This window comes from Euprymna scolopes, chromosome 24 (genome assembly GCF_053919585.1).
Source record: "Euprymna scolopes isolate OS-2025 chromosome 24, ASM5391958v1, whole genome shotgun sequence".
Lineage (NCBI taxonomy): Eukaryota > Metazoa > Mollusca > Cephalopoda > Sepiida > Sepiolidae > Euprymna > Euprymna scolopes.
The window spans coordinates 38,624,195-38,768,373 of NC_136505.1; the positions used below are offsets into that span (position 1 = coordinate 38,624,195).

At 34.2% G+C, this 144,179-nt stretch overlaps 1 protein-coding gene across 2 annotated transcripts; it reads right to left on the reverse strand.

Annotated features, from left to right (window-relative positions):
• Positions 1–17,701: 17,701 nt before the first annotated feature.
• On the reverse strand, positions 17,702–112,560 carry LOC145246657 (cytochrome P450 3A11-like). Of its 2 annotated transcripts, XM_080108365.1 has the most exons (14): positions 112,081–112,560; positions 93,720–93,816; positions 88,429–88,481; positions 83,056–83,152; positions 75,324–75,440; positions 71,575–71,663; positions 68,847–68,995; positions 48,058–48,185; positions 41,595–41,715; positions 40,491–40,648; positions 36,352–36,440; positions 28,165–28,302; positions 20,451–20,613; positions 17,702–18,096 (listed from the first exon to the last, which is right to left on the reverse strand). In XM_080108365.1, the coding sequence occupies exons 1-14, from the start codon at positions 112,155–112,157 to the stop codon at positions 18,013–18,015; spliced, it is 1,560 nt and encodes a 519-aa protein (XP_079964491.1). In that variant the 5' UTR covers positions 112,158–112,560; the 3' UTR covers positions 17,702–18,012. The 2 variants fall into 2 exon arrangements, with proteins under 2 accessions (XP_079964491.1, XP_079964492.1); XM_080108366.1 differs by lacking the exon at positions 75,324–75,440 and having other exon boundaries at positions 112,081–112,296.
• Between the last annotated feature and the right edge of the window lie 31,619 nt (positions 112,561–144,179).

Sequence of the window (144,179 nt, forward strand, 5' to 3'; positions counted from 1 at the left end):
TACGTCCAAGGATGGAGTACTGTTACTAAGCATAGATTCCATGAGCAAAGATTCTTTCTTAGAACTGCACGCCTATGGAATGGTCTTCCATTTTTTTGCTTTCGAGCTAACTACAATATGGTTGTCTTCAAGTCTAAAGTAAACAAGTTTTTGATGAGCCGTTCCATATGAGTTAACAAATTTACCGAATCTCCATTGTAACGGTTACTGTTGTCCAATTTCAACTGTACACGCTTTCACTCTTGTCCTCGAGTGGCCTCTTGGCATTGATAACTAGTGATGCCTATGTAAAAAAGGGGGCTTGTCTATAGTATAGGTACGATTTGACAATTTGGAGGTGCTTGTGCAGTATAGGTCCGATTTGATAGTTTTGAAGGTGCTTGTGCAGTATAGGTCCGACTTATAAAAATTTATAAATGCTTGTGCCGTATAGGTTCGATTTGAAAAATTTTAAAGTGCTTGTGAAGTATAGGTCCGATTTATAAAATTTTGAAGTTGCTTGTGCAGTATAGGTCCGATTTGACAATTTTTAAGGTGCTTGTGCAGTATAGGTCCGATTTGACAATTTGGAAGGTTCTTGTGGTGTATAGGTCCGATTTGAAAAATTTTGAAGGTGCTTGTGCAGTATAGGTCCGATTTGACTATTTTGAATGCGCTTGTGCAGTATAGGTTCGATTTGACAATTTTGAAGGTGCTTGTGGTGTATAGGTCCGATTTGAAAAATTTTGAAGGTGCTTGTGCAGTATAGGTCCGATTTGACAATTTTTAATGCCCTTGTGCAGTATAGTTCCGATTTGACAATTTTTAAGGTGCTTGTGCAATATATGCCCGATTTGAAAGATTTGAAGTGCATTCTCAGTATAGGTCCGATTTGCAAAAACTTTAAGTTGCTTGTGCAGTATAGGTCGGATTTGAAAATGTTTGAATGTGCTTGTGCAGCATAGGTCGAATTTGAGAAATTTTGAAGGTGCTTGTGCAGTATAGGTGCTATTTGACAATTTTGAAAGTGCTTTGCAGTATAGGTCCGATTTGACAATTTTGAAGGTGCTTGTGCAGTGTAGGTCCGATTTGAAAAATTTTGAAGGTGTTTGTGCAGTAAAAGACAGATTTGACAATGTTAAAGGTGTTTGTGTAGTATAGGTCCAATTTGAAATTTTTTAAGGTGCTTAGAGGTCTTATTTGACAATTTTAAATGTGCTTGTGCATTATAGGTCCGTTTTGACAATTTTTAAAGTGCTTGTGTAGTATAGGTCCGATTAAAAAAATTTTTAAGGGGCTTGTGCAGTATTGGTCCGATTTGCCAATTTTAAAGGTGCTTGGGCAGTATAGGTCCGATGTGAAAAATTTTAAGGTGTTTGTGCATTATAGATCCGATTTGACAATTTTAAAAGTTTTTGTGCAGTATAGGTTGGATTTGAGAAATTTTGAAATTGCTTGTACTGTATAGGTCCTATTTTGCAATTTTGAAAGACCTTGTGCAGTACAGGACATATTTGACAATTTTGAAGGTGCTTGTGCAGTAGAGGTCCGATTTGACAATTTTGAATGTGCTTGTGTAGTATCAGACCGATTTGACAATTTTGAAAGTCCTTGTGCAGGATAGGTTCGATTGGTCAATTTTAAAGTTGCTTTGCAGTATAGGTCCGATTTGTCAATTTTGAGAGTGCTTGTGCAGTATAAGACCGATTTGACAATTTTGAAGGTCCTTGTGCAGTATAGGTCTCATTGGTCAATATTGAAGTTGCTTGTGCAGTAAAGATCCGATTTGAAAGTTTTTAAAGGAGCTTGTGCAGAATAGGTCTGATTTGACAATTTTGAAGTTGCCTGTGCTGTATAGGTCCGATTTGATACATTTTAAGGTACTTTTACGGTATAGGTCCGATTTGAAAATTTTTAAAGGTGCTTGGGCAGTATAGTTCCGATTTGACAATTTTTAGGTGTTTGTGCAATATATGCCCGATTTGAAAAATTTTAAAGTGCTTCGCCAGTATACGTTCGATTTGCAAAATTTTTAAGTTGCTTGTGAAGTATAGGTCGGATTTGAAAAATTTTAAATCTGTTTGTGCAGTATAAGTCGCATTTGAGCAATTTTGAAGGTGCTTGTGCAGTATAGGTCCGATTTTACAATTTTTAAGGTGCTTGTTCAGTATAGGTACGATTTGAAAAATTTTGAAGGTGCTTGTGCAGTATAGGTCTTATGTGACAATTTTGAATTTGCTTGTGCAGTATAGGTCCTATTTGACAGTTTGAATGTGCATGTGCATTATAGGTCGGACTTGACAATTTTAAAATGCTTGTGTAGTATAGGTCCGATTTGAGAACTTTTTAAGGTGCTTGTGCAGTATTGGTCCAATTTGTCAATTTTAAAGGTGGTTGTGCAGTATAGGTCCGATTTGAAAAATTTGGAATGTGCTTGTGCTGTATCGGTCCGATTTGACAATTTTGAAGGTGCTTCTGGAGTATAGGTCCGATTTTACAATTTTTAAGGTGATTGTGCAGTATATTACTTTTATGAAAGTTTACTAGGTCCGATTTGTCAATTTTGGATTGAATTTTTGCAGTATTCGTCCGATTTGAAAATTGTTAAAGTTGGTTGTGGAGTATTGTTCCGATTTGACAATTTTTAAGGTGCTTGAATAATTTTAAATGCTTTGCCTTTATAGGTCCGATTTCCAAAACCTTTAAGTTGCTTATGCAGTATAGGTCCGATTTGACAATTTTGAAGGTGCTTGTGCAGTGTAGGTCCGATTTGAAAAATTTTGAAGGTGCTTGTGCAGTAAAAGACAGATTTGACAATGTTAAAGGTGTTTGTGCAGTATAGGTCCAATTTGAAAATTTTTGAAAATGCTCGTGCAGTATAGGTCTTATTTGGCAATTGTGAATGTGCTTGTGCAGTATAGGTCCGATTTGACAATTTTAATATGCTTGTGCATTATGGGTCCGATTTGAAAATTTTGAAAGTGCTTGTGTAGTATACGTTCGATTTGAAAATTTTTTAAGGTGGTTGCGCAGTATTGGTCCGATTCGCCAATTTTACAGCTGCTATTTGAAAAATGTGGAATCTGCTTGTTCTGTATGGGTCCGATTTTAAAATTTTGAAGGTGATTGTACAGTCTAGGTCCGATTTAAATAAATTTGAAGGTGCTTGTGCAGTATAGGTCGGATTTGAGAAATTTTAAAGGTGCTTGTGTTGTATAGGTCTTGATTTAATAATTTTGAAGATCCTTATGCAGTATAGGTCCGATTGGTCAATTTTGAAGTTGCTTGTGCAGTATAAGTCCGATTTGAAAGTTTGTAAATGAGCTTGTGCAGTATAGGTCCGATTTGACAATTTTGAAGGTGCCTGTGTCCGATTTGAAACATTTTAAGGTATTTGTACAGTATAGGTCCAATTTGAACATTTTTAAAGATGCTTGTGCAGTATAGTTCCGATTATACAATTTTTAGGTGTTTGTGCAATATATGCCCGATTTGAAAAATTTTAAGGTGCTTTGCCAGTATAGGTTCGATTTGATAAACCTTAAAGTTGCTTGTACCGTATAGGTCGGATTTGAAAATTTTTTAATCTGCTTGTGCAATATAAGTCGCATTGGAGAAATTTTGAAGGTGCTCGTGCAGTATAGGTCCTATTTGACAATGTTTAAGGTGCTTTTGTTAAAGGTGTTTGTGCAGTATAGGTCCAATTTAAAAAATTTTGAAAGTGCTTGTGCAGTATAGGTCTTATTTGACAATTTTGAATGTGCCTGTGCAGTATAGGTCCGATTTGATAATTTTGAAAGTGCTTATGTAGTATAGGTCGGATTTGAAAAATTTTAAGGTGCTTGTGCAGTATTGCTCCGATTTGACAATTTTAAAGGGTCTTGGACAGTATATATCCGATTTGAAAAATTTGGAATCTGCTTGTGCTGTATGGGTCCGATATGACAATTTTGAAGGTGCTTGTGCAGTATATCTCCGATTTGAAAAATTGTAAGGGGCTTGTGCAGTATAGGTCCGATTTGAAAACTTTTAAGGTGCTTGTGCAGTATAGATTCGATTTGACAATTTTAAAAGTTCTCATGCAGTATAGGTCGGATTTGAGAAATTTTTAAGGTGCTTGTGTTGTATAGGTCCTATTTGGCAATATTGAAGGACCTTGTGCAGTACGGGACGTATTTGACAATTTTGAAGGTGCTTGTGCAGTATAGGTCCTATTTGTACAATTTTGAAGATGTTTGTACAGTATCGGTCTGATTGACTATTTTGAAAGTTCTTGTGCAGTATAGGTCCTATTTTACAATTTTGAAGATGCTTGTGCAGTATAGGTCTGATTGACAATTTTGAAAGTGCTTGTGCAGTATAGGTCCGATTTGTCAATTTTAAAGGTGGTTGTGCAGTATAGGCCCGATTTGAAAATTTTTAAAGGTGCTTGTGCAGGATAGGTCCGATTTTAAAAATTTTGAGGGTGCTTGTGCAGTATAGGTCAAATTTGAAGTTCGAAACATTTTGCAGTATAGGTCTGATTCCACAATTTTTAAGGTGTTTGTACAGTATAGGTCCTGTTCGACAATTTTAAACGTTGCTTGTGCAGTACAGGTCCAATTTAACAATTTTTAAGGTGCTTATGCAGTATAGGTCCGATTTGATAATTTGGAAGGTGCCTGTGCAGTATAGGCCTGATTTGAAAAATTTTAAGGTACTTGTGCAGTATAGGTCCGATTTGAAAAATTTCAAAGGTGCGTGTCAGTATAGGTCTGGTTTGAAATATTTTGAAGGTGCTTGTGCATTATATGTCCGATTCGACAATTTTGAAGTTGCTTGGGCAATATAAGTTCGATTCAACAATTTTGAAGGTACTTGTGCAATATAGGTCCGATTTGACAAGTTTGAAAGTGCTTTTCAGTATAGTTCCTATTTGACAGTTTTGAAGGTGCTTGTGCAGTATAGGTCCGATGTGAAAAATTTTGAAGGTGCTTGTGCAGTATAGGCCTGATTTGAAAAATTTTAAAGTACTTGTGCAGTATAGGTCCGATTTGAAAAGTTTTGAAGGTGGTTGTATAATATAGGTTCCGATTTGAAAAATTTTGAAGGTCTTGTCAGTATGGGTCTGGTTTGAAATATTTTGAAGGTGCTTGTACGGTATATGTTCGATTCGACAATTTTTAATAACTTGTGCAGTATACATTCGATTGGACAATTTTTAAGGTGCTTGTGCCGTATAGATCCCATTTGCCAATTTTGAAAGTGTTTTGCAGTATAGGTCCTATTTGACAGTGTTGAAGGTGATTGTGCAGTATAGGTCCGACTTGTAAAAATTTATAGGTGCTTGTGCCGTATCGGTTCGATTTGAAAAATTTTGTAGTTGATTGTGCAGTATAGGTCCGATTTGTTAATTTTGAAGGTGCATGTGCAGTACAGGTCCGATTTGACAATTTTTAAGGTGCTTGTGCAATATACGCTCGATTTGAAAATTTTTAGGTGCTTGTGCAGTATAGGGCCAATTTGCAAAACCTTTTAGGTGCTTGTGCATTATAGGTCCAATTTGAAAAATTTTCAAGGTGCTAGTTGGGAATACAAAATGCTTTACGAAGATTAACAAAGTTAAGCAACATGGAGTCTGATCATTATTAGATGGGTGACTTCTTGGGAATAACAAATGCTTTATGTAGATCAGCAAAGTTAAGCAACATAGTGTCTGGTCATTATCAGATGGGTGACTATTTTGGAATACCAAATGTTTTTTGTAGATTCGCAAAATTAAGTGAAATGTAGACTCGTCATTATCAGATCGGTAACTTATTGGAAATACAAAATGCTTTATGTAGATCAACAGAGTTAAGCAACATGGAGTCTGGTCATTAACAGATGGGTGAATACTTGGGAATACAAAATGCTTTATGTAGATAACCAAAGTTAAGCAACATTGTCTTGGTCATTATCAGATGGGTGACTACTTGGGAATACAAAATGCTTTATGTAGATCACCAAAGTTAAGCAACATTGTCTTGGTCATTATAAGATGGGTGACTACTTGGGAATACCAAATGCTTTATGTAGATCAACAGAGTTAAGCAACATGGAGTCTGGCCATAATCAGATGGCTTACTACTTGGGAATACTAAATGCTTTATGTAAATAACCAAAGTTAAGAAACATTGTCTTGGTCATTATCAGATGGGTGAATACTTGGGAATGCCAAATGCTTTGTATAGATCATTTAAGTTCAGAAACATGGAGTCTGGTCATTATCAGGTTGGTGACTACTTGGGAATACCAAATGCTTTATGTAGATCACCAAAGTTAAGCAACGTGTTCTTAGTCATTATCAGATGGGTGACTACTTGGGAATACCAAATGCTTTATCTCGATCACTAAAGTTAAGCAACATCGCCATGGTCATTATCAGATGGGTGACTACGTGGGAATTCCAAATGCTTTATGTAGATCACCAAAGTTAAGCAACATTGTCTTGGTCATAAATATATACTAGCAGAATACCCAGCGTCGCTTGGATTAAATGAGGGTGGTAGAATGTAAAGTTCGTCCTGGAAATGGCTTAAACAATTTTCAATCTCAAAATTACTTTATTTGTGAAGTTTATTCCGGATATGGCTGAAACAGTTTATAATCTCAAAATTAGATTAATTCATATATATTGTTGGTTTTTTATGAAAGTTTACTTGGCCAGTTTCTGTAGGGGATGATCCATATTTTTAAAAAAATTTTTCTATACTTACTTGGAAAACCTGCTCAGTTATGTTCCAGAAATGATATCATTTCACTTAAAAATATGGCATTGGTAGTCGGAAGGAAGAGAAAACAGTAATGTGGAATTTCGTAGTGAAGCAAGAATTGCCTAATCATTAACCTTAACACATTTGTGTATTTGTTTGTAAAACCTACTGAGTAATCTTCAGAAAATTAAGTATTTTTCAGAAAAAAAATTTGGTGTCGGTAGTGAGGAATTGAAATGAAACACTGTAATGTGGAATTTGATAATGAAGCAAGGGTTGTCTAATCACTAACTGTGTCAATGTATTTATGCATTAATTTGAAAATCCTACTGAGACAGTGTTTAAAAAATGTCATAATTTTTCTTACAATTTTAGTGCCGATAGTGACGAAGGAAAAAAACAATAATATTGAAATCTTTGATAAAGCAATGGTTGTCTAATTCTTAACCAAGATGATGTATTTATGTACTAATTTGGAAAGTCTAATGATCTACTTTCTTAAAATTGTTTCAGTTTTCTTCAAATTATGGTAGCCTTGGTGGTAAGAGAAATTATTTAACATGTTGTACAATACCTGTCGATGGTATGTGAAATTGTTTCATGTATTTATTTTAATTACCCGTCCGAGGGTAGGTAAAATTATTTAAAATATGTGTTGTATATTACCCATCCCCGCAAAGGAAACATTATTTCATATATATGGTATAAATTACTTATCCTAGATAAGGTACAATTATTTGATACGTTTAATACTCGTTCTAGGGTAGGTAAAATATTCTTTTGCTCGAAAAAGCTAATGATACATTGACATTACAAATTCCTCTATCCGAAGAATAACAAATATGTTCAAAATCAATTTTCTCATTGTTTAGACAGTCCCGAGCAACGCCGGGTAGCCCCGCTAGTTATTTTATAAAATATAATTATAAACTGGTACGTGTTTTGTTGCTTTACGATTCATCAACGTGGTTAGACCTAGTGAAATTCTGATGAACTTTTAAATGACTACATATGGGCGCTAGTCTAGCCGCACTAATGAGCTGTGATACAGCGAAACAGCGATATGTGGATGACAATATTTTAGGCCCCTCTCCTTAGGTAGAGCACTATAGTAAAATGATTTCACCCGCTGCTCAATTAGCGTTATGCGAAGCTGTCTGTTTGATTTAAAATAAAAGAGCAGGTCGAGCACTGTAAAGGCGGTGGGCAAATGTCTATATAAATGGATATTTGATGAGGTCCAGTACCGGCCGGAGGCTAGAACTGCCGACTAAACTAGATTGTTGTAAGTTCAATCCCTGGCTAGGAATGGATGCTAGTCTAGCCACACCGATGAGCTGGGATACAGCGAAACAGTCTGTATGTGAATGACTATCTATATGTCTATCTATCTATCTATATATATATATATATACGCAACAGGGAAAAGTTATTGTTTTTTTTATTGAACTATACCCATATATTATTTAAGATAAAAAGTAACAAAAAAGGGTAAACAAAATACTTATTCAGAAAAACAAGGGGAAGATTTACTTTAGGGTCATTATGATCAACATCTATTCACCTGGAGTATCGTCGACTAAAACTAATGAATTAATAAAGATGGTGGAAATAATGTTTTCTCGTTCATCCGAGAGATTATTGATAATGCAAATTAAAAAAAAAAACGAAGACAAACCAATGAAACATTAACTAACTCTAAAACTAGTTTAAGAAAGAACACCGTCCCTCAATGTAAAGCACAGTTCGCTTTAATGTATTTTTAGTTACCGTCGGACTAGCTGACACAGTGAAATAGTGCAGAACTGCTCACACACGCATACACACACACACAAACACACACACACACACACACACACACACACACGGATATTTAAATAACTTTATAACTAGTGGGGATAGCGCCCGGTCTTGCCTGGTCGTAAAATATGCTTAAATATAGTTTAATTTATGGAGATTTCGTATTTATAATTACATAACCGATTCTCTATTGAATATTATATTGTACCGAATACATAGTACTGATTTCAAAAGTTTTAACTAATGATTTGAGTTCTATCAGAATTGGAAACAAAATACTTAGCGCTCTACTCGCATTCTCTACCGTTTGAGCTATTCACAAATAGATAAGAAACATGTACAATTGGACCATTTCAAGGTATGAATGAATTTGCGCATGCGCAAAAGTAATAGAAATATATCGGCAAGTTGAAATGAACATTAAGCATTTCAACTTGATTACATATTTCTGTGCATCCATAGAAACAAAGATAAACTATCTCAAGCGCATGATTCCTATTTCCTGTTACTTTCAGAGTTATGTGACCAGCTGTGTAAGAGTTTATCAGTTAAATAGTTAAAGACATAAACATGCATACATCTAGTGTTTGTATGTTCAATGGATTTGGAAAGTAAGATCTATTAAAATAAAAGCGGTTATTTGTTATTAAAAATGTATTTATCTTCCTCAACTATAGGTTTACTATTATTACACGGCAGGTCTATATAAATTTCGATGGTATGTATATCTCAAGGAGATGAATGCCACTGCTTTGCACAGTTCCAAGTCACCCTTGGCAGGGTGTTAGCTTACTTTTGATATTCTTGGAGGGTTACTTTACAGAAGGTAGATGGGGTCTCTTTAGCCGTAATGAAAGCACTATATCTAGGAAAATTGGTTATATTGAAAACAGTGCTTGTGCAGTATTGATCCGATTTGCCAATTTTGCAGGTGCCTGTGCAGTATAGGTCCGATTTGACAAGTTTGAAAGTGCTTTGCAGTATAGGTCCTATTTGACAGTTTTTAAGGTGCTTGTGCATATGGGCGTGATTTGAAAAATTGTAAGGTGCTTTTGTCAGTATAGGTCCGATTTGAAAATTTTTTAATGTGCTTGTGTAGTATAGGTTCCGATTGGAAAAATTTTTAAGGTCTTGTCAGTATGGGTCTGGTTTGAAATATTTTGAAGGTGCTTGTGCGGTATAGGTCCGATTCGACAATTTTTAAGGTGTTTGTGCAGTATAGATTCGATTCGACAATTTTAAGGTGCCTGTGCAGTATAGATCCGATTTGACAAGTTTGAAAGTGCTTTGCAGTATAGGTCCTAGTTGGCAGTTTTGAAGGTGCTTCTTCAGTATAGATCCGATTTGTAAAAATTTATAGGTGCTTGTGCATGATAGGTCCGATTTGACAATTTCGAACGTACTTGTGCATGATAGGTCCGATTTGACAATTTCGAACGTACTTATGCATTATAGGTCCGATTTTACAATTTGGAAGGTGGTTGTGCATTATAGGTCCGATTTGTCAATTTTGAAGGTGCATGTGCAGTATAGGTCCGATTTGACAATTTTGAAGGTGCTTGTGCTTGAAAATTTTTAAGGTGCTTGTGCAGTATAGGTCCGATTTGAAAAATTTTACATCTATTGAAAACAGAAAATAGATTGAAGCATCCCGTGATGTTGTCACAAACTAAACATCCGTTTCCAAATTGTCATGACCCAGTACGGAAGTAGTAAAGCTTAGAAAACTGTCTATGGACCTACTTGGATATAGCGAAACATAATAAAACAGAATGAGATTTTTTGTCTGTGCGCTATTCTGCTCTAATCGGGGATAATGAAACAATAACTTATTTATGAAAAAGTTGGCCTATTCAACAGTAGCCCGAATACTCGTCTTCATGAAGAATGGGTTAGTCGAAGTAGATATTTGTTGGGGTGTTATTTTTTTCAAAATCTGTCACTTTTACTTACCTCTATGTTGTAACGCGATGTTGAATGCATTTGCTGTTGATATCTGAACATTTTAGACACGTCTCACTATGTATCTGTATAGTGTATGGCTGAGAGATCATGTTACTTTTAAATTGACCACTCTGTATAAATCCGCAATTTCCTATTACTGGTAAAATAATAATTCATCACTAATTAATAGTATATACAAAGAATCGTTTACGCACTGTTGGATTAATTGTTGACTCTTGTTAGATCCGTTGATGCTGAACGCGCATCTATTCTTTTTGCACATTGATTTGTTTTGCAGGCGTAGATTTGTAAATGAATAATCTACAAAGCAAAGGGCATATTTTCTTATGTCCGAATGGACCTGCGACCTAACTCAGTAATTACTCAAAACATGCTCTCTCTCTCCATATATATATATATATATATATATATATATATATATTCGTATTCCTGTCTGTTCACAATTTGATTAATATTTACAAAAGCTTCTTTAGTTTACTCTTTCATTTATTTCTATATATAGTATGATCCTTGCAAACTATACAATTAAAAGTCTATCTCATTTGCATATTACATTAAGAAAAATCGATGTTATTAAATAGCGGGACCTTAGTTAATGTTTCTAGCGAGAGAATTGTTTTAAGTGTTCTATTTAAAATCGTTTTAATAAATTTTAAACAATAATTATATTGATAACATAATTAATTTAATTTATTTGGATTTATTATTCTACCATCGATTTTTTGAATAGTTTGTTTATTTAAACAAAAACTATTCAACAATTAAAATAATTTGGTAATCTCAATAATTTTCTAGCTTGAAAAAATAATTCCGTGTAGATAGAAAAATGCTTAGCTTTTATTGTTTTGTTTTTTTAATATTCAAAAAAAAACAAAAACACTTACGAAAAAACTGAAAAGATTTCATTTGATTGCTTTTATTATTCTTTAAACGGCTATACAGAAATCGTTAATTTTTTTACGATGTGACCCACCGTCGTTTAACACCTAAAAAAAATAAAGATCAACTGTCCCCCTCTAAATTTCACAATTTACACCTTTTCTTCTTTTTTTTACGTTAATCTCATCGATTACAAACTTTCCAATTAAAGAAAAGTTAAATTTTTACGACGTGACCCAGCGTCGTTTAACCCCTAAAAACATCTACTTGGGGGGGGCTAACACGTTTAAACAACCTTTATAAATAATATGAGAATAAATTTAAAAAAACATTTTAGAGTGGGGGGGTCACTTCTCTATATAAATTTAACGTAAAATAAGCACCCACTTTTTGGCCACCTAGCGTTCAACGAGACATGTCATTTCCAGACTTTTTCAAGTTTGACAATCGAGGGGGGGGCAACACATGACAAATACAATTTTTTTCTTTTGGCGGGAATTACATTTGAAACATAAAATAACGATAAATTTAATTAATTTTTCTGTGACCATTCTGTACTTTCACCTAACAAAATGCACCCCAAAATATGACAAATTCAATTTTTTGAGGGGGGGGGGAGATTACATTAGAAACATAAAATAACGAAAAATTTTATTTAATTGTTTTTGGAATTAATTTTTGGTAGATCTTCATTTTTTTTTTAGGGGTTCTGCTTATTGTTTTTTTTTTTTTTTTTTTTTTTTTTTTTTGCGATCGCACGGGCATTTTCTGCTATTTTTATTGAAACAAACGTTGTAATGATTTATTTTGAATTAATTATTTTGGGGAGGAGGTGGGTTCTTTCCGGTGAGTACTTTCTTCTCTTTGTATCCCTTCTGTCGAAATATCTGCTGGTAAGGGTATCACGTACTTCTTTTGAGGGGTGGCGATTGCATTTACATGCTTTTATCCGTTCTTTTATTTTTTGAATTTTTGAGGGGGTTGCTCATGATGAAAATGATTAGTATGGCAAATGTGTTTCAAACGGAACTTCATGTCAACCCAGGAAACGCTGGGTACACATGCTAGTATATATATATATATATATATATATATATATATATATATATATATATATATATATATATATATATATATATATATATATATATATATTGGCAGCGAGTCATTATTCAAGCACGGCTGATTGAACACGACAGAGTTATTCTTCTTTCCGATATTTCTGTACATCTTTTCCATTCGCCGAGTGGTCTTTTTTATATCTGCTGGCATTTTGTGTAAAATGGCGCCCAAATGTTGTTGTTTGGCTATGTTTTTCTCAAGCGCATCCTATTGGTACATTAGGAGCGATTGTTGTTGTTGTTGTTGTTCTTCTTCTTCTTCTTCTTGGTTTTTTTTTTGTTTTTTGTTTTTTGTTTTTTTTCTTTTCCTTTGAGGCTTGGTGTATTTATAGCTTTTTTGTTATTTTTTGTTGTTGTTATAAAGGTGGGTGCAATTATTTTTATTTTTTAATTTCGATTTTCTTATTGTATAGTTTATTTAGTTTCTTGTTAGTTATTAAATACTCTTAGTATATTTGTCCCGGTGTTAAATAAGATCTGGTTAAGAAGGAGCTGTAGTTTTTTGATAAGTAGTAATTGTAGTCGTTGTGTGCAATAATTAATTAATCGAATTTTAGTATTTTTAGTTAAGATATTTCTAATGTCGGACGATTGTAGGTTTTTATCGTGAGATGTTAGGCGTTGTTTTATGGCACTATTGTCAGCTAAATGATAGGTTAGGTGTTGTTGTTGTATGGCTTATGTATGCGTTATGCGTTGTATGTGTTTTTAGAGTGGGTTCGGAGACATTCTTCGAAGTGACAAATAAATATATATATATATATATATATATATATATATATATATATATAAGAAAACAGAAATTAAAACTGTAAGCTGAAATTTACAATCAACATGATAGAATTTGTTGGTTACGACATTAAATGAACCACAATTCATCATAGTCATAAATTGCAAAAAATGTACATGTTCTTTAAAACAACGAGCAATTTTTGCAATTTCTGACTATAATAAATTGTGGTTCATTTAATGTCGTAACTAGAAAATTCTAGCATTGCTACACATATAATTTGCTGATTTCTCTCTGTTCTCAGACGAGAAGAATAACAGGAATAGCATTCTTTGAAAATCCGCGAAATAAGGTCTTTGAAAATTGTTTTTTGGAATATTCAGTCGAACAATAAATTTGATTGTAAATTTCAACTTACAGTTTTAATTTCTTTTCTCTTATCTTAAGCTCTACTCTATTATGTGTGTATCGAGCTTTTTTATTTAGTTGGGATTAAAATAGGTATATATAAATACTGGTATTTATATCAGATTGAAGTTTATCATTGCTTATATCAGGTAAATACTATATCTCCTTTGATGTCATTATATATATTATTATTATTATTATTATTATTATTATTATTATTATTATCATTATTATTATTATTATTATTATGCTGTTGGTAGAATTTTTCAGTAACTCATAACAACAACACAATATGTCATTCCAAAGAGTGCTCAATGCATGAAACAGAGCAATATATTGATTATCGTTCCACACTGTATATATATATATATATATATATATATATATATATATATAGAGAGAGAGAGAGAGAGAGAGAGAGAGAGAGAGAGAGATTGTTGGAGAGCTATTGGCTACACATTAGCAAACGTGTTTCAATGACCCCCTAGCAGGGAAAATCACCTCATCATGGATGGTTTTTGGCCTGATGAGGTGATTTTCCCTGCTAGGGGGTCATTGAAACACGTTTGCTAATGTGTAGCCAATAGCTCTCCAACAATATATATATATATATATATATATATATATATATATATATATATATATATATATATATATATATATATACAGTGTGGAACGATAAAATTGCCGCACTAAAAAAACTACGATTCCATTTCCGTTTGATGAAAACCGATTTTCTTTTTTTATTGCAGACTGTTGTATACAAATCCCAAGAGCGATAGGAGCCTTCTATCATGTCTGAAAGTGACACAATGTTCAACGAGCGAGATCGAAGATGCGCCGCTGTACAACTCATGCTCTCTACAGATCCAAGTAATGATAGCATGACCATTGCCCGCACCCTCAAAATGCAAATCCGGAGGGTTCAACACTTGAGGGACGTGCCCAGGGTGATAAAAACAAAGTTTCCGGCCACGGTTATGGTCTTTGGTGTGGTTTCAAGTGGACACCACATCATGCCACCTCACATCTTCGAAGTCGGCTCGAAAGTCAATACCAAAGTGTACCTGGTTGTGCTGAACAGTGTGACGATCCCCTGCTGCAATCAGATGGCCCCAGGCAGACCTTGGGTTTGGCAGCAGGACGTGGCTCCGGCCCACAAGTCCAAAGAGACCCAGTTTTGGCTTCAGACGGAGTGCTACGACTTTGTACCCTTCTCTCATTAGCCCCCCCCCCCCCCGCACGCCTGCCTCTTCTCCCGACCTGAACCAGCTGGACTACTTCATTTCGTCATGCGTTGAGAACATCACCGACACTCAAAATCCAAAATTGGATTTTGATTTTTGGAGTTTACCCTTATTGGATATTTTACCCGTCACCAGACTATCCATTCACGGGAAATCACCTTTTTCTTCGCCATATTCTCTCTCCTTCACTATTTGTTACCAAGTAAGATCTATGACTTACTTGTAGTTTCATCCAATACTTTTGCAAGCAAAATCCGATCCCGCATTTTATTAAATCCTACCCTCTGATGAGAAGGAAAGTATTTCTTCGAAACTCCACGGATTAAGGACTATCCACTTATTTTGTGCTTCCTTTTTAAAATTAAATATGTTTTTAACTCTTTTTCAATGCGTTTTTTAACATGTTTTATTAACTATTTGTTCTTATTATAAGCTTTATCTCCAATTTGGTTTTATCGAGCTTTTACATCTGGTTGAGATTATTTTATAAATATTAACTCTTCAATATTTATATATATTTAATATACTTTAGTTTTGTCATCTTGGATTATTTTGGTAAACTTAACTGTAATACTTATTTCATATATATATATATATATATATATATATATATATATATATATATATATATATATATATATACTAGTAGCAATTCAGCCCGGCTTTGCAATATATATATGCAATAAACCGTCCTCATCACTCGTCTACCTACAATCACTATCAAATATGTTTCCCACTCTCTAACTCTACTTAAATCTAAACGCAGATTCCATGAACAAAACTCCTTTCCTAGAGCTGCCCGCCCATGGAACCCTGTTCCGCTGGCCTGCTTTCCGACTGACTACATGGTCGTCTTCAAGTCCAATGTAACAAGTTCTTGTTGGACCGTCCCTCTAAATCATCAAATTATACCTAATTTTCACCAGTAATGATTGCTGTTGTACCGTTGACCACCGTGCACTCTTTAAATCTTATCCTCAAGAAGCCGACGGGTCTTGATAAGTAGTGACACCTCTTCAGACAGAAGTCCTCATGTAATTACATGTTGTTCATTGTCGTCCTCTCTTCCGATCTTGAGCACGTGGTGCAATGAAGAAAGGGGTGACTGGTTACTTTTAATATATCTAAAACCAAGCTCCTATCTTTTCACCAGAAACTCTGATCTTTACTTGATTCCAATTGAAATGAATGGCTCTTGTTTTGGGGAAGCACCCTGTCTTGATAAGCTTTTGAGACTGACTTTCAATCCTGACCTGAAATGGAAGGCTTAAATCAAATCCGTTGTCATGGTCGCGGGAAAAATGATTGGATCATTCTACCGCTCTAGAAGTAATCTCACTCCCAACATAATCCTCTACCTGTATAAGAGCCAAATACGTTCTAAGATGGAATACTGTTGTCATATTTTGTCCAGAGCACTCTTTCATGCCTTGATAGAGTACAAAATTTAGTAGGCGTTGCCCTACCCTCTCTACTACCTCTTTTTTTCACAGAAAAGATATTACAAGTCTTTTTCTGCTCTATTGTTATTGTCATGACAGGTGCTCGACTAAGTTTTAATTTATGGTCGCTCCTCAATACAGGCACTCGTCTAGCTACAACCACTGTCAACAACTTCCTTTACTTGTACCTAAAAGTAAACGAAAATTCCATTAGTCAAGTTTCTTTCCTAAAACTATCCACCTACGGAAGACAATACTGCGGGACTTTGTCTGGGCTGACTACAACATGGTCGTTTCAAGTCCAATGTAAACAAGTTCGTGTTGAGGCATCCTCTGAAATAACCAAATTCTTACAAATCGCCACCATCATTACAAATCATCTGCGTGTGGTCTCACCTTGCACTCATTAACTCTTACCCTCGAGTGGACTTTGGACTTTGGATTTTGATAAGCAGCGACTTGTTTGTGAAATATCATTCTAAAATATCTGTGAAATAATTAAACAAATGAAATGAATTTGTCTAATTTATTTTAAACTAGCAGGGAGGCCCGACGTTGTCCGGGATTTAATGATATCAACAAACATTTCACACTCCCATATTTTTATTGTTGCCGAAATCTGTGAAATCGCCCATTTTTCAATTAAATCGATTGATTGCTTACTCTAGTCGAGGACACATCGCAGTGCACTGGGAGGAAACTTCATATGCCTCTCAGCAGTGATTTAATCGGCAATACATTGTAAATTACATTGCACTGTTGAGAATCTACTGTTGATTTTATAAAATTATTTCTAACCAGAAATATTCATTTAGAACGCGCCCTTGTCATATCAAAGGACGTACTGTTTATTTTATATGGTGGTCTTACTACTTGTGCAGTGATAATGGATTGAATTTTAGTTTAAAATGAAAAAGCCAAGTAACATGGTGCAATTGTGCTTTAAATAGAAACATTCATTTCGAACTCAATCCTGTCATATCAAAGAACCTACTATTGATTTGATATGGCTGGCCTTTCTACTTGTGTGGTAATAAACTTCTCAAATGCATTTGTGATGTTAGGTTGTATAAGGTGTTAACTTTGGTCAAACTGGTTTGTTGCTTCTTTCATCGGATTATTTCGATTATCGATTATCGATACTTATCGAAGATATTCCGATACAAAACTTATCTAAGAACACTGCCAGGCAGATTTCGTGAGAAATTTCATAAAAATTGGCCCAGTCGTTTCCGATTCTATAGGGAACGCAACAAACACACAAAGTTGTTTTTACATAATAATAGAAATAGAGATTGTAGCAATTCTATTCTTTTTACACCAATAACTATCCTCTGTGTTCTTACCGTAAAAATTATTGTCAGTTGGATATTTCTCAAATCAGTAAAATCGAATGCCAATTTTTAATGTATTTATTTCAAACTGTACTGTTGTAGTCGATTAGATAAAATAGTTGTATTTCGGAACAATTCATGGAAAAAATCGGAAGAATTTTTACCTTAAATCAGATTAATCACCAATCACAATTTGTGCTGATCGACTGATCTCTATTGTTTATGTGTGTGAAATGTTATAACGTACGTACGCATAAGAAATATCTTAGCGTGTTATTATATAGATTATAGATAAGAGTTGCGTTTGGTCGATTTTAAGATGCTTTATTTTGGAAGAAAAGCGTGTTAGAAACGTCACGTGAAGAGGAATTGTTCATGCTTTTCCTCGGCGAGTAACGTTGAGCCATACGCCATTTTTGGCTCGCAAAAAGAAAAGTTGTGTCAACTGAATTGGATCCTGGAAAATATAAAAATGTAATTTCTATATGAATAACTTTGAATCAGTATTACAATAATATATATAAAAAAACAGGTATACTTATTACTAGTTTGCCTTAAATGGGGCGGGATACTGGGCTTCAATACTCGATTGATGCATACCAAATATTTAAAAATTGATAGTCAAGGGGAAACATTGATGGCAGCATTAGCTGTATGAAAATGACTGGACCATGTGCAAGGTGACGTCACAGCAAGAAAGAAGGAAAGAAAAAGATTATAAAAAGAAGAACGTGTGCACAGACCGAGTATCATGTTCAAGAGAGGGGACAGGGAGAGACGTGTTACACGCGTGGCCCGAGAGCCACAGAAAAATATGCGTTTCAAACATGACTGGACAAAGATAGAGTACAACGTGTTCGACACGGCAGAGTTTTGTTAAGCACGTTGGGATGCAAGAAAACTTTTGAATAAGTTACAAGACATTATTCTGAAAAGTACCTGTAAATAAATGTCTGTTGTTCACTAAAAAAAAATGGGTGAATCAAATTATTTCCTTGTCTTCTTTTTTCTTTGTGTTGATATCTACATCTGTAATGTGTAACATTACATACGCACTGATATTGCTTCTACAGACATATATTATTCTTCTGATAAAAATATAACTGATAGTCCAATGTACTGGAAATGAACAGGGAAACCTAAATTATTTGTGAATTAATCAACATTTTCGTCTTCATTTATAAGACTTCCTCAGAATGATTGCTTTGAAGAAAGTAAATACATACCAGATATTGCCCAGTCATGCACTTGCGTTTTTAATTTACTTTTTCAAATCAATCATCCTGGGGAAGTCTTATGTGAAGAAGAAACGTTGATGAACTAAGAAATGATTTAGGTTTTCCTTTTTATTTTCATTATTCTAATGTACATAGTTAATCTTCGAAACCCCGGGAATATTTTATTTATTTATTTGCGGGTTGTATCCTCATCTACGTAGTTGTTATTGTTTCATCACGTTTCGGCTAACTGTTCCTCTGGTCTTCTTCAGTTTGTTAACTGCGACGGGATAAGAATGCTGAGTCACTTAACTGTATCCTCAGAAATTACTGCCTTCCATAGTTGTTGTTGTCTCACCACGTTTTGACCAACTAATCCTCATTCCACCTAAAGAAGGCCAAAGGAGCAGTTGGTCGAAACGTGATTAAACAACAAAAACTATGAAGACGTGGATAACAATCCGCAAATAAATAAATAAATAAATAAATAAATACAAATTACTCATCTCAAAATAAAATATAATACCCTGAAGTATTACCGAGCAACCCTGGTTCAGATTTTCTATAATTATTCACCATAAAAGGTTGTTGTTGTTGTTGTTGTTGTTGTTGTTGTTTGTTTGTGTGTGTGTGTTTGTGTGTGTGTGTGTGTGTGTGTGTGTGTGTGTGTGTGTGTGCAAAAGGAGTTAATGGCCTTGTGCCAAACTAAGAAGATTTAAAAGTAATAAAGTGAGTTAAGAAACAAACAGCTGATTCTAAGTATTACGAGAACAACATAAAAACACGATCATGCAAACATACAGATATACAAAACACTGTTAAATAAAACCACGTTGCGCTTATTGTACCGCGCTATTTTTTAATCGTGTTCAAGTTAAATTCAAGTTTTATCATATCTACCTTTACTGAATTGTTAAGTGAAAGTACAGAAAAGTTACAAAACACCCTCCCATCCCCATGTTAAGAATGGCTTTCTAAATAATCTTCTAAGTATTAATTTACTTATTTGACGTCCGGTGTCACAACAAAAACCCCACCATCATTGTAAACATTAAACATTACCTCCCTTTTATAGTCCCTTTTTATCAGTTAAAGATCATTAAAACTATTTCCTCTCCAGCATTTTCAACACAAAAAATACATGGTTGTCTATTTACGGTTTCAGATTGGCTATTTTATTTTATAATTTAAAAAACGTCATGTTGAGAGGAGACTAAGTTTTTTATTTTATTAAAAAAAAAATGTGCAAGTGAATTGACATCTGTTTCTTTTATAATTTGTATTTAAAAATAATTCAGAAAAAAAAAATAATGTGTTGTATGTTGAATTTTCATTGAAAAAAATCTAAATCTTTTTAAGTCAATTCTTTTTAGTTTCAAAAGATTAAAAAAAACAGAATTTGCCTTTAAAAAATTGTTTTAAATTCGTTGTTATTTGTTTTATTTTATTTTTTTTTATTATTCATTTTTTTATAATGTGTTTTAAAATTTCAACTACCGTGGAATATCCACGGGTTCTGATAGTAACTTTATTATTTCAGCATAACATAACATAAGTGCATAAGTACCAAAACCACATATTATTTACAACGTACCTCAGTTTTCGAACAGGGTGTAAATTTGAATTCTCTGAGTATGGAAGCCGCTAGCATCTTGAGTTCCAATCGTGCCAGTCTCATTCCAAGGCACGATCTCGGTCCTTTTCCGAATGGCATATATGTGTAAGGATGGCGGGTGCCTTTCGCTTCCGGTGTAAACCTGTCAATCGATATTACTAAAATTAGTGGATAGCACAATCAGGATCGGTTGTGTCGTCACGGTAACCGTAACGTTTACTGTTGAAGGGAGAAAAGACTAGTAGTCACGCAACAATTATAAAAATAGAGGTGATCCATTCTTAAGAAAGTATAGAAAAAGTTGATGACGTAAATTGACAAACGTCGAAAAGAATAAATTATTAAACTTTTGGCTAGTAAATAATTATTGTTTGAAAACGATATAAAAAATGAAATTTAAATATGCTAAATTGTGAAATAGCTACTGATCCAGAATCTAACCTAAAGCCATGTCAGCGTCTTCTGGCAGTTTATGGTAAGTCATCGGAAAAGTTGCCGAAAGAAGCTAACACGATTAGCCAATCAGCAATCAGCTGTCAGCGGATGGCAAAATTGTTTTTGTTAATAAGAAAAATACTTTTTCTTAAAAATATATTTTCGATCATAGCTGTTTTAATGAAAAAAAATATTGTTTTCGTCGTTACAAAAGAAAACACTTTATTAAAACTTTTGAAAAAAAAAAAATTCTTATAGAATAATATTTGCTACCGGAACAGTAGTATAAATTCGCAATGACGCGAGCGACCAATAATGTTGTTTAGAAGAAACAGCTTACCTTGCAGACATGTATATAATCAAGTTGATCATATGTTTTAACTTGTGGGGTATTTTATTCCGGTCTCCTGATAATGTCGTGTAATCAAGAGAAAATACGCACCATTTCAGAGGCTATATCTTCATGTAGAGTAATGTATAATAAAGTTTATCTTTTTTGCTTGTGGAGTAATCCATTCCGGTATAAAGATAATATGAGATCGTCAGGAGAGAATACGAATCATTTTGGGGGCTTTCTCTCGGCGGATTTTCGCGTATCTACAACTCCCTCTCACTGATTTGAGGCCCATTATCTGAATTGCATTTCACTGAACTGTTCAAGAGACTCAAAACTGGACATTTAATAATTATATACTTGAAATGAAAAAACATTTGATTTTCGTCCATGTTTGTCTTCATGTTTTTTTGTTATTTCTTTAAAACGTTTGTTGAAAAAGACATGTTTTAATATACATTTATTTGAAAAGATATAAAGATTTTTCATACAATTAAATTTACAGTTCGCTTTGGCTTTTTATCAGCAATTTTTTCCGGCTGCTTGTCGTAATCCGCCAGAAGATGCAACTTCTGGATCTGTGCCGTAAAATGTTTATGATGTAAATTAAACGCCTCCGTTCAATATCGAAAGACAATGGTCACCGTTATAAGAGTGATTGTGCGGGTGATTGCGAGGCAACGGCTACACAATCTCCAACCACACCTCTCTTGAATCAGTGCTGCTGGAGTCCAATAACAAGGAGGAGCCCAGGATGACTGGAAACCATCCTGAGATAAGCAGAAAGCAAATACAGCACCAGGAATTCCCTAATGTTCACCCATTTTAGTACTGGCCAGACTCAATGTTGCTTAACTTCGGTGATCTAATGGGAACCAGTGTGTCAACGTGATTATGTCGTATACAGGATGATGTAACTATATGATGTCAAATATTGCGTAGAGAAATAGATATTCTTAAATATAATTGGAACAAAAAAACAACACTAATAAAATAAATGAGTTCACCTTTAGCTGAGCACACGCACACGTGCCGAATTAATTAAACGAAAATTGTGATATTACTCATAGTTAGAAAGAGTACAATTACAGTAAAAAAAAAAATTGTTATAGATTTGCTTGTAATTGAAGTCGATTCCGTGTGTACTGCCATATAAAAATGTCGCAAGTAGAAAAATACAAAAAAAAAAAATTATCGTTAGTCGTGGGTGTGTTAAAGCCGGTATTTTCTACGTGAAGTTAGATTTAATAAAAAAAAAAATAACTTCCCACTGTTGATTAAGCGGGCATATACAGAAAGTTACGTCCTGGCAAGAAGTCGGCGTGGGAAAAGAAACTGGATGGATAGATGTTTGGGTGTCGAACATCAAAGTGAACGGAAATATTTTTTAGAACTTCATACGAACCATTATTCATATACTATGGCAAATTCGTTTTTGACAGCATATCTTTTGAGACACACGAACACAGTAACGTAGAAATAAAATGTATATATATATAAAGCTGAACGTGTGTGTGTGTGTGTGTCTGTGTATCTGGTCACGAATAGACTCCTATATGGTTGACTATTTTAAAAAACTGATTACATATGATGATAGAAGATATATCTAGGATCAGGAATAGGTATGTTTGATCTGGCAGAACGGTGGTTCAGAAAAACTGTGGGGGTCTGCGTTCGCGCCTGTAATCCATGGAAATATGGCACAAAATTTAACAAAGACTTTTCATATCTGTTTGCGTAAGTATACTTTGATAATTATGTTTGACTTTGAAGAAATATGGCATAATAAAATTATTGGGGGTTCTTTCGCGCCTGACCTCCATAGAATGTAAATATGTCACAAAGTTTAACAAGGTTTTTTAAAAGGGGTAAGGGTCCACAATAACACCTTAACTTAAATCTTAATTCTTAATTTAAGTTTTGTTTATTTTATTTTTTTTTAGTTAAATCATATTGTGTCGAATAAATTCACCACATAAATTCACGTTCTTATTAAAGTGAAAGCACAAAAAAGTCGGAACTTTAGGCAATTCTCGACACAAATTTTGCATAACTCTGTTTTTTTTTTTTTACTTCTCCCCTTGCACGTGGCACTCTTTCGAAAATAGGTAAATAGATAAATAATAAAAAATAAGAACGTTACTTTTAATCTTGTCAAAAGAAGGAAAAATCCTGCTCACGTGATTACGTGTCTTTTTAAAAACATTTGCATAACCGTTTTATTTTTATTTATATATCTGTTTAAGCATTTTTGTCAATGTACTAGAAGGAATTCAGTTGATTACAACTCTTTCTGCGTGTTCTTTACATTACAATAGTACAACCCTGAATCTGACGGCGCAATACTACACCGTTCAATACCGTAAAACTGCAACGAAGCTGTTCTGCTTGAAAAGGGTGCCATTTTCTTCTTATTCATATTTATATAGATTTTTGCTTTAAAAACTAAAGTAACTACGTGTTTACTTTTTTAATATCCCATTTTGCTGTTTCAGATTATTTTACTAAAATAAGTAAAGCCTCATTATTTTTCAAAACTGTTTTTGTTTCTTTGTTTTTCGATATTTCGTCAATATTATTTAGTAAGAGTGTTTAGAAGAGAAGCCAACAAACGACTACCCAAAAAAGTAAATATACAAGAAATTATTGTTACCATAGTCAATAAAAGTTCAGTTAATGTTTTTGTTGTTTTGAAATAGTTTTTAATGCTCTTTATTTGAAATAGTTTCAGCGAACCGAAATTAAAACGAAATTTTTATATAAACTACACATACCATAATCGAATATTCCTCAAGCACAAAATAACGGAAAACATTAAAATATGTTTATAAATATTCCTTACGTTGACGGAACTCTCTTAAATTGTTAACAAAGAATGCTCAAGTGCCCTCCTTCAAATTGAAAACGGGGCTCTCCATTTCAAAGTTGCTGCCATTTTGATTTTTTTTTAAACCGATCCGTGAATTAAAAAAAATTATTTTTACAAACTACTTAAAAATACAAACCAATGAACTTTTCTTCTATAAAAGTAACTTTTATTGACTATGGTAACATTTATTTCTTGTATATTTATATTATTATATATATAACATTTTCTCTTTGTAAGGAAACATCATTTTGTTGGTCACTCTTGGCTACGAATGGAAACAAAGTTGATATAAAATATATATTTTCGCGAAAATTATCTTTACTTTCATCATATTTTGCTTAGGGTAAAATTTTTGAGTATCAAAACCTATCTCTTTACAAACCCCTCCTTTTCATAACCTATCATACTTTCATCAATCACAGTCCATTTTCTGTAGGCTGTTTTTGAACCCAGTCAACGATGGGTACTTCTGCTAGTATATATATATATATATATATATATATATATATATATATATATATATATATAAAGTTATATGTCTGTCTTCATATTTTCAAACTCTATCTCCTCCAAAACTAAAAGCCGCAGAGCGGCACTAGGGGCCTCAAATGATTGGATTTTTTTACGGGCAGTTTTTTATGAATCTTTAGTCGGTTAAAATAGTTTTCAAGGGGCCAAAAATGCGTAAAAATTAAAAAATCGTTAAACTTTTTGTACATTCATCTGAGTTTATTTTTCATTTTCAATCAGGTCATATGTGTGTCACGTTGGTACGGTGGTAACGTCACCAGCTTTTAACGCTACAGTTTTGCTTTGGGCTACAATTGTACCTATTTACTATGCCTCCCCACAGGACAGAGTTAGACACCAGGGTCGTTTTTTAACGTGGAGAAAAGGTACAAAAATAAAAATTGTCTCAGTCGTGAAGGATTTCTCCTCCACCGAAAGAGAACAAGAAATAGAAGTGCAGCATCTGAAGAACAGATACTACACTTTGATCTTGTCCCGAAGGCCAAGAACCAAGTTTTTAATTTTAAAACTATGAACGCAAGTTTATATTCTTATTGGGAAAAAGATATATCTGTTGAAATTTAAATATAAGTTTGTAACAGGAATGAAATGAGTGTTTTTTATTAAATTAACGACTATATAACGGCACTAAAATTTCCTTCTCTTTAACAGCGCCAGACCCCCTTCCTTTTTGAATTTCCAACATCAATTTTTCCGTTTCTCTTAAATAGAACTGCGTCACACTGTGCACGTGAAACTTTTTCAAATATTTTGTACTGGTATATTTTTTGGTTTCTTAATCTCATTCACCAAGAGGAAGTCTCGAAATAAAGACGAAACGTTGGTGAACACATAATACGGTTTGTTCCTTTTTTATTTTCTCTATTTTGTCGGAATACTATTTCCATTATTTTCATATATATATATATATATATATATATATATATATATATATATATATATATACTAGCAAAAGTATCCGGCGTTGACTGGGTTCAAAAACAGCCAACAGAAAATGGACTCTGATTTATGAAAGTATGATAGGTTATGAAAAGGAAGGGTTGTAATCAGATAGCTTCGAATTTGGGGTATCAAAACCAAAGCAAAATATGATGAAAGTAAAAATAAAATAGATAAACCCCATAATTTATTATACCATACCTGTTCACACTGAAACACTTATCACAATATTCTGTGGATATATATGAAAAAACCTTGTTAAACTTTGAAGACATATTTACATTCTATGGAGGTCAGGTGCGAATGAACACCCCATAATTTTATTATACCATATTTCTTCAAACTGAAACATAATTATCAAAGTATACTTACGCAGATAGACATGAAAAGTCTTTATTAAAGTGTGTGCCTATTTGCATTCTATGGAGTCCAAACGCGAACGTAAACCCCACAATTTTATTATACCATCCCTATTTAAGTTAAAACATACGTATCAAAGTATTCTTATGTACATCTATATCAAAAACACTTGTAAATGTTTTTTTTTTAATTTTTAAGTTTTTATTTCCATACTTTGTGGACCAGTTGCGAACGCAGACCCAAAAATTTTAATGAACCACCGTTCTGCCAGATCAAACATACCCATTCCTGTGTCTCGATGCATCTTCTATCATTATATGTAATCAGTTTTTTTTTTTTTAAATAGTCAACCATATAGGAGCCTATTTGTGACCAGACACACACACACACATTCAGCTTTATATATATATATATATATATATATATATATATATATATATATATATATATATATATATATATAATCAGTGTTTTTAAATCAATTCATTAACCCATGCATATAATATTATTTCCACCTCTGCTGTATCTATTCATTTTGGAACTGTAATTATAAAAATTGGTCATCCATCTCATAATATATATAGCAATAACATACTGTATTTTCAAGAGTCTACGACAATTTTAAACTCTTGGACAAAATAGTCTGGAAATTTATTGAAGACATCTCATATTTGCAGCATGTCTAAAAAATGTTGTTTGTTTTTGTTTGTATCTTTTTAGTTTTTTTTCGTTGTTGTTGTTGTTTTCAATTTTTTTATCAGTTTCTTTTTCAACTGGGGATAGGGCAACTTACTGGGTACATCCAATCCAATCTCCGAGAGATCATTTTTAAGATACTGACCATTTCTTTAAGTGTGCAATTATTTGAATCTCTTTTGTACTTGGTTGACCTGGTACATTTGCCAGCTAGTTTTTGAAATTCATTTTTATGAATCCAGTTGCTTACTGGAATTATAGAGCTCTTCCTGAGATTCCAGTTTCTTTTCGACCTAAAATGCACCAAACATTGATGTTATTTTTTTGTATTTATTTCACTTTGAAAAGTTCTCTCATGTTTTGCAAAATCAAAAACAAAAATATTTTCTCTACAAAACAACCAAACCAAATATTATGAATAAATATTTGAAACTTTAAACAACTTGAAGCATAAAATCTCTTGCCATAACTACTGGATTTGGCATTAAATAACCTAAAAGGGTTGATATACTATAAAATAAAGCAATTCTTTAAGTGCAATTGTTTGTATTTCTCTTGCACTTGGTTCATTGAGTATATTCGGCAGGTAGTTTTTGAAATTCTTTTTCATAAGTCCAGTTGCTCCTATAATTACTAGAATGAAGATCTTCTCAAGATTCCAGTTTATTTTCGATATTGTACATAAGAGCTTGGTCTTTCGTTTTCTTTTTCCCTCGCAGCTCTGTTTAACCAGCATCATTGTCTGTATATGTGTACGTGTCATTTTGTAGTATTTCATGAAGAGAAAAGAAAGAAATATTAAAAGCTGACGGAATGTTCATGCCACATGTATAGGTTATGGTGTGTTTAAAACAGGAAAGTGTCATAAATAGCAGCGGCGGGTGACAAGGCGTTGCTTCGTCTCACTCATTGCTGCTTAGAAGTAATTTTTTTTTTCTTTGTTTCGTCCTAAATCATATACTAGAATTAGTTAATTTCTGTAACTGTAATTGGTTGAAAATTTTCGTTTTTGTTTTTTTTTGGGGGGGGGTACTATTATTTATTGTCTTGGTCGTAGGTGTTTATTTTTCCAGATATTTTCCAGCCTTTTTTAAACAAACATATAATGAGAATATACAGTTAACTGGTGTTTTACAGTTTCGGCAGTCGCGTAAGCATCACTTCACATATTTTGTCTTTTAGATCTCACATTCTTTAAGCGATGTTTTTAACCATGGGGGAGGAAGAATCTGTATATCTAACATTTATTGCTTGCTATTTCTTTCTTTTTTTTACATTGAAGTAGAATTTTAACAGCTTACATCAAGTGGATTCATGTCTTGTCTAGAGCGATTTCCATTAAATAAATAAATAAATAAATAAAATATGCATGTGGAATTGGTTAATAAGTTTTGGGGGGATGCACTTTTCTCTAAAGCTACTTTTCATATTTCTAATAAATGTTTTTTAAATCTGTGTGTTTTAATCCAAATGTGAAATATTCCAATATCCCAGTACAAATTTCGATGACCCTAAAAGTTTCTACTTACCTTTCCGGTATGAATTTCTCTGGATCTGGGTAATATTCAGGCGAGTTATGTATCGAATAAACCGGGATTACAACGTCCGTATAACTAGGGATCGTCCAGTCTCCTACTTTTATGTCCTCGTCTGCTTCACGGTTGAGTCTATCAAAATATAAAGGCAAACGTGGAAAAATGAGTTGGCAAGTTTATGAAAAAGCGATTCCGGCGAAAGTATGGGTAAAATAGATGACAGTGTTTAATTATTCATATGCAATTAATCATTTAAAATAGCTATCGTGCTTCGGTAAAAAGTAATATATAAGTTTATATATTACTTTTTATATATTATATTGATGAAAAGGATTTTGAAATTAGCGAAGTAAATCAATTAATAAATACTTTAAAATGGTTATTTAATAAAATACTAAATGGGAGCAACGGAGAGAAAAAATGACAAAATACACAAAATAGTAGTCGATATAGCAGCAATAAAAATAACACTACGAAAAACAAAAATATATTAACCATAAATAGTAATAACACAAACCATAAAGATCACCCAAATAGAAACAAGAAAATTCATAATGAAGAGAAAAATTACGACTGTAAAATTCGTGCACTCGGTCCACAAGAAAATAAATATCTAACCAAATGCATTGTTTACCTAGTCACAATATCTGCCAATGAAAACCCGAATAACAAGAAGTGGATATTATCTGCCTAGAGTTTTAAACCAGATATTACGACCATGAAAGCACATTCGATAACGAAAAAACATCAAATAAATAGCAATAGTGGCCCATTACTATGAGCTCAAAGAAAGCGAATGCTCACAAGTAGTTGAGTGGAAAATACAGTCATAAAGTCATGCTGATTAGTGATTGGTCTAGTAAACGACCCTACCTACCCTATTACCTTCCAATATAAGCGAATGCTCGCGTCAGAAAATCAGTGAGTTGAGCGGAATTTCGAGAGAATTTAGCACTAATCAAAGAGACGCCGTCGCACCCTCCCCTTTCTCGACAGACGCCACTGCAAAACACGGAGAATAATATTCAATAGTGTGTTTTGTAGGAAAATTAACCTGGGACATTCGTATATAAGTTATATTATATTCTGTAAATTTGAGTGAATTAATTCGTAGAATAGAGACATCTTTTTTTATGCATGAAAATCTCTTCTCTTCCAGCGTGATACGGCACATCAACCCGAAGGTGAAATCGACGATGAGACCGACCAACCAGATCCCGCTGCGCCGAGAGAACTCGCGAGGAATTCCTACAAAAGACGATCACGACGCGTGTGTGAGGGTTCATACGTGTTACCAGCAACCCTGAAAGGTCACAGTTGGTGATCTGGAACAAGGGTCCCGTTCACAATACATTAGATCCATTGCCTTTTTGGCTTCTCGCAAAGTCAGTTTTCTCTATTTATTAAACATGTCTAATACACTTGTGGCTATCCTCTATCTCTACAAATCTCCCATCAGACCATGTACGGAATACTTTTTCATATTTGAGCTGGCGAATTTTTGTTAATCTGACGGCTATTGATAAAGTGCAGAAACGCATTTGCAATTTAATTGGCCCAACCTTTTCGTCTTCTCTGCAACCTCTCTCATACAGGTGTTATGTTGCGTGTCGTATTTATAAATACCATTATGTTATTAAGAAGTATCATCTATTTTCTGCTTCTTTGTTTCTAGCTCGTTTGACTTTTTGCCTCCGTAAATTCGCTGTTTCAATACCTATTTGTAATTACACCTTGCTATTCCAGTGTTGTGTGTCAATAACGCAGTTAACGCGGTACCGTATTGAACGCAACTTGTTTGTGTCAAGTTGGGTCAAAAAAGGTTGCCGGTGACATAGATCAACCCCATTGACTTTCATTAACAATGTGTACATCTGCATGCAGCAAGGCGCTACGAGGCAGGTCAGTGCGTTTAGAATTCAAGCCGGTAAACGCAGGTTACAGCCCCCCCACACACACACACACCTTAAAATAAACAGAGGACGCACGTGCGTTTGCTAGATAGTTCAGTTAGAGTGTTAAAGTTCGACAGTCTAAAGTTTACGAGAGAATATAAATTCAAGATGAGAAAAGGAAAAAAGAAGAAAAAAAGATCAAAAACTCCGCGGCGCTGGTCAATGATGTAATCCAAATAAAAACTTCTCTAAACAATAATAAAAAAAAGTATGTCTCGAGATCTTCGTATATGTGACACAAGAGACCCGTGGTACATGTTTGAGCGCCAAAGTGATGCCATGGCTTATGTTCGGCGAATGAATCTCGCTTTCACGACAAATTTAAAGTAGACGGAAATTAGAGAAACTTTTCCTAATAGAAAAAGAATCTCAGAATCGTCCAGATATTGATGCCAGGGTCTTTACACATAAGCTAAAAAAGCTAATGGAATTTATTAAAAAAGGATTTGCCAGATTATGGGCTTTCCTGTACAGAATTGAATACCAAAAGAGAGGACTGCCGCATGCACACATCCTCATCTGGCAGGCCCCAGATGACAAAGTTCTACCAGAACAAATGGATCTCTGCATATCTTCAGATAGCTCTGACAAAGAGGAAGACGATGACCTTCACGCAAAACTGATGGCACGTATGGTACAAGGACCTTGTGGACCATTGAATCCAAGTTACCCATGTGCGATCGAAAACAAATGCTCCAAAATGTACCTAAAATAATATCTTCAGTGTACCAGGACTCTTATCTTAAGTACAGGTGAATGAAACCAGAAGATGAAGGCCAGACTAAGGATGAAGAGAAATTGTCGGTATGTTCATCAAGAAATCACAAACCAATGAATTGCAGAATTATATATATATATATATATATATATATATAACTATTTCATTTATTCACATAAATTTACTATACGAAAGTATAGATTTATGCGTAAACTTTAAGTATTTACTTCAAAAGTGCTCAATACGTAGGTAGAGCTAGTTAGTAATTTATAAAATATATATGGCGATTAAGCTACACTGAATATTCTGCGTTTCATCCAACTATAGGATTCGTCAGGCTTATGCGCCTTTTTTTTATATACATATAAATATACCTATGTGTACACAATAATGCACATATATACATATATATATATATATATATATATATATATATATATATATATATGCTTGTGATCGTTTATGTATATTCATGTTTATTTAATTTATTTATTTGTTTGTTTTCTATTGTTATTGTTAGTTTTAAAGCTATTTTGTATCGCTATCCTAGAGTAGGTTTTATTTTGTGAACACAATTGTTTGCTATTTCCCGCCTACAGTTTAATAGATTTTGAGGTTCTTTAAAGTACAGGATAGAAAATTTTTCATGGAGGCATAATTTACATGGGTCGTCTAAATGTCTGCATGTGGTTGCTTGTCTTATTATTTTCCATTCGACTACCGGCGAATGTCCGCTTTCTGTGGGTTCCCAGTATTTATTCGCTAGTGTTGTTTTTATACGGTGTTTTTTTTTATTTTTGAATGTGCTTTTGTGGTCATAGTATCGGGTTTTGAAATCTAAGGAAGTCATGCCTATGTAATATTTTTTGTTATTCGGGTTTTCTTTTGCAAATATTGTTGCTTGATAGACTACGCTTTTTGTTAGACATTTGTTTTGGACTGGGCAAAGTGTGCGGTGTCTACAATTGCTTTTATCTTGTTCGTTATTAGTATTTTTATTTATGGTATGGTTGCACTTGTCCGGGGTTGGTTTGTTATTATTATTATTATTATTATTATTATTATTATTATTATTATTATTATTATTATTATTATTATTTCTGTTAGTGTTGTTTTTATTTCTGTCCTGGTGTCTACTTTTTTTATTGTTTATTTTGTTGTTGTTTACATTGTTTTCATTTAGTATTTTGTTATTATGTGCCTTAATTATCATCTCTAAATTTTCGCAACAACTGTAAGATAATTTCAAGGTATTTTTATTGAAGATTTTGTGTAAGGGGTTGGTTGTGGGGAAGTGTTTTTCAATAAGATCTAGAAATTTCTTGCCAAATTTTGTTTTTAACATTTGATTGTATGGGGCCGTATACCAAATTATAGTTCTTTTTCTTCTGTTTTTAATTTTATTATAGTTGTTGGTGTTTTGTTGTTTATATTTGATATCTATATTTTTGTATCCACTGTTTTTTAGGGCTGTTTCGTAAATATTGGATGACCTGTTAAATGCATTTTCATCGCTTGAGTTATTACTGAGTCTACTTACGATCGAGTTAGGAATATGTTTTATAATTGATGGTGGGTGGTTGGACTTAGGGTTTACGTAAATCGGAGTAGCGTTATCTTTTAAGTATGGTTCATATGTGTTTTTATCTAAGTTTAACGTGACGTCCAGGAAGTTTGTTATTTTTATGTTAGCTGATATGCCCGCTTTTAGGCCTAATTTTTTCATTTCTTTGTGTATGATTTTCTTAAAGTTTTCTCCCTTGACTTTGTTGGAGTTTTTTATTATAGCTAGTCCGTCATCTCTATATAGGCCGATATCCGTAGTATCGAATATGCTTGTGAGGGTATATAGAATGAATAATCCCACAAGATCTGATGCATCTGCAGGGTCTCTGACACCCATCGCCAAATCGAATGAATTTTTCATTTTATTTTTTATCCATTGGTTATTGTTATTTATTAGAACTGATTTTCTACATTTTTTAATTATGTTGATTTCTTCTGAGGATATATCAGTGTATACCTCGGCAAATTCTAGGGCAATGTTAAAAAGTTCTTCGGATATCGAGGGATAAAAGTCTATGATGTCAAACTGTATGAATGTACATTTATCTTTGTTTTCTATATTTTTAAACCAGGTGATTGCTTCGGTAGTATTTGCCCACTGGTTTAGTTCTAGGTCCTGTTTGATTTGTTTGTTTACTCTAGAAAGTATAGTTTTGCTAATTCTACCTATTTCTGGTTTAGTTGGGTTTATCAGGCGAGTGCTGGGATTATTATTAAAGTCCCGTTTGTGGTCTTTAAGCAGAATGTATGACTCTCTAGGTTTCAATTTGCCAACTTTATCGCTAATTTTTAGTTTATCGGTAATTTGTTTACTTTCAGTATTCATTATATCTATGTAATCGCATTTGTTTGTGTCTAGTTTTTTGTAGTTTTTTGTAATGTTTTCTGTGATTAGTTTGTTATATTCTTGCTTATCTATTTTATAAAAGTTTCTTGTTTTATCTGCTTTTACAAAGATTTTATTAGAGTTGTTTATGTTTCTAACGATTTTATGTAGTTTCCGTTGGAAATTGTTAGGTTGATTGTGGAATTCTAGGTTTTTAATTACGTTTAAAAGGTCATTTTCAAAGTTTATCAAAAGGTATACTGTTTTCGCATTTTTAAGGGTTTTAAAACCAAAGGATTCTTTTTTGTTTACGTTTTCATTTTTAAGGAAGAAATTTGCTCGCCATCGCATTCGGCGTATTAGTTCATCTGTTTTTTGGATTAATTTAATAATATAGCTATGCTTGCTGGGTGTGGTGATGTTTTTTAGCGATGTTTCGAAATTAACTCTTTCCATATCTATTTTTAATGTGGTGAAATAAATTCTTTTGAAAGTGCTCGACTTTTTTAGGAGCTAAGTATAACTATTTCATTTATTCACATAAATTTACTATACGAAAGTATAGATTTATGCGTAAACTTTAAGTATTTACTTCAAAAGTGCTCATTACGTAGGTAGAGCTAGTTAGTAATTTATAAAATATATATAGCGATTAAGCTACACTGAATATTCTGCGTTTCATTAGGTATATTTATATGTATATAAAAAAAAGCGCATAAGCCTGACGAATCCTATAGTTGGATGAAACGCAGAATATTCAGTGTAGCTTAATCGCCATATATATTTTATAAATTACTATATATATATATATATATATATATATATATATATATATATATATATATATATATATACTAATAATTTTATAGTGATCTTATGTATTATTTATAATTAACTAGCGAGGTGCTCAGCGTTGTCTGGGTGTTTAGCTGCTGTAGTAAGGACCCCCGGGGGTGTAGAGCAACAGTAGTGAGGGTGCCCGGGTGTGTTTAGGTAGTGTAGTAAGGAACCCCGGGGGTGTAAAAAAAAAGTGGTAATAGCGGAGGGAATCAAAACAACAGCAGGCAGAGGTGTTAAAAACAGCAGGCAGGCTCGAACTCGTAACGCGAAGGAGAAAAAAAGGTTTTAAAAATGTGACGTCATTGCCGATGTCGCTATCGTCCGACTGAATGTTAGAATGTTTAAATTAAGCAAAGTCATTCCAACCGATACGATGACTTGCAAAAACTGGGACGCAAAAAACCGACACCTCCTTGTACAAAACTGCCCAGTTTAAAGTAAAAGAATTTATTTTTGGGGCCAATTTTCAGATTTTCGTCGTCTGAAGAATCGTGGTTGACATCGGTTTGCCCAGGATCCGTCGCCTTTGTCTGGTTTTGGCATACATACATACATACATACATACATACATTCAAACCGACGGTAGACATTTATAATATGGATCCGGCTCTTTGGACGTGTGTGTTGAGCCAAAAAAAAGTGTTAGTAGGCAAGCAGGCTCAACCCCGGAAAAGAAAGTGAAAGAGAATCTGGCATCTTACTAGTGCCCCATGACGCTACCGGAAGTAGAAAGCGTTCAAATTAAACGAAGTCAATCCAACCGTTACGACGACATGCAAAATTGGCACGCAAAAAATCGACCACTCCTTGTACAAATTTCCCAGTTGAAGGTGAAGGAATTAAGCTTTTTAGCCAATTTTTCGATATTTGTCATCCGAAGGGTTGCGCTTCAAAACGATACAAATAACCTGAAAATCCGTCGCCTCTGTCGAAAATTTTAGGCAGATATATATATATATATATATATATATATATACATCTAAACAGACAGGTGAGATTTATATTATAGACTAGCCTGGGTGTCCAGCGTTGCCCGGGTGTTTGGAGATGTGTATTGAGCAAAAACAAAAAAGTGGTAGTAGGTAGGCAGGCTCGAACGCGTACCACGAAGGAGGAAAAGAACGTGAAAAAAGCAACGTCTTTGCCGTTGCGTCAATCGCAAAACAGGAAGTAGCGAAGGTTTAAATTAAGGCTAGTCAATCGAAAAGATAGGATGACTTTCGAAAATATCGGCGAGAAAAGTGACCCCTCCCTGTAGAAAGTGCTCATTTGAAAGTGAAGGAATTAATATTTTTAGCCATTTTTTTATATTTGTCGTCCGCAGGGTTGAGCTTAAAAACAATGTCGATCTCGTGAAAATCCGTCGCCTCTGTCGAAAGTTTTAAGCATACATACATACATACATACATACATACATACATTTAAACAGAGATGTGAGATTTATATTATAGACTAGCCTGGGTAAGTTTTTGCCGTTGCGTCCATCGCCAAAGCAAAAGTTGCGTATGTTTAAATTAAAGCTAGTCAATCGAAAAGAGAGAATGACTTTCGAAAAAATCTACGAAAAATCGATCCTCCTTGTAGAAATGTGCCCAGTTGAGGATGAAGGAATTAATGTTTTAGCCACTTTTTCGATATTTGTTGTCCGAAAGGTCGAGCTTCAAAACGATACAAATCTCGTGAAAATCCGTCGCCTCTGACGAAAGTTTTAGGCAGACATACAAACATACATACATACATACATTTAAACAGACAGATGAGATTTATATTATAGATTAGTGTTCCCATGTTGTATTATATTAAATTCCATACTAGGTCTGTATGAATATATGTGCGTATGTGTAGTTGTATATGTTGTAATGAATAAAGATCTTTACTTATAAGTATTAAAATCGTAATCTGAAACAAGAATATGTTTAACTCGTAAAATCTACACGAGAATTGTTCGCAAGGTGTAACGGATAAAGTACTAGATGAAGTTCAGTTATTGTTGAAGGGTCTTTCTTCAGTGGAATACACAGAATGCAATTGCAAATTACTTACGATTCTACCCGGTTATTGCTGACTGAACGAGAATTAAATAAAGGGTTCTGTTCGAAATTCTGTGTAGGTTGCCGATTTCGACAGAAAGATTCCCAAGTTCCACAGAAAGATTTCCGAGTTCAACAAAATACAACAGAATAAGGTCTGAGTTTTCATCAGCCGAAACGTTATGTAAATAACACTCAAGATGATAACAGTAGTCCGAATAATCCATACAATCCGAAACATCTCACCTTGTTACGACTGGGTATTTTCGTAATGTTTCTGACAGACACATGTCCAAGTACATTAACTCCCGTACATTATCTTGATTAGGAAGCTCCTGAAAATATGAGAAAAGAAAACAGAAAAATAAGAAAGAAGACTAGAAAGAAAAAGACGCGAATAATATAAGAAAAGTAGAATAAGAATAATAAACTAAAGAATACAAAATGTAAGAATCAGAATAACAGGTATAGAACAAGAATACAAAATGTAAGAATCAGAATAACAGGTATAGAACAAGAATACAAAATGTAAGAATCAGAATAACAGGTATAGAACAAGAATACAAAATGTAAGAATCAGAATAACAGGTATAGAACAAGAATACAAACTGTAAGAATCAGAATAGCAGGTATAGAACAAGAATACAAAATGTCAGAATCAGAATAACAGGTATAGAACAAGAATACAAAGAATAAGAATCGGTAGATGAAAATAAGAATAAAAAAGAATGAAAAGCAGAATTCTTGCTAACTTGATAAATATCTACTTATGTATAAAAAGCACTGTGTGTGAGAGAGGTTATTTTTTACACGGTGGTCACCACTTATCAAGGCCCGGAAGCCATACAGGGATAAGGGTTATTGCAAGTACAGTACGTTAGTGTGGAGATTTGAAAAAGTGTTTACTTAAGGGGGCGGTTCATTAGGAATTTGTTAATGTTGGACTTGAAGAAATCCAAGTTGTAGTCAAGTAGGAAGCAGGCAGACGGAACAGAGTTCCACAGGCGTGCAGTTCTAAGAAAGAAGTTTTGTTCATGGAATCCACGTTTTGATTAAGGCACAGATAAAGAGTGGGGGAAAATTTTCACAGTGGATTCAGCTAGACGGGGGTTTTTCGTGAAAGATTGGCGAGAGGGGACCAGAGATTGGAGTTCAGACGAATACCTGCCATGGAAATAACGATAAAACAAGGATATGCTCGCAACGTCTCTTCTGTGGGAGAGAGGTTGCAGGGTAGGGAAAAGGGCATCCCCCACGAAGCCACGAAGTCTATTTTGTACTCTGTCAAGGCAGAATAGGCTGTTTTTAGCAGCTCCTGTCCATATATGGCAGCAGTATTCCATCCTTGGACGTACTTGGTTTTTATATAGATAGAGAATTGCATCAGTTGTGAGATATCTTCTGGAGCGGTAGAAGGATCCCACCATCTTTCCAGCGACCTTGGCAACAGACTTGATGTACGTTTTCCATTTCAGATCAGGAGTAAAGGACAAACCCAGAAGCTTGTCAAAACACGAGGCTTCTCCTAGACGAGAGCCATCCATTTCAATTGATGTCAGATGGGGATCAGAGCGTTGATGATGTAAAGATGGGAGTTTGGTTTTAGATGCATTAAAGGTAACCAGCCACGTCTTACCCCCACTGAACCACGCGCTCGAGATCAGAGGAGAGAGAATCAGAGAGAACTTTGTCATTTACAGCCTTTGACGTGTTGCCGTAGATGGTCGTGTCATCAGCATAGATGTCAACGAATGATTTAAGTATGTGTTTAGGGGGGTCATTGATGTAGATCAGAAAGAGAGTAGGGCCCAGGATTGATAGATGGAGAGATAGAGAGGGACGGATGGATAGTCCCCAGATGTCTCCAAAATAGTTAGGCCGATTTTTATGGAATTTCACAGAAATGTATTTTATATGTCATGGAGTGTTCTTACATAGGAATTTATTTAATCAAAATACCTCTGATAATTATCGGTAATCGATGATGTAAAATATCACATTAAAGAAGGAACTGTCTGATTTTAATACTTTTATATACTGCTTAACATCACAAGTGTGTTTGAGATCCAGATGAGCATTGTATGAATAGAGGTTTCAATCCTACCCAAAAGCCGGCCAGAGGCCTACTTGGCCAAAACGTGGTGAGACGACAACAACTACGGATGGCAGTGATTGCTGAGAATGCAGTTAGGAGATTCGAAGTTCCTATCCGTCGCGGTTACCACCTGACGAAGGCCAGAGTAATAGTTGGCCGAAACGTCGTGAAACAACAACTGATAAAGATGAGAATAATAGTCCGCAATAAAATAAATTAATATAAATAATACTCATCTCAATAATGAATTCCAATTAAAATAATATATATGTGTTTGAGAGGTTTATCAACGCACCGCACAAGCAGAAGAGTCCACCATATAAAATCAACAATAGTTTCTTTGATAAAATATAGCGTTCGAACTGAACTGAGCGTTTCTGTTTAGAGCACAATTCAATCACTTGACATTTACATTTTAAACTTTAAATGAAGTCATTATATAAAAAGTAATTTAATAAAATCAACCGTAGGTTCTGTACAGTGCAATGTAGAGTACAATGTACTGTTAATTAATATATTTCTGGAAGGCATGTGAGGTTTCTCTCAGTGCAACGCAGTGGATCACCAGCTAAAGCAGGCAATCAATCGATTTGATTGAAAAATGGGCGATTTCAATGATTTCGATGATAATAAAAGTATTGGAAGTGTGGAGCATTTGTTAAACCATTATTCAATCCCGGTCGGGTCTCTCTGTTAGTTCTAATATAAAAAGTCAATGTTTATAAGACAAGAGATATAATACTAAATTGCAAAAATATAAGAATGGTACGTTTTACGGTAAGAAAAATGCGATGCTATCGGTAAATAATGTTTGCATTTTATTTAGGTTCAAATCTGTTAAGTTCTAACGGATGTATACGATATGCCGAAAATCTTCTTAGCTTTATCAAAAACTAAAAATCATAGAGAAAAAAAATATCAAAAGGCAGTTTTGTAGAATATTAAACAGATCATAGCAACGCATCTTTTCTTGTTAGGAAAATGCTATAGTGTTGCTGAAGTATGTGATAAATAGAGAAGTGATCAACCACCTCGACAAAAAATAACCTACTCAGTGACATGCAATATGGTTTCTGTTTTGCTTGATCTATAGCTGATTTACTGACTGTAATTTCACATAGAATTAATTAGAGCAATTACCCTTGCCATATAGAAGGCTCTTTGTAGGGTAGTACATCACAGTCTACTTTATAAGATTTCCAGCTACGGAATAGCTGAAAATGTCCTCTCCATTATTAAATCCTTTCTCTCTTATAATAATTTCTTATTATAAGATGGGCAGAAATCAGAAACCCGTAATGTTAACGCAGGCGTCATCAGAGTTCCATCCCGGGCCCAATTCTCTTCATGATGTTCGTCAATAATCTCACAAATCACATTCTTAGATCATTCGTAGACATTGATGTAGACGACATTACCATCTATGACAACACTTCGAAGACCAGCAATAGCTAAGATCTCTCTGATTCTCTCACTTCTGGTTTTGGGCAGTGCAACGGGGAAAAGGTGGTTGGTTAATTTTAATGCGTCTAAAACCAAGCTTCTCTCTTTCTATCATTAACGCTCTGACTCACATCTGATCCCAACTGAAATTAATGGTTCTCGTCTTTGATAAGCACCATGTTTTAACAAACATCTGAGACTGACCTTCCATCCTGATCTGAGATGGAACATATACATCAAATCCGTTGCCAAGATGAAAATGATTAGATCATTCTATCGCTCCACTAGGTATCTCACTACCAATGCAATCCTCTATAAGAGCCAAATACTCCCAGGATGGAGCAGTGTTGCGATGTCTGAGCAGAAGCTGCTCGGGCATCCTATCCTGCCTTGATCGATTTCAAAAACGACTTCAGAACCTAGTAGATAATGCCTTTTTCTCTCCCTTGCAACTTCTTGCCCAGACAAGAGACGTTACGGGCCAGTATCTGCTATATCGTTATTTGTATGGCAAGTGCTCGTCTGAGCTTCAGTCTATAGTCCCCCTTTGCTAAACTTTTACAACAAAAAAAAAGAAACACTCACCTAACTACAACCGCAATCAAAAATTCACTTCACTTTCTATCTATTTCTAATCCATGAACAAAGCATCTTTTCTAGAACTGCCCGCCTGTGGAATTCTGTTCCACTGGTCTGCTTTCCAGCTGACTACAATATGGTCGTCTTCAAGTCCAGTGTGAACAAGTTCCTGTTGAACCATCCCTTTAAATAATCAATTTACCAGTCCGAGAATTTAAGAAGTCTGTGTTGCTTGAAGTGATTAGTATTAATAATATTTGCCACTCACCTCACCAATGACGTTCATTATTTCTTTATAGACTTTCTCTTGGGCGTCTTGGTTAAAAGCGAGGCTGTGTATCAAAAAGGCAAACGTGGAGGAAGTGGTTTCATAGCCTCCCACAAGGAAAGTCAGTGCGTTGGAAGTAATTTCTTTGTCAGTCAATGCTACAAGTAAAACATGTTCCATTACAATTAGGTCCTTATTTTTGACAATAATTGGATGGTGTAAGCGTTGATGAATACGCTTACGAAGAGAAGAGACATCAACTTGTTTCTAACATCGAGTTTCTAAGATGCATGACAATAAATGGATAGTGAGGGCGCATATTTTTAGAATGGATCAATTTCTTAAATACGTTTGCTAAAATATATGTAGCGACTATGTTGCAAAACGAGAAAATGAGAAAGTTTTAAATATAGGTCATGGTGGGCTTCAAGCAATTCACCATATTGAATCGTAAATATCGGAAGCTGATTAAACAAGTGGATATGACATCATCTGTTCTTAGGTTGATGAAATGATTTAGGGAGAAGCGAGTTAATATCGGCTGAGGTGTCTATGAGACGACACCTGCTTAAAATGCTGATGCTTATTTAGAATTAAACTTATTTCTCAAAGCAAAAATACAGAAAAATATTTTTAAAGTAACTTTATGGTGTGCGTACCCGTCACAGAACGAAGATGTCATATTCCAATAATCACGTAAACTCATCATGTATTTTGTTAACTAACAAAAATCTAATTTTATAATGAAACGAGACTTGATGTTTTGATCCGCCATGTTTTATAAATAATACAGAAATAACTTAATTCGAACTATTGATATCAAAATCAACATTGTAATGCAACGTTCCCTATTAAAATTGCCAAAATATTCTTAAAAAATTGTTGTCTACATAAAAATAAAAATGATCAATTCACGTGATGTCTGGAATATGACATGATCATATTTTTTCTACAATTTATTTTTTAAATTGTATTATTTAATTCATAGTAGGCCGCTTTTGTAAATAAATATCATCAAATACTAATAAATATTATAACATCGTGTTAAATACCTTCATATCAAATAATATTTAACCAATACCATCAAATAATATCGTTTCTTACATTGCGTGTCTTGATATTTCGAGACGAAATCCTTTAATGAAGCACTTTCCTCTTCGTCAATACTTGTATTGTTGTTGTTCATTCGGGCTTCTAGCATCAATTGCATCATGTCTCTACGATTCTGAAATAAAATTTAAAAGTAAGAATGTGTGTGTGTTAAGACATTTCTCAATCTATATGCGCAATGGACTTTTGATGTACATATTTGAAATTTCTTATATAGGGTATTCAGACATGTGTAAAACTTTTAATCTGTTTTGCCTGGATAAAAAGAGCTACTAAGGGTCAAACTTGAAAAATTGGTACGTGGGGGGGGCCGCCGAATTTTTATCTGTTTGTCAATTATTTCACAAATGCGCATGCGTGTATCATTCCCATGGTAAATTAGTAAAGAATAAGTAGGTAGGTTTGAAAACACTTCTACAAGATCGTGTCAAGTTTGTCGAATGATAATCGTATTTGACTCACTGTCTCTAGGTTTTGGTTTCGATTTTAATTGGAGTATTTTTTTCTTACACGAAGTGAATTGGTTAAAAAAAAAACATAATACTTGCATGCACATGTTTCAGTTCCTTTCCGTTTTTTTGTTTGTTTGTTTTTTTTTGTTTTGTTTTTTACTTCATTTTTTAAAGAATTTAACGCTACCTTTTATACCTACGGTATTTATGTTTATAATAAATAAGAAATCTGCATTAATTAAAATATAATATTTATGCATATTTTACGGCCGGGCAACGCCGGGCGGCCTACTAGTACAGATATAATAGTCGCGGGGTGAGTGTGCGTCTACGCATTGATCACTACTAGATATGATATAACAGAACAAATGGGACAAGAATTGGTGAGAGGTGGAATATGGTAAGACATATCTTAAACACGAAAGTCATAATCTGAACGGTGTGAGTTCAATTCCAGTGTAGGACAATACATTTTTATGTTTGCTTCAAAAGAAACTAGCGATGAAAGCAGTTCATCATTTGAACGTAAAAAATATATTATTTAATTAATTGGAATTCTTATTGAGATGAGTAATTTGTATTATTTATCCATTTATTTATTGCGGACTATTAATTAATTAAATAATATACCATTCGATGCGGACCCGACAGTGGAAGGTCAAATAACAAATAAACGTTGATTTAAAAGACCAAAAAATCCGTGGCGCAGTGGATAGAGACGTTGAGTCTCTACGGTTCCAGGTGAGCATTGAAGATAGCGGTTTCAATCCTACCCCAAACCGGCCAAATGCTTAGTGATAGTAGGCAGGCAGGCAGGCTCGAACTCGCAACGCGTAGGGGGAAAAGAAGGTGAAAAAACCTAACGTCTTAGCTTATGCGTCGATCTCGAATCGGAAGTCGCGAGTGTTGGAATTAAGGCTGGTCAAACGAAAGAAGACGATGACGTGCGAAAATGTAGACGTAAAAACCGACCCTCCTTGTAAAAACCGGCCTAGTTGAGGGTGAAGGAATTAATCTTTTGGCCCAATTTTTCGATATTTGCCGTCCGATAGATCGTACTTTAAAACGGTACCGATTTTGTCACGTTCCGAGATATACAAACACACACACACACATTTTGATTTTTATATATTAGATAAACTGCTTATTGGAGAATACAGATGTATTTATGGATATTTCACTTTTTATCATCTTTTGCTACTTTCGATTCAAATACAAAATATTATTTTATAAATTAATGGATTCCATTAGGATCATCCATATGAAACAAACGCTACGAAAGCGTTTGAGTCAATATTGTTACACATTTCTTAACGTTGTCGCACACTGATATTTTTGTAATAAATTTTAATCTGGAAATCATTTTATGAACTGTTTACTTTGTATGAGTTTTAAAAATAAGTTTTGTTTTTTTTTGTTTGTTTTTCACTTGAATAGATGTTATGTTATATACTGAGTTACATTTACTTACTTTATAGTTGCATATACATCGAGTGTGCGATTATTAGCAGCCATAGCCCCTAGAATTATGACGTGTACTTTTATAACATACTTTTGCTAATACACTTTTTGTTAACTATATTACTGTTCTTATCTTGATTATTACTGGTCAACAGCAACAGGAAAATGAGAAAATCTGTATAATAATCGCTAAGGCAGTTTATGTTTGTACGTACGTTATCACCTTTCACACACATTAAAAAGTAAATTCTTCCTATCAACAAAATTGGCGATTGACCCTGAATCTGATGTACTTAAGTTTTAAAATTTCGACGTGATACATTTTATAAGATAACATTTGTTTTATTGATTGACGTATATTTAACTGACAATATTCCACAGTAAGAACACGACGAATATTGAAAAGAATTACATTGTTATAATCTCTCTCCCTCTCTCTCTCTCTCTCTCTCTCTCTCTCTCTCTCTCTCTCTAGAGAGAGAGAGAGAGAGAGAGAGAGAGAGGGAGAGAGATTATAACAATGTATATATATATATATATAAGTAGGTTGTAGTTTGCTTGAAGCATTGTTGAAGAAAATTATAAGGTAAAATTAAAAGCCAAGAACAATGCGAGATTTTTTTTTATATAGAGTAAAATTAAATGCAAACAAAAGAAATAAAGTTCTTTTTTTTGTTGTTTGTTTGTTTTTTTTTTTTTGTTTTTTTTTTACAAAGGCATCACCACATTATCAAGGCCCAGAGGCCACTCAAGGATAAGGGTTAAAGAGTGTACAGTAGAAGTTGGTCAATATAGTAATCATTAGTAATGAAAATTTGGTAAATTTAATAACTTATATGGAACGGCTCATCAAGAACTTATTTACTTTAGACTTGAACACAACCATATTGTAGTCAGCCGGAAAGCAGGAAAACGGAAGACAATTCCACAGGCGTGCAGTTCTAAGAAAGAAGCTTTGTTCATGGAATCTATGTTTAGGTTTAGGCACAGATAAAGAGTGGGGGAAATTATTGATAGTGTTTACAGCTAGACGAGTGTTTCTTGTGAAAGTTTGGCGAGGGGGGACCATAGATTGAAGCTCAGTTGAACACTTTCCATGAAAATAACGATACATCAGAGACAAACTCGCAACATCTCTTCTGTGAGATAGAGGTTGTAAGGAGGAGAAAAGGACATCTCCTACGAGGCTACGAAGTCTATTTTGAACTCTATCAAGGCAGGACAAGTCCTTTCTAGCAGCTCCTGCCCAGATGTGGCAACAGTATTCCATCCTTGGACGTACCTGGCTCTTATATAGATAGAGAATAGCATCAGCAGTGAGATATCTACTGGATCGATAGAAAGATCCCACCATTTTTCCAGCGGCCTTGGCAACAGATTTGATATACGTGTTCCATTTAAGATCAGGAGTAATGGTCAAGCCCAGAAGCTTGTCAAAACTTGAGGCCTCCTGAAGACGAGAGCCATTCATTTCAATTGATGACAAATGTGGATTAGAATGTTGATGATGTAAAGAGAGAAGCTTAGATTTAAAAAAAAAACACAAAATTCTTGTTTGTTTTTTCTTTTTCACACAAATTTTAACTCTAAACAACAGTAATTTATTTTTCTGTTGTATTCAATGGTGATATAAATCTCAATATATTTCAGACTTATTAGTCCATTTTCAAGAGAAGACAGCGGAAGAGTGTTCAAAATTGGAAAAGTAGCCGCCGAGTTTGCCACGTGATACCGCGAAATATAGAACAAAAAATGACGTTAGGAGAACGTTAAAATAAATCAGTTGATGTTTGAAATACTTGTTGCGTTTGTGAATACAGGGAGATGACTATTCAAGCAAGCTTTTTTTTTTTTTTTTTTAATTATTGTTTTTCTTATGTTTTAAACTTATATTATAAAAGCGGAGCTCAATTCCAGTCTATTGTTTAGTGTGGGAGTATTTTTTGAAATAATTAAAGATTCGAGGATACGAAGTTGACCTACGTTTCTTGAAGAAGCAAGAATGTTGATGTGAAAATCTGGTTCTGAATTAATGCAAGTGCGAATATGTTTATAGAACGACGAAGCGGTAGTGTTTAAGTGCTCTTTAATGCGGTGATGAAGCAATCTGGTAGTGCTTCCGATGTAAGATGCACTGCATTTAGCGCATTGTAGGTCGTAAACAACGTGGTTCTTAAAGCATAAACCTGTGTGTGATATTGGGCAATTAGAGAGTGAACAAGGGGAAGGTGTATGCGATGGATGTTTTCGGTTGAGCTGTTGTCTTAAAGTAGATCCAGTGTGGATGAGTTGAATGTTGAGCCCCTCGCTGCGGATGGCTTTTCGGATTGAAGATGAGATTTTGTCACTGAGGAAGGGTAGTTTTAGAAAACAATTGTTAGAGAAGGGTCGGGTGTTGCGTTTTTTCTTTTTAAGTGAGGATAGGATCGTATTAGGGTAGCCGTTTAGTGAGAGGGTCTGTAGGAAATTGTTAGTGTGTGTATGTTTGTCGGAGATATTAGTGCATTTGTCTTGTATGCGTGAGATTTCGGCATGTGCGTAGTTTAGTTTGTCCTTGAGAGGTAGCGCAGATTTGAAATGTACGAAGAGGCGTTTGCTGGCGGGTTTTCTGTAGAATTCAGTGCATATGGCACCATTTTTTTTTATTTGTATTTTAAAATCAAGTAGAGAAAGGGATTCCGAAGAGTCTGGGTGTTCTATAGTAAATTTTAAGTTTGGGTCGGCGTTATTGAATTTGTGGAAAATGTTAATAGCTTCTTCGCGGGAGTATGTGATAATTAAAATGTCATCGATATATCTAGTAAAAAGGAGATAAGAATAGCAGGTACTAAGGGTGTGTCTTTCGAGTTTGTCCATATAAGCAATGGCAAGAATACCGGATAGACAACAATAATTAAAAAAAAAAAAAAAAAAACCTTGCTTGAATAGTTATCTCCCTTGATTCACAAACGCAACAAGTATTTCAAACATCAACTGATTTATTTTAACGTTCTCCTAACGTCATTTTTTGTTCTATATTTCGCGGTATCACGTGGCAAACTCGGCGGCTACTTTTCCAATTTTGAACACTCTTCCGCTGTCTTCTCTTGAAAATGGACTAATAAGTCTGAAATATATTGAGATTTATATCACCATTGAATACAACAGAAAAAAAAAATTACTGTTGTTTAGAGTTAAAATTTGTGTGAAAAAGAAAAAACAAACAACAAAAAAAAGAACTTTATTTCTTTTGTTTGCATTTAATTTTACTCTATATAAAAAAAAATCTCGCATTGTTCTTGGCTTTTAATTTTACCTTATAATATATATATATATATATATATATATATATATATATATATATATATATATATATATATATATATAAGTGACCTTGTCTGTCTGTCTATATGTATGTATGTATGTCCTTTGAATGAACTCTTTTTCTGGGTCAACGGCCAACTAGCACCGTGTATATTTGTGTGTGTATATGTGTATTGGGGTGGAGAGGGCTCCCGTAAGCCGTGGTGAAGGTAACCTTTCTAGGAGAAGCAAATCTCTGATTTAAAAAACCATAAAGCGGAACACCATTACCCGCATTAAGCTGGTATGCAGTTTAATTTGTTGCTGGCTATCTAGCTCTTGCTTGTTGCTGGATTTCAACATTTTGAACCGAGAGAGAGACTTAGCTGTCGTACAAAGCTAAGACTCTGTAACATCATATTTGTATAGATACTTCCTCAGGCATTTGGGCTCATGGATTTTAAATGTCTGAGGGAGTGGCACTCGTCTGAAAAGGCGTTGCAATCATCATGTATGTATGTATGTATTGTACGGTTTCTACCAAATTACTCTGTTACTTTTTAGTCTGTAGATTTTAAACTTGATATATAGGGTATTTGGGCACGTAGAACAAATTCGATTTGGTTTTTAGCCGGTAAAAATAGCTACTAAGGGGTAAAATGGAAAACAATCGAACTTGGTGGGCGTAAGTCAGCTAACCGTACATGCATGCGCAAATATACAATGATACGGTAAAGTTGGATAATTTTTAAAGTTCTGATATCCGCCTGTTCTAAGATCAGATGGTAACGAATAAGGTAGGCGTTAAATGTTTTGGTTTAGATTCCAGCTGATAGCACCCAAGTTTTTGTATATATATTTTAACTTTTTAATAACTTCTGCATATTTGGTACAATATAATAATAAATTGAGAATTGACTCTATAATAATAAACACGAAATTTGCATAATATGAAATATCATATTTAAGCGTATTTTGCGACCGGGCAACACCGGACGCCTGCTAGTTTTAAATATACACAGAAAAGAGATATTCGTTTTATTTATTTAAATAATATTTAGCTCACTGACAATTACTTTTGCGGAAGAAGAAAGAATCGTCCTTTTCTTAATAGTATTGACATTGCGATACATTTATTATTTCAAAATTAAGATCATTTTAAAGGTAAAATTATACACATTGATGTAGAAAACGCCGTGGAATTTCCACATGGTCTTATTAGATTTTACTAATTTATTTTAGTATAAAAAAATTCAACTCACGGCGGTTTTGTCAGTCTTTCGAAATTTAATGGTGTCTTGACAAAAACTGACGAGATAATCCAGTTTGTTTTCCAGCGTTCCCGGAAATCGTAAGAAGTCGACCAAGTACCACAATGGTCGACAGATGACTGATTAAAGAGAAGAATAAAAAGATACGGCGAATGCATAAAAAAAATTGAATACATAATATATAATAAGGATAATACGATACGACACATTCATACTAACCTATTGGCAATGCTTACCAATCTAAAAAAATAAAATCTAAAAAAATAAAATCTAAAAAAATAAAATCTAAAAAATAAAATCTAAAAAAATAAAATCTAAAAAAATAAAATCTAAAAGTATAAAATTACTGTTTTTTTATTACTCCAGTTGACTTCCAACAAGGCATATCGCCACTTGGACGTAAGGAGCTACTATTTGGAATCATGTCTAGGAAAGATTAACAAGATGTTGGTTTACATTACATTTAAACTTTTACATATCAGTACAGTCATGGAAGCAGGCATCAGGAAGAGAATTTAAAAATTTTAGCTGTTCGAGGGAAAAAAAACTATTAGAGTAGACAACTTTCTGGAATTTAGAGACCTCAACAGTGAAGGGGTGTGATTTTGTTGCTGAACAAGTTTGCCTGGGATATGTACGTCGAAGGAGCACAAGTGCAACAAGTTCATCAAATCATATTCCTTTTAAATACTTGTAAAACAGGCACGTGGATACAACATTAGGGCGATGGGACAGGGGTTAGAGCTTAGCTGACAAAGTGAGACCTATCAGATTGAAGACGCTTTTTGGGCCCTATTCAAGATGGAGGAGACTTATGGTAGATGCACCAACCCAAATGTGGCAACAATGCCCCATGCATGGTCGAATGGTTGCTTTGTAGAGGTACAGGATACTCTCAGGTGTGAGCACAATAGAGATAACCCATCTTCTTTGCAGCAGCTTTTGCAATGTCGTCAATATATTTGTTCGTGTTCATATTGCCTGTGAATGTTAAGTCGAGGAGTTTAAAGGAAGAATTCTCAAGTAGGGTGTTATTTGTCATGGATATCGGTGCTTATAAAAGGAACTTTCTGTGTTCGTCTGTGTTCGAGTTCGTTCCTTATGGGCGCGAAAACGGCTGGGCCGATTTTCATGAAATTCCAGACGAAGGTGCTTTATTTTCCTGGCAGTGTTCTTAGATTTTGTATCGGAATGTCTTCCATAAGTGTCGATAATCGATAATCGAAATAATCCGATGAAAAAGAGAACAAGCGATTTTGACCAAAATTAACACTTTGCACAGCCTCGCGTCACAAGTGCGTTTGAGGAGTGTTATTACCACACAAGCCGAAAAGCCCGACATACAAAATCAACAGTAGGTTATTTGATATAACAGGGGATCGGTCGAAATAAATGTTTCTATTTAAAGCACAATTTCAAAATGATACATGCCTTTTTCATTTTAAACTTAAATCTAAGCCATTATCACCGCACAAGAAGTAAGGCCGAGCACATAATATCAACAGTAGCTTTTTTGATATTACAGCTGCGCGTTCTAAATGAATGTTTCTGTTTAGAGCACAATTGAAGAATGACACTAGATTTTTGGATTTGAAACTTTAATTCAAGCCATTATATATAAAAATAATTTTATAACATAAGGAGTAAATTCTCTGCAGTGCAATGTAGACTACAATATATTGTGGACTAAGTCACTGCGGGGAGGCATGTGAAGCTTCCTTTTGGTGCATCGCGATGGTCGTAACCTTCTTAATATATGTCATTAAGGCTGGTGATCTAAACAATGACGTCATCGCTGAGATCATAGCAAGCAAGATCTCTCGAATAGTCTGATCGTCGGTAATAAATCAAAGAATTTTACAAAAAGTATTAGAAAACTTTAAAATTGCATTAAAAAAGAGAAAAATAATGAATATGATGATTTGTACTGAAACTTATTCAATATTTTAAAAATAAATTCAAAAAGGAAAAGTTGTGTGCTTATAAATCATAAAAAGTAATTAAACATTTCGTTGTTTTATGGATTTTAAAGAATGAAATGCGTTTATTTTTAATTATGAATTATATTTAAAAAGAAAAAAAGCAAGGAATCCGATTCGATTTATTGTAAAACTAAACTTTATTCAATATATAAAACATACGCGTGTAAAATCACGAATGTTTGAAGCAGAAGACAATCAAATATTGCAAAACATGAAATATGAATATTGACAATTAATATTAAACAATCAACTTAAAATTAAACGATAAATATTTTTTAATCTAAACTAACAGCAATATATTTTTCAAATCAAAACGAACAACAATATTTTTCAGGAAATCAACCAAATTAATAAAATTTTCAGTATTTATTACGTAACAATCACAGAATATAATGAAACCATTATTATTTTTTAAATCTAAAACTATTATATTGTGTAAACAAAAAACATCTTTACTAAAGCTATATTTTTAAGTACTAAAAAAACGCATGAATTTAATTTTGCTTTTTCTATAAAAATAAAGCATCGTAGATTTTATCAATTAAAAAAAATCTTTTTTCAGGAACATTACGAAAAAGGCCACTAAAGTCTGTGTTAATAATATCGTTATAACTCGAAGAAAAATCAATTTTCTGGATTTAACAATATTACCATCGGATTAAGCATTGCTTATTCAATATTTTTACAAAAAAATAAATAAATGCAAAAAATGTTTCATGTATTTCCTGCTATTTATAAGGTAACCTTTTTAGCATTAATTTTACATGTAACATTTCAATAATTTCCAAGCACGCATGAGCATTTTTCAGTGTAATTTTTTAACATGGAAATATATATGTTTTTCCTTTTGGAGATTAACTTTGGTCTGTTATCTTTCAAACACAATCAAAATTTAGGCGTAAACTAAACAAATAATTATGATAAGCCTCTTTAAAAAGCATAGACGTTCGTTTTCTCCAGTTATTTTTGTCCGTGACTATTGTTTCGATTTGCGTTTTTACTTTAGCAGTTGTTTTGTCCAACCGAATAAAAGCTTTAGATTCTGTTTAAAAAACACAAAACTTATCTAGGTAGGTATAAGAGTAAGTTATCTTGCTTTTGGTAGCATTCATTTGTTATATATTTGAATTATTGAGCTTTTTTCGTTTGTTGTCTTCTCTGTTAAATCTCCGAAAACGGTATTGTCATTAGACGTTATCTACTTCTGTTTGTTTCTTAGAACAAGTGACCCGATCCACAGGACCAAATTCAATGACGTCAGTAGGTTATAGGACGTTAGTGATTAAAGAAGGGTCCCCAACTAGACTAGGCAATCAATCGATTTCTTTGAAAAATGGGCGATTTCACGGATTTCGATGACAATAAAAAATATGAGAGTGAGAAACATTCGTTGATCATCATTCAATTCCGGGCAACACCGGATCTCCCTGTTGGTAAAAGTATAAAATCTTAAAGTATGTCTAAACATCTTTAGAAGCTAAATTATTTCAGTTACTTTTGTTTTGTTGATACGACATCTTGTAATTTATTAAGTACTCCTTTTAACGGTACTCCTTAAAGGAGAATAAAAGGTAGACGTTCAACAGCTTCGTAACTTTGGCTTCCTTTATTTTATCATATATCCTCGAGTTTCGTGAGCGATGTTTCTGATAAAGGGTGAAGGATTACTGATTTCTGGGTTATAATTTATAAATTTAATATGTATCGTTGGCTAGTTTTCGACCTTGAAGTAATATTATTGTTATTTTTGTTTTGTTTTGTTTTTGTTTTTGTTCTGTTTTTGTTTGTTGTTTTGTTTTGTTTTTTTTGGGGGGGGGCGGTTCTGCTGCGTACATCAAGTAGTTTTATGCTTTGTCTGGAGCAATTTACATTTTAAAAAAATGATTTCGCGCAAAGGTGCCTCAATCAAGAAGGGATTGTACTTTAACACCATTAAAAATCACCTACCATCTACCGCTTAGAAGCATTAACTGAATCAATACGAATAAAATTTGTACTGAATAATAAATAAAAGTACATGAAATATTAAATTTATAAACATCTAAACGTAAATATATTTTACTTAAATCTAGTTTTAATTATGATTTTAATATGGTTTAGCAAAAATAATTATAGTTTGTTATTGATACTCGAATTATTCATCGTTTTGCAAAACATTTGACCAGAGCTGTAGAGTGACCTCCATAAAAGCAGTAGCAACAGTTCTCTGCTAAAATGCAACCCTTATTGGCCGTGGTAAGGGTGGTTTCGGTGTGGTAATGCTAGGGCTAGGAAGTCTAAAGCCACGGTTTCTGGAAGGGTCACTGATTGTGTACAGTTGTGGCACCCAGCGATAGTAAGATCTAACAAGGCTATAGAGACGAAACTTGTACTGAAAATAACACGTTACTTTTAACGCATATGCAACCGCTATGTGTTCTGAGTCAAACCCTCCATGACTTCGTAATCAAACGTTATGATTTTATACTCTTAGTGTCGAAGTTGAACCTGCAAACTTCTATGTCTACCAAATACGCACAGCTAACAAGACCTTCATGTCGACCAGGCAGTCGTTTTGCACGATCCTAATCAGCTCTGTGTAGAAGCCCAATTCTCTCATTAATAGCAATGACAATAGCAACATCTGACGCCATCTACCCAGGATGTAATTGGAAATAAAGCCCCATACTAAGAGAAAACATATTTCTAGAAAATAAAATTGTACGAAAACTCCAATTGAGGTATTAATGTCGTATTAATATTTTTAGCAAGAATATCATAGGGTTTGCATTCACACCGGGCATACATAACGACTATAGGCGACGTTTTACTTAATTTTATTCTTTTTTATTGGAGGGGGGTCACCTTTTATCAAAGTTCAAAGGCCACTCGAGGATAAGGATTAATGAATGTTGTGTAGATTGTTATACAACACCATGATGATAGTAATCGTGGAATATGGGTTCGGTTTAAGAAGACGACACAAGAATTTATTTACATTAGTCTTGAAAATGATCATGTTATAGTTAGCTGGGAAACAACCTCATGGTATTGTGTTCCACAGACGGTTGGTTGGTTGGTTGGTTGTTTTTGTTTTACGGCATATCAACCCTTTTCAGGTTATTTAATGCCGAATCCAGTGATTTTGAAGAAAAAGTTTTTAATAGAATATATTTGAGTTTGTTTGTTTTTTTTCAAGTCAGTTTCTATTTTACCCATAGTTGGAACCCTAACAGGTACTACCACTTCGAGTCAGAGTGGACCTGGGAGCAATGGCAATTAAGGAATGGCTCCATACTCCCCAAAGCCCGCAAGCTGGGGCCTCACTATCGGATATAGTTTAAGATCATATCCAGGACCTCCGCAGGAGGTTAGTTCCAGGAAAGAAACTTTGTTCATGGAATTTTCATTTAGTTTTAGGCACAGATAGAGAGTAGGGGAAATTGTCGACAGTGGTTGTAGCTACACGAATTTTTTGACAAAGGGGGTAAAATAGGCAGAACAATGTGAAACAACTTTCTTATACTATTATTTCATGATAAATTCAAATATTCCGAATACTGTTGTTGTAGTAAATCGTATCTTATATTCCAGAGTTAGTAATTAATAATTAGTCTGAGAGTTTAATTTTCGGGAATTTCAGAAATATACGAAAAGTATTCGATTTTAAAGTAAATGTTTTATGCGGTCATGAATTAAAACATTTGGCGGGCTTAATTTAAATGTACTTGTATAATAGACAGGAGATCTGTATATATTTAGACTAAAATTTTCTGCGTGGCTTACATCCGGGCAACGACAGGTAATCTGCTCGTAAATAGACTTAATGACAAACTTAAGTCTTATTTTCTTTGATAAACCGTACAACAGTCTGATTTTAGTGAAATATTAACAATACTTATGTGACATTAATTCATAAATATTTTATTCATTTCAGGGTTTTTTAAGGATTGTAAAGGATTTTAGGTTGGGGCACATCATGGGCACAACGTTTCATTTGAAAATTCAAATATTTCAGTAGTGCATTGAATCTGATTTAGAGTGAGTAGACACCAATAAAGTAAACTTCCTTGAATTTTCATTACTTCTAAAGTTTCCTTTAAGGTTAAGCAGTAAATTTTAGACCATTTCATTACGAAAACCATGTAATAAATTGGGTCGAAATGAGTGTGAGGATACTTGAGATAAGTTTTATTAACATTTTATTTTGATTTTAACTTTCGTAAGGGAACATAAATGTGACACAAAACTGCTCTGCTCAGAGAATACCAGGACAGATTTTCTTATTATTTATATACTAGGTAATGTACCCGGCGTTGCCCCTCCCCCTTTTATAGTCTCTTTTTTGCTGACATCATATATGACGTCGTCATATATGACGTAATCTACCATGACGTCATGTGTGACGTAAACTGCATACACACACAAACATATATATATATATAAATATATATACATAATTATAAAACTCAAATGACCTTGTGACGAGTGATGAAACCCACTTTCCGGTTTACGACATCCGGTTGCGCATGCGCGCATAAACATTAACCCATAACAACGTAAACAAATAAACACAAATCGCTTCTTTTGCAGATTTTGACCTGCGCACTGAAATATTAACGTTAGTATTTCGAAATTATTATTTAATATGGGAAGGGTGAGGATGTTTTGCAACTATTCTGTATTACAAGTATACTGTCGCAATTTTCTTACAAATAAATCAACTTTGACCCGTTGCCAACGTATTGTTTTACTGTGCACGTTTTCAGTGTCCCAGTTGTTGTTTTTTTTTTCGCGCTTAAATTATCTAAATAATTGTTAATACTTTCTGCATATTTTTTACATCGTTCATTTCCGTATTACGTTTAAGTTATTTTAACGTAATTTTCTTACAAATAAATCTACTTTAACCTTTGACACCCATAAGAGCATTTTACAACGTATTGTTTTACTGTGTACGTTTTCAGCGTTCCAATTGTTTTGTTTTGTTTTTTGGCGTTTAAATTGAACGATATATCAAAATTTGAATAGTGCAGATTTACCTGTAAGTATTGCAAACCACTTATAATTCAATGGCTGTAAGTTTGTTTGTTTTTTTTCAAAAATAAACAATTATAAACAGAACGACTCATAGAAATCTATCTATATTCTTTTTTCATGTTTAATATACTTTCATAGAAATGTTTCTGTTATGTCACAAAAACTATTTTCTTTACGTCACAAGTGTCACGCTCATGCATTAATTCCATAGCTAATATAACATACTGACCCAACGGGTCACTGGTAGTAGCATATATATATATATATATTGAAAAACGAGCGTTGATTAATTACTTATTCAATTTTTACGTTTTCTCATTAGATTATTGGTTTCATTTCACTATTACACTGAATTACACACACACACACACACACACATATATATATATGTATATATATATATATATATATATATATATATATATATATATATATATAGGAGATTAGAACAATAGTCTAAAGAGCTGAGTGTATTTCAATGTAACAGTGAAATTACTAGTTTAATTAAAATACAGGAAAGAGAAAGTGCTCGTTGTAATTTAGATATATAATAAGCTCGATAGGTAAATATCCTAGAGCTAATTCAATATTAAGTAATGTGATTGATAATTTAAAATTTAAAAATCAAATTATAATTAAATAAAAAATCCGTTTCATAAGAAGGACCAACAACAGAATCAATTATCTGTACGATCGAATGTACGTACACTGTACATTCAATAAGGTAAAAAGCTATAGCAAACATCTAAATGAGTATTTTAACCATAGTTCCTGATTTCAAAAAGCGAAAAATTAAAAGATACATCTGCCTTACTTTTAATGCTAGGTTTATTTATGGTGTCTTTTAAATTTAATAAAAAGCCTTCAAAATTTGCTGACGAGGAGACCTTGCTTATTAAAAAACTATATGTAATTATTGTACGTAACTTGATGTCTACCACAATAAAGAGCATTGTTTTCCGAAACGATCGTACAGATAATTGATTTTGTTGTTGTTCCTTCTTATGAAACGGATTTTTAATTTAATTATAATTTGATTTTTAAATTTTAAATTATCAATCACATTACTTAATATATATATATATATATATATATATATATATATATATATATCATCTGGTATGACGTCATATATAACGTATATTGTCAACAAACAAACAGACAGGAATACGACTTTATAATGTGTGTGTGTTTATGGGGAAAATAGGCCTATTCAATTATATTCCACCCTTTATTTATACCAACACTTTTATTTATGAAGCTCGATGTATGTTCAATTTAATTACAAAACGTTCACATATGACAGCACTTCTTTCGTAGCGCAGAAACAATCATAACTATTATGTTAATTTTGGAATATTTTCCACACTGGCTCTTCAAAAATACTTGAGCCTTTTAACTTCAAAATGAAGATAAAAAGAAATTGTCATGATCAAATAAATCTGAAGAATATATGCATAGTGTGTTATGATATTTGATCCATCTTTGGTTACAAAAATTGGACTATAGCTGTTTTGACATATATATAAAGTTGTTTTTTCTCGCTCTGAAATTGATATTGAACCCCACTTTTCGTAATTAAAACTTATTAAAGGAACTTCTTAATATGTTAAGTCATGGATATGAAAGCAACTACATAAAGGTTCACTAATTTGCATATTCCTTTAAAAAACGAGCGTTAATTAATTACTTATTCAATTTTATTGGTTTCATTTCACTATTGAATTCTATTTATGCATCGTGTTTACTTCTTCATAATTGCGTTAAAAAAATTTTAAATGAAAATTTTAATCACACGGAAATGTTATACATACACACACACACACACGCACACACACACACACACACACATATATATATATATATATATATATATATATATATATATATATATATATATATATATATAAGTAACCTTGTCGGTTTGTGTGCGAAAAGTCTCTACCAAACTCCTCTCTAAATATTTGGTCTACAGAGTTGAAATTTGATATGTAGGGTATTTAGACCTGTAGCGCACTTAGTTTGTTTTTAGCCGGTAAAAAATTCTGCTAATGGGTTAAAATTTAAAATAAAACGGTTGACCTTTACAGTCGAATAATTTTGCGCATGCTCAAAATTAAACAATGATAGCTCAAAATCGCTTATTTTTAACCGTTTGTATTTATCTGTTAGTAGCTCGGACGATAACGACGCTGGAGAAATTAATAACAACGTAGGGCCTGTGCTTCGATTCTAGCGAACGGTACCCAAGTCATATTATTTGAATAACTTTTGAAATCATTACTATGTATTAGATAATAATCAATAGAAAATTGTCTCCATAATTTAATATATAAAAGGCTATATGTTTGTCTGTCTGTCTTCATATTTTCAAACTCTATCTCTCTGAAACTAAAAGTCGCAAAGCAGGGCTAGGGGCCTCAAGTGATTGGAGTTTTATGAAGCGTTCGTTTATGTGTCTTTAGCCGGTTAAAATAGTTTTCAAGGTGTCGAAAAGATATCAATATTGAAAAAATCGTTATAAATTATGTACATTCACCTTAATTTAATTTTCATATAAGTTTCACGTTGGTACAGTGGTAACGTCACCAGCTTTGAATGATTTCGGTTTCGATTCTAGCTGATGACACCCAAATACTTTTTTTTTTGCTTTTGAAATCACGACTCTATAATAATATATACGAAATACTTATTAAAATATCATACTTAAGCGTATTTTATGATCTGAAAAAGCCCCCCTCCTAGTAATTAATAAGAAATCTGCATGAATTAAAATATAATATTTATGCGTATTTTACGACCGGGCTACCTGCTAGTATATATATATATATATATATATATATATATATATATATATATATATATATATATATATGTGTGTGTGTGTGTGTGTGTGTGTGTGTGTGTGTGTGTGTGTGTGTGTGTGTGTGGACATCCACATACAATACTATTTCGCTGTATCAGAGATTATCAGTGCGGCTAGTCAAGCAACTACCTCGAAACCCGATCGCCCGTATGACGCTAAACGGCAGCTGCTGTGCGAGTAGTGATATAACGCTGTTTAGACATCGTCCGAATACCTGCTCGATTTGTTTACACCAAGACTAATGGTATATCGTGTATCACTTCCCAACTCAAGATAAAGAGCATTATAGTCATCCCTATATATTACTGTTTCACTGTATCACAGCTCATCAGTACGGCTAGACAAGCAACTACTTAAAGCCATGATCGAACCCCGACCGCCCGTACGACAGACTCACCACAGACATTCACCCCTATCTCATGCATTCCAATTGAGGGTTCTTTTTAAAGATTGTAAACGTTCCTTTAAGTACGGTTGTTTGTATATCGTTTGCATTTGGTTTACCGGGTATATTTGCGAGGTAGTTTTTAAAATTCTTTTTCATGAGTCTAGTTTCTCCTATAATTACTAGAATGATTCCATAATTACGGGAATATTCTCGGCATTAACGGCCGTCTTTATAATGTCTAGGTTGTATTTACTTTGGAGTCAGTTGAGTAGAATCCGTCTCAGATGGGAGGAGATTATACCCGTAGCAGCAGGAGCAACCGCCCATTCATTCTGCGATGCGAGAAGGGGATATAGTCTTTCATTCATAAAAATCATAAGCGAATACATAACTCTCTTGTTCGTTATAATTAGCAACAAAAAACGAAAGAGGAAGTAATAATCTTAATATACGACCAATAATTCAGAAGGTTTAACACTAAACTGGCGATTTCAAGGGCGTGACAGTTCGAACGACCGATCGATGGACACAAAAAGTATTTTATAGATATACGTGGATGTTCTAAAAAATTCTATTTCAAACTTAAGCGTAACATACGGACAACGGTGTTTTTTCTTTTAAAATTTAAGCGTGACAGACAAAAGAAATGTTATTTTAAACTTAAGCGTGACAGATAAGTCGACTGACAGCTTCTCTTATATAAATACGTAGACTTATCCATAAAAGGATACGTCCGTAAAATGAGCTGTGATTGAATGATAAAAACGATATTACAGACAGAAGTGCGACAGACATAAAGAAAATGTTATTTTTTAAGTGTGACAGACCAACGAAGATGGTATTCGCTCATTCCTAATTGAACCATTAACGTGGGAGTATGGAGTGATACCTTGGTCTATGTTGTGTCTGCACAAATAATTAACAAGAACACGGAAAGTAAAAGTATATAAATAATATATTAGGAAGAGAAGTTATATACATATTTACATGTCTTCAGATATACTTCAGTTGGAGATATTCCGGCAGGTGGCGTGTTGCATGTCTTACTGGAGGCAACATAGGCGTCTTGCCCATTTGGCGGTCGTTGCAGAACTCCCCCGGTATTGGTGATTGATACCTTTATATATCTCACTCACCCACCTATGTTAATTAGTGGGCGTCTCCACAACAGTCTACTTTTTGGCAGCCTCGAAACTCTCGCTTCCCTTATTTTGTCCTTTATTCTTAATATTCCGCGAGTGATGTTTCTGACAACGGGAGAAGAATTGCTGTTTTCTAGATTGGAATCTGATCTAATAAATATGAATACATCTAGATTCTTCCTCACAAAAACATGATTAGTTCGTGTAAGTCATAAATGCGGACGGTTATAGCATCCTACGAGAGACATTGAAAGATACGTCGAAAGCCTTAGGACGTGACCGTAGCGTCATGTATTGTCTGGAGTGATTTTCATAAAAAAATAACAAGTGAAGAAAAATTAATTGCAAATTATAATTTAATTAGATTGTTTTCCAAACACATCAATATTTATTAAAAGTTTTCATTAATGTTCCTATTTACTTGTGTCGCCACCATAGCAAAGTTAGAACCAAGTTTGGTTTTTAATATGCTCCCATAAAAGAAACACTCTGGACTGCAACAAAAAAAGTGAAATTCTCTTAGTCTGGAAGTATTTCTCCTTCACTGAATGAGGCCAGAAAACATATCGTTATCTGCTGTCCCTTTGGCTTACGTGTCCCTATTTTCTCTGAACAAGACAGGGTAAATTTTTAAATGTGCAGAATATCCATCTCCTTAAAAAAATCTGTGACGATCTCTCTTTCATTAACCGAGAACAGAACAGATACTACACTTTGACCTCAGCCTGAACGTCGGAGAAGCATTTTACATCAAAGTTAATGTGGCAGACGAAACAACGGACAGAACATCTTCTAAAACTGCCTGGACTCACCTGAAATAAAATTTTTTATTACTATCGCTCTGTAAAACATTATCTATAAACACTCGTCCTTCTACAACCACTGCCAATTATTTCCCTTACTCTCTACTTAAAACTAAATGAAAAATTCATAAGCAAAGTTTCTTTCCTAGAACTGCTCGTCTTTGGACTACAATAGTCCGGGGCTGCTTCTCAGCTGAATATAACATGGTAATTTTCAAGTCCAATGTAAACTACTGTTCTCATCTTGAGTTTTATTGTCACACCGTTTCACTCGATGTAACCTTCGGCCTTCTTCAGGTGTATCTTGTCAAATTCTAGAGATGTTTCCGTCTGCATACATGACAATAAGCAGCAAGATTTTACATCTAGAAAAGAAAACAGGTTTAATCCTCTTAAAATCCATACTAGAATTGTCCACAAGGACCTGTGGCGTAGTGGATAAAGTACTTAGTAAAATTCAGTTCTTGAAATGAAGGTCCAATCCTCAGTGTTAGCCATAATCAAAATAAATATGGCTGACGAAAAGAGAATATGCTACATGTGGATTAGAAATTCCACGTAGATTCCTGAGTTCGATAGAAAGATTCCCGAGTTCGCCGGATACACGGCCGAAATGTTGAGAAAATAACACTCAAGATGAGAACAGTAGCCCGAAAGAATTCAAATAATACGGTTACTTAAACTAATCAACTCCTCTTCTTATCAACAGGCCATTCATTTACTTGATGACAAGCTGATGCTGATAACCGCAATATAATAGTGAATGCTGTTATTTAATAATTATATTTTATTATCAGTGTACACGTGACATCAACCATGACGTCACATATTTGGTGACCTTTAAAGAAGCTTCATCAAAAATAAACATTAAATTAAATTGTTACAACTTAAATAGCATGGAAATTACATAGTGGTTTTTACATAATCTGTTTTTACATGATCTATTAAGATCGTTTCTTTTTTGAAATAATAAATTCTTGCCATGGTCAATACTATGAAGAGACAATGACTCTTTCTTTTCCCATAAAAAATTATTCAGCTCAATATCATTTGAATAAGGTAAACGGATATGTTTTTTTTTTCTACATTTATTTAAAACTAGCGGTGGGCGCCCGATTTTGCCCGGTAATAAAATACATTTAAATATATTTTGATTCATGCAAATTTCATATTTATTATTACAGAGCCAATTATCTATTGAATATCATACATATATATATATATATATATATATATATATATATATATATATATATATATATATATCGTGTTCATCAAACGTGTCTAAATAACGACTTGCTGCCAAATATATATATATATATATTCGTTATTTAGACACGTTTGATTGAACACGACAGAGTCATTCTTTTTTCCGAATATTTTCGCCAAGTTACATAAAAACGACAGTTAAACACGGGAATGGAGGGATAATGGTATGGGGAACTTTTACTGCAGCCGGAGTTGGGGAACTTATTAGATGTGCGAAATCAATTAATGCAAAGGAATACATTCGAATATTAGAAACAAAAAAGTTACCAAGTATCCAAAAGCTGGGAATATCCCAGAACATTATTATCCAACATGGTAATATCCCTGCACACACTGCTAAAGTCACAGAAAAATGGTTTCCTTATCTGTCAATTAATGTGATATTTTGGCCAGGTCAAAACCCCGATTTATACCCAATCGAGAATATTCGGTCCATAATATCTCGTACATTGGCTGGAAGAACATTTTCAAACAATGACAAACTGTATGAAGCTGTGCAAAGCGAATGGAATAGCATCTCTTCTTCAGTGTTCCACTTTGGTTGAGAACATGTCTAAAAGGATTGATCTTTTAAAGAAATCAAAAGGGAATGCGATTCCATATTGAGTATTTATTAAAGTAAATGTCTTGTTCTGTTTTATTGGTCTCGTTTAAGTTTCCTTTTTCATTGGTCTTTGTTCAATATAACATTTAGTGCAATAAAATGTATAACATTTTTTGGACCATTTTTGTTGACTTGGGTCCCATCAGCTAGAATCGAAACCAATGACTTGACGGTCCAGCAACGTTCCCTACTGTCTTAGCTATCGACAGGTAGATAAGAAAGATTTAAAATTAAACCACTTCAAGCTGTGAATGAATTTGCGCATGTGCAAATGTAATAGAAATATGTGGACATGTTGAAATGAACAGTTTAACTTGCCGACATATTTCTGTACACGTTATTCATCTAAGATTTTACTCGGTATAAACAATCCTTGGTGTATGATTACTATTTTCTGTTAATTGCAGGCTTATCTGAACAGTAGCTTAGAAGTTTATTAGATAAATATTTATACACACATAGATCTACACACACCAAGGCACAATGTCAATGAAACGCAAGAGACGATTGTGAATTATGGAACATTTCAAGTAGGGAGTTTAACACCAAGATATTTGTTCATATTACATTGAAATTTTTGCATGTTAGTACAGTCAGAGCAACAGGAATTACAAAATCTATCAATCAGAGACATGATACTATCAGAGTAGAATGAGTTCCTTTAAACTATTCCCCGAGGAAAGGCGGTAAAAAGGGCTATGACACTCCAATTTAATTTCGAATATAAAAGGATTCATATCTAGGGACGAAAAGGGGAATTATGAGACAGCAAGGGACATGCAACTACCCAACCAAGAGGAGATTAGGACATTTTAGAAATATGATACTTAAAAATATATTGGAGCTTTGGATGCAGACATCACCAAATCAAGAGAAATAAAGGACAAGATTGATGGAGAATAACTAAGAAAGACGTGAAACTAAATTATATAGTAGAAACCTGATAAAACGAATAAATCTCTGGAGCATGTTCATATTAAAATAATGACTTGCTCATAGGTTGGAAAAAGAAGAACTTGAGCATCTGGACTAGAAGGCAACAAAAACGTATTATCGTAGCAAGATGTATCACCAAAGTGTAAACAAAAATACACGGAAAGAAATATGAAAATAAAAGCAGTTCATAAGACTGAACAAAGAGGCTAATGAAAACATCTTGACATGGCGGCGAAAAGGGCATCTTATTAGAGAAACATAATCTCTACTGGCAGCTTCACAGAATAAACCGATCAGAGCTTACTATATCAAAGCATACATTGAGAAAATCAAAGAAAGCAGTAAGTGTATGCTCTGTAAGTAAAGAGACGAAATGTTATACCACATAATAAGTGAATGTAGCAGATAACTCAAAAGGAATCCAAAAAACAGACTCATCTGGAAAAGCAGTCTGCTGGGAATTACTACACGCCTGCATTCTGGATACGCAAATTAATGGTAAAGGCATAAACCTGAGACAGTGTTTGAAAACGAAAATTATGAAATACTTGAGATATGAAGGTATAACTATACAAATTCATCAAAGCAATCCGACCCGACCTGATAATAGTGAATGAGGAGGAAAATACTTAGATTTCACTGTCCCATCAAACGTGAATATTAAGGAAGCACAAAAACGAAGCAAATACTTGCCAGAGAAAGGAATATAGAATGCAAAGAAAATCGCTATAATACCATTAATTACAGGAGCAACTGATAAACCTTCAAGTACTTATAAATACACAGGAAGTAATAGTGTGCTATATAGTTCAATGCAAATAATGAAATCACATTTTAAGAAACTTTATTTAATCTACTTCTTCAGCCCAACAGCTTTTGACAGACAATGCTTTTCCCCTCCTTTTTTTAATGTTCCTTTTTATATAACGTTTCGCTGACTTCTTTCTTCGATGAAGAACCGCTGCACGTCGAAATTACTACGAGTTCTTTTCTCACATAATTACAACACTGATCATATCTATATAATAGTCTGCTTGTCTATGTTCCTTCTTTAGTTAGTCCGTGCGTTTCGCTTTGAACTATTAGGTTGGTGCAAAAATAATGTCGTTTTTTTAACGTTATTATCTGATAAAAAATGGCATTATTTTGCACCAACCTAATAGGACAAATACAATTTTTAAACGCCGCTCGCTAAACTGTTTTTAAAAAAAGACCGAATTCGCGAAATGTGGTTTTAAAAAGGCCAATCTGGCAACTTTGGGCAAGAATATGGGTGACCTTTCCTTTTTAACCTCTCGCCTTTTTGAAGTAGTTTCACCTTCAAAAATTGTATTTAGCTTTTTCAAAGTGTAACGTACGGACTAAGGAAGGGAAAAATTGATTATTATATAGATGATTTGAATCTCCAAGAAGCGTCCATCGCGATTTGGTACATGGTAATTCTCGATTATAAATCTTAAATATTATGCCATGTTTATTTCTACTGAATTAAACTTTATGAACATCGATTCAATTAGTCTTTATTAAAGAGATTATAATTAAAAGTTGTAATTCATTTTAAATTGGCGTCTAAACGACCAATGGCAACTAGGATTCATGACATTACTATATGCGTGTAATTAATTTCAAGGTGGATGCCAAATCATCAAATGATGAAGTTTTTCCGAGCGCAAGTGGCCCTTGCCAATAAATGATATAATGTCACTGATAACCGATATAGATCGTAATATATGGAGATGATTTTTCAGACGAAATTGCAGATGATTCAACTAATTCTTGATGGATACATCGCGATTATACCTTCCATTATTTTTATTTTTTTATTATTATTTATTTGTCGAATTGCACAACACTCACACCCCTAACATCTTTATTACTTATAAGTGAAAAAATTGCTGCACCCGGTAGCATTTAAATAACTTTACGAAATAAAGGTGTTAAAGCTGTGACCGGTTATGGTAATACTAAGATGCGATTCGAACAAGTGACAAAAAGAGTCTGGTTTGAATAGCCACTCTCGTTCATGCTCTACTTCGTTGGGATTCGCTTTCATCTTCACTTCTAAAAGCAAATAGAGTTTTCACAGGAACGTGTTAACTCAATAAAATCTAAAATAGCAACCTCATAAAACTTATAAATCAAAGTTCTCCAGCCGGCATACTCGATTGACAACCTAGAACTGGGAAAATAATGACTATGCACAATGCACTATACCAGAATTATGATACTGTCAGACACTATTTGAAAGGGGAAGCATGGCAAAAATAATTGGTAAGTATAGAATCGAAATCTGAATACGACGATACAAAACACTGGCAAAATAACTAATACAAAAAGCATTGAAATTGAAAACAAAAAAGGCGTGAAAAGCAAAATTAGAAGCGAAACAATTATATTATAAAGCTGACTAAAGAAATGGGATACAAAAACACACTGACATTGATACGAAAATATCACACTTAAACAGATAAAATGAATTGAATAACCCGATCAGAAAGAATTGTGTAAAAGCCAAGATATACAAAATCCAGGAAAACAGTAAATGTAGACTGTGTAAACAGAGACGAAACAGTAAACCACATCATAAATAAACTGCAAAATAGCCTATAATGAATACAAAAACTAACTTGGTTGAGTCAAGAAGTTGTCCACTGGGAACTATACAAATCAATTCACTTTAAACAACCAGATAAATAATACAAGCATTAGCCGGCGTCGGTTTGGGAAAATCAAAGTCATAAAAGTCGAGAAATGCAAAATTGGAAAAGAAGAAATTTAGAAAACTGGCCAAAGAAATGGCGCCGGAAAACACACGAACACGGATACAAAATGATTACTTGAGCAGTGAAACTGAATTGCTACGAACAGCTGCATAGAACAACCGAATTAGAGTGAACTACGTAAAAACTATAGAAATACAAAGAGACATACGACTTATCAAAGCTAGAAGACCGAACGTGAAAACACTTAACAAAATGGTGAAAAAACTTGACAAATATTAGATTTCACCCCGTCCCAGTAGATTAAAGTTGAAAATCATAGAAACAGAAAAACGGTGTAAATACATTAAGCTTGCCAGAGAGCTGAAGGGAATAAGGAACATGACGAAAAACACTGTAATACCAATAATAACAGGAGCACCAGGAACAGTTCCAAAAATAATGAAAAGGGCTAAGAGAAATTAGAATAAAAATGGCTAGACACTATACAAATTACAGTATTTATGGAAACAGCTGAAATATTATGGAAAATTCTCGAGCCCGGAAACCAACTCATATAACGAAGTAATGCCGCCCAATCAGTGATAAACTGAAATAGAATTTGTGAGATAAGTATACATAATTTGGATTATTTGAATTATTATGATTACCATTCTCACTTTCAGTATTGCACAATGTTTCGACCGCTGTGACCTCCGAACTTCTTAAAGTGTATCTTATCGAACTGGAGAATCTAGATGTAATTCCGAACAGAAATAGACTAACACTGTGTAAGCAAAAGTGGAAACACAAACGAAACATTACACGAAACCAAGAGAACTGAAACAATCTAGGTAAAATAAAATAATCAAGTAATATTAACCTTAATATTGTGGTAGGATCGGCAAGAAGGGTCAAGAAGGATGGAAAGACCAAAGTGGTAGAGCACAATTGGAACCTTCACTGGAAGGGCACGGAGGTTACTGAAATCTTAGAGAAACGTATTGCTACTCAAATTCTAGAGAAAATGAATCTTATAAGAAATAAATCAATAGTAAACAGCTGTTGTGAGAACACAAGATGATTTGAGACATCTGGGATTATCTAGATGCGTCCAGATAATGTACGCGTTTGGTGATGAAAATACTATCAGATCGGCGCAAAAGGTTTTGCCGGTTATAGAAAAGTCATTTTTAAACCATTGTAATTTATTTTATGTATATTGTTATTTGCTTAAATATATCAACATGTTTAATTTATAACATTTTTCTTTTAGATTATTAAAGTATCGTTTATGTTTTTTGTGCAATACTTTTACCCAGGTTGGCACGAAAAAAACTTTCTTTGGTCAAGAGAAAGGGCGTCATCTTTCATCATGACGATGATGTTTGTCCTCACACAGCACTACTGACTAAAGACCTCCTGGGAGAATTTGGTTGTGACATCTTGCTCCTTTTTTTTAGATTTTTAGTTTGATTTAAGTCTCTAGGATTATCACTGATTTCGAGGCTTGCAAAACCATTTAGAAAAGCTTAGATTAACATCATGACAGCGTATTGAACATGAGTTTGATTCATATTTCACATCAAACCCTAAAGAATTTTAAAAGCAAGGTATTTATAAACTCTTAGAAAGATGGAATCAAGTCAAGGAGAGAAAACGTTTTTTTGTTATGAATAAGGATTTTTAAAACGCACACATTTTTTTCAATTTTCAAGATGAAATTTTAAATTTGGAAACAACTTTTGCACGTACATGATAATTTAAAACCGGGTGCAAGAGTCCACAAGTGTTCCTGGCGATACTATAAACAAAATAGCAGGGGTGATTGGTTGCTCTAACGGAGACAACTGCGGGTTTTAAAATCGGCAATTCTGAGTTCGGATCTGATTTACACAGCGATGGCGTTTGAAAAATTATGAACCCACACACACCCTCGGATATGGATAAAAAGATTGATTTTATTCTTATTTTTGTGGTTTTCATAACGTTTCTACCGATATAACTTCCATGTGAACTCGTAGAGTAACGGCACAACATTCGACTAGCAGCTAAATTCCGCCCCTTCATTGTAGAGATCCCTAAACACCAAAAGATGTTCTATTTTGATATCTTCTGTACTCAGGCCGCTGGTGTTTTGGGATTTCCTTCCTGCTACCTGTTTCCACTACAGTACCAGCATAAAAAAATTTAGATGTCATATGAACAAAAATATTTACTGCCTAAGTCCCCGTCGAGGTCAACCCCTATACATCTGTCACCCACCATACCAGTGTCTTATGTTTCAGTGGCTTGTTCAGAATGAATACAATGTACATAAAAAAAAATATTTTTCAGGGTAAATGCGTCGATTAACAATCAGTTTTAAATGATAGTCTTCCGGAAGTTGGATGTTCGATCCGTGCTACAGCCTATCATATCTAATAATAAAATAATAATAAATTAAAAGATCCACCCGGTCATGGCTGATGGGACGAGAACAATCTACCTTCGTAGATTAAATGAATGGCTCTGCATAGGTTCTCCAGCTATATATGAACATAGACAGCAGAAACGGATCAATGATAGCTTGAACATGTCCTTCAAATAGTTCGGTTCGTATTCGCATTAGTAAAGACAGAGCAGTCAGGACGTTTGCTACAGAATCTTCTCACAGGGATCAAATCGACTGATGAGCCAGAACAACTGCATGATCATAGTCATATTCGCAAGCGATGGACGAGTATCATAATTTCGCCTCACATTATTTCATTTTACTAGTCTTCCAATGGAAAACAATGTCCTTAAAGAACAACTTACGAATCCCCCCCTCTGTTATATCCTGTTTAAATACAAACATTTCTCTTGTGAATTTCAATCATAAAATAGTTTCCAGCGGACGCACCTTTAATATTGAAAAATACACAGTGAGTCGGAGACCTCCAAAGGCTGTGCTAGCCATCGCTGCCATGCAGTCGGCCTCATAGTCTATATGTCTTCCCCAGAGTACTGCCCAAGTAATAATGAACAAGTATGAACAATATAAAATTTAAAGAAACATCATCCATGGTGCGATCAATAGAAAATACTTACATGAAAGCGGGATTAAAGACGAGAAAATATTAAATTTTACGAATTTTAGGCAGCTCTTCACGAGTGGACAATTCGGATTTTTCTGCGAATCAATTTCGACACCAAATGCAGTTGTTGAAATCACATCCAGCGTAAAGCGGCCAACAACTCTGCAAATATAAATGATGCATTAAGTCAGTCTTCATAAATACAGGGTGGAACGATGAAAATGTCGCTCTGAAGAAACCAACAGTACAGTTTTATTTTTAAACTTTCATTGAGATAATATATTCATGTAACTTGATTATGTAGTAGAGCAGACATCTATTCAATGTAGTCGCCTTCAGACTTAATCACCGCCCCGATACGGGTCCGGAACTGGGAACGTGCCTTTTCTACAAGTGCCGGCGGGAATCGGTGAATACTCGGCGGATGGCAGCGATCAGGTTGGGTTTGGTGTTGTAGGAGATCATGTTGGTGATGTTCTCGACGTATGACCAAACAAAGTAGTCCAGCGGTTTCAGGTCAGGAGAGGAGGTGGTCAATGTGAGAAGGGTAAAGTCGTAGCACTCCTTCTGAAGCCAAGCTCTCTTTGGACTTGTGGGTCGGCACCAAGTCCTGCTGCTACATCCAGGGTCTGCCAGTGGCCACCTTATTGCACCAGGGAATCACCACACTCTTCATCACATCCAGGTACACTGTGGTGGTGACTTTCAAGCCGACTTCGAAGATGTGGGGTGGCATGATGTTGCCTTAAAACCACACCAAAGGCCATTTCCGGAAATTTTTTCATCACCCTGGACACGTCCTTGTTATTCGTGGCAATCCAGCAATGCATTTTGAGGGTGTTGGCAACGGTCCTGTTGTTATAACTTTGATCAGTAGAAAGCATGAGTTGTACATCGGCCCATCTCTGACCTCGCTCGTTGAACATTGTGTCACTTTCAGACATGATAGAAGGCTCCTATCGCTCTTAGGACTTGTACACAACTGGCCAACTAGTAGATGGTCAGCAACCAAAAAAAGATTACCGGTTTTTACCAAACGGAAATGGAATCATGTTGTCGTTTCTGGGGCGATAATTTTATCGTTTCACTCTGTATGACCACATAAATAATAAACCAATCGGAGTTTAGTACGTCACAAATATCAAAGTACAAAATTAACACTGGTCTCCGTTGTTGTCGATTATTGCTACTTGAGCAGGCTATCTGCAGCTACCTCTTTCTGACCTCCAATGCACCAAGCGTTGATGTTATTTTCTGTTCCTTGTCTTTTTTGCAATAATCAGTCTTATACTGCGAAGCCCAGAACAAATATTTGAAGATTTAAATAACTTGAAGCATAAAAACTTTCACCAAAATGATTGAAACAAACAAAAAAAATTAAATTAGACACTATCAATAAATATTTGAAGTTATTATAGTTATGATAAAAAAGTGTCTTCATGCTTTGTTTTGAAAAATTAGTTCCGTATTTATCTCGCACAACGTTTTTATTTATAGTATTAAGTAACTACCGCATTGACATAATCGTAAAGGTTTTCAGTAATGAGCAGAAAGGTTTCAATCTTCGGTTGAGTCAAACTAAAGACACAAAAGTAGTACTTGATACCTTCTTGCTAAACATCTGCATGCTCAGGCGAGGATAAACGGTAAGTAAAATAATACTGGGATAATTTTATTATTAAGTAACACTGGTTTACCCTTGTTAAACACGCATCGCTAATCATCCAGAGTAAATAATTACACCTATACAACTATCTGTACACTTCGTTGCAATATGGCAGTAACAGTCTTTGGTAACATCAACGTGGACATGTAACATGACAATAACATATTTTGGTTGGTTGGTTGGTTGGTTGTTTTTGTTTTACGACATATCAAACCTTTTCGGATTATTTAATGCCGAATCCAAAGATTTTGAAGAAAAAAATTTTTAATAGAATATATTTGTTGTTTTCACGTCGGTTTCTATTCAACCCATAGTTGGGACCCTAACAGGTACTACCACTCCGGGTCATAATGAACTTGGGAACAATCCTAATTAAAGGGTGGCTCCACACTCCCCAAAGCCCACAAGCTGGGGCCTCACCACTGGATATATTTTAAGGTCATATCCAGGACCCCCATTGAGGGACTTTTACCCTATGCAGGGGTGGCAGTCGGTGTATTCTAATGCCCCACCGACAGGGCCCATATTTTGGTAACATCCATATGCATATGTAACATGGGCGCAACAAACTTTGATAACATCTATGTTGACATCTAACAGGGCAGTAACAGACTTTGGTTACATCCACGTGAACATGTAACAGGACAATAACAGATTTTGTTAACATCCATGTGAACATGAACTATGGCCGTAATAGACTTTGGTAACATCCACGTGGGCCTGTAATATGGCATTAACAGACGTTCGTAACATCTACGTGGAAATGTAACATGGGAGTAACAGAATTTTGTAATATCCATATGGATACGTAACATGACAGTAATAAATTTTCGTAACATCCATGTGGATATGTAACATTACCGTAAAATACTTTTGTAACATATATGTAGATATGTAACATAGCCGTAACAGACTTTGGTAACATCCATGTAAATACGTAACATTGCCGTAATAGACTGTGAAATATGTATTTGAGTGCCAGAATTCAGTCGGGACCGCTGCAATACACGTGTACACAATATTTAGTATCTTTGCGATATAAAAAAAAGAAAGAAGAATTGTGGATATGACTTACGTAGTGATGTCAAACTCTTGCTCCTGGTCAGCGAGCTCTCCGAAATTGTTCTTTGCATTCATGATTACTTTCTGGATAAGCGGAACAACCTGCCAATTGCGATCAAAGAAAAGGGCATTGTTATATTACTTGTGTTGATCTGACTCTTTTTCTTATCTTGAATGTTGTTTGAGCAACGTTGCAGTCGGGTTGTTGGTTGTTGTTTGGAAAAAACTTTAAAAACGCATTGTATTTTACAGAAAAAAAATGGATATAAAATCAAATGCCGAGATGTATCCCTCTTCGCTTTATCTGGGATTTTTCTTTTTTTTTCTTTTATGGTTTCCTTTTTCATTCTTCTATCTTCTTTTCTCTTTCTTGGCGAGGCTCGTTCAATAAGTTATTCCCATGATCCCCTTTCAGTTATTTGATCTAGCTTGAATTTATGATGAGCAATAATTTATATTTTTATATGTTATGTGGCAAATTAGAGCTCTGAACTAATTGTGATTTTTTATTTACAGCTGTTTGAACTGGGTCAAGTGTGAAATGGAACATGTTGAGTGTCGCGCAGTGATCCGGTTTTATATTTGAAATGATTTACACTACAAGAGAGTTTTTTTATAAAATTAGGAGAAAGGTATGTTAATGATGCCACATCATATGACTTTGTAAAGAGTTGGTATACTGAATTGAAACATGGCCAGAAATCTGTGGAAATAGATCTCAGACCTGGTCATTCTCTTTCTACCATTAATGAGGTATCTGTCAGTCAAGATGGGGCTGCTATTTTGGAAACTATTCGACAAACAGCTCAAGAGGTCAAGATTGTTGGAGGGTTTGTGAAAACTATCATTCCTGGTCATTTGCATATGCATTAGGTTTCCATCAGATGAACTAATAACTATTGTAAGTCCGGGAACTGACACGTTCTAGTATTAGTCACAAAGGGGACAAAGAATATGAAAAACTTCAATATATATATATATATATATATATATGATAACTAATTTGACCATGTTAAACCATCAATTTGGCATATGGCACTCATTCAACACACAACACACCCGCTCCCGCTACCGCCCCCCAACTGTAAACAGAACACAGAATTTTTGTGAAATGTTAAACGGTATTCTACTGGATAATTGTCGGCGCGTTACTTACGGAAACACGGTTATTTAAACTGAAGAAGCACCTGTTAAACTACACAAGTTCTATAATTTAATACCTCTTTCACCTCCAAAAAAAAGAACGAAAAACATAAAAAATGTTTTGTAAACCACTCGTGAAAACTTACTGACAGCAATATTTTTACTAATAAATGAGGTGAAAACTATTTTTTTTATTTTTATGAAAAGTATTTGTTCTTATTATTATTAAATGAGGTGATAATTTTTTATTTTATGAAAAATATTTCTTGTCATTTAAAAATGTCTACCATGTATTCTTGCGCCTTGTGAAACGTCAAGTGACTATGCACGTGCACGCACGAACGTACATTTCGAAATGCAACTTCCTTAAACTGAAGTCTTAAGATAAACTGAAAACTTAACTCGTAATCCTCTCAATGTCAATTTTTAATTTTTTATTTATTTTGTTTTTATTTATTTTATTTTTATTTATTTTATTTTTTATTTAATTTATTTTTCTTCAATTTTATTTGTATTTATTTTATTTTTATTCAATTTATTTTTTACTTATTTTATTTTTATTTAATTTATTTTTTACTTATTTTATTTTATTTATTTTATTTTTATTTATTTTAGTTTTATTTAATTTTATTTTTTTATTATATTTCTACTTAGTTTTAGTTTTATTTATTTTATTTTTATTTTATTTTATTTATTTTTAATTTTATTTTTTAAGAGGACTAGTAATGAATTAATCCTGCACCAGAAAGAGGACACTGCATGAAACTTTCACCGTAAATTTCGATTAAACGCATTTCAGGTAAAAACATTATTACGTACTTACGTGTAATGTCGAAATTAGTATGAATCCCAAAAATTAGGAAAAATAATCCAATTGATAAATAATTACAAGTACAAATAGAATTTATAAAATTATCGAGTTTTTTTTTTCGTATGTTTAATGTGAATGAGTTGTACGACTAATTCAGTATGACAAACTGACTTATCTCCCTTGATTTAAATTTACTAAGCGTACGCCATTTTTAAAACACATTTTAAAGAACGTAATTGTAGATGAATTTTCGTTGCTGCTGCTGCTGCTGTTGCTGTTGTTGCTGTTGTTGTTGTTGTTGTTGTAACGCGTATTCTACTAAATCATTTTTCGTAATTTTTAGAATTTATAATAATTTACTTAATTACGTAATAATGTTTTAACCTAACATTGTTTTGGCTTCAAAGATCACCGATTTATACAAGTACCTCCATCTTAATGTACATTATCAGCGCAGGTTTTGCTAGAGTTTTAAAATAATAAAAATATTTAAAATCTTGATAAAGAACACAATACCAATCAGTGAGTCTGCTTATATTATAAGCCATATATTAATGTCGTAGTACCTTTAATGTGCTTACGTGTCTCACGCTTTCCAGGTTATGATTTATTGGATCGGGATATCCTATTTATTAAAAAGGAGGATAGAATGCGATAACATACTAGGAACATCTATCTATATAAAAGCCAAGTACGTCCAAGGATGGAATACTGCTGCTATATCTGGGCAGGAGCAGCTAAAAACAGCCTATCCTGCCTTGACAGAGTACAAAATAGACTTCGTGGCTTAGTGCCCTTTTCTCTTCCCTGCAACCTCTCTCCCACAGAAGAGACATTGCGAGCCTATCCTTGTTTTATCGTTATTTCCATGGCAGGTGCTCGTCTGAACTCCAATTTCTGGTCCTCCCTCGCCAATCTTTCACGAAAAACACCCGTCTAGCTGAATCCACTGTCAAAAATTTTCCCCACTCTTTATCTGTGCCTAGATCAAAACGTGGATTCCGTGAACAAAGCTTCTTTCTTAGAACTGCACGCCTGTGGAACTCTGTTCCGTCTGCCTGCTTCCCACCTGACTACAACCTTGATGTCTTCAAGTCCAACGTAAACAAATTCCTAATGAACCGCCACCTCAAGTAAACACTTCAATAAATCTCCACACTAACGTACTGTATTTGCAATAACCCTCATCCCTGAGTGGCTTCCGGGCCTTGATAAGTGGTGACCACAGTGTAAAAAAAAGAAAAAAACATTAAATTAGTATATAGAGACTCTAATTTAATGTTCATTGTATGTTATCGCCTTCTATCCGCCTTTTTACTGAACAGGATCTCTTTATTACGGAAACGTAATGTAAAAAATAAATAAAATAAAATAAAATAAATGATGTCGCTTCTGGGCTGTACGTCAAATTAAAATATACCTTCTTGGTCTTCTGGCTTGGTGATCCAAAGGTAGTATCTGTTCTGTCAAAAGATGGTATAATGATATTGTGGGTTTTGGAATATGTCACATAATCCTATAAGGATATTAAGGATAAACCGTAATAACCATATATATTCTGACACTACACTAACCAGATTACTTTAGATAAATACGTTTACAGCTTTAACAAAAGGGCTACAATAATATTACGAGGTCTCCATTCACGCTGAACGTCCACAGAATGCCCAGCGGCAATATATTACATATGAAAGAGTCCGCTGTGGAATTTCTACAGGTCTCGATAGTTTACTTGAATACGACGAGTACAAAAATATTAAATTACGAACAAGATTATCAATTAAAAATAAGAACACAGTAAAACTGACCTGTTTTAACTGACCGTTTGAGAAGGTTGGTGACAAAAGGTAACGCATCATTTTCCAATGATCATTTTTAGCAAAAAAGATCGAGTTAACGAATACTCCTTTCGGGGGGAATATTTGCTGGAAATGTAAATCATAAAAAAATTATAATACAGCTGGTAGCTATTTTACGAAACAAAGTTATACTTGAATGATATATAAGGTTAGTCTTCAAAATTAAAGCCTCCTATTTTTTTATTCGAACAGTTGAAGAGCTACGGAGACAGGGGCGATACTATTAAAATGAGCAAGCTTTTGTGCTCTAGAGATTATTCTTCTACATGGCCACCAGCATTCTCAATTCACTTTTGCCAACGATGAACGATGGCTATGCATGAGTGTATGTTGATCTAGGAGTATCATGCAAATGTAGTATTCAAATCAAATTTTGCTTGTTTGTTTTATAGGAGAGGTCACCAGTTATCAAGGCCCGAAAGCTACTTGAGGATAAGGGTGAATACGTGTTCGACGACGGAAATTGAGTAGAAATTGATTATTTAAGGAGACAGTTCAACAATAATTTGTTTACATTGGGCTTGAAGATGACCACTTTGTAGTCAGCCGGAAAGCATGTTAGCGGAACAGAGTTTCACAGACGGGCAGTCCTAGGAAAAAAGCTTTGTTCATGAAATTTAAGTTTAAATTTAGGCACAGATAGCGAATCGTATATATATATATATATATTTGTATAGTTGCATATATATATATATATATATATATATATATATATATATATGCAACTATTGCATTTACTCACATAAATTAATATATGAAATTATAAATTTATGCGTAATCTTTAAGTATTTACTTTAACAGTGCTCAATACGTAAGTAGAGCTAGTTAGTAAGTTATAAAATATATATGGCAATTAAGCTACAGAATATTCCGCGTTTCATCCACTCTAGGATTCTTCAGGCTTATTTTATAACTTGCTATATATATATATGTATATATATATATATATGTATATATATATGTATATATATGTATATATATATATGTATATATATATTGAGAAAGAGAGAGATAGACACACATAGGGTGGTGCAAAATTCACGCATTGGTTTATTTAAGTGATAAAAAACGCAACATTTAACGTAATTTACTACTGTTTATATATAAATAATACATTTATCTGGTAATTTTTAAGTTTTTTAACTTATATGCTTTAAATAAAGCTTCACAAAGGCGGGCTTTACACTTCTTCAAATAACGGGCTCTAGTTCTCGGATTTCATGTCTGATTTTGTTATTAAGTTCATGAATTGTTCTTGGATTCTTCACATATACCCTTTCTTTAAGATAACACCAAAGGAAAAAATCAGGGGCTGTCAAATCTGCTGAACGTAAAGGCCAGTTAAAATCTGATAATTAAACGATTCTCAAACAATCCCCTTAGAAGCGCCATACTTTGATGGGCAGTGTGGACAGTCGCTCAATTTTGTTGGATCCACATGTGCAGGTTGTCCTGAATAGCTGGTCTTAAACAATTTTCAGTCATTTGTTGATAGCGCTGTGCAGTTACCGTCATCGAAACGCCGTCTTCGCCTTCGAAGAAATAAGGGCCTATCACTCTTTCCGAGGTAACACCACACCATACGGTACATTTTATTGGATGCAATTCACGCTGATGAACGGTTCTTGGATTTTCAATTGCTCATATTCGGTCGTTTTGTAAAAACCGTTTTCATAAAACCGTTCAGATGAAAATGGGCTTCGTCGCTCATTATCAGTTTATGGATGAACACATGTGAACAACAAATGCTAAGCGAGATTGAAAATCTTTGAGTTGCACTGCCTGTACCATTTGAATTTGGTATGGAAACAGGTGCAATTCCCTTAGAATTCTTCTGGACATCCCAATATGAATGGCCCGTCTTCGAGTTGAAGTGTCTGGGTTTTCAGCAATGCTGTCCTGTACGAGTGCTACATTTTCAGCTGTGCGTACTGAACGTGGTCTGGGAGTTCGTATAAGATCACTGACTGAGCCCTGCTGCCGAAACTGGTTCACAAGACGATTAATTGTGCTCTGATTGGGAGTTTGTCTGAAATTATAATGCCGACGATAGCCTCTTTGAGTCAAGATTATGGAACGACGATTTTCCAAATAAAGCTCAATAATTTTGGTTCTTTGTTCTAAATTTTTCCATGATCAATTGTCAATGTATTATCAGCTAAATTCTAACAAAAAATAGAAAACTTTATTAAATGTTAAAGTTATTAGTAATTCAAAATAATGCGTGACTTTTGCGCCACCTTGCATATATGGCTTTCAACAAAACAAAATAAAATGTGATTTTTTTATACAAAAGTACTCATATATATATATATATATATATATATATATATATATTCAAACTTTTCACATGTTCATGTACTCGCGTTACGAACGTTCGAATATGTTTAGATTTTAAATAGCCGTTTTTTTTAGTCTGTTAAGTACAAGTTTTAAATAACATTCTAAGCATTAAAATAGCAAATAAATTCAGGCATCATATTTAGATATACCGACGTGTCTCCATAAGACAATATATTCATTCGTAAATTGATCCTTCGTGTTTAAGTTAAGACGCAGTACAGATGAGCGCATTTTAAGAATATGCGTTCTCATTATTATATGATCATTAAAAAACGCACAATCACATTCTATCCGCTCTCTCTCTCTCTCTCTCTCTCTCTCTCTCTCTCTCTCTCTCTCTCTTTCTCTCTCTCTCTCCACTCGATCAAATAAAATTTGTGGTCTATTGTGTCTAGTTTATCAGCATTAACATAGAAATTTACGTATCCTCAAAGCAACTCATCTAATGGGATTACATCGCACGAGCAAGATGACCAATAGACAGGTGCATTTCGTGAAATTATTCGTTCATGGAATGTAAATTATTCGTTCACCAAATGTCAATAAAATATATTTGCACAATTTGAAAACGCTGTCCGGATGTCAGTCTCTTCGTGATGAATAACCAAACCAAGCTGAACTCAAAATAATCGATAGTTACCAAATATTCAATCAAAAAAAAAATAGAGTTATCAATTTAAAGTTCGCCGCCTCTTAAAAAACACACTTCATAATCGGCGACGAGGTACACCTCTCTTAAAGGAGCATGGCCTCCTGAGACCGACCAGAAGAGATATTACATTCTCTGGTCCGAAGAATGCGTACGCTTTGCTCGTAAGTTGGCATAATTAATGAAGGTATTTTCTTTTATGTTACTTCAGTTTTTAGATGGGGATTGATAATATCTATTATTTTGATTATTCAGACTACTGTTCTAATCTTATTTTCACAGCGTTTCGGCCGACGTAACCTCTGGCCTTCTTCATGTGTATCTTATCGGACTCTGGAATCTTTCCGTCAAATTTGGACATCTGTACAGAATCCTAAATGGGAGTAGCATGCTCTCATTCCATCAGCCATGACTGAGTAGATGTCTTAGTTAGTTCTCAGTTGTATTCCTTTATCGTCCACACTGAGAGTTGAACCTTTAACCACCAGAAGATTGTCACTTAGTACCTTATCTGTTAAACCACAGGTTTTTGCGGAGGTTACACCGGCCGGAACATTGTAAGAATAACACTCAAGATGAGAACGGTAGTCTGAATAATACAAATTAGTAATCCTCATCTAAAAAATATATATTCAGAAACCATTTTTATTAGTTATTTTAAGCTTTCATTCGTGCTATTTTACCTATTTTGAAATGTTCTACGTTCCCACGTTTGTTCAAATATTTGCCTCAATAATACACAACAGAATAATAACGTCATCTTTTAGAATATCTACGTATTTTATAATACGTATTTTCTTTAGTTTTACCAACGGCATTATTCACACTAAACAGGTTAAAACGGATTCTCCCGAAGGAGGAAGTGGCAAGGGAATATTAAATTTACAAGCGGTCCCCATTCGCATGTATACCCCTGTCAAGACAGATGACGTGTTAGATTTTTGCAGGGAGCTGTCGATGTCCTCCTTCCTGCAGCGCTTTGTATTCCAAATGGTTACCCATCTGGTACGAGCCAGTCTCAACGTTGCTTAACTTCGGTGATCTAATGAGAACTAGTATGTCGACATGATTATGTCGTATATTACTATACTTTGTGACTTCGTTGATGCATACGTTTTCTTTTTATTTCATGTGTCATTCGAAAGTGAAAATCGACTATACACGGCGACACAATGGGTTGCGTAAATATCTCCACTGGACCATCTATAAAACGTTGAATATTGAATGCAGCAGCAAGTCCTGGGAGCAAGTTTACCAGAATCAACAGTTGGAAATAAGTCATACGCCATTCACTATGACTATGCAGTTCCTACAGCTTCCGTAACTAGAAAACCGAGCTACCAAACCTAACATAGAGAAAGAAGCAAACTTAGTAGAAATTAGTATCCCCAATGATATTGAGTTAAACAGTACTGAGAGGAAAAAAAATAAGTAAATGCCAAGGTTTTATGTATGGCATAAAAAGTAACTGGAATCTTAGGAAGATCACTATCATTTTAGTAATTACTGGAGCAACTAAACTCATGAAAAATGAAAAAGAATTTCAAAACTGCCTAGCAAATATACTCGGTGAACCCAGCGCAAGACAGATATAAACAATTGCACTTAAATAGACGGTTAAAATCTTTTTAAATTCGTTTGGTTAAAATATATAATATAGCAGGTGAATGTCTAGCATTCAGTAAGATGTCAACCTCCAGCTAGAACAAAATAAGAAAATTTAAAAAAAAAAAAAAAAAAAACGAGTATTCATGTAACGTTGCATACAAACAAATAAAAATCCAGGTCGGCATTTTTTTTTGTTTTTTTTTTTGTTTTTTGGTGAACAAAAGTTTTTATTACTGTTACTTTCTCGTCTCGATACCACTTAAAAATCTCTCATCATCGTCCATCTCTCCCGGTGTACACTTGTTGTAAAGTTAGACAAAAGACATGTTTACCTAGAATAGGTTTTAATGAACTAATAGAAAATACTAGAGAGTACATAGCAAGGGGAGATAATTAGACAACACAGGACCTCTATTGTTCCTAATATTTATTAATGACCTCGCCGACAAAACTGCCTCTGAGATGGGTATATATGCTGATGACACCACACTATAACAGGTATGACAGGAAAACAAATGAACACATATCTAAACAAATGGCAAAAACACTAGAGGATGACCTCCAATCTGTAGTGGAATGGGGACATAAATGAATGGTCACATTCAATGCTGCCAAGACTAAACTGGTTTTCTTCAATAATTACAAGAAATCTTCTCTGCCACCAATAGCAATGGCCAGTGACTCCCTGTCTGAGAGTACATCTTTCAAACTGCTTGGCCTAACGTTCACAGGAAACATGAGTTGGAACAATTATATTGAAAACATTGCCAGGGCCGTCGCGAAAAAGGTAGGCTCTCTCTACCGTGCTAGAAAATTACTGACACCTGAAAGTATCCTGTACCTCTATAAGGCCACCATTCGCCCATGTGTGGAGTATTGTTGTCACATTTGGGCTGGTGCATCTGCTGCTAGTCTCTCGCTCCTAGACAAGGTTAAAAAAAGAGTCGCCAATCTGATAGGCCCTGAACTGGCATCCAAGCTTCAGCCTCTGTCCCATCGACGAAACGTTGCATCCCTCTGCGTGTTCTACAAGTATTTTAATGGTGAATGTTCTGGCGAAGTGCAGACACTTGTGCCCCCACGACGTAGACACCCTCGACAAACCCGACAGGCAGCTAAATCCCACCCCCACACAGTAGAGATCCCTAGATGTAAAAGATCTTTCTACTCCAGTAGTTTCTTCCCGTGAACCGCTAGACTATGGAATTCCATTCCAAGTCCCTGCTTCCCTAACTGTACTGACATGCAGAAGTTCAAGTGTAACGTGAACCGATATCTTGCTGCCCAAATCCCAACATAGTGCCCCAGTAGTTGCTGCCCCTGATAGTAGCCCCCTACACCAAAGTGGCAATGCAAAAATTTTAAAAAAACACAAAATACGAGAGTTTTAATATTACGATATTCTCCCTTTCTCAAAAGAATTAAAGTTATAGTATTAATTAAAGTTAATTTGTCAAAGTAATTGATAACGTGATGGTTTTCGACGTTCGCGTAAGGATCGTCTTAGGGTCCCTGGGCATTCAGGTTTAGGAGAGGGTGGTTTTCTTGCCGCGCCAACTCACCCATACTTCCTAATTTGCATATGTGGGTTTTTTGGCTACTTCTAATCTCTTTGCATGGCAGCCATTCTTTGCTGCTGCTGAGACTTTTGCACTGTTATAATTATATTTGATAATCATTTCGATATATTTTTTTTCAGGTAACTATTAGGTTAACACGATTTACAAAAGAGCCAAAAAGTTGCGTTTTTTATTGATTTTTATTTTTTTAATTGGTTCTGAATAGTCGAGGGCGTGATATTCGTTCAATGAAAAATTCGAAAGCAATTTAAATCAAAGTCATCTACATATTCAGAGATTATTAGTCGGTTTTATCTTGAAAGAAAATTATAGCGTTCCTAATGGCAGACACCGGATAGATGGCATCTATTTTTTTAATTTATCACCGAAGACAGGATATGAAGTTCAGATGCTGAATATGGACCGTGCTGAACTAATAATATGAAGAGGAGAGCGTTTTATTTTATTTTTATTATTTTTAAAACTATTCTGTACTTTGATCTAACAGTTTAATAAACAAAATATAGAATAAAAATTGAATTTAACTTGGAAATCCTATCTAAAAAAATATAGTACGATCCATATGTGACAAAACGTTGTTTAACTATACAAGGTGAACCAAAAGTAGGTGGAAAGTGTTGTAAACCTTCCTACCTGGATGATGAAGGCCAACTAGGGTCAGCCATTCGGACTCAATAAAAATTGTCCTTGCTATCTGTCTTCACAATATTCAGCAACTAAAACAAATATAATTTAATTTGATTTGTTTTTCTTTTAAGAGTATAGGTAGTCAGGGCCATTTTTATTGAGGCCAAATGGCTGACCTCAGTCGGCCTTTATCATGACAAGAGTGACACTTCCACGCGTAGGAAGGTTTACAACATTGTTCACCAACTTTTGGCTAACCGTATATTTTGCAAGGTTCTAAAATAGATTTGGCTAAATATTATATTTTGCTCTGAGCTTGAATTGTTTTTATGAGGGGAATCTTAACAACTATGCTGAAGGCAGTGTATATAACTTTCATGGCTTCCGTTTAGTTTTTAGGGACAATGATGGCCTCCTGTAAAAGTAGCTGCTGTGCATAGAGTTGTGAAGCATGTGTTGCGCAATCTCGAACCATGCCACTTCTGAATCGGCACTGCTTGATTCCAGTGGCAAGGAGAATTCCAGGGCGACCGAAAACAGTGCTGGGATAAACGAAGAGCACGTATAGCATCTGGGTTTCCTAAATAATCAATTATCTAGGTAATTTCTCGATCAAAGGGAAATAACTCCCAAAAGATTTATCTCCTCTTGACAGTATATAAAGCAAAACCATACAAGCGTGCGCCAGTTATAGGCTGGCAACAGTCTCGCAAACAACCTTTCTGCGTCCATGTTATTCTTTTCTCTGGGGCATTACACCCGCGAGCCGGGATGCCTTTCAACATTGCAATCTAGTATTGACCACGCTCAACGTTGCTTAACTTCGGTGATTAAACGAAAACCGCTGTGTAAACATGACTACTTCGTAACTTACATATCTGTTACAAAATGAGGAGTTGTCCGTAACCAGTATTTTTTGTATCATGTCCAGATCATTAACAATCACCGCCGGGTATCGTCCAAAGTAATATCTGAAATAAAATGTTAGTATTAAAACTTCGTAAGTCGATGAAAATATGTTTAGTTAAACGGAATTTAAATTCAATTAAAAAATTAACTTGCCGTATGTTATTATGTATAACACAACTTCGTATAATTTTATATCTCTGTGTGTAATATTATCTCTGTAGTAGACGCACCCTTATGCAATTGATTATAAAAGTGCGTCATAATAATAATAATAATAATAATAATAATAATAATAATAACATACATATAAATATGTCAATATCGTAAGTGAAGATACTATATATAAAGATACCAATGTCGTACGTATACTTTTAAAGATGATGTGTAAAGATATCAATATCGTACGTATATTTAAAGATAATTTATATAACGATATCAATATGTATAAAGATAATATATAGAGATATCAATATCGTACGTATATTTATAAAGATAATATAAATAAAGATATCAATGCCGTACGTATATTTATAAAGATAATTTATATGACGATATCAATACCGTACATATATGTATAAAGATAAATAATAAAGATATCAATATCATACATATATTTATAAAGATATTATATATAAAGATATCAATGTTGTAAGTATATTTTATTAAAATATATAACTTTTTGCTAATGAGCAATCTCCTATCAAGCCTAAAAAGCTTCTCGGAAATAAATGTTAATGAGATGGATACATTGACAACTGAATAACGAAGACTATTATGAGAGGATTGAAAAATAATATGGCATTCAATGAAATAAAAGAATTGTAAGCCATGTTGTTTATCTTCCCATTCCAGTTTCAATACTAATTTTCAAATTATCGGAGGAATTGGATAACTAGAAAAATTCGACAATGTATTCTAAAAAGTACCTATATTTATGTAATAGCTAAGTGTAAGTTGTAAGTTTAATATTATCAATGTAATATAATATTAGCGATGTAGTTTTTAAAACATTGAATGCCGCTTTTCAGTAGTAACGTGAATTGGAAGTGACGTGAAAAAAGAAGTACGTTACGAAAATAAAAGAGTAGTGAACTCTTGGGTTTTGCCCATGCAAATGTTTAATTAAAAAAAAGAAAGAAATTCTTGTCAGTATTCGAACATTCTCAGTTCCGAACCGTTCAGTCCGGTTCCCCCGAAATCGACTCCCGCCATCTTGACTGTCGGCCTTGTATTGCCTCATTTCAGTGTTTAGCCTCGTTGATATGCAAATTACATCAAACGACATTCCCTCCTGATCCTTAAAGATCACCTCATAAATTTAAAACCTTGCTACTCTCTACTAGCCCACTCAGATATCCTTGCTAGTGTATCTACTCAGCCCACTCAGATATCCTTGTTAATCTCTCTACCTAGCCCACTCGGAGCCATCCACAGACAGGTAACCATCCTACTAATTTACCGCAAATAGAAAACGTGATGCACCGCGTTAACGCACTAGGTAACTCTGGAATCGAGCTCCTTCACTTCCATCGTAAAGTAGTACATTCCTCCCGGACCTCAAGGCCTAATACGAGCGCCCCATCCTTTAAGCGCTTATAGTTCTTGCTTATTAAACCGAAAGATTCCAGTTTCATTTGAACCACATCTGCAAACATTATGTCTTCATTAACGTAGATGTCATCAATGTAAGCTGAAGTAGTTTTCACTATGATCTCATCTTGCATCAAAACAGTTTTAATGATACTAATGTCATTATTAATGGTGCTACGTTAAGGCCAAAAACTAAGCATGACAAACAGTATCGTTTTCCCTTGATTACCACTGTTTGAAATGGCCACAGTGACTCATGGACCTGTATCTGTAGGTAGGTTTGCTTCAAATCCAGCATTGCTAAATTACTCCCTTTCTGTCGCCAATCTCGTACACATCTGCATACCCGGTAAAGGCATCAACATGCTGATTTAATTCTCGACAATTCATCACGGGTCGAATTATGTGTATAGTCGGTTGTGCAATAGCCATGAGCGGAATTGATCCTTTTGGTGGTTCTAGACGTTCTTGTGGTTATAGTATTAACCAACCGTTATCAATCCACGTTTGCAGTTCTTCTTTATATTCAGCCCGATTCTTGGTAGAAACTGCACACTCTCGAATGCTATTGCATTTCGATAATGATTCATTTCCACCTCGCAGTCCAGACCCTTTCTCTGTCGTCAAAGATAGCAGAGAAATCTTTTTCCTCAATAGATATAGCTTTACAGACTTCTTTCCCTCTACCAAACATTATACCTCCGACTGCTGTAATCATGACACTTCCTATTGCGTCAATTCCAAGTAATAAGTCGTATCCAAGGCGGAATATCGTTCCCCCAGAGTGAGACTCTTCCATAGCAACTACGGCCACAAAAGGATGGGACGATTCTCTCCAGCAAATGATGGCCGAAAAAGCTTCCAATTAAAAAAAATGGATTCTTGTCAGCATTCGAACATTCTCAGTACCAATCCGTTCAGTCCAGTTCTCCCGCCTTCTTGATTGCCGGCCTTATATTTCCTCATTCCAATGTGTAGCCTCATTGATATGCAAATTACATCAAACTACAAAATGAATGAGTCATATTTTCGGAGGTCTCTTTCCTCCCCCCCCCTTCTTTCGGAACAATGGTAAAGTTAATAATGTGTATTAATATTGTGTGATTTTAATCTAGAGTAAATAAAACTATATTTTAAAATGATTATTGAAACCCAAAACAAAAATGTGAGATTTGATTATTTTATGCGTTTTGCTTATTTGTACTCTAACTAAGTATTTCGATTTCTGCTACGAAGAAAGAGACAGACAGGCTTATAGTTACTGTTACTACTGCTACGTCTATGGACAAACGACATGTATGAAGAAGGACCGAAGAATGTGATGCACGCGGGCCAGTTGTTTAATTCGACCAACAGCTATACTACATCAAAACATGAGATATATTGTATTACTTGTTTTGACCAGACTATTGTTTTCATCTTGAGTGCTATTTGTGCAACGTTTCGGTCGGTGTAGCCTCCGCATGTTGGTCGCCATCTTGGAAAAGAAAGGAGAAACGTTACTGGCTTCGTGGATGGTTTCGTATTCTTGGAGTTGTTTTGTTTTTGTTTTTGATTTTTTTTTTAGCCGTGGTTTCGTCGTATGCGTGAAAAAAAAATTGTTGAAAAAGGGAGGTAACTCTAATACAGTTGGATCAGGTATTATCTTTTTTACTATTGAAATTTTTAGAAAAGGTTGTACAATTTTTGTTTTTCTTTATAATTAGCGGTTCTCATATACTGCTAATATCTATGCTCGATCTGCTTAGTATTTTTTTTTGTTTTGTGCCGCTTCTTTAAGTCGTTTAATTTTCCATTTTGCATGTCTGTCAATTATTTTTACCTCATTCCATATAGAGAATATGTCGTGTATTTCCTTTGTTAATTTGTACTATCAATGTCAGTAAGTATCATGTCTCTGATACAAAAAATGTTCACTTATAATCTGACAATTTTGGGCTAAATTGATACCATACTGAAAACAAAGCAGATTGAATAACAAAAATTCTAGAAGAATTTCAAGTTCCTCTTATTTGCGTGTCTTTTAAGGCCGTGGTTATACGACAGTTTATCACTTCGTTACGTTGTCCTTTGCGTTATTATTGTATCCTGCAAGATCTTTAAATCTGCGCTGCATAGTATCCTAACCAATTATTACAACGTCTGCTACAAAGAAAGAGAAAGGAAAAGAAATTGTTAATATTACAGAGAAAAGATATGTATAGTGGGGGGGGGAACGGACGACACGCACGCGAGCCAGTTGTTTACGTGACGAAGATTCGACCAACTAGCTATGCTAGCTAAAAAAAATGAAAGATATTGTGTGTATTTTACGACAAAAAAAACTTCCATCGCTGCAAATAGTTTTCTTTCCTTCCGCTATGTACTAAAAATCAAATAGAATTTTGCGTCTATGAAACACGCTGCAGCAAAATTGCTTTACTGTGGGAATCATCATATTCATCTCTAAATATAATGTCAATAAATAGTTATCATAGACCGTCCTCAAAAATCATTTAAGCATTCCATTTATTTTAAATCCTCTCATAATGTTTATCATAATTCAATTCAACTGCCAATCTACTCATTTTATTAACCCTTATCATTGAGTGATGTTTAGCTTTGAATAGTGTTGAGTCATAAGGAAAAATAAATACACACACACACACACACAAACACATACCTACACACACAGACACAGACACAGACACACACACACACACACACACATATATATATATATATATATATATATATATATATATATATATATATATATATATATGTAGGAATAAAATATTTATACAATATTAAATGAAAGATGAGGAATAAAAGTTATATATAACTTTATTATATCATCAGAACAATAAGGAAAATTAAGAAAAAAACACTTTAGGCCATGACATTTCGAAGCTAAACGTTTCTCCAAGCTAAATGCTTCGAAATGCCATGGCCTAAAAAGTTTTTCTTAATTTCTTCTTAACTTTTTCTTATTGTTCAGATGATATAATAAAGACATATATATATAACTTTTATTTCTCATCTTTCATTTAAAATTATTGTTTGCTCTTAATAGTGTTGAGCTTTTACTTATCTTGATAAGTTTTGTTTTGTTAAAGATATATATATATATATATATATATATATATATATATATATGTATATATATATATATATATATATATATATATATATATATAATTGTTTTTAAATCCCCGAAACAGTGTTTCATGGTTATAATCACTTAAAAATAAATTATTACTTGTACTATAGTGAATTCGAGAGAGCAAGTTCATGCAGTGGTTGCAGGTGATTGAATGACTTACTGACTAAATAGTTTTCAAAAATGATTTAAAAAAATTGTATAGTTTTAAAGGTTAAAAACTTCCAAGACTATATATATATATCACATGAAAATATATATATATATATATATATATATATATATCACCTGAAACAAAAAAATATATATATATCACATGAATATATATATATATCACAAAAATATATATATATATCACATGAAAAAAATATATATGTATATTACATGAAAAAAATATATATATATCACATGAAAAAATATATATCACATGGAAAATATATATATATATATCACATGAAAAATATATATGTCACATGAATATATATATATATATCACATGAAAAAAATCTGTTGCTTGTGTTGTAAATGTATTATTATATTGCTTTTTGTTTCTCTATTCTAGAGACATATTTTGCCGAGAAATATAAATAATGAAAAAGTTCTTACCCTGCTATGCGACCAAATCGTTTAGATAAATATAAAGCCGACTGCGCCTCTCCCTAGAAGAGTAGAGTAAAAAAAAATTTAAATATATAAATACCTTTGATTAAAAGTAAAGATGAGAACCTCATTTTTTCGTATTATTTGGATTATTTGGACTACTGTTCTTATCTTGATTGTCTTTTTCACAAGGTTTCGGTCGGTGTAGCCTCAGACCTTCTTCAGGCGCATCTTGTCAAACTCAGGAATCTTTCTGTCGAACTCCAGAGTCTTTAAATCGAACTCGGGAATCTGTACGGAATTTCGAACGAAACCGTTTATTTAATTCACGGGGGTAACATGCTCTCGTTCTATCAACCATGATCGGATAGAAGTCCTGAGTAATTCGCAATTGCCTTCTGAGTATCGCCCGTACTGAGCATTGAACCTTCAACCAATAAAAGAGTGTCACTTAGAACTGAATTTTTTCCGTATCACTTTATCCATTAAGCCACGTGTCCTTCCTCAGTCCGGGCGATACTATGGTTATAGTTCAGAAGTACTTAAGACATCTACCCGGATATGGCTTACGGAATGAGGGCATGCTACCCCTGTGGATTAAATAAAATGTTTTGTTCGAAATTCCATGCATGAAATTCCAGAGTTCGACGGAAATATTTCACACTAGAGGTTACATCGGCCGAAACGTCGTGTGAATAACATCCAAGATGAGAACAGTAGATCAAATAAGCCAAATAATAAGAATTATCAATCCTCATCTAAAAACTTCAGGAACATAAATTCATTTATAATGCAACATCAACTTTACTATGGCTTCAACCACAAAATATAAAAAGTAAACTTTATTAACACATCATGGGTTCTGCTATGAAAACGAGGTTCGTTCCAAAAGTAAAGCCTCCTATTTTTAATTCAAAAGGTTGAAGAGCTAAGAAGGCGGAAGTAGTACTATTAAAATTAGCGACCTTTGTGTTCCATAATTTATTTCTTTTTAGATAATCACCACCATTATCAATGCATTTTTGCCAGAAATTCAATAACGAATTCGGCCTCTGACGTACGTCCATGACAGGGGTTGCTTTCTTAGTCTCAAACCATCAATATCTTAAACAGAAAGAGGGCTAATCAGACCGTGAATGCATAAGTTTGGTCATCATAACAATGCACTTTGCAATCCTCTCTGATCCATACTGGTGGAATAAAAAAAAGAGGTATTACTTTTGGAACGCTCCTCGAATATCTATAACAGATGTACTAACACATTCGAATGACAACCACTTTCCTTTAGCTCCGTAATATGAATATGCATGACATGGTAAAAAAAATGTTTGAATTTCAAACGTGGTTGTGCGGAAAATTAATTTTATCCTTGTTTTGTAGACAAATATTTTATAAATTAAATTCTATATAGTTCTGGTTGATTTAGTAGCACTACCATTGAGTTAATTTTATGCCTGCAATATTTATGGATATCTCTTGGTCATTATACCTACGTTTTCTTTTGATCAGATAAGGATTTGCTGTTTATCTGCCCGCTATGTTGCTTTACACTTCATATATATATATATATATATATATATATATATATACATATATATATATATATATATATATATATATATATATATATATATGAAGTGCAAAGGAACACATATATATAGGGTAACCCCCCCCCCAAAATAAAAACGGGTCCCGACTCTAATTAGGCCCCGTTTCTTAGTGTTTTGTCCGAATGAAATGAAACTTTGGTTATAACTAGTTTATTATATTCAAAACATCACATCAAAACACTAAGGTCTTTGGCCTTTTTTCTCCATTCTACAGCATATGTTCTAGATGGCCTCCATTTAGATTTTGTTTCTTTGGGGTCACCCTGTATATATATATATATATATATATATATATATATATATATATATATGATTGTGTGTGTGTATATATATATACATATATACACACACACAATCATATATATATATATATATATATGATTGTGTGTGTATATATATATACATATATATACACACACACAATCATATATATATATATATATATATATATATATATATATATATATATATATACAGGGTGACCCAAAAAAAAATTAAATGGAGGCCATCTAGAACATATGCTGTAGAACGGAGAAAAAATACCAAAGACCCTAGTGTTTTGATGTGATGTTTTGAATATAATAAACTAGTTATAACCAAAGTTTCATTTCATTCGGACAAAACACTAAGAAACGGGGCCTAATTAGAGTCGGGACCCGTTTTTATTTGGGGGGGGGTTACCCTATATATATATATATATATATATATATATATATATATATATATATATAGTAAGTTATAATGTATATGGCGATTAAGCTACACTGAATATTCCGCGTTTCATCCACTCTAGGATTCTTCAGGCTTATAATCGTCATATACATTTTATAACTCACTAACTAGCTCTACCTACGTATTGAGCACTTTTGAAGTAAATATTTAAAATTTATGCATAAATCTATACTTTCGTAGATTAATTTTATGTGAGTAAATTAAGTATTTATATATATATATATATATATATATATATATATATATATATATATATATATATATATATCAAAGTTTTAAAAAAATGACCTCTGTGGTCTCTACCAAATTACTCAGACAATTTTTGGTCTAAATATTTGAAATTTTACATAAAGGGTATTCAGAGATAGGGAAAGCTTTTTAATCGGTTTGGGTCGAAAATGTTTAGTTACCAATATATAAATGTATGTATGTATGTATGTATGTATGTTTGCATGTCTGCCTAAAACTTTCGACAGGGGCGACGGATTTTCACAAGATCAGTATCGTTTTGAAGTTCGACCTTTCAGACGACAAATATCGAAGAATTGGCTAAAAACATTAATATCCTCACCTTCAACTACAGGGAGGTCGCTTTTTCGCCGCTATTTTGAAAGTCATTCTCTCCCTTCGATTGTCTAGCCTTAATTTACATGTAAGTCACTCCCGGTTTGGCGGTGGTCGTAACAGCAAAGACGTCAGGTTTTCCCCGTTCTTTTCCTCCTTCGCGGTACGGGTTCGTGCCTGCCTTCCTACTATACCTTTTTTTTTTTTGCTCAACATACACATCTAAACACCCGGGCAACGCCAGGCTGAAATGCTAGTCTATTATATATATAAAAGTGAACGTCTTTGTGTGTGTGTGTGTGTGTGTGTGTGTGTGTACATTTTCCTACGCAATAACTCTGTCAATTTTCGGTCTACATACTCGAAATTTCATATACAGGGTACTGAGATTTGGGAAATCTTTGTAACCCGTTTTCGGCCACAAAATTGTCTGTTAAGGGGTCCAAACACCTGGGCAACGCCGGGCTGGAATGCTAGTATATATATATATATATATATATATATATATCGTTTCGGCCGATGTAACCTCTAACCTTCTTCGGGTGTATCTTGTCAAAGTCTGGAATCTTTCCGTCGAACTCTGGAATTTCATGCATGGAATTTCGAACAGAACTTTTTTATATAATCCACAGGGGTAGCATGCTCTCATTCCGTAAACCATAACCGGGTAGATGTGTTAAGTACTTCTGAACTTTAACCATAGTATCGCCCGGACTGAGGAAGGACACGTGGCGTAATGGATAAAGTACTACGTAAAAATTCAGTTCTAAGTGACTCTCTCTCTCTCTCTCTCTCTCTATATATATATATATATATATATGTATATATATATATATATATATATATATATATATATATATAGCGACTGACTACAGCGAGGTCAAAATCTCCCTGAACAAACCAAATAAAAAAGCCATAAAAAAGCAATAAAAATTCAGCATACCAATGTATAATAAACACTTACAAGCCTCCACCCCTTGGAAAAACTTCAAACTAACTACGAAAATCGACATTTTTACACATTTGAAAATAATTTCTGACGAGGACGCATCAGACCGTCTGAAACGTACGTAAACGATTTCAATGACTTAAAAACATTATTACAATTATCCAAACATAATTCTCAATGAAAAACCAAGACACGGAATAATAAAATAATGTTAAAAAATACACATTGTTGGTGACTACTCCCTTATTTAAATATATATATATATATATAATGTAAATAAATAGTTTGTGATATTTATGAAAAAGAGAGACTACCTTTACTCTGTGTATCCAGTGGCTTGATGACTTGTCTGTTGTGATTTCCATATAAGAAAAATAAACTAACGTAGCGATATTTTGCCAGAAGAATTTTTGAACAGATAAGTCAGCGTTTATTAGTTTTTTAATGAAATCAGACGGTGCTAACTGTTGTGGCCCAACGGGTCACGAGTAGTTTAATAATAGTATAAAACCATGTGATCTTCATAAATTTACAAACAGTCGACCTTATTTTACATTCGTGCAACGCTGGATTCGTTCTATTGTCATTAACAATGAAAGAAATTTAATATGAGTCTTGTCGAAGTTTAGCCACAAAGTTTATTTGAAAATTTTAGAAAACGAAATAATGTTACATATTTCTTTATTAAATAAATAATTTTTTTAGACATTCGGTTGGCCAATACCAGACAGACGTCTGGTCTTATTGACGATTATCGTAACATTTATATTTAATTTGTTTGCATGGTTGGCGCGAATTTTGAATAGAAGGAACTTGTCACATCTTTGAAAACATTGTTTTGTAGCGTTAACTTTAAAATTTTAGAAAACCAAATAATAGCATATAATCTTTATTAAATTAAAAAAAAAATCGTTTAATTTTGTCTTCGTTTGCTTGCTTTCTTTTTTTCTTTTTGTTTTTTGTTTTGTTTTTGCTTTTTTTTTTTGTTTGTTTTTTTTTTGTTTTTTAGACTTTTGGTGTAAGACACCTTTTTAAAAGAAGACTAATGTTTTTTTTCTCTCTTCATTTTGCGGGTGGCAAAATATACGTCCGATGTTATTGACGGTTATCACATATTTTAAAGTTAGTGTCTTTGCATGGTTGGTGCGCATTTTAAATCGAAAGAACTTATTCACATCTTTGAAAACATTTCGTATTAATTATTATTTCGCAAATAATTAAGCAATTACATTCTTGAACAATACGTCATGTAAAGTAACAAAAACCACTTGTTTTAAAGCGGAAATAACAACATTTTCGATTTTTATAATATTGTACATACTTAATACAATTCATGCCGCATTCTTCAAGATTTTAGGTGTTTTGAATATCTGGGAAGGATAATATTTTATTAAATTTTAAGTTGTCTGATAACATTTTAGAAAGGGGCATTCAATACATACCATTGATGCCAACAATGGCAGGTTTCCAATAAATGGCAATGGAATGGGACCAGGAATACCGTATCTTTTCAGGTAAGTGTACGGCCATATTCCGTATCTGAGAAGAAATACAAAATAATAAATTAGTTCCAGAAAAAATGAATAAAAAGAGAAATAAGAAGACAAACAACGTGACATTTTAGGAGCAATATATGAGGAGTCCTATAACATCTTAATAGAAATGCGGAATAGTCGAAAAACATACGTGAAAAAAAATTTTCAGGAAATTTAAAAAGGTACAGAAACTGCCATAGAATATACAGAAATTTTCAAAGAATTGAGAGGATTACTATCGGAAGAAAAAACCAAGCAAAAGAAGAAAAAATTATCTAAATACTAATTTACTTGTCCGACGTCCGATGTCACAAAAACATCATCATCGCAAACATTCATTAATGACAAACGAATTACCTCTCTTTATAGTCGCTCTTTATCAGTTAAAAATCATTTAAAAACCATTTCCTCTAAATAAAATTTCAAAATAAAAAAACATGGCTGCCTGTTTACAGTTTCAAAATTGCTATTTTATTTTATAATTTTTTTTTAAAGTCATGCTCAGAGGAGACTGTAAGCTTTTTTATTATAATAATCATTTTAAAATTCAAAAAATGTGTAAGTGAATTTACATCTGTTTCTTTATAATTGATATTAAAAATTATTCCGAAAAAAGATAACGTGTTGTGTGTTGACTTTTCATTGAAATTTTTTTTAATTAATTCTTTTTAGCTTTATAAGGTGCAATGAAATTTAGTAAAAATAAATTTAAACTTATCTGTTTTATTTTATTTTTATTCATTTTACTTATAATGTATTTTAAAGATTTTCAACTTCCACGGAATTTCCAAGGGTTCTGCTAGCACGTATTATTCAGATTATCTCAATGAATTAAGAATATATTCTCAGCATAGAATATGAAGTTATTACTTAGATTATTAAAATCATAATCTTATTTACTAGAACACATGTACAGAATATCTGAAGACAATCATATTATTCTATTAAAACTTATATTATTATATGTAGGAAGAATAAATGACTTTCAATGTTAGCATTTTATTCGCAGATCTCAATACGTACTTTGTGATGCAGAATTTTTTTTTTTAATAGTGAAAAAATGTTGAACATTAATAGACGTCTGTGGATGTTTGAACCTGTGTATGTTTCTGACATCCTCCTAAATCACTCCAAGGCTCGCGTCACCAGATATGAATGTACGTTTGAGCGCGTTCACTGCACATGCCGTGATCGTCCGTTCGTTGTCTTCATCTGTAGTCAGTGTTTAATTTCTGATTTCGACTAATGTCAATCATGTGGTAAGATTTCCCGCCAAACAAAATCATGAGTTAAATTTAAAAACAAGTAACAATGTTTTATTTGGAAAGATTACCCTAATAACTTTAATTTAACAGATTTTCAAATCTGGACAAACATATTCTGCAACCAAACAAAAAACAAACCATCAGCTTAAGTCACCAAGGCCTTTTTCTATCTTTCAGATCAACGGAGATCCGACTCATACGTCTGCCCGTCTAGATGGAATATATAATAACAATAAAGCTACATTAGAAGTTCAAATTATGTATTTTTCTTACGAAAGTATTCTTTCAGCATGTCAAAACTTCGGCACATTTTTTGCAGATCCATTTCGTTCCGTTGACACAATCAATATTATTAGTATGTCAATATCTAATCGTTTTGTACATATAATCTTTAGAAAAATAGGTTTTGCTCAGAAAAAATGTTTAACAATATAATGTCAAATAAAAGAATTCTATAGAAAATCCAGCGTTACGTATTTATTTAAGTAGCCATCTTAATATTCCAGTGTGTGTGTGTGTGTGTGTGTGTGTGTGTGTGTGTGTGTGTGTGTGTGTGTGTGTGTGTGTGTGTGTGTGTGTAAACCTCAAAATTTGCAGTATAAATGGTGGCTAATCTCGCTTTAGTCTTAATCATATGTTACCATTCCATTCATACACATATTATAAGGGGATATAACCTATTGTATGGATTTTCATTATTAACTTCAACAATGATCAATGTGTTAAAAGAACTTGCAAGTAAGGAAGTAAAATATATTTATGACAATTAAACTACACGGAGGCGTCCGCGTAAAATCCCCGTAATTAATGGTACCATTTCAAAGTTTTCCTCCTCCTAAAATAGTTTAGCTACAAGTCTTGAGAGTGTATTCTATCGTGAATGTTGCCCAAAACATAAAGATATGTGGATTTATACCTTTATACGATATAATGACATTGACACAACGGTTCTTATTGGGTCAACAAAGTTAAGCAATGTTGAGCCCGGTCATTACAAGATAGGTGACGATTTAAGAAAGTAGGCGATGTAAGTAGGATAAAGTCGACATTTCCTTGCAAGAGCTGCAAAATCTTTACGTTGTCATCTCCCCTTCCGGGGATATGCATGCGACTGGAGACCGTTTGTGAATTTCATATTCCCATGAAACTTCCTCCTTCAGAGGCAGCTGGTTCAACCTGCATTTGGTAAGTGCCGCTTCAATACAGTGCAGTGCACCCTCTGAAGGATAACAGATAAAATCGTTTGGATTTTGCAGCCAATTTAACTTCTTAACTTACGACAGCAGTTATTATAAGAGTGTCACTCATCTAAATATTCACCAGGTTCAACGTTGTTTAACTTTAAAAATCCGACGATTGTCCTATGTTCGAGCGTGTTTCTATTTACTTAGTTTTCCACGGGGGCAGAGTTAGATACAAGTTCAGTTTTTCAAGATAGAAGTCCAGCTTCCCCAAAAATCAGACATTCTTGAATGTTACAAAAAATAAAGATTTGCATTAGTCTAGAAGGATTTCTCTTTCACAGATGATACATTTTGTATCATTTACTTGCGAAAAAAAATATAAAATATGCATTTTAACGAATTAGTGTTATGCTTTGCTACTCACACCAACGCGAAAATATTTGCATTATTATTATTCTAAAATGAAATGGCTGTACCAGAAGGTATCTCACACCCGAGTCAATCCTCTACCTGTATAAGAGCCAAATACGTCCTAAAATTGAATAATGTTGCCACATCTGGGGAGGAGCTGCACGGAACACCCTTTCTTGTTTCAACCCGTGGCCGTTATACTTTGTTCTGTCTCTAATTTTGAGAGAACGCGTCTTCGGATCTCTGAATTTCTTGTAGAAACTAGCCCCTGTGCAAAAATTAAACATTTGAATTCGACCACCGTAAGTTCCGATAACTTAAAATCTTTCGTCTCTTTCTTGTTTACGCCTTCTCTGTACTTCGTCTCTTTCTTGTTGACGCATTTGCATTTCCGCGAATAACTTGATAAGATTCTCCATTTTGTGTTTCAAATTAGTAAATCAGTCACTTTTACAATTTCCTTTCTTTAATAACTACGAATAGCCGATTCCCTTTGTTACGTTATTAATTACGTACAAGAAAGAAAAAAATGCCTTCTTAGTACACTGAGAAAAATATTACTTTTTCTTACAAAACAGTCTACCTAATAAGTTCACGGTATCCTAGCAAAACACTTTTTTTGTGCACTTTGCAGAAAGGGTTACTGTAACTTTCAAGTTTCTTTTTCTCGTAGGCACTTTGAAATAAAGGGCTTCCTGTTTTTTTTTTGGGGGGGGGTTCAAGTCTCCCGGATTTTGAATTTCCTTTTCAAGTAGTCACAAAAAAAATCTTGGTGTTTTGCAAGTATCCAGCGCTTGAATATCGCATTCGACAATTTCGTAGTTGCTGCGTTTTAAACATTGAATTCCCGAGTGAATTTGTTTTTCAATCTTTGACGAGTAAGTATTTCCAGAATACCACTGTTGAGTTTGATAGTGTATTTTCTCACGCGGAAATCTTTTTTCGAAATCCCGTCGCCACTGTTGTGTCTGTATCAATAACAACACGAACGCAGAAAGTAAAGGTAAAACAAATATATTAAGACGAAAATATAATACATATTTACAACGGTGCAGTTGTACTGCAGTTGGAAGATTGTCCGGCAGAGGGCGTGTTAAAGTCTTTCATGGAGCAACCGGCACATGCATTTTGCTTATCCGGCGTTCGAACAAAGCTTCCCGGTCTTGCTGACTTGATACCTTTATCTATATCTTGTTCACCCACGTATGTTAATTAGTAGGCGTCTCCACAACAGATAGATAGATAGATAGATTGATTGATTGATATATAGATAGATGATCGCCGTCACATTGAGTTCTCCCAATCTCGTCGTCCATGCCATCTCAGATGACTCTGCACTCCCGCCGCAGATTTACACATCTTGAAGCAGATGTGACATACAAATTGAGCAATTTCCATTGAGTTGACTTCCTCTGGAAGTTGAAGGGTATTCGTATGAATAGATACATACATACATACATACATACATACATACGTACGTACGTATGTACGTACATACATACATACATACATATACCGATAGACGATAGACGATAAACTAATAGATAGACAAATAACAGATAATTTACTCTTCTGCTCGGCCAACTATATAATAGCAGGTGCTCGGCTAAGTTTCAATCTATGGCCTCTTCTGTTAAACAATCATGGCAAACACTCATCTATCTACAACCACTGCCAGCAATTTCCTTTGCTCTCTATCTGTACCTAAACCTAAACGAAAATTCCATGAGCAAAGCTTTTTTTCTTAGAGCTTCCCATCTGTGGAACACATGACCAGAGGGACTTCTTCCCATCTAACTGTAACATGGTCGTTTTCAAGTCTAACATACACAAATTCTTGTTGAGCTGTCTCTCGTGTGAGTTTTGCGCCTTGATAAGCGATGATTTCCCTTTATAAAGGTAAGATTTCAATATGAACACAATACTACGGGACTGCTTCCCAGCTGGTCATTTTCAAGTCCAACGTAAACAAATTCTTGTTGAGCAGTTTTCGTAAATAATCAATTTCCAGCCAATTTCCACTATTACCGTTTACATTGTGTTCACTCATTAATCCTCAAGTGGCTTTTGGGTCTTGGTAAGCGGTGACTCCCATATAAAAATTTTTTAATACAATATTGTCTTGTGGCTGTATACGAAAGATATTTTTAGCAAATGATATGGTAGGCTGACGATGAATAATCAAAATTGGAGAAAATCTGATTTGATACATGGTCACATCTCATCGCATCGATAAACAATGGATACCCCCTGTAAGTGTATCTGCGCCTGTAATTGTGAGCTAAGGGTTGCGCAATCTACAACCACACCGATTCTAAATCGGCACTGCTTGAGTCCAGTAGCAAGGAGACATTCAGGACGACCGGAAAAAAAATGCCGAGATAAGCGGAGAGCACATACAGCACCTGGAATTCCCAAATAGTCATCTATTTTAGTACTGACCAGGCTCAACGTTGCTTAACTTCGGTCAGCTACCTTTACAGAGAGTATCTCTTATCTCTTGAGATTAGTACTGATAACTATTATGAAAAAGGAAAATAGTTTGAATAAGATTAGATACCATCCTTCCCAAGTTAGATGTCCGCCCTCTCCGCCATCTATTTATGCCTGGTAGCACATGATTAACTTAACTACCAGACCGTTGCCTATGTTGACATGAATATTTGTGAGAAAAACAAAATAGAATTTGTTGGGAAATAGGTTTTAAACACGAACGCTTCATTGATTTTTTACAGTGAACTTAAAGAAAAGTTTGAAAAAAATAGCATGATTTTGTGAAGCTGTAATATTTCTAAACATGTCTGTTATTAGTATCTATATAATAATACGCTAGTGCAATTTTATGTTCGTACCTTCAACTCCTTTTTTAAAGATGGGGTCGCCCGATGGTCGAAGGTGCAATAGAAACAAAGTATTTTTATTAACTTCAGCTGATAACGTTGTTGTTGTTGTTGTTGTTGTTGTTGTTGTTGTTTATGACAATGATGATCACTATCATCGTCATCATCATCACCATCATCATCACCATTACCATCATCATTAATGATGATTTTGTTGACATTCGTTTAATTTATCTTATTATTTATTAGCTTTCAACCATGAAGTAATATATTTGTTTTAGCTCTTTATATCAAATCGTTTTGTGCCTTGTCTGGAGTGACTGCCGTATATATATATATATATATATATATATATATATATATATATATATATATATATATATATATATATATATATATATATATATACTTCAGAATAAAATTATCTAACAATCAACTGGTATGGAAACCTGTGATTATAAGTTTTACAAAATATTATTGGCAGTAATATTCTATAAGTACTATTTCACCTGATTAAAAATTGCTCGATACACAAGATAGAGCAAATAAATCAAATTTTATTCATTCAATAAAAAATTTTTAAATTTAAAAATTTATGACGTGAAATGTTTAAATTTCACATCAAAAGATTTTTATTATTCTATGTAAGACAAAGAATACATTTGAAATATTATAACTCCTTATGCTATAGGATTTTCGATGTCTACCATCTCTTCAGAGGAGAAAATATTAGCAAATAGTTATAATGGTTTACACCTTATTTGCTAAAGTCAGTGAGACATGGAAATCACAATTAAAAGTTGTTTAAGTATTTAAATGTCATAGAGTAATAGAGTAAGGGAAGTTAACGAAAAGGATATATATATATATATATATATATATATATATATATATATATATATATATATATATATATATACATATATATATATTGTCTTACATGGAATAATTAAAATCTCTTGATTTAAGTTTAACCATTTCACGTCATATGCTAGGGGACGCCAATTTAAGAGCAAAGATGAGTTGTAGGATGCTCTCTAAGAGGTATCGCGAGGAATAACTGTTGACGAAATCACAAATTTTACTAATTCTGGAGACCAATGTCTTTTACAAGTCATTCATAAAAAAGAATCGCATGTCCCCTACTAATTATGTCAACGTAGAAATTGCTATGTAGTTATTGTGTTCTAAGCATTTTTCCTAGTTCATTTAATGTTTGAAAATTATTTCAATAAACAAGCTATGGGTATATTGTGTTTTTTCTCAACCTCATTAATAGTTGACGCACTGAAATCAACAGACATTCCTATCATCTGCCATAGTTTTGCTAATATTGCTTTAAATACTTTTTATTTTCTGACTGAAGTAGCTGAATAGTATTGTAAGCACTTTCTCAAAGTTTCATGGATTTTTATTCAGTCGTTCTTTACATATTAAAAAAAGTGTAAACTCGTTAATAATTTGATACGCACGTATATATATATATATATATATATATATATATATATATATATATATATATATATAGTAGAAATGGTAATTAATAAAAACTGAAGAAAGTGCTCAATACTGTTGTAGAGCAAATATGCATTTTATTTTTTATTACCGTATCTTTCTATTAAGTTACATTATTGTTTCAGCTACCCGGCCGTTTATTTTTTTGCCGTCTGTAGCTTCCTCAGACTTTTACAGAAATGTTCGTTATTATGGGATGAAAGGGTGAATAGTGTCAGGGGACGGAGTGCGAGAAGAGCGGAAAAAAGAGGAAGGGAACAAGGAGAAAAGGTGGGAGGGGTGCTTGGTATGTCGGTAATGTTTTAGTTTTGGAGTTTAAGGAACTTGTGGGGGAGGGTCTGGGAAGTACATTTCTGGTGAGGCTGAGGGCATAGGGATACATGGAGGGGAGGGGAATATGTGGGGGTAGGAGGAGGGGGTTACTTTAAAATTCGAGTCTTAATGTTAAAGTTTTTGGCGTCTCGCTGGTGAGATGATTTCTTGATAAGTATGTCTTGACCTGTTGGGTGTTCGATTAGGTTCGGAAGCGGGGGGGGGCTATGATTGAGTTTATTTATTTGGTTTTTATTTGTTGTTAATTGTTTGGAGAGGGTTAGCTAGCGGCCGCGCGCACGAGCACACATCTGCGCACGTACACACATACATACTTAAAGAAACGTTCACATGTACACATACATCTCCGCCCTGAGTATATAGTAGAGATTTAGAAGGCTATCACAATGCAAGGAATGAATAATAGTCGGTGTTGATGAAAGAAGACGAGAACAAGTGACGATTTACAAATCAATAAGTACATACATATACGTCTATATATTTATTCAGTTGTGTTAAATACAAACGCCTTACTTGTTATGTTGTTTTAAATTAGCAAATTTAAAAGTATTTGCGCTTTCACCTTCAACATTTCGCAAGACTTAAATTCAGCAATAATCGTCTTTTAACACATTAAATCATCATTTTATCAATTAATCGATTATTAACTTAAAATTAAATTATTAAACTAAATTTTACTAATTATTTAAATTAGATTTAAAATAAAGGTAAACTATGGAATAAACGAAAAGAAAGCTAATTGAATACGGCACACAAGACGGAAATTAAGTGATATGTGAATTGACATTATTATACAAGAGATGTCATGAAACCTTAAGTGTGTGTGGGGCTTAATTAAAGGTATCTGTTGATTTGAGTTTCCCATTACTGTTTGGACAAGATGGTTGAGTAGTATCCGGCATTTTTGTACGGAGAGTATTACATCAAAAGAAGGAGAATAAATGCCCTTCGCTTATACAGATGGTTATTCGTCTAGTTTGTTATAAAATTAAAAGTTTTAAAAGAGCAAATTCGAAAGTAAATAGTTTGATTTAGTTTTATGCAAGGACTTGTGGTTCAGTTGTTAGAGTACTTGGAAAAATTCAATTGTAAAATGATATTCTCCTGAAGATTTAAGGTTCAATCCTCAGTGTAGGCAACCCAAAAATACAATTGCGAATTACTGGGGACTTCTTTCCCGTCATGGCTGACGGAACGAGAGCATGCTTACTCCGTGAAGTAGATAAAGAGTTTGAAAGAGTTCGACAAGATACATCTGAAGAAGATCGGAGATTACATTGATTGAAACATTGGGAAAATAACGCTCAAGGTGAAAAATTAGTTCGTAAAGTTCAAATAATACGGACTTCTGATTTTTTTTTTCGATAGATAAAATGAATGTTCCTCAGAATTCAATTCCTTCAAAGTATTTTAAGGGGCGTTACGAGGATATAATCTGAGCACAAGTTTTTGTTTTACGATTCAAATACATCAAATTTGCATTGAATTTGATCCAACCTGTAAATTTTAAGCATTTTCTAGGATAAAAACCGTGTAGAAGATTTGGATCAGAATTTGAGTAAAGATTCAAGACATAACGTTTAGTCGCATTGTATTTTCATTTTAATCTTCCTAAGTCGACATAAATGTGGTTTAAAACTTGTCTGTTCAGAGAATTCTGCGACGGATTTCTGATGTGTATGTGTTTGTGTGTATTTGTTTGTCTGTGTGTATTTATTTGTCTGTGTGTATGCGTTTGTGTGAGAGAGAGATAGCGACATCACAGATGTATTCTAAAATCGATCCCTTGATTTGAAATCTAAATTTTCACATTTTCGAGAATCAAATTCATGTAATATACTTTGATTAATGTTTAGTATCGTTTTATCTTGATCTTTTTTTATCTTCGTAAGTTGACATAAAAGCGATGCAAATCTGTTCTGTGCCGATGTAATTAATGGTCTAAACCAAAAAAAGATTGGAGATATTTACCCGATTTCACTTTCAACCTTTCGCAAGACACCCGAAATATTTAAAATCAATAAGAATCTTCTTTTTGCATGCATGCAGTGGCCCTGCTGTTTTAACAACGTGAGCGACCACGGCTCTCCAAATTGTAGAGCAATGGTAATCTCGGGAAGACAAGTAAAGACGGTAGATTCCCATTGCTTTCCCTCTTGATTCGGATGTGTATCCCCCCACTCCGTGTGTTAAACGCGCCCTTAGATAGCAACCTGAAAATTTCGACGATTCGGCGCGTTACATACAGACCCTAGCTTTCCCAAATGGGCATCTATCTAGTACTGGCCAGGCTCAACGTTGCTTAACTTCGATAATCTGGAGAGAACCGATATGTTAATGTGATTACTCATCCATTAAATCATCATCTTATTAAATAATGAATTATTTATTGAAATCAAACTTAAAATAAAGGAAAATCAAAAAATATGGTTTAAAAATCTTAATTTTAAAAAATGGTTTCATGATAACATTTTGGAAAATATTTTCATAGGATTTACACTATGTCAATGTCGAGTAAATTCAGAATTTTAATGTTTACTAGCGAGTAGGGTGCTCAGTTTTTCCCAGGCGTAAAATACGCTTAAATATGATATTTTAATTCGTCCAGATTTCGTATATTTTATTACAGATTCTTGATTTCAAAAGTAAAAAAGTATTTAGATGGTATAAGCTACAATCGAAACTGTAGTATTTAAAGCTGGTGACGTTACCACTGTACCAACGCGACACGCATATAAAGTGATTAAAAATTAAAAATAAACTAAGATCTATGTACAAAATGTTTAACGCTTTTTTACTTTTTCACCCATTTTTGACCCCTTAAAACAATTATAACTCCTTACAGCTAATTTAACCGGCTAAAGACCCATAAAAGAACGGCCTGTAAAACATCTAATCATTTGAGGCCCCTAGCGCCGCTCTGCGACTTTTAGTTTCGGAGGAGATAGAGTTTGAAAATATGGAGGCGGATAGACAGACAGACATATATCCGTTTATATATTAGATTAAAACATTTTCTATAATTTTCTATGTTGGATATCTATAGAATAAATTTTCGATTCTATACATTATAAAGAAAAATGTGCAAAATTATTTTTACCGCGTATACATCCTCTATCAAAAATGTCAAGAAGAAAAATTACACTTCACCAGTGTTCGCATTGATATTCATATTCATACAAAATAGTGCCTCACTCGATGAAGTGAAAAAATATAAGAAAGAACGACGTATCAATAGGTACAAAAATAAGACAGGAAAAAAGGTTTCATTTTGAAAACAGAGAGAAAGATTTATTTCCAAATTCATTGAAGACATTGAGGAGCTTGCCTGACTTGCTATTTGTTTTCTACTTTCGTCTATAACTTTAAATGGGTTTTGTCCTTTGCTTTTGTTTCTCGCTAAATTTTATGTGACAGTACGAATATATATTTATTAATAAACTAGAAGACGGAGGTCGTAAAATACGCGTAAATATATTTTATTTCATGCAAATTTCATATGCATTATTACACAGCCAATCATCTATTGGATATTATATTGTACTTAATATAGAGTACTGATTTCAAATGGTTAAAAATGACTTGGTTACCATCAGATAGAATCGAAACCAAAACATTTAGCCCTATCCCTTATCTGTTGAGCTATCAACAGGTAGATAGAGAGTTTTTAAATTAAACCACTTATGAACATTTTGTGTTTCAACCTGCCGACATATTTTTATAAGCGTCATTCATCCAAACAAAGATTTTACTCATTACAAACCATCCTTGGTGTATGATTACTATTTCCTGTTAATTCCAGTGTTATGTGACCAGTAGTTTAAGAGTTCATCAGTTGAATACTTACACACAGACAGACACACTACTGTTTTATTTATATAGATTTATATGCTAATAAATGCACATTGGTCTTTATTATAGGGCGAAGAGTTAAAAAATAAATGGCTGGTAGTTGTCAAACACGTGGTTTTTATTTAAAGAAGAAAAAACAATTTTCTCAGTTGAAAAATATTTTTGTGGAAAAATGTGGGAAAATTTTAATAGATACGTAAATGTAATGGATATGCTTTCTGTAATTCTGTTTTAACATTTGCCCTAAGTATATGTTTTACTTTTATTTTGGGTTCTTTGTAAACAAAGTTATCATCAAGGTTACATTGGTAACTAGTAAATAAGTCACTCACGAGACTGCATACCTTGGACTGACAACGTAAGGATGGTCCAAAGATTTATGTGTCTTGTTTCATGCGGTACAATCACGCTGACACACTCGTTCTCGCCGGATAACTGAAGTTAAGCAGTGATGAGCCTGGCCAGTACCAGATCGGGTGACAATTTGAGTAGAAGTTATTGTCCCCAATGATACTGGGTTAAACAGAACTGAGAAGGAAAAATAACGAAATACATATGTCTCATGTACGACATAAAAAGAAACTGGAATCTTGGGAAGATATCCATCATTTCAGTAATCATAGAAGCATCCTGATTCATTAAAAAGAATTTAAAAAACTACTTGAAAAATATATCCTGTGAACCAAGTACAAGAGAGAGAGAAAGTAAGAGAAAAAGAGAGAGAGAGTAAGAGAAAGAGAGAGAGAAAGAAAGAGGGAGAAAGGGGCGATCAGAATCTTAAAAAGATCTCTCGGTTGAAATGTATAAGGCAGCGGGTGAATGTCTAACATCGAGTAGGATGCCCTCCCTACAAATAGAACAAAATGGTAAGAATATTAAAAGGATATGAGTTGGAACAGATACAGCGAGAGCATTGCCGCGGCTGTTACAAAAAAAAGGCAGGCTCTCTCTACCGTGCTAGAAAGTTACTTATGCCTTAAAGTATCCTGTACGTTTACAAGACCACCATTCACCCATGTATGGAGTATTGTTGTAATATCTGGGCTGATACATCTGCTACTTGACTTTCACTCCTGGACAGGGTTCAAAACAGAGTCGCCAACCTGATAGGTCATGAACTGTTATCTAAGCTTCAGCCACTGTCCCATCGGCGAAATGTTGCATCTCTCTGCCTGTTCTACGAGTATTTTAATGGTGGATGCTCCGACGAACTACAAGTTCTTGTGCCTTCTTGATGTAAAAACCCCCGACAAATTCGACAAGCAGCATAGTCTCACCCTTGCACAGTAGAGATCCATAGATGTAAGAAAGCCTTCTACTCTGATAGTTTCTTTCCCAAAATTGCTAGACTCTGGAACTCCCTTCCGGGTTCTTGTTTTTCCAACTGTACTGACATGAAGAAGTTTAAAGGCAATGTGAACAGACATCTTGCTGCTAAACTCCCTTTATAGTATCCCTGCAACTTATATCCCTGGTAGTATCCTACATCAAAGTGCTCCTGTTCCTTGTTTGGGGTGAAAATAAAAAACTGAAATTTATACATTATGGTAAGGAGCAAAGCAGTTCACGCAAAGTTTTGCGTTGCACTATTGGCAACAAATTAGTGTCTTAGTATTGCAAGACTCATTTATATAAGTAAATACATCATTGAACAAATAGAATTTTTTTAAATTTCACAAGAACTTTTAAAAAGGTTCTATCAACTACGGAGAAGTTGATATATATATATATATATATATATATATATATATATATAGAGAGAGAGAGAGAGAGAGAGAGAGAGAGAGAGAAAGAAAGAGAGAGAGAGAGAGAGAGATTACTTTTTCTTTAGAATACAAAGGTCGCGCCAAAAGTAATGCCTCCTATTTTTTTTCATTCCACCCGACTGTATCAGACGGGATTTAAAATTGCATTATTATGATGACTGAACTTATGCATTCATGACCTGAAATTTTCCTCTCCTGGTGACAGATATTAACGATGTGAGATCCTAAAAAGCAACTCCTGTCATGAGTGTACGCCAGAAGCAGAGATGCAAAGATGCGTCATTAAATTCCTTCATGCAAAATTGAATCCATCAGCATTCACCGGTGCCAGTTAAACGTTTAGGAAGCCGATACAGTTGATGTCATCACAGATGGGTTCGTCGATTTCAGAGTGGCAACAGAGATGTGAGTGACAATACGCGCTCCGGGGATCCATGTATAGCCACCAACCCAGGAAACATTATGCGCATCAATTAACTCATCCGCGTTGATCGGTGGTTAACAGTGAATGAAATGCGTGTAGAGTTGAATGTGGCTGTCACTGCACTGGAAATAATGCTGTCATTCCTAGGATACAGTGTATGCTAGATGGGTTTCACAAATGCTCGAGCAGGACAAAGAGGAACACCGACGGATTGTCTGTCAAGACTTGTTGAATCAGTACAAAGCCAGTGATGGATTTTTGAACCGCACATCATTGGTGACAAGACGTAGTATTACTTCTAGGAGCCAGAGTTCAAATGGCAGTCGATGGAATAGCACCACACCCTCCCTAGCAAATAAGAAGTTCATGGCGCAGACATCTACAGGCAAAGTGATGGATACCATTTTCTGAGGTATGGAGGCGCCATCCTCCTGGATTTCTTGGAGCCAGAGTTGAGTGTCAACTCTGACCGTTAAGTTGAAACGTTTACAAAACTGTAGGGCCGGATAGCCCGTGTAAGACCAGAGAAAAGGCGAGTATTCCGTTTGCAATACGACAACGCCAGGTCACACACAATTTTGAAGAAATGTGTGACAATGTTCGGCTGGAAGATGCTGTCTCGCCTATCGTATATAATCCCGAACTGGCACCGTCAGACTTTTGAAGAATGCATTAAGCATTTCACCGACAACAACGCTTGAATTGCAACCGTGACAAAATGGACCAGGCGGTGATTTTTACCTAGACATCAAGACTCGTTCATCACTGACAAAAGTGCATAAAGAATGGTGGTGACTATGTAAAAAAATAAATTCTGGAGCACGACACGTCTCTCGTTTTAATGGTACCACTCCCATCTTCGGAGCTCTTCAATATTTTTAGTTAAAGAATAGGAGCCAATATTTTTGAAACAACCCTCGTAATTATGCAATAAGCAGTATTATTATAGTATCTCTCTCTCTATATATAAGTCATCTTGTCTGTGTATGTGTATGCGAAACGGTTTCTACCAAACTATTCCGACAATTTTGGTCTACAGATTTGAAAATTGATGTATAGAATATTCGGACCTATAGGATAAATTTGATTTGGTTTTTGTTCGGCAATTCTTTTTTAAAACTGGTACTTGGCAAACGTAAATCGACTTCAAGTGTTCCTCTACGCATGCGCAATATACATTTATACGTTTAAGTCGTTTTATGTTTAACTATTTCTTTCTCACCTAACGATAGCGAAAACGGTAACCACTGCTATATACTGGGTACAATATAATAATTATCTATATTGATAAATGGGAAATCTGTATACATTAAAATATCATATTGGGGCTTATTAATTATAATTTTTTGTTTTAGTTTTCACGCAAATCATCGGTGATTGCTCTCTGACAATAACCGGTGGTGTTCCCTGGAGTCTGGGTAACAAGTTTTTCCTAATTTACAGAACTTTCCTGCTCTACTGATCACCTTTGCAACAGTCGCTTGCCATTGATCTCTCGCTGGCAATGACCGTTGGTCATTACTGGAATTTGAGTGGTACTCCTCAAGGTTCTAGTTCTCTTCACACGCGTTCAGGGAAGGTTTGGTTAGTGCATTCCCGCCTCGATCTTTCCATTTTCTGCGATCCGTCGACTATTTTGGTGTGGCGCTGGTCGATACTGACATTATTATTATTATTATTATTATTATTATTATTATTATTATTATTATTTATTTATTTATTTATTTATTTATTTTGCTTCCAAAAATGATGAATATAGAATGCTAAAGTTAATATTTCGTCTTTTTTTCCAGAACTTTCGTTCTGCTTGCCGAATGATCATGCCACATGTGGCGCCCACTTTAAATTCTGAGACTCACTATGAAAACAAAGTTTGCTGCTCGCTGCGTTTTGAGGAGAAAACGCACTATTTCGAACTTAAACGTGGCAGACAGACGAAAAATGCTATTTAACGCTTGAAGCTGTCCTAACAAAAAGAATGATGTTTCAAATTTAAGTGGATTTTTTTGTTTACTCCTATTCTCTCCTAAATAAGATATATTGCCACCGAAGCGTAAGATGTTGCTGTGATAATATTCAAATTTGGAGATGGCAGCTTTCATAGGAAATTAGGTAGTAGGATCTTTGTTCACATTATATTTTGATTTCTGCGTGTTTGTATCGGTGGAGAAACAGGGAAGAGGGTGGTTTTCAAATATAGGCGGCCTGAGGAAAATGTATAGAAAATCTTCCTTATCTAGCGACCTCTTTCGAGAAGGGGTGTGATTTTGCTGCTCATCGGATGGGTTGAAGGCTTCTTATACGGACGCGCCGAAAAATGCTATTTCAAACTAAAGTCTGACAGACCGACTGATTGACAAAACTTCTTATAGAAATGAGCGGACGTATCTAAAATCAGATGCTTCCACTTAATGAAATGCCAATTCACATTTAAACGTGACGGACAAACAAAAATGCTATTTCACACTTAACATAAGTTACTGGGGAGTAGAAAGTGCTCCTTGAGTTTAATTTCGTCAGCCTTTTTACTCTAGCTTCCCGTCTTTTCACTATTAGTCCTCTATTTTATGAGTGGTGTTTCTGACAAAGAGGGAAGAATTGCCGTTTTCTGGGTCAGAATCTATCTGTGTAACTATCGTTGGATAGTTTTGGACCTTGAAACGGTATTTTTAGCTTTTTATATCACGTGGCTTCATGCCTTGTCAGGAGCGATTTCCATAAAAAAATGATAAAGAAAATGCTATTTTAAATTTAAGCATGACTGATCGCCTAACGACAAGATCTTTTGTTGAACTGTTTGAACGTATCTAAAATGAGATACGTCCATTAATTCTGCATGTTTAGTGATTAAAATGTGATTTCAAACTGAAGCCTGATAGACCAATGGACGACATGACATAAAGGAATAAAAATTTGTAATATAGGGTTCAGAGGTGAAGTATACACAAAGGTTCGCATTCATTCCCGCGTAACGCCAGTGGCACTAGCTGGTAATTCATCAAAACGTTTATGATTAAAACAATACAACATATGGGGCTTCTACACGAAATTTTGGAAATCGTAAAACAGAATTTCACATGAAAACAATGTGATCTACGCATTCCTCATATTTTTAAGATGATTATATCAAAGAAATTACGAAAATCAATAAGATAGAAAATTATTTATTAAAGAAAATAAATAATAGAATTTGATAAAAACGATCGTAATACAAAACAGAGTTCAAAAGGAAGGTGGTTTTCCGTTTCAATTTAAGAAAGATGACGGCAATTTTTTATCTACTAACACGATTAAAGTTGTTTTGTTTTTTTAATAATTCAATAATATTCAGGTAATTTCGACTCCATAAATTGGAAGCTACGATTGTAATTCATTAGAATTGACAAAAAAATCTGTAGAAACCACTGTTTTTATCTGAAAACTCCATTTATCGACTACAAAGTTTCGTCCCAATAGTGTAAAAGTGTCCAACATATTTATTATTTGAATAATTCAGATTACTGTTCTCAACTACGTTTCTACCGATTAAATCTCCAGCCTTCTTCAGGTTGATCTTTTCGCAATTACGAATCTTTATGTTATGCTCAAGAAACTGGAATTTCTAACTGAACACATTTTTTTAATAAACGAGGGTAGATTTTTCTAGTTTCGTCAACCATGATCGGTTAGAAAAGTTACATTATTCCTAGTTATCACTTGTGGTAAAGATTGAAGACTCGAGCTTGTAAGAAAACTGTCACTTAGAATTGATTGATGATCAACGCGCTTAACCGTAGCGTTACGGATCCACGTGACAGTCTTCTGGGCGATGAATGCTCAATTCTTATTATAAGCAATAATAAATAAAACATAACACGGTAATTAACATTTCTGCCTAGTCATAGCTTACAAAACGAGGATAATCTACCCCCAGTGTTAAAACAAAGGGTCAGTTCGAAATTCCATATAGGTTTTTTAGTTAACAGATTAAAAATTTGAAAAGATTTACGTAAAAAACATCGGAGATTACATCGGCCGAAATGTTATGAAAATAATTACCACCATGAGAGTATGCTTCTGATTTTTTTTTTTTTTTATTTTTAGATGGGGATTGATAATTTGGATCATTTGGATTATCGAATTAGTGTTTTCATTTCCATTATTATCTTTACAACGTTTCGGTCAACGTAACCTCCGACCTTCTTCACTGGCACTTACAACTGAATTTACCTAGTACTTTATTCGTTACGTCACGTTTTCTCGCGGATAAGTACCTGGTAAAATTCAGTTGTAATTGATACTCTTCTGGAGGCTGAAGGTTCAATCCTCAGTGCGGGCGATACTGAGAATACAATTACTAATTAAGACTTTCATGCGTTCACGGTTGATGGAACGAAAGCATGCTACCCGCCTTTGGATTAAATAAAGGGTCCTATTCGAAATTCCGTGCAGATTTTCGAGTTCGACAAGAGACACCTGAAGAAGGTCGAAAGTTATATCGGCCGAAACGTCGTGAAAATAACACTCAAAATGAGAACAGTAGTCCAAATATTCCAAATAATTCAAGATGAAAATAGTAGTTCGAATAATGCAAATAACACAAATGATCAATCCTACTCCATAAAAGTTCTGAAACATAAAACGTCAGGTCTAATACATTTATTGTATAAGCTTACTTAAAAAATCGAAAGAAACTTACGCGAAGACGGTGATAATGAATATTGTCCAAACGACCGTACTGGCTGAAACTTGGAAAAGCTCTGATATATCAAACATTTTTTGTCGGTTGTTCTGCCGGAGATAAACGTCAATATTGCTATCTGTTGTGTTTACGTAACAAACTGATATCCGCTCTGTCGATAAACAACGACCAAACTCGAGTCTGTCTATTTCTTCTGACCTGTTTTCATGTGAACATTAGCATTTCAATTGTGTTCACGTTTTCATGCCCTACATTAAATGTTCCGTATTAAGCGATTTTGTTCCCGTCTCTCTCCTGTTCCCTCTTTCTCTTTCTTTCTCGTGCGCGCACGCTCGTGCATTTCCTCTCTCTCTCTCTCTCTCTCTCTCTCTCTCTCTCTTTGTTTTTCTCTCGTTTTCTCTCTCTCTATATATATATATATATATCTTTCTCCGTATTCGTCTTGCTGTCTCCCTCACCCTATATATACAAGCACACATTCTCTCTCGTTCTCTTTCACGAAACTATGCATGTTTATCTTTCTTTCTCTCTCTCTTTCTCTCTCTCTTTCTCTCTCTCTCTCTCTCTCTCTCTCTATATATATATATATATATATATATATATATATATATATACCTAACACGAACTCATACACATGGCTCTCTCCCCTCTCGCGCTCGCTTTCGTTTCTCTCTCTCTCTCTCTCTCTCTCTCTCTCTCTCTCTCTCTCTCTCTCTCTCTTTCCATGTTGCTTTCTCTCTCTCTCTCTCTCTCTCACTCTCTCTATATAGATGCATCTCTCTCTTAATTTCTTTCTCAACACATGTATATGTTTCACTTTTTCTCTCTCTATTTCTTTCTTTCTTTTACCCTCTCTTTGTTTCTCTGCTATCTATCTATATGGAACACGCACATATGTATCTCTCCTTTCCCCTTTCCCCTTTCTCTCTCTCTCTCTCTCTCTCTCTCTCTTTCTCTCTCTCTTTCTCTCTGTTCCTTTCTATTCAATCGCTGTTATTTTCTCTCTCTCTCTCTCTCTCTCACACACACACACACACACACACACACACTAACACAGATACACGATATTTACAAAAACATGCCTGAACTCATTTACAATTTAACGTAACGTACTAATTTACAAGTGATATTTGTCATACTTTATTTTAATTTGAACATCTAACAGCCAGTTTCTGTTCTTCTCTTATAATGTGCATTGGCTTCCTTAACTTTCTATTCAAGTCATGCTAAGGCTACTTGTCTAAATGCAAAAAAACTTTACCTCTTTACTGTATAAGGTCTTCAGATTCCGGGAGTCTTTCTATTCTAATAGTATCTTTTCTCAAATTGCTAGCCTTTGGACTTCCTTCCTGGCTTCCTGTTTCCCTGGCAACACCAACATGCAAAAATGAAAATGTAATGTGAACGAACATCTCGTTGCAAAACTTCTTTGCCGAGGATGCCCCTGATTCAAAGTAGCCCTTTATGTTTCAGTGCCAATGTGCCTTGTTTAGGGCGAATAAGTGTTTTTAAATGATTGAAAGACGCGGGGCTTACTGGAGATCAAGAGTGACTTCATGTCATACAGGATCCAGGGAATGCCCCTCTGTATATATGTACGGGTATGTACTCGCGTGATAACTTCTAGTGCATTGTTTCCCAGCCTTTTTGCCTTATTAGAACCCTTCCAATAATAATGATGTCTTAAGGAACCCCTACATAAGAAAATATTTTACAGTTTTATTTATTTCTCACTTCATAAGGCAAGCAATATTTCATATATATATATATATATATATATATATATATATATATATATATATATATATATATATATATATAAAAGCAGGAATCGTTTTTAGAATCGGAAATATATGCAAATATATATATATATATATATATCAAATTTATTTATACACACATTGATGGCTACATATGTGCATACATGTTTCTGTAATCACCCGTTATTGGGAAGACTACGTCTTCAGGCCAAGAATTTCCCTCTAAATTTCAACTCAAGATACAAATTCATTTTCTTATATCACCTACAAAAATAGAATCTCATCTTAGATTAGGAATGGAGACCAGAGAACTATTTCATTTGGAATGTGGGTAGGGGTTGGTCTGCAGGGGGATAAGTAAGGACAAGCCGCTGATCCATCTATTTCTTTCGTGCTTTTATTTTATCTCATCTTCACTTCCGTAGGGACAATTATTATTTTTATTCTTTTTATAACCTTTAAATTAAGTATCCATTCTCCGGTGTACTATTATAAAATACTTAAGAAGTTCGCCAATTTGGCGTCAAGTAACCACGGTCAACTTTTAAGGCTGTCAACAATTCTAAACGGCCACCTAGCAGGGACAAAACGATATTTCCGATTTTTACATAGGCATATTTCGAAAGTATACAAATATACCAATACACAGGCGTGGATCCACACATTTAGTATATTTACTTCATACATAAAAAATATAAAAATATAAGAAAACAAAATATAAAATGTAACAATACAGCATATACATGTATACACTAGTGTTGGGACAAATAATCGGAATCGGGAATTGAAAAAAATCGGAACTTTTGACGGTATCGGAATCGAAAAAATATGTGCCTATTTTCCGATTCTAAAAACGATTCCTGCTTTAATAATCTTTTTTCTTCTTGTAGTAATGATGGAATAACAAATATTTATTGATTTTAAACTAATAATAAAGTCTGTTTTACGTTTGAGAAAATATATCCACATTTAACATGATATTTTACGGTAATCGTGAAAAAAAAAACTTTATAGTTAAATATGTAGAGATTTATAAAGAATCGAAATCAGAATCGGTAATTGTATCGGAATCGGTAATTGTTTCGGAATCTGTAATTGTATCAGAATCGGGCAAAATATTGGAATCGTCCCATCATTAATATATACGTAACTCGTTTTGTTTTTTGCTTTTTGTTTTGTTTTTTTTAAACAAAAAACAAAAATTTAATGACAATTGTACAAAATAATTAACATAATTTTCTGACAACTAGTTAAAACACATAACTGCATTAATTTCCCAGATTATTTACGAATCAAAAATAATAATTTCCGTACATGCAATAGAAAAATGGGTTCGAAGTGTGCAAAGGCATTTTAATAATATCCGCCTATTTATCACTACCTCTTGAACGAACATTTAGCTTTTAAGGAATATAATGGCAATACTCCAAGGATGGAGTATTGCAGTCACATCTTGGCAGGACCTGCTAGAAAGAACTTATCCTGCCTTGACAGAGTTCAGAATACTTCGTAGCCTATTCGGGGATGCCCTTTTCTCTTCCCTGCAACCTCTTTCTCACAGAAGAGACGTTGCGAGCCTGTCTCTGTTATATCGCTATTGTAATGGCAAGTTCTCGTCTGAGCTCCAATTTAAGGTTCCCCCTCGCCAAACATTCACGAGAAACACTTGTTTGGCTCTAAACACTATCAATAATTTCTCCCACTCTTTATCTGCGCCTAAACCTAAATGTGGATTCCATGAACAAAGCTTCTTTCTTAGAACTGCACACCTGTGGAAGTCTCTTCCGTTTACCTGCTTTCCAGCTGACTACAATATGGTCGTCTTCAAGTCCAATATAAAAAAGTTCTTGATGGGTCGTTCCCCTTAAGTAATCCAATTTACCAAATTTACACTTCTAACGATTACTGTGATATTGGCCTTTTGACCAATGTACATTGTTTAACCCTTATTCTCGAGTGGCCTCTGAGCCTTTATAAGTGGTGATTCCTTTGTAAAAAAAATAAAAATAAGGGTTCTACGGAATCATGATTGAAAACCCTTGTTCTAACAGATGAGCAATAATAAATAACTAAACATTTTGGAAGTCGACATCATCAAATAAACAGTTATGGAAAATACACTAAATTGAATCGCTGTCTCTACAAATATATAAAAATCACTATGTGTGCACGCGCACATGTGTGTGTGTGTGTGTGTGTGTGTGTGTGTGTGTGTGTGTGTGTGTGTGTGTGTGTGTGTGTGTGTGTGTTCTGAGACGGCTATCTTTTGCAAAATTTAACACAAAGGTAATTTATATATCTAGCAGTGTTCTTAGATATGTTTGGTACAGAAATTCATCCGAGAAAAAAGTCCGATTTTAAACATAGTCTTTCTTCTCTTATGGATAAAAAAAGAATTTTACAGGGGAATTTCCCTTGGCCTGTATTACGTAGAATATTCCCCTGTAAAATTTCTTCTTTTTCTTTATAAGAGAAAGAAAGACTATGTTTAAAATCGTCACACCCTAATATCAGCTGACGTGATATTGTAAACAAACACAGGCGGAATTTGATGAACGACATTATCATTATTACATTTTTTAAATTTACTTATTTTTTCATTTTTTTTTTTTTGTTTGCGATATAGTCTGCGTGGCAATATATGATAATCAATAGTGAATTAATTCTATAATAATACATACGCAAACTACCAAAATTAAAATATCATGTTTAAGCGTATTTTACGACGGGGCAATGCCGGGCGACCAGCTAGTACTTGGTAAGAATAAGAATTTTTCTAGACTAAATTATATACAAAATACTCAATAAAAGGATTAAAACTTTGTTGAGTAGCTTAGTAAGATATTCATGACCCTTCCAAAACTAAACAAAAGAACTCGACTAAGAGAACCCGGAAACTAATAACTCTGAATAAAGGATTACGCTCGAACGATATAGTGAACCGACTGGTAAGTTTTAAAGATTTCGTAGACGACGCAATTAAAGGACTAGAGAAATATATAACATATTTACGGGGGTGGGTGATTAAAATACTGCCATGGTAAGCAATAATGAGGAGGTGCGTGGTAGAATAGCTAGAGAGTCTCAAACCGAATTAAGAGATTGTGGCAAGATATGATGTCAAAAATTTGGCAGAATAGCAGGAAAGCTGAAATTAAATAGCATTATTCAAATACAACTATAAATATAAATAGAGCATAATAAACGGATCCAAAGTGAACACGAACTGCCAGGGTACACATATATGAACACTTTTATTAACAAACACTTTTCCTTACTCCACATACTACGTAGTGGTACGAACATCAACTGGTTTCACAAAAATGGCTCTTAAGTATCTAATAAAATGGAAAGAAGAAAATGGAAATCACCATCCAGACCTCGACTAAAAAGGGAGAATATATTCGAACTGAGAGAATTATTGCCATTCAAATTCGAGGGGAAAACATAAGCTGTTTAAAATAAAATAGTACATGACTGGGGCGAGGATTCAAAATGAGTTGAACTGGTGCTTGAAAGAAACAGAGTATAGTGACAAAAGAAGTAAAAGAAGAAAAAAGAAGAACAACAAAAAACAACAGTAACAACAACAACAACAACGACGACGACGACGACGACGACGACGACGACGACAACAAAATAACTAGACATTCCAGGTGAAATATATGGGGAAATCGACAACATCACAACAGGAATTCGGAATAGTTGAAAAAATATCTTCAGAAAATTTAAGCGATCAAAACTAAAACATGAGATCTTCTAGAATACGAATAGTCTTATGGAGTATTTAGGAACAGTTTCATAAATTCGGGGGAAAGGTTACAAGAAATTGGAATTAAACGAACCACGGCACATCATATAAACCACGGCACTGAATAAAAACATTAAGAAAATTTTAAAGTGTGAAAATCAGCGTATGTAAACAAATGACAATGGGATCAAACACATTGATGAATCATATTAACACATTGATGAAGCATATTACAAAGGCTGAGATTTCTTTGGGTAAATATATTTTTAGAAATCTACTATATAATAAAATGATTGCAGAAATTCTCCTCTGGTCCAAAATACCGTAGGTTTGTAACAACATTTGTCGCCGAGAAATTTATTATGTCTACATTATCTACTATCTTATGTAACTTTAGAATAACATTTTACATACATTTAGTCGTTGTAATAAAATCCTACATTACATCCCAGGAGCAACATAATCACAATCGCACCATCTTTAGACAAAGTAGTTCCTATTTTTCTCTCTAGCTCTAAAGTCCTCCAGCCGCCCCATGTCAAGACCAGAAAGATATATACACATTATAACTATATTGACCTGACACCCTTCTTAACTGGATCATACACTCATAGACATACGGTTATCTTTCCACTTTCCGATTCGAAAAATGATAATTTCTCCTTACGCACATTACGGCCATTCTCATTGGCTGAGAACATAAATATCTATTATTCCAGATTACACACCTTCTTGCAAAAGTGAACACGTCAGACCTTTACAAATATTCCCGCTCCCTCGACACGAAGCAATAGTTTTATAACTATTAAACCAAATACAAAATTATTAAACGCTCATAATCATAAATGTACGTACTTACACCCTCACATTTATGCGCAACTACACTCCCTACAAAAAAAAATTAAAGAAAATACAACATAACATTTACGGGTAGCATTTCTTTCTTCTTCTTTTTTAATTACGCTTATACTGACAAAAACCCGACACCGATGCTATTTCTTTTTTGTAATTGTTTTTTGTTTCGCCTTGTTTTTTAACAAGCTGTTTCCGTTTAAATTTTTAACGATAACTATGCACACATCACACTCGCGCAGACACCCCCCAGACAAAAGCAAACAAATAAAGCATAACATTTTTAATTAGCATTGTTTACTTTTCGATTTCTACATTAGCCGCTTCTCGTATACATGTGTTTGCTTATAGACAAATTATGGACGCACTTTTTAACATGACCATTTTTTTCCTTTGGTTGCATAGTATTTGTGCCTTAGGGTCCTGACAGTGATAATCAAAGTTAAATATAAATACAAATAATCGGACAACACTACATCCCTTTTCCAGGATGAGGTGTCTATTCGGAGAGCCGTTCTTAATATAGGGATGTTGCAGATGACCAGATAAGCTTAGGGGTGTCCGTTCCGAAAGCCGTTCTTAACAAGAGGTTAGAGGTTGTGCGGCAACAACAACAACAACAACAACAACATCCGTACTTTATTGTTTTTACGCGGGGGGGCTGTTGTATTATAGACTAATTGTGCTTTTTTTCTTTTTTCAGATAAATCTTTACCTTAGATCTGCCTACACACTTCACTTTAAAATTAATTTTATAGGTTTTCCACTATGCTGATCAAGAAAATATCATTTTTATTTGGCATATACAAGTAGTTTTCGCGATATAAAACTATGTATTATGCACTGGCTGCCAGATTAGTACGCACGGGCGAGGAACAAATCTAATTATATCCGACCGACGCTGCTACCCCCAAATTTCTCTGTTGATTCATAGTATTTGCGCGTGGGGATCCTGACAGCAATTATCAAGGTTAAATTTGTGACAAATATTTTAACAGTCAAGCCCACTACCAAAATGGGTGTTTATTCCGAAAGCCGTTCTTAACATGGGATGTTGCCAGTGACAATTCCTAAAACCGTTTTTAACATGAGTAGGTTAGGAGTGTCTATTCCGAACCCTGTTCTTAACATGAGGAGATTAGGTCTTGGAAACAACAACAACAACATCCGTACTTTAATTTTTCTACAAGAGGAGAGAAGCATGCTTCCACCAGGCAACGTCGGTTAACGGGTCTTGCTAGTTATAATAATATAAACTTACACTCCTATCAATCTTTTTACAGTGTGGTGACATCAATACCTGTTGGCACCATGGAAAATGACTGCAGAGAGGGGGGGGCGAATAGCATGATGAAGAAGAAATATCAGCATCCTAAACTCGACTGGAAATGTTACTGAGAGAGTTGGAATTTTGAGAAGACTTACTTTCACTCGAAGTCCAGATAAAATCACTGTTCGTAATCAGCAAGAAATTACTATTGCAAGAAATTTTCTGGTGCAAGAAATTACTATTGCAAGAAATTACTATTGCAAGAAATTGCTATTGCAAGAAATTACTGGTGCAGGAAGTTACTACTGCAAGAAATTACTATTGCAAGAAATCACTGATGCAGGAAGTTACTACTGCAAGAAATTACTGGTGAAGGAAGTTACAACTGCAAGAAATTACCAGTGCAAGAAATTACTAGTGCGAGAAATTTTCTGGTGCAAGAAATTACTAGTGCAAGAAATTGCTGGTGCAAGAACATCAAGTGGGGTGGAAAGGATCTTAAAGTACTAAAATCTATTTATGCCCCCACTGATCGCCTCATCCCAAACGCATGTGCCGTGGATTTGAAAATGTGTTCTTATTTTCCTTTTCTCATGAGCCATGTCAAGATTCTAACATTTTCGATCGATGAGATTCGAAGCCATAATCCGCAAGAAAAATTTGCTCACATAATAAAGACCGCACAAATACAGGCATAACGTTTCTGAATTTTTTAGATAAAGATTGGTTATTCGTACTATTTTGATTCATCGGATTACTGTTCTCATCGTGAGTGTCATTCTCACAATGTTTTGGTCGATGTAACCTCTAACCTTCTTCAAGTGTATCTTCCCCCCCTTCGTGAAATAAATAAAGGCTTCCGTCCAAAATTCCCGAGTTTGACAAGATACACCTGAAGAAGGTCGAAGGTTACATCGACCGAAATATTATAAAAATGACACTGAATATGAGAACAGTCTATACATCCGATGAATTCAAATAATACAAATACGGGCATTGCATACATGCGAGTTGTTTCACCTGAAAGACGTCCGAGTTAACTCCCTTTTCCGTTACCTTTCCGAATCTGAGCTTAAACTAATTTCTTTCGTCCCTGACCGTTTTATGTCGAACACTATCGTTTTTTTTTTTTTGTTTTTTGTTTTTTTTTTTGTTTTTTTCTCTTCTGTCCAACTAGCTTCTTTTTCTTTACTTCGTTTACAGGGTTTAAACTTCATTTTCTAATCTCGGCCTTTCTTGTCTTCACTAAGCTCTACTCCCGCACATCGAAACTGAAAGATGTCCACTTTCCCACATCTTTACAATCTTGGAAACTCAGACTGCCAACAGCTAACTGTAATGGCGTCTTTGTTTGTAAAATTCAAAGGAGCCGTCTTTTTATATAATTTATTCTTAGATTCATAGCTAATCTTACTAATTGTGAGGGTGGATAAGGCCAATTCCATAGTATTACTTTTCTTTCTTAACAGAACCCTTAATGAGTAAGAAATAATATCATATTGCTGTCATAAAAGTAAATACATAAAATAAACAATGACACCTTCGACGGAATGCCGAGAGGAAGTCAAAGAAGAAAAAAGACGACTAGTACGCACGAAAGGTACTGGAACCCTGAAGAGGTTTGTCATCATTCAGACTCCAAGAAAAAAGTTATGTATTTCCTTTCATGAGGATTAGACGCAAATTAAAGTATGCGTTTAATGAAAGGGTTTCTGTGGAAATAACTGGACTCGAACTTGGCATACCCAAGTTATCAATCTGCATGGTTAAGCACTTAGCCATCGTCACTCCCAAAAACACTTAAGCGAAAAATCGAATCTTAATCGCGGCAGTGACAGCACGGAACTTTTTCCATTAGGCCACTTGAGAAGGTATACTCCAAGGAAAACCGTTGCATGTTTTCAATAGTGGGGCAGGTCATGTCAATATTCTATAAGAATCTTTCACTTAGTGATACAAGCACCAAATGAAAGATTGTTTCAGCACTCTGCCCGACTATAAGAAGCAATAGCTTGTTTGTGTGGAAACGTCACAAATGTGATGGAATTAGTAGCATTAAGATTCCAGGGGAATGCGCTCACTGATAACGACTGAATAGTTCTCTACTTCTATAATAAAGACATATGTGTGTGTGTGTGTGTGTGTGTGTGTGTGTGTGTGTGTGTGTGTGTGTGTGAACTGATAATATAGATAAACTGCTTTAAAACACGATTTTAGATAGAAATAAAAGCATTTTATTCATTTTTTTTTTTTTAATTTTAACTTTATAACTTCGCATTTGGCGACTGAGCGCCTTTCCGACTTAATGAACAAAATAAAGCAAGAACTCTACGTGCAATACTAGATAGTGCAAACTTGATAACACAACACAAGGATAGACTTTTTACTTAATAACTCTTTCTCTGGTGGGGGATTTTAAGTCCGGAATTAATTAGAAGAAAAGAAAAGAACATTCTTTTACTTGCATCTAAAAGCATCTTTTAAAGCAGTTTATCTGTTTATTCTATAATTTTCATTTTTCAAGACGCTTCTACATGCAAACACTTTTTCAACTTTATACTTGGTGGCTGCGTGCCTTTCTGGCTTAATAAATAAAAGAAAACTAGAGAGTTCTACATACAATACCAACAGGCATGTCCTCAATAACACAAGAGGATAGACTTCCTTCTTCCGAGGACAAAAAAAACAAGAAAACTTAAGAACTCTTTATTCTGGTGAAAACTTTAAATCCGAAATTAATTAGGAAAAAATAAGAAAAGAAAATTCTTTCATTTGCATCTAAAACGTGTTTTAAATGTTTATCTGTTTATTGGATATTTTTCATTTTCCAGATGCTTCTACTTGAAAACACATTTCAACTTCATATATATATATATATATATATATATATATATATATATATATATATATATATATATATATATATATATTCTGAGGAAGACATATCACGGCAAAATATTGATTTTAAACAAATAAATGGTTTATTTTAGAAAAGCTTTGCGTTGTAATTTAGCTTATAAACGTATAAGAGTATTTTACTTTAATATATGTTTATGTGTATTTATATATAAATATATATATATATATATATAGAGAGAGAGAGAGAGAGAGAGAGAGAGAGAGAGAGTTGCTCTAAACGGATCAGTTAGTTGTTGTAGGAAATCTGAAGAATGAAAGCTTAATGCGGAGCAAAGCATACACAAGGGTTAAAAGAAAAAACTCCAATTAAAACTTAGCCCAATCTCAATATAAATGTATTTTAATACTCCGCAGGCCTTATCAAACGAGTTGAACTAGCCGGGTTCGTAGCGGACTTAAAGTAGAGAAAAGGAAACATGAATTTAACACCCGAGGAAGATCGTAGGTTACAACGACCGGAACGTTTTGCCAATAACACTCAAGATGAGAATAATTGTCCGAACAATCAATACAAAGACTTTCTATATGTCAACAAGACTCTACACCATCACACAATTGTCTTCTCTCTTTGAGGAGTTAATTTATTGCTAATCGCCTGAGAAATCTCTGCCGAATAATGTTGACGGGCATCTTTTGCAGGGTCAGGGAGCTCCTTGTCTGGAGTGCTAACTTTTGAAACCTATTTTTCGATCCTAGTTGCATATTTCACATGGTGGAAGAAAAATAAAACCCGTGGGTTCCTCGCTCCCCTAACATTTAGTTTTCACGAACCCTACCCCTCTAACAGTTAGAGTCCTCGTTCCTCACATATTTATCTGTTGCACTATTATATGTAAAGCATAATTGAAAATATTAATAATAAGCAACTTTGTCCTTCAGCTTCAGCCAGTGGGGGAGGCTCAACAGCAAAGTCAACAGAATATTGTTGAGATGGCTTGTTCCGTGTTTACTGAGGTGCAGTTCTAGGAGGTCCAACCTCCCAGGCCATTGTCTCCCGTTTACATACTAGATAAGTCTCCCCTACTAGGGGATGCCAACGTGGCTACCCGAGCAATTTTAATATGCTAGAGAGCTCTGCCTTAAGGACCGCTGGCTTTACTCCCCCACCTTCCGATCTTGTGTCACATCTTTCTACAATGGAAAGGAAATAAATACCAGCAGCCTTGGCATTTTGATTAGGAAGAAAGTGTTGTATCGGTTCTGGTGCTGCACTTAGTCTATTCTGCCTTCGGTCAGTAAAGTGAAAGTTCCAGAGTGCTCTTTTTCGGGGGGGGGGGACTGAATTTTCCCCAAGTTCAAAAATCGATCTTGTGTCTAACTTTACGCTCGTGGGGAAGCAAGTAAATATAGCTAAGTACCCCCATAACCAAAAATCACTTATAGTCTGCATAGACGGACTAATTTTAAATATAAACAAAGACCACTTGCTTCGAGCATGTAGACGTCTCTGACCTCGAAAAAGAAACCGTTATTGAATCTGAAAGAGATTTCCTTGAATACATAGTTACGAAATAATATAGTATTCGTATTTAAAAAGTTTTCGATTTGTACAATTCAAATTTTTTTTTTTTTTTTTACTTGGGAATCACCACTTATCAAGGCCCGAGGCCCACTTAAGAATAAGGGTTAATGAGTGTAAGTTGGGTAGAATTTGATTATTATTGGGACAACTCAACAAGAATTTGTTTACATTGGATTTGAAAGCTACCATGTTGTATTCAACCGGGAAACAGCGGAACAGTGTTGCACAGGCGAATAGCATAAATGTTATCTTACGCTACAACTGAACACCGACCACTTTAATTTGTTTTTTTAGGGATATTTGAGGTCGCTGACAACGAATTTGATAATCAAACCCGCCGCAAATTTACCGTTTGCATGGTATTAACCCCTAGACCTTGGAACTATTTTCTGCTATTTCACCGCCTTCGGTAGTGTTTTTCTTACATGATACGTTCGCATGCGAACGGGCGTAGTGGGGTGTCTTATCACATCGCGTAGGAATCTTGGCATGCCGGAATCTTTAAACGATCATTTCAAATCAAGTTTTTTTTTAAGTGGTTTATTTATTTTATTATTTTATTTATTTTTTTTTGTCTTACGTAGTTTTAATGCTTTTTTATTGATGTAAAAAAAAAAATTTCACAAGCAGTTTACGAAAACATAACCACCAAACATATTTTTATGTTTTTCGGACCCCCCCCCCTTACACCCTCACAAATGTAAACAGAATTTTTGTGAAATGGTAAATGTCGGCGCGTTACTTACGAAAAAACGGTTAATTAAACTGCGGAAGCATCTGTTAATGGAATACCCCCCCCCGCCCAACAAAAAAAAGGGAAGAAAAACATAAAAATGTGTTTGGTGCTTATGTTTTTGCAAACCGCAAGTGAAAAAAAATTATTTTTTGATCAATTAAAAAAGCATTAAAAACTACGTAAGACGAAAAAAAAAAAAATGAACCACATATTTTTTTTTTTAACTTTTCTTATTAGAAAGATTCCTACGCGGTGTGATAAGACACTTCACTACGCCTGTTCACACGCGAACGTATAATGTAAGAAAAACACTACCGAAGGTGGTGAAAAGGCACAAAATAGTTCCAAGGTCTAGGGGTTCATACCATGCAAACGGTAAATTTGCGGCGGGTTTGATTATCAGATTCGTTGTCAGCGACCTCGAAAAACCCTTAAAAAAACAAATTCAAGTGATTAATGTTCAGTTGTAGCTTAGCGTAACATTTACCGCGAGTAGTTTTAGAAAAGGAGCTTTGTTCATGGAATCTGCGTTTATATTTACGCACAGATAGAGAGCGGAGGAAATCGTATATATTTGTTGTAGCTGGTCGAGTGTTTTGTGAACGTTTGGCAAGGGGTGAATCATGGATTGGAGTTCATTCGAGTACCTGCCATGAAAATAACGATAGAGCAGCTCGCAACGTCTCTTTTGTGGGAGAGAGGTTGCAGGGAAGAAAAAAGGACATCGCCTACTAGGTTTCGAAGCCGGTTTTGAACTCTATCAAGGCTGGATAGTGGGGTGCTGCGCAACCCCTGGCCAAATGTGGCAACACTACTCCATTTTAGGGTGTACATGGCTTTTTTACAGATAGAGGATTGCATCGGCAGTGAGATACCGACTGGAGCGGTAAGGTGATCCAACAATTTTTCCAGCGATCTTGGCAACAGATTTGATGTATGTGTTCCATTTCAGATCAGAAGTGAAGGTCAGTCCCAGAAGCTTGTCAAGACAGGAAGCTTCAAATATGTCCTCAAATATCTAACGCACCCTCAGCATCTGTTTCTATTTTCACTGAGATTACTTTATACTATGCTTCCTCCGGTGCTCGTCCCAACGCCTTTATAAAATATTAAACGTTACCCGAATAGAAACTTAAAAACAACTAGATAAAAAAAGGAAGTCGTTCGCAGCGAAGAAAGACATCTTTGTTATCCAACAGAAAGTTTATGTTTGCTTTTTGTGTAGAATCGTGACACGTGACCAACTCCCATTTACACTTAATTGAAAGTGGTGCGCTTTCCATGGGGTTTGCCTTATCAACGAAATTAACTCGGGGGGAAAACGTGCATGCTACTTAAGTAATGGTGAGTGCGCAGATAAAATAACCATTAGCCAAACCCTAAATGCTATCTTGTTGACTAGCGTCATGAATAGTTATGAATGAAGCAATGTGGTTAATGACAGGACTACCCGGCTTTGCCCGGATTAAATTATAGCATAATATTACAATTGAAAGCATTACATGCAACTTGTTTATGGGTCCCCCGACAAAAGGAGGGTGGACCTGTAAATTCACCCTTGTCCGTTCGTCCGTTCGTCTGTCCGCACTTTTCTAAGTAACTACGCCTTGGAATTTTGGAAATTTTGCACAAACATTAAACATGATATGAGTAAAAATGTAACAGAACGGATTTTCTAGGAAAAATCCGGTTGCCACCCTAGGGGTGCCTTTCATGTTAAAATAGCTAAAATTGACACTTTTGTGCTTATTAAAAAAAAAAAATGATGCCTTGGATTTTTATAAAACTTTTTGAAAAGTTGTAACTAACTGATTTCTATATAATTTTGTTTGTCTATACTTCGCGATAACTGTTGGTGTGCCCCAGGGTTTCTTTTAGGGGCAAATAAAAACACTCCATTTTTGTGTAACCATATTTGTCCAAAATTTTCTGTGCATGTCTATTTAGCAGTTTTGTATGGTGCAGAACTCAAATTTAAATATGTTAAGGCCTTGGAGATTTTGGGGGCTAAATGGAGGGAAGGGGAAATGGTGGACTTAGTCATTTCTTTTTTCTTTTTTTTTTTGTTTTTTGCATGGTGCAGAACTCAAATTTACATATGTTACGGCATAAAACTGCACCGTTTGTTCATTTTCACCAGGATTTGACGTCACCTGGGAACTTTGGGGGCTAATTAGAGGGAGATGCTAAACTGTGCACTCACGGGGGACCGTGCATGCTTCACTTGTTATCATTGCCATCGTTAAGGAACGGAAGATTATACAATACAATACAATACAATACAATATACGGTGAGAAGGAATACAGGCTTCTACACCCAAGGTTAGTGTCTCTCAATACACATCACCTCTAGATTTGCAGTCAAAGCGAAGAAGGTGATTCCTCCAATGTTTGTCTAATCTGGTTTTAAAGGTATTGAGTGACTCTGCAGATACCACTTCCTCGGCAGCTGGTTCCACACGTTTACCTCACGTTGGGAAAAAAAGTGTAGTCGAACAGACCCAGTTGCCCACTTCCGATGTCACTGCTTATATAAACACAAGGAATGCCCATAGGTCTTACAATCTTGTTTTAAAAAGGAAGCATCTTCGAACAGTCCACGTTGTATTCACCATATAAATATTTGAAGTGTTGATGGCATCATTTCTCATTCGACCAAATACCAGAATTGGAAGATCCGGTTGCGTCTGTCACTCCTCATAGGACAGATCATGCAGATCTGGGACCAATTTCCCTAACCCTAACCCTCCTCTGCATCACTTCTATGGTTTCAATATCACGCATACATCGCGTTGACCATACTATTGGGACATAGTCTTACTTTGTAGAGAGACAGGAACTTAATACGGTCCATATATGTAAATGGAGGTACGCTCTCCAGAGTTCGGTCCTGGATATGACCTTAAACTATATCCGATGGTGAGGCCCCAGCTTGCGGGCTTTGGGGAGTGTGGAGCCACCTCTTAATTGCCATTGCTCCCAGGTCCACTCTTACCCGGAGTGATAGTATCTGTTAGGGTCCCAACTATGGGTTAAATAGCAACCGACTTGAAATATATATATATATATATATATATATATATATATATATATATATATATATATATTCTATTAAAAATTTTCTTCAAAATTACTGGATTCGGTATTAAATAATCTGAAAAGGTGTTGATATGCCGTAAAACAACCAACCAACCATCTCCAGAGTTCAAAGCTTAGGTAAGTAAATGTGGATAAAAAGTGTATTAATTCAGCAGACTCTGCTCCTCTCCACATCACTTGAATGGTTCATTGAAAACGCAGGCGTCGATAACATAGTTTCATTTACGTAGCAGAAGTTGGCGGGGTATACAGCTTCAAGCTACTTGAGGACTCCGGCTCCAAGTTTGGTTCGTGTTCAATCAGAGGCGACAGGTCGATTTTTTAAAACATGTCCTTTTAAACAAAAAATATTACTGAACCGTTATGTCGAAAGTAGTAATATATTCCAAAATTACAAAAATTCATCGAGTAGAACAACTGATATTGTGTTTTTAGTAAAAGAAATTTTATCGTTATGGCCTAAACAGTACGGCGGCCATTAGGATGGTTAATTTATTTAAACAAGTAGCAAAAACGGTAAGCTAATTAAATTTAAATAAATTTAAATATTTTCCAAAGTAATACTTTTTTAATAACAAACAGTAATTTTAGTCCTCTCTTAGTAATTTTATATCAAAAATGTTATTTTTTTTAAATAATATTTGCATAATACTCACGGTGTTCACATGTACGGAAAAGACAATCCCACACTCCTAATTTTCTGTAAAAGTTACTTCTTAACTAGAAATAAATTCTAACGGGATGAATTTTCTTAATTTTGAGATATATTACTATTTTCGACATGAAAATTCAGTGAGTAATATTGTCTTTGCTTAAAATGACATTTTTAATCGATTTCTCACATTTCACCACATTCCAGCTAACTTTTTTTTTTACATGGGCATAACCACTTATCAAGGCCAGTGACCACTCGAGGATAAGGGTTAAGAGTGTACAGTAGTTAATTGGACAATATAGTAATCGTTAGTAATGGAAATTCGGTAAATTTGTTAACTTAAATGGAATGGCTCATCATGAACTTGTTTACGTTGGACTTGAAGACAACTATATTGTAGTTAGCTGGAAAGCAGGAAAACGGAAGACAATTCCACCATGGAATCTACGTTTAGGTTTAGGCACAGATAAAGAGCGGGGGAAATTATTGATAGTGTTTTCAGCTAGACTAGTGTTTCTTGTGAAAGTTTGGCGAGGGGGTACCATAGATTGAAACTCAGTCGAACACTTTCCATGAAAATAACGATAAAGTAGAGACAAACTCGCAACATATCTTCCGTGAGATAGAGGTTGCAGCTAAGAGAAAAGGGACATCTCCTACGAGGCTACGAAGTCTATTTTGAACTCTATCAAGGCAGGACAAGTCCTTTCTAGCAGCTCCTGCCCAGATGTGGCAACAGTATTCTATCCTTGGACGTACCTGGCTCTTATACAGATAAAGAATTACATCAGCAGTGAGATATCTACTGGATCGATAGAAGGATCCGACCATTTTTCCAGCGGCCTTGGCAACAGACTTGATGTATGTGTTCCATTTAAGATCAGGAGTAAACGTCAAGACCAAAAGCCTGTCAAAACATGAGGCCTCTCCAAGACGAGAGCCATTCATTTCAATTGATGCCAGATGGGGATCAGAGCGTTGATGGTGTAAAGATAAAAGCTTGGTTTTAGATACATTAAAAGTAACAAGCCACCTCTTTCCCCATGGTACCACTTGCTCAAGATCAGAGGAGAGAGAATCGGAGAGAACTTGGTCGTTTACTGTCTTAGATGTGCTACCATAGATGGTAATGTCATCAGCATAAATGTCTGAATGATGTAAGGATGTGATTTGGAAGATCATTAATGTAGATCAGGAAAAGAATTGGACCCAGGATGGACCCCTGAGGAACTCTCGTATTAATACTGTGAGCTTCTGATTTTTGCCCGTCAATTACTACTCTTATGAACCTATCAGAGAGAAATGATTTAATAATTGAGAAGACGTTTCCAGCTATACCATAGCTGGAGATCTTGTGAAGTAATCCTTTATACGATACCCTATCAAAGGCGTTTAATATGTCAAGAGCAATTGCCCTAGAAATGTTGCCTCCGTCGAGAAATTCGCTAATCCTATGAGATATAACTGTAAGCACATCTGCTGTAGATCTAGCAGAACGGAAACCATATTGTGTGTCACTAAGAAGGGTACAACATGGTTGTCTTAAATCCAATGAAAACAAGTTCTTAAATAATCAAATTCTATCCAATTTCCACCACTACTGATCACTACGCTGTTGTCTCACTGACTATTTTAGATGTATTCATCTTTATACTCAGATCTTGATAAGTGATGACTCCCTTGTAAAAATAAAAGTTCCAGCTCTGGTCGTAACTTATTACAACTAAAACCGTTTTTTATTGTTTTTGTTGTTGCTTTGTAGTTGTTTTTTTTTTGTTTTTTTTTTTTTTAATTTCTGAACTACGTTTTATATAGTCGCAACAGTGAGCATAGAACATACAAAAATTGATTCGGTGTGTCTGAACAAGAGTTCCGTCCGACTTTTAGATACTCGTGGAGGCGTTACAAGAATTTGACAAAGTTTTTACAACCTTTCATTTTTGAAAGCGACTCTCAAGGGAGATAATCTTATAAAGTGATTCGATAATCTATCTGTCTATCGATATATAAAAGTGAACGTGTCTGTGTGTGTGTCTGTGTGTCTGTGTGTGTACATTTCCCTACGCAATAACTCTGTCAATTGTAAGTCTACAGACTCGATATTTGGTATACAGGGTACTGAGATTTGGGAAAATCTATGTGATCGGTTTTCGGCCAGAAATTTGACCGTTAAGGGGTCAAAGTTCAACGATTTGACCATTGAGAATTCTACCGAATTCCTCCGACAATTTTGAGTATAAACACTTGAGATTTTAGATATAGGTTCATTGAACATGGATTTAAGTTAATAACTTGATTTTAGTCCGAAACAATACATTTTAAGGGGTCATAATAGGGGTCAAATTTTTTTTATTTAAATTTGACCTCTGCGGTCTCTACCAAATTACTCAGACAATTTCTAGTCTAAACATTTGAAATTTTACATAAAGAGTATTCAGAGATAGGGCAAGCTTTCTAATCGGTTTAGGTCGAAAATTTTTATTTACCAATATATAAATGTATGTATGTATGTTTGCATGTCTGCCTAAAACTTTCGACAGAGGCGACGGATTTTAGCAAGATCAGTGTCGTTTTGAAGTTCGACCTTTCAGACGACAAATATCGAAATATTGGCTAAAACATTAATATTTTCACCTTCAACTGGGTACTTTTCTATAGGGGGGTCGCTTTTTGGCCGATATTTTTTAAAGTCATCCTCTCCTTTCGATTGTCTAGCCTTAATTTAAACCTATGTCACTTCCCGTTTGGGGAGGTCGTAACAGCAAAGACGTCACGCTTTTCCCCCTGTTCTTTTCCTCCTTCGCGGTACGGGTTCGAGCCTGCCTTCCTACTGCCACTTTTTTGTTTTTTTGCTCAACATACACTTCCAAACACCTAGTATATATATAAAAGTGAACGTGTCTATGTGTGTGTCTGTGTGTGTGTTTGTACATTTTCCAACGCAATAACTCTGTCAATTTTCAGTCTACAGACTCGAAATTTGATATACAGGTTATTGAGATTTGGGAAAATCTTTGTAATCCGTTTTCGGCTAGAAATTTGGCTGTTAAGGGGTCAAAATTCAACGATTTGACCATTGAGAAATATATCAAACTTCTCCGCCAATTTTGGGTCTAAACACTTGGAATTTTAGATATAGATTCCTTGGTCATGGATCTAACTTAATAAATTGATTGGAGCCCAAACAATAAATGTTTAGGGGTCATAATAGGGATCAAAGTTTAAAAAAAATTGACCTTTGCGGTCTCTACAAAATTACTCAGACTTTCTGGTCTAAACATTTGAAATTTTAAATAAAGGGTATGCAGAGATAGGGCAAGCTTTTTAATCGGTTTAGGCCGAGAACTTAATAACTTGATTTGAGCCCAAAACAATAAATGTTAAGGGGTCATAACAGGGGTCAAAGTTAAAAAAAAATTGACCGCTTTTTGTTTTTTGTTTTTTTTGCTCAACATACACCTCCAAACACCCGGGCAAGGCCGGGCTGAAATGCTATTATGTCTATAAATGTGAAATTGTCTATCTATGTGTGTGTGACTGTGTGTGTACATTTTCCTACCAAACTATTTTGTCAATTTTCAGTCTACAGACTAGATATTTGACATAAGAGGTGTTAGGATTTGAGAAAATATTTTTAATCAGTTTTCGGCCAGAAATTTAGCTGTCAAGGGGTCAAAGTTCAACGATTTGATCCTTGAAAACTCTATCAAACTCCTCCGACAATTTTTTATCTAAATAATTTTTAGATGTAGGTTACTTGGACATAGATAAACTTTTTAATTTGATTCAAGCCCATTACAATAAATGTTAAGAGGTCAAAATTGGGATCAAAGTTTGAAAATTTTGACCTCTGCAGTCTCTACCAAATTGCTCAACCAATTTTTGGTCTAAACGTTTAAATTATACATAAAGTGTATTCAGACATAGAGCAAGTATTTTAATCGGTTTGGGGCCAAAAATTTGGCTTCCAATGGATCAAAGTTCAAAATATTTTACCTTTGCGGTCTCTAGCAAACTATTCAGCCGATTTTGGGTCTGGACATTTGAAATTTAACATAAATAACATAACATGGTATTCAGACATGCAGCAAGCTTATAATCAGTTTTAGGGCGAAATTTTGACTGCCAAGAGATCAAAGGTGAAAGAGTTGAACTTAGCAGACTCTACCAAATTCGTTCGCTAATTTTAGGTCTAAACTCTTGAAATATTAGATGTAGGTTACCTAGATATAAGTCAAACTTTTTAATATATACATATATATATATGTGTGTGTGTGTGTGTGTGTGTGTATGTGTGTGTACATATATATATATATATATATATATATATATATCTTCTATAATATAAACCAGAATATGTGTGTGTGTGTGTGTGTGTGTGTGTGTGTGTGTGTGTGTGTGTGTGTGTGTGTGTGGTCACGAATAGGCTCCTATATGGTTGACTATTTTTAAAAACTGATTACATATAATGATAGAAGATGTATCGAGACACAGGAATGGGTATGTTTGATTTGGTAGAACGGTGGTCTATTAAAATTGTGGTGTCTGCGTTCGCGCCTGGTCCACAAAGTATGGAAATAAAACATTTAAAAGTTTAAAAAAAAACGTTTACAAGTGTTTTTGATATAGATGTACATAAGAATACTTTGATAAGTATGTTTTAACTTAAATAGGGATGGTAGTATAAAATTGTGGGGTCTGCGTTCACGCCTGGTCTCCATAGAATGTAAATAGGCACAAACTTTAATAAAGACTTTTCATATCTATCTGCGTAAGTATACTTTGATAATTATACTTCAGTTTGAAGGTATAATAAAATTCTGGGGTGTTCGTTCGCGCCTGACCTCCATAGAATGGAGATATTTCACAAAGTCTAACAAGGTTTTTTAATAGATCCACAGAATATTGTGATAAGTGTTTCAGTGTGAAGAGGTATGGTATAATAAATTATGGGGTTTATCTATTTTTACTTTCATCATATTTTGCTTTTGTTTTGATACCCCCAAATTCGAAGCTATCTCTTTACAGCCCTTCCTTTTCATAACCTATCATACTTTCATAAATCAGAGTCCATTTTCTGTAGGCTGTTTTTGAACCCAGTCAACGACGGGTACTTTTGCATGTATATATATATATATATATATATATACATATATATATATATATATATATATATATATATATTATATTATATTATATTATATTATATTATATTATATTATATTAATATTATATTTATTTAACTACCATTATTAAACATTGGGAAATTAACAAAAGTTGTTGTTTTTTTCCTTTTTCATAGATAAAGTTAGAAGCCACTTAAAAAATGATCGGGCGTTCCTTAAATTTTAGACGCTACTGTATATACATGTGTGTGTGTGTGTGTGTGTGTGTGTGTGTGTGTGTGTGTGTGTGTGTGTGTGTGTGTGTGTGTGTGTGTGTGTGTGTGTGTGTGTGTGTGTACAAAGAAGGAGAGTTAGATGGAATGAGCAGTGGGAACATATTGAGATTCATTAAGAGTTTAAATTCAATATTGGACATTTCCCTCGCCCTTTCCTAATAGTAAGGTCTTTTCTTCAGATCCTCACGGCATTATGCGTTTCCGTCGAGAGTTGAATCAAACTTTAATTGGGGTGAAAAGATCTAAACCAGTATTTATGCCGAATCCGCGATAACAGCGAAGGGCAAACGGGTTCATAGAATATAATGAATTATTTATAAGCCCTAATCAATTAGCTTCCAGAACGTTCGGTTCTAATTTCCTAAACGTCGCCTGCCTTTTGGCTATTCTCCTTAGTTCGGTCTCTAATAAAGACCAGCATTGAAAACCAGCTAAAATGCTTGTCTCGGTTGAACCTTCAATACATGAAACAGGCGCTGTTTTTGAAATACTCATTTCAAAGAGGGCATTCGGCATTAAAGAAAATAAACAAGAAATGAATGTATCTAAACAAAAGCTAACAAAGGGGATCAGTGATGTTAAATGAACCAATAATCTTTTCCCCTGGTTGGTTGTTAGCCTTTTTATATCTAACACTGTTCCACGAATCATCGTAATCATTACCACCACGACCACCACCATCAGTTACATAGAGACATCATCATCATCATCATCATCATCAAAGCCTCAGCGATATTGGCACCTACGATTAACAACAGTCTCCAATTTTAACTGCATCATCATCATCATCATCGTCAGAAGCAACGACAATAACACAATCTATTATTTACAACCTATAACAAGCTGCAGTGATTCTGTCCTCACGATCCTGTCATCATCATCATCATAATCATCACCATCATCATCGTCCTCGTCATAATCATCATCATCATCATCATCGTCGTCGTCGTCGTCATCATCATCATCATCATCATCATCATCGTCGTCGTCGTCATCATCGTCGTCGTCGTCATCGTCATCGTCGTCGTCGTCATTATCATCACCGTCGTCGTCGTCGTCGACGTCGTCATCATCATCATCATCATCATCGTCGTCGTCGTCCTCATTATCAGCAGCATCGTCGTCATCATCATCATCATCATTGTCGTCGTCGTCATCATCATCATCGTCATCATCGTCATCATCATCATCATCATCACCAGTGTCATCGTCATCATCATCATCATCGTTATCGTCATGATGATGATGATCATCATCATCATTGTTATCTTTAGTGAGCTAGAGCGATCATACTACTATCTATGACAAACGTTCCCGACCCTGTTCGCGTTATCATCATTATGTTCTTGTTCCTATGTACAAATAACCCCAGAAACCCTGTCTTAGGGGTAGTATTAATTAATGATCATAATCACGATCATCATTAATTAATTAGGATGTGTAAAAAGATCATCCCACTCTAATTTTCTGGTCCCAAAATTGAGAAACAATTTAGTTATGCATGTCGATTTAGCGCTAAGTGGGCAGAAAGTGGGTGTTTATTACTCGTAAAATTTATAATTTTCCACCAACTTTCAAATATATATTGTGTGTATGTGCTAATATTTTTCAGTCATTTCACATGTAATCGTAAAAAAGTGTATAATTGGAAGTTTTAAAGCGGTTAAACGATGTCAGATTCACGATACATTTCTTTCAATCACTGTAATTCCTATTTGAGTCACGTACATTACGGACAGTGGATTGGTTTTGTTATGTTTTATTCATAAGTGAAACTCTAAAATCGATTTGAAGTTAAATAATTATTTTATATTTCGTTGTTGCTGAGGAAAAGAGAAAAGAATGATTCGTATTATTTAGATTCTTCAGACGACATTTATTGTCTTGAGTATTATTCTCATAATGTTTTGGCCGGTGTAACCTCTGACCTTCTTCAGGTGTATCTTGTCGAATTCGGAAATCTTTCTGTCAAACTCGGAATCTTACTGTCGAAATCGAGAATCTATGGGGCATCTCAAATGGAACCCTTTATCTATTCCACGGGGGTAGCATGCCTTCGTTCCGTCGGGCATGACTGGGTAGAAGTCCTAAGTAATTCGCCCACAATGAGGATTGAACCTTCAACCTCCAGAAAAGTGTAACTTATAAGTGAATTTTCCAAATATTGTATACACTGCGACACGGGTCCTTGTAGAATTCAGAAACATTCTAAATAATGGTTAAAAGTGTAATAATTAGCCGCACTGAAGTGTTAAAATAAGACCATTCCGATATTCCTTTATTTCTCGAATACATTCAGGACACTAGATAGAATATAAGTGAAATTGAGGAAGTGTCTCTTGTTTTAGAAAGTGTCTCTTTGAATTCTAGTATAGTGTGTATGAAATAGTATGAGTTATAAAACAAAATAATAAATGGTGATTTAATAATTATTATACCTATTTTAGAAATAATTCGGTGAATGTGAGTGGAGTGGAAAGACTTAATTATAGGAGAGTGAAAGTCTTTGCTACAGGCCTTGTAGAGTCACTGTGTATATATACAGTATCAATGCACCTTATGCATGTATGTATAAAGTACTACTTCCCGTCTTGGGAGAGTAAATAATAACGTTACATACTCGTTAACAATGGGTGTGGGTGTGGGGTGTGGGGTGGGGGGTTAAAAATATACAACAAGCAGTTCTTTTAAACGGACTGCTAACTCCAGTCTAAATACTCGAGCGGTGACAATAATAAAATTTTAGTCGTGCGTGAGGCACAGATAAATGGACATGTCTTTAGTCGGTTCTCTTTTGTCGCCGCTTCTTGCCCGTAATTCCTCCTCGTCTTGTAGGCGCTGGAATAAAGACCTTTCCAATATCGAACAACAATCAACACAAGACAACTTCTTTAGTTCACGCTTCATTTTGGTCTCCAGTACCTCATGGTGACCGGGGCGCAACGTCAAGCTCTCCTCACTAGCCCTTACATTTTCAAACATGCATTGTGCCTTCTCGCCGCTTAAGGACCAAAACGAAACTGTCGCCAAGCGAACAACTCTTCCTTCGAGTAAAAACTTTCGACTTTCTGATTAACTTGTAAATTGCATAATTAAAATGTCCATCGACCTCACTCCTGTGACTCTCTCTCTCTCTCTCTCTCTCTCTCTCTCTCTCTCTCTCTCTCTCTCTCTCTCTTCTCCTCGATTCTCGTTACCTATATAATGCTGTTTCTTTTTTCTCTAAAACTGTGATTTTTTTCGATACTATAAAATTGCGTCATTCTTTGAAATCCGAATCAGGACATGTTTATCTGTTCCAGACATTCCTTATTATTTCAAATATTTAATTTATATTTATCTAAATTCCTTACATATTTACTTTGTGAACCCTATATATATATATATATATATATATATATATATATATATATATATTTAAAGCTATAAACCTTGTGCCTTGTAAACCCTATATATATATATATATATATATATATATATATATATAATATAAGTACTTCATTTACTCACATAAAACTAATATACGAAAGTATAGATTTATGCGTAAACTTTAAGTATTTACTTCAAAAGTGCTCAATACGTAGGTAGAGCTAGTTAGTGAGTTATAAAATATATATGGCGATTAAGCTACACTGAATATTCGGCGTCTCATCCACTATAGGATTCGTCAGGCTTATGCGCGAATTCTGTGTTTGTTTCTCGTTTTTATATATGTTGAGGATTTTAGTTAGCCAATCAGCTTTCTAGTATCCACCGCGCCCGTTCCTATCAGCCAATGGGCATGCATTTTATCGAACAAAGGATCTGTTTTAGAACTAGGTTAGTGGTTTAAGGCAGACGATTTTCCTCATTTCTGCTCTTTTTTTATATAAGTATACATATGTGTACACATATACATGCACACATACATATATATATATATATATATATATATATATGTGTGTGTGTGTTTGTGTGTGCGTGTGTGTGTGTGCGTGTGGTCGTTTATGTATATTCATGTTTATTTAATTTATTTATTTGTTTGTTTTCTATTGTTTTTGTTAGTTTTAAATCTATTTTGTATCGCTATCCTAGAGTAAGTTTTATTTTGTGAACACAATTGTTTGCTATTTCTCGTCTACAGTTTAATAGATTTTGGGGTTCTTTAAAGTACAGGATAGCAAATTTTTCATGGAGGCATAATTTACACGGGTCATCTAAATGTCTGCACGTGGTAGCTTGTCTTATTATTTTCCATTCGACTACCGGCGAATGTCCGCTTTCTTTGAGTTCCCAGTATTTATTCGCTAGTGTTGTTTTTATACGGTGTTTTTTTTTATTTTTTAATGTACTTTTGTGGTCATAGTATCGGGTTTTGAAATCTAAGGAAGTCATGCCTACGTAATATTTCTTGTTATTCGAGTTTTCTTTCGCAAATATTGTTGCTTGATAAACTACGCTTTTTGTTAGACATTTATTTTGAACTGGGCAAAGTGTGCGGTGTCTACAGTTGCATTTATCTTGTTCGTTATTATTATTTTTATTTATGGTATGGTTGTTCTTGCCCGGAGTTGGTTTGTTATTACTATTATTATTATTATTATTATTATTATTATTATTATTATTATTATTATTATTATTATTATTATTATTATTATTTCTGCTAGTGTTGGTTTTATTTTTGTCATGGTGTCTACTTATTTTATTGTTTATTTGTTGAATTTTGTTGGATGAAACGCCGAATATTCAGTGTAGCTTAATCGCCACATATATTTTATAAATTATTATATATATATATATATATATTTATATATATTTATATATATTAAAACTATATATATATATATTTAAAGCCATATATATATATATATTTAAAGCTATATATATATATATATATATATATATTAAGTAATGTGATTTATAATTTAAAAGTTTTAAAATTTTTAAAATTTAAAAATCAAAATTTAATTAAATTAAAAATCAGTTTCATAAGAAGGAACAACAACAAAGTCAATTATCTGTACGATCGTTTCGGAAATCCGTGCTTTTTATTTGTGGTATACATGAAGTCACGTAGAATAATTATACATAGTTTTTTTGGTAAGCACGGTCTCCTCATCAGCAAATTTAGGAGGATTTCTATTGAATTGAAAAGACACCAAAAATAAACCTAGCATTAAAAGTAAGGCAGATGAATCTGAAAAATTGAAGTAAAAGGTTTGGATATAAAATTTATAAGAAAATTAATAAGAAAATTGGTATAGGTTAGAGATAGAAATGAGTAGAAAAAATATATATATTTTTGAATTTACATAATAAATTTGATTTAAAAATATATAGATATATAATTACCTTTTGGTTTTTCTTTTTTTGAAATCAGGAACTGTATTTAAAGTAGTCATTTAGATGTTTGCTATAGCTTTTTATTTTATTGAATGATGAATTTTAAAAGGGCGACGCTCGTGCAGTAAATTGTTTCCGTTAGCGTATTTTGATTTAGAGACGCTACAGTTAATATCTATAGAGAGAGAGTTTTTTTTTTTTTTTTTGCAAGTTTTTAAGGGGAGATAATTGTCATGGCTTTATTTATTATTTGATTTACGAGTCTAAGGGCGGTAATTGGTTTAACTTAATTTATTAAAAAAAAAAATCTATTTTTACTAATGAGTAATTTTTAATGATTTAAGGTGGTTTATATTTATTAAATTTTAACCAACGTTTATGATTACACGATAGAAGCTCGTGTCTTGAATTTACTAGTTTGGTTGTGCTTTTTATATCTTCATATTTTAAAATTTTTAGGGTTTCTTTTGTACATAATGTACAAAATTTATCTCCTGGTTTATATGATTTGCAAGTCTCAATTATTTGCCATTTTAAGTTGAAAGAAATATTGCTATTTTTTAGTTGCCAAATATAGTTGGATAGAGTAGTTTGGTTTGATAGAGAGTTATTTTTAAAAGAATGTTTGTGCGTTGAAATTCTATGTTTTATTGGGCCAGATGTGGAACCAATATATATTACCTCTTGATTATTATGATTATTTTCCGTTAGGTCTATTGTTGGATTATAATGTGGTGGGTTGGTTAATAATTGATCGGTAGATTGATTTAAGTTGGTGTTATTATTTAATCTGGTAGTTGAGTTATGGCTGTTGATAGGTTCTTGTATATTTGGAGTTTTTGATACTGTGCAGCTATAGATAACATTTTTAATTTTACATGAGCCTTGTAGGGGACATTTATTTTTTCTTCTACAGTTACAGTCCGATGTATTTTGTATAGTTGCATTTTGTAGTTTATTAATTTTATTATTATTAGAGCTAATTATTTTCTGATGAAGGTTAGGCATAGTAGAGTAAGAGACTTTAATTGTGTTCTTATTGAAAATCTTATTATATCTATGGGGGGCTTTAAAGTTCTTATCTAATATTTTAAAAAATTCTCTAGCTATGTTTGTTTCTAGGTTTTTGGAATACGGGGGGTTGAACCATAGGATCTCCTTGTGTCTATTCTTACGTTTGCGGGTTTTAGTTTGTTGTTTATTTATATTATTATCTAATATTTGTAGTTTGGTTTTATCTTTTTTTGTCTCCTGGTTATTTTTCTTAACTCGTATACGGGAAGACATTGCCATATTATATGTTATTACGCTCTTAATAGGTTTATTTTTAATGCAGTTTATGTTTCTATCATTTTCATTTATGAATTTAATTTGTGAATTATATCCAGAGTTTTTAAGGGCTTCATTATAGTATTTTTCATTTTTGGTAAATATTGATTTAGTAGAAGACAGTCTAGAAATTCTTAGAGCGATATTGGGAACTATTGATTTTAATATTGATTTAGGGTGGTTTGATTGATTGTGGACATATAGAAGTGATTGGTTAGGTTTAAAGCCCCCCATAGATATAATAAGATTTTCAATAAGAACACAATTAAAGTCTCTTACTCTACTATGCCTAACCTTCATCAGAAAATAATTAGCTCTAATAATAATAAAATTAATAAACTACAAAATGCAACTATACAAAATACATCGGACTGTAACTGTAGAAGAAAAAATAAATGTCCCCTACAAGGCTCATGTAAAATTAAAAATGTTATCTATAGCTGCACAGTATCAAAAACTCCAAATATACAAGAACCTATCAACAGCCATAACTCAACTACCAGATTAAATAATAACACCAACTTAAATCAATCTACCGATCAATTATTAACCAACCCACCACATTATAATCCAACAATAGACCTAACGGAAAATAATCATAATAATCAAGAGGTAATATATATTGGTTCCACATCTGGCCCAATAAAACATAGAATTTCAACGCACAAACATTCTTTTAAAAATAACTCTCTATCAAACCAAACTACTCTATCCAACTATATTTGGCAACTAAAAAATAGCAATATTTCTTTCAACTTAAAATGGCAAATAATTGAGACTTGCAAATCATATAAACCAGGAGATAAATTTTGTACATTATGTACAAAAGAAACCCTAAAAATTTTAAAATATGAAGATATAAAAAGCACAACCAAACTAGTAAATTCAAGACACGAGCTTCTATCGTGTAATCATAAACGTTGGTTAAAATTTAATAAATATAAACCACCTTAAATCATTAAAAATTACTCATTAGTAAAAATAGATTTTTTTTTTTTTTAATAAATTAAGTTAAACCAATTACCGCCCTTAGACTCGTAAATCAAATAATAAATAAAGCCATGACAATTATCTCCCCTTAAAAACTTGCAAAAAAAAAAAAAACTCTCTCTCTATAGATATTAACTGTAGCGTCTCTAAATCAAAATACGCTAACGGAAACAATTTACTGCACGAGCGTCGCCCTTTTAAAATCCATCATTCAATAAAATAAAAAGCTATAGCAAACATCTAAATGACTACTTTAAATACAGTTCCTGATTTCAAAAAAAGAAAAACCAAAAGGTAATTATATATCTATATATTTTTAAATCAAATTTATTATGTAAATTCAAAAATATATATTTTTTTCTACTCATTTCTATCTCTAACCTATACCAATTTTCTTATTAATTTTCTTATAAATTTTATATCCAAACCTTTTACTTCAATTTTTCAGATTCATCTGCCTTACTTTTAATGCTAGGTTTATTTTTGGTGTCTTTTCAATTCAATAGAAATCCTCCTAAATTTGCTGATGAGGAGACCGTGCTTACCAAAAAAACTATGTATAATTATTCTACGTGACTTCATGTATACCACAAATAAAAAGCACGGATTTCCGAAACGATCGTACAGATAATTGACTTTGTTGTTGTTCCTTCTTATGAAACTGATTTTTAATTTAATTAAATTTTGATTTTTAAATTTTAAAAATTTTAAAACTTTTAAATTATAAATCACATTACTTAATATTGAATTAGCTCTAGGACATTTAACTATCGAGCTTATTATATATCTAAATTACAACGAGCATTTCCTGTATTTTAATTAAACTAGTAATTTCACTATTACATTAAAATACACTTAGCTCTTTAGACTATTATTCTAATCTCCTTTAAATTATATATATATATATATATATATATATATATAAGTGAATTTAGTTTACAAACAAATGGCTACACATAAGCATACATGTTTCAGCGAAACCCCAGTACGGGAATCGCTTCGTCAGGCCAACAAACAAATACTTACTACCAATACAATATATATACATGAGGCTGCCGAAATCAACGGTCAATAAATGCTGAAGACAAACTGCAAGCGGAAAAAGAAGAGAGGACGGAAAAGATCAATTGGTAAGAGGACTGAAAGGAGAATGAAGAAGACTGTGACACGGCTTTTTACATCTGGAGAAAAAGTTACAGCAAGAAAAGTGAAGGAGAAATGTGAATTAGATGTAAACGTCCGAACAGTATAAAGAACGTTGTATACGATTTTTTTTAAGTATGCAAAGGCTAAGAAGAAAAATTACACTAAGAAAGAAATACAAAGGAGCAAGACTAGAGAGTGCTAAAAGGTGCTTAACAAAGCATGTTGACTTTAAGAAGTATATATTTACTGATGAGAAGCGTTTCAAGTTTGATGGGCCCGATGGATTGTGTACTTGGTCAATAAGGGGTAAGCCTGTTGTACTGAACAAACGACAGATGGGAGGAGGACAAGGAGGAGGAGATATGGTTTAGGGTATGATCTTTGCTAATGGAAATATATGGTTGGAGTGGCTGAAAGGACGACAGAAGAGCGAAAGCCACAAACAGTTGCTGGACGAGAAAGTCCTACTAGGATAAGAAGGGAGATGGGGAATGATTTCGTTCTACAGCATCCATGCGTCAGAACTCATGAAAGAATGGATGGCTAAAGTGGATATGAATACTTTTGAAATGCCTGCAAAAAGCCCAGATCTAAATTTAATGGAAAATGTTTGGAAAATGCTTGTGCAATTTGTCTATGATGGACCTGAAATAACGAAATATACTCAATTATGGAAACGAATACTAGATGCCAAAAAAACAACTAATAGAAGCACGTAGAGATTCTATTGTGCATATATTTGATCATTATGAAGCGACAGTGATAAAAGTTATTGAGAAGAAAGGTGATATTACAGACTATTAACAGTTTTTCAACGATGTCCGAAAAATAATGTCGCATGTATTTTGTAAGAAATTATGAAAATTAAACATTTTTCCTTACCTAATCAATTTTCTTCCATTTTTATTACAGGTATTGTCTTTATATGTTTATGCTATTTTATTGAAGGAATTTCGCCACACTATGGTACTCGGAAAGTCGAATACTAAAGTGTCCGAAAAATATTGTCGGGCCCTTATATATATATATATATATATATATATATATATATATATATATATATATATATATATATATATATGGTGATTTTTATATCTAAATGTTTTTTTCAGTATTTTTCCTTGAATAGCGTTGTTACGCTTTGATAATCGGCAACGCTCGGCGAAAGCCGGCGGTTGACGTCATGTTCCGAGCAAAGTCAAGCGACCAGTTAGTTACGTCTGGTTACAATTCTGCACAAGTATCAAACCCGGTAATAGAGAGTAGAAAATGAACCCTGCATTTACTTTCTGCACCCTCGTATTTTTCGTTTCCCTTATTTCTGCCTTTTAGTCTTCACATTCC

Bases quoted from the DNA above. Each gene is read 5' to 3' on its own strand.
- LOC145246657 (XM_080108365.1), bottom strand. From the start codon at position 112,157: ATGTTTGATATATCAGAGCTTTTCCAAGTTTCAGCCAGTACGGTCGTT. The intron at 75,441-83,055 runs GTAAGTTACGAA...TTACATTTCCAG, and splicing joins CCTCATTTTGTAACAGATAT to CAAATATTCCCCCCGAAAGG. The intron at 18,097-20,450 runs GTACGTTGTAAA...TATATTTTCCAG, and splicing joins CACCCTGTTCGAAAACTGAG to GATCCAATTCAGTTGACACA.